The sequence below is a fragment of the Hylobates moloch genome, unplaced genomic scaffold (assembly GCF_009828535.3).
Source record: "Hylobates moloch isolate HMO894 unplaced genomic scaffold, HMol_V3 SCAFFOLD_3, whole genome shotgun sequence".
In the NCBI taxonomy this organism is placed as follows: domain Eukaryota; kingdom Metazoa; phylum Chordata; class Mammalia; order Primates; family Hylobatidae; genus Hylobates; species Hylobates moloch.
The window spans coordinates 145,664,038-145,808,216 of NW_026652278.1; the positions used below are offsets into that span (position 1 = coordinate 145,664,038).

General features: G+C 37.9%; 4 protein-coding genes, 1 non-coding gene and 1 pseudogene across 10 annotated transcripts; 2 read left to right on the forward strand and 4 right to left on the reverse strand.

Annotated features, from left to right (window-relative positions):
* LOC116481259 (methylosome protein WDR77-like) overlaps nucleotides 1-13,145 on the forward strand; it is a 16,039-nt pseudogene extending 2,894 nt beyond the window's left edge.
* Nucleotides 13,146-22,646: 9,501 nt separating this feature from the next.
* Nucleotides 22,647-38,948, reverse strand: PLRG1 (pleiotropic regulator 1). The gene is made up of 15 exons (XM_032148519.2): nucleotides 38,838-38,948; nucleotides 37,362-37,468; nucleotides 36,247-36,389; nucleotides 35,538-35,591; nucleotides 34,653-34,743; nucleotides 34,371-34,458; nucleotides 32,985-33,086; nucleotides 30,567-30,659; nucleotides 29,155-29,304; nucleotides 28,964-29,065; nucleotides 28,321-28,423; nucleotides 27,467-27,575; nucleotides 26,325-26,464; nucleotides 25,642-25,835; nucleotides 22,647-25,095 (listed from the first exon to the last, which is right to left on the reverse strand). Exons 1-15 carry the CDS (start codon nucleotides 38,844-38,846, stop codon nucleotides 25,036-25,038), a joined length of 1,545 nt encoding a protein of 514 aa, XP_032004410.1. The 5' UTR covers nucleotides 38,847-38,948; the 3' UTR covers nucleotides 22,647-25,035.
* Nucleotides 32,468-32,572, reverse strand: LOC116466146 (U6 spliceosomal RNA). The gene has a single exon (XR_004247398.1). It is a non-coding gene; the product is annotated as a U6 spliceosomal RNA (small nuclear RNA).
* Nucleotides 38,949-51,555: 12,607 nt separating the features above from the next.
* FGB (fibrinogen beta chain) lies at nucleotides 51,556-59,170 on the forward strand. Of its 5 annotated transcripts, none has more exons than XM_032148525.2 (8): nucleotides 51,556-51,666; nucleotides 54,332-54,523; nucleotides 55,014-55,197; nucleotides 56,122-56,349; nucleotides 56,911-57,024; nucleotides 57,705-57,830; nucleotides 58,038-58,323; nucleotides 58,939-59,170. In XM_032148525.2, the coding sequence occupies exons 1-8, from the start codon at nucleotides 51,556-51,558 to the stop codon at nucleotides 59,168-59,170; spliced, it is 1,473 nt and encodes a 490-aa protein (XP_032004416.1). The 5 variants fall into 5 exon arrangements, with proteins under 5 accessions (XP_032004416.1, XP_058292829.1, XP_058292827.1 ...); XM_058436846.1 differs by having other exon boundaries at nucleotides 59,137-59,170; XM_058436844.1 differs by having other exon boundaries at nucleotides 58,038-58,299.
* A 13,882-nt stretch (nucleotides 59,171-73,052) lies between these two features.
* FGA (fibrinogen alpha chain) lies at nucleotides 73,053-79,667 on the reverse strand. Its single transcript, XM_032148531.2, has 6 exons — nucleotides 79,614-79,667; nucleotides 78,416-78,541; nucleotides 77,772-77,955; nucleotides 76,480-76,625; nucleotides 74,467-75,886; nucleotides 73,053-73,762 (listed from the first exon to the last, which is right to left on the reverse strand). The coding sequence occupies exons 1-6, from the start codon at nucleotides 79,665-79,667 to the stop codon at nucleotides 73,053-73,055; spliced, it is 2,640 nt and encodes an 879-aa protein (XP_032004422.1).
* Nucleotides 79,668-93,112: 13,445 nt separating this feature from the next.
* FGG (fibrinogen gamma chain) lies at nucleotides 93,113-101,618 on the reverse strand. 2 transcript variants are annotated; one of them, XM_032148542.2, is made up of 10 exons: nucleotides 101,494-101,618; nucleotides 101,353-101,397; nucleotides 100,980-101,163; nucleotides 100,767-100,860; nucleotides 99,030-99,160; nucleotides 98,598-98,731; nucleotides 97,434-97,618; nucleotides 95,669-95,946; nucleotides 93,865-94,034; nucleotides 93,113-93,331 (listed from the first exon to the last, which is right to left on the reverse strand). In XM_032148542.2, the coding sequence occupies exons 1-10, from the start codon at nucleotides 101,569-101,571 to the stop codon at nucleotides 93,317-93,319; spliced, it is 1,314 nt and encodes a 437-aa protein (XP_032004433.1). In that variant the 5' UTR covers nucleotides 101,572-101,618; the 3' UTR covers nucleotides 93,113-93,316. The 2 variants fall into 2 exon arrangements, with proteins under 2 accessions (XP_032004433.1, XP_032004428.1); XM_032148537.1 differs by having other exon boundaries at nucleotides 93,148-94,034.
* Between the last annotated feature and the right edge of the window lie 42,561 nt (nucleotides 101,619-144,179).

Genomic DNA, 144,179 nt, shown 5'->3' on the forward strand with positions numbered 1-144,179 from the left:
TGTAACTAATGTGTTTTCTTTATTCCCTGTGATTCTAGTATTTTCTAGTAGCCTCTGTGATCGGCACCCAATTAATCAAAGGCATTCATTGTTCCCAGGAGGAAGGTGGGTAAAACCTACAACAAAGACATCAATTAAAGTGCTAAATTAATTTCTGTCCCTCTCTAACATAAATAACATACTAGAAAGCAAGGCATTCATTTGCAAGAGGCTGGCTTTGTTAAGAGAGACAAAGATTTGTGTTTCCAAAGAGCTAGAGAGTGGAACACTGGAGGCTTTGGGCATGCAGTAAGTCACAGGGAGAGGAAGAATGCACATGTGTGTAAACAGTTTCCCTCTACACCGAGGACAGACAGCAGCCGTCCCTGGAGGGCTGGAGGGAGGATGGAAAAGAAAGGAAAGAGCAAAGGCATTTAGACACCAATAAAATGGTGACTCACTGCCCCTCCCCATCCCATACCTCATCCCCAGCATCTACCCCCAGAAAGAGGCAATATTGAACGCCCAAGTTTGTTCTGAGTATTCAAAAGTATGGGAAACCCATGCCCCAATTCCTGTATAGCACTCTAGGAGAGCAGTTTCAGAGTGGACAGTGTGATACCATAAACCACAGTAGAGAAAAATAGCTGCTTCTCAGATTTCAGACACAGGAAGAACATGCGTGGATGTCTAGGTGTGTGTGTGAAGGATGAGGGCCCCAGAAATATTTTCATAAGTTTAAATTCTGACCTGACTGTATTTCAAACCAGAAGTGATTGATTTTTGTTGAATTGGCAAGGTTGTTTTTCTACCACTGGGCCAAAATAGGGCTTGCAGGTTGATTTGCATAAAAATAAAGAAAGTTACCAAACTGAGTCTAATGAATGTTTAAAATGCTTCCCCTTTTATTATGATCTGTTCATTGATTTCCAGGAAGGTGTTTTTTGCTTGCTTGCCTGTGCTCTGGATTGCTGGCTACTGGCTCTAGTTATTAAGGAAACAAGATCATGACCCTGAAACTTTTAGACACTCAACCAACTCTGTGCATCTGTTTTTTCTCTGCCATGATCTGCTCTCTGTATTTTGCAGCCACATGGAAAGAGCAATGTTTTAAACCTTCACTAGTGCTGTGGATCAATTCTGGCTTGGATTCTCATTTGGAATTGATTCCCCTTGGGGCAGGAATGTGGGTGCTATATCACTCCCTGAGCATGTCGGTAAACATCCTCCCTGTCAGCGTTGCTGTTCAATCATGTCTTGCCCAGCACCCTGTGGGTACAAGAGATCACACAGCCCTTACATTTGGCCATTTCCTAGGAAGCCACACTTACATACACTAAGTCAAATTCTCAGGTATCTCTTGGTTTTGCTCTATTCTCACCTCTCAAGCTGACATATATTTTCTAAAATTAAGACTTCCAGAGACTTATCTGTAAAAATATTTTCTTAAGAAATAATTTTCATTTTATGGAAGAAGAAATATCAACTTAGAACTGCTTTGTGGAAGCATAGAATAAATTTTTATAAATGTGGACATAACTATGAGAGTCCTGGAATTAAAATAAAAAACTGTGATGTGAAAAGTTTCTTTGATGAATGATATATGAATTCAGCTGAGTTCTCCACTACAGCATTCATGGAAGCCCCTCCCTCCAGGAAAAAAAACAGTGCCATCAAAAATGACAGCATCCAGGCTCATGCCTGTAATCACTTTGAGTGGCTGAGGCAGGAGGATTGCTGGAGCCCAGGAGTTCAAGACCAGCATCCTAGGAAACATAGTGAAACTCTATCTCTACAAAAAAAAATAATAATAATACAAAAATTAGCTGGGTGTGCTGGCACATGCCTGTAGTCTAGCTACTCAGGAGGCTGAGGTAGCAGGATCACTTGAGCCTAGGACATTGAGGCTGCTGTGAGCTGCGATTGTGCCACTGCAGTCCAGCCTGGGCAACAGAGGGAGACCCTGCCTCAAAAAAAAAAAAAAAAAGAGAGAGAGTAAGAGCATCCATTTTTGACAGGCACATATTGACTGCTTGGCCCCCTTAGCTATGTGGGAGCTAAGGCTCCAGTTGGAGGACCTGTGCTGGCAGTGGCCTGAGCTGGATATTTCACCGACGGGTCCTTATGTAATCATCAAGTGGGTTCTTTCTGCCCACTGCACAGACAAAATCAATTCACTGAGATCATGGCATTGCAGTAAAGATGGAGTTTAATCCATGGGAGGCCAGCCAAGAGGGAAACAGAGTTATTACTTAAATCAGTCTCCCTGAAGGCTCAGAGTTAAGGTTTTTCAAGGATAGTTTGGTGGGCAGGGGGCTGGGGAATAGGTGCTGCTGATTGGTTGAAGAAGCAATCATAGGTGTGTGGAAAATGGTCCCATGCACTGAATCTACCTCTGAGTGGGGCCACAGGACTGACTGAGTCATGAGGGTCCATGTGGAGACAGCCAGTCATCAGAAATGCAGAAAAAACATCTCAGAAAAACACCTTAAAGGCCAATCTTAGGTTCTACAAACACTGCTCTTATGTATAGGAGGAATTGGAGAAGTTATAAAACTTGTGACCTCTGGAACAATGGTTAGTTACTGTTTAATTACACCTACGTCTTTGCAGAATTCAGGCCCATCTCTCATGATCCTAACCTTGTGGCTTTTTTTTTAGTTTCACAAAGGCAGTTTAGTTTTGGGAAGGGTTATTATCATCTTTACTTTAAGGTTAAACTATAAATTAAATTCTTTCCAAAGTTAGCTTGGCCTATGCCCAGAGATGACTGAGGAAAGCTCTGAAGTTAGAAGCAAGATGGAATCAACTATGTCAGATTTCTCTTGCTGTCATAATTTTGCAATGGCGGTTTCACAGTTGTCTAATGCCCAGCTCCTCTCAGGGTCTCAGTCCAGATGGATTCGGAATACAGGATCACTGCAGTCCAGTTCTGCTTCATCTTCTTCTCCAAGGCACTGAGTTATTTCACATGCATAGGGCATCAAAGCAGCTTATTAAAGTGGTGTATAAGCAGAAAGAAAAAGAGAAGACTAGGAAATCCAGAAGAAAATCCTGTTCTATCTTTTGAAATTCGTATTCATTCCCAAACATGAATGCCAGCATTTGCTCATGTGCTGGCCAAATAACGGAAACCAAAAACGGAATAAAAAAAATGATGTCTGAGGCTTTCAGACTATCCCATATCAACCTATCTTGAGGTAGAATTTTATTGTTACTGACCTACTGCTCCTACTAGTACCGTAAACTTTCAGATTTAGATTTACAGAAAACATCAATTGCATGATTGTCCCAAAGTACTTGTCCTCTCCCGTTCTTGCCCTCTGCAACTCTTAGTTGCATTCATAATGTTAACTTGCCAGTTTTCAAAATTCCTTTTTCAATTGGATAGGACTATGTGAAAAAAAACTAATGTGTAAATATGGTGAGAAAAATCTAAAGATGAAAGTAAAATTCAGAGAGGCAATTTCAATGCCCCTCATACAATGAAACCCTTTCTACCTGAAATTTCTCTATCCAAATCTGATCTGTGGACGCTCTTCAGAGCAGCCTCCGGAGCAGCATTGAACTTTCTGGAATGAAGGAAATGTTCTAAAATTGACCTGTCCAATATAGCAACCATTAGCCATATGTGGCTATTAAACACTTGAAATGTGGTTGGTGTGATTGAGGAACTGCTTTTTAAATTTAATTTTAGGTAATTAAAATTTCAATCTTTTAATTTAAATAGCCATGTATGATATGATAAGAAATATATATTTTGGTCTTCTTTACCCATTTCTTGGCACATAGCTCTTAAAACCCTTGCAATCTCTGAAGTAATCATGTCTTTCTATACACTAATGAGATGACTGGTGGCTGGGGGCTCTGGACAGCCTCAGAATAGCGGGATGGGTGCCAGGGAATCCAACCACATGATTAGAGAGTCAGAATTTTGATCTCCAATCCCCCCCACCTCTGGAAGGGAAGAGGGCCTGAAGGTTGAGTTGATCCCAGTGCTCAGCGATTTGATTAATTACGCCCACAAGATGAAGCCTCCATAAAAACCCAAAAGGATGGGGTTTGAAGTGCTTCTGGGTTGGTGAATGCGTGGAGGTGCTGTGAGATAGTGGCCCAGAGAGGTCATGGAAGCTCCTCATCCGTTCTCCCGTACCTCGCCCAATGCGTCTCTTCCCTCTGGCTGTACCTAATTTATATTCTTTGTAATAAACTGGTAATCTTGTAAGTAAACTGTTTTCCTGAGTTCCGTGTGCTGCCCTTGCCAGAGAGGACCTGTTATTATTAGCTAAGTCAGACGGAAGTTATGGGCAACCTGGGGCTCACTACTTGTGATTGACACCTGAAGTGCGGGACCGTCTTGGGGGACTGAGTCCTTAACCTGTGGGATCAGATGCTATCTCCAGGTAGAAGGTGTCAGAATTGAGTTAAATTGTAGGACATCCAGTTGATGTCCTCAGAGAATTAGAGAATTGCTTGTCATAGGAAAAAGCTCTACGCATTTTGGTGACCAAAAGTGTTGTGGGAGTATAGAAGAGAAAATACTGGCTTTCCCCCTAAAACCATGAGGCTAGTAGCTGCCATTTTTGACAGCACTACTGCAGAGGATTTTACTTTTAAGGTTAGAAAGAGCAAAGCTCCAAGGGGGTGGGAGGGAAGAGGCCCCAGCACCAGGCGTAGGCATAAGGTAAGCCACTACATTTGACCTTGCTGGTGACTCTGTTTGGAGCTTCTGAGAATCCCCAAAGCTGACACTGGGAGAATGGAAATGGGCTAAGATGCCCTTTATGAATCTCTTCCAGGCTCATGAGAATTCTGATCTATTCATTGTGTAATTGTAGTTTCTCCCTTCCTCCAGACATTTTTCTCATTTGGAGAAGTGTTGGTTGCTAGGAGACTGAACTGCCTTTTCAAGGAGAGTACTTTAGAGAGAAACAATTCACATGATTTTCTTCTTTTATAAAATGAAAATTTGTAAAATATTTGCAATGCATAGTGAAAAAGTCAAGCTTTTACATTTCTTTGTATATTTGTTTTAGCAACCATAGAACCTTTCAATTACTTTTCCCACTGCTTCACACTGCAAGAAAGAAAACAAAAACTGACTGCCCTTTCTGTAGTATTTCTTAAGAAAAAATAACATTCCCAGGCTTGTTTCCAGAAATGGTGAGGTGATATCTATCCTTCTTACCTCACAAGGGAGCTGTGAGTGAGAATCAAAAATAATGACATTTATAATGGAAATGGAAATTGCAAAGCACCATCCACCAGAAATAAATCAGTATTGCACCCAACAGCTCATAGTTTTATCCAACTACTTATTCTTACCATGATTTTCATAAACTTACAAAATCACGCAGTCTGAACACATCATTTAATAAATAAAAGAGCCACAACTTGGAGAAATGAATAGGTCTCTTAGGTTTCTAACTTCCAGACAAAGATGCCATTATACTGCAATGACTTCTCAGGGAATGTGAACAAAACTCCTTTAAATGTTCGACTAGCTCTTGTAATCACTGTCAACAACATTTAAACCTTGGATAGGGAGTAGTCAGCATGAAATGACATTTCCTCTCTAACTCACCTAATACGATGCCTGGCACACAGTAGGTGCTCATTAAAGAGTAATTGTTAAGAATGATGATAATATCCTAGCTAATAAGGATCTTTTCTTTCTAATTTCTTGGCCCCTGCTTTAAAAATCCAGCTGTAGTAATTTTTTTATTGACCAACTGCAAAATTCTTTAATGTTTGAGAAATTTGCCTATGTTAATTGACAGTTTGAAGCAAAAGAGCTTTCTTTCTTTGTATATCTGAGCAGCAGAAGAGCCACCACAAAGGGGACTAGGAACAAGTTATTTTATAAATAAATATTTTGGCCAGGCATGGTGGCTCATGCCTGTAATCTCAACACTTTGGGAGGCTGAGGCAGGAGGATCCTTTGAGCCTAGAAGTCCAAGACCAGCCTGGGTAACGTAATGAGACTGTCTCTACAAAAAAACAAACAAACAAAACTATCTGGGCATGTTGGCACACACCTGTAGTCCCAGCTACATGAGAGGCTGAGGTGGGAGAAATGCTTGAGCCTGGGTGTTTGAGGCTGCAGTGAGCCATGTTCACGCCACTGCACTCTAGCCTGGGAGCCTGGCCAACAGAGTGAGACTCTGTGTCAAGAAAAAAAAGAAGGAAAGAATTTTTAATGTAAGAATAATATGGCTGAAAGAACCTATTTGATAATTATCATAGATGTTATATTTCTTCAGGTTATCCACGGCTTTTGTGGAGCCCATACTCCTTAGAAAGATTTCAACACAGGAGAGCACCCCATGGGTCCTCTTTTGTTAGATGAGCTAGTATTTTAAAAGTACTTAGATGTAGACAAGCTCCTCAGGGTGACAACTAGTTTACAAACAGCATCCCATAAGCACACAATGCCAGTTTCATACTGCCCCAATGTCTCCAGACCTGCCTAGGGTCTCAACCGTGACTGGGCATTAGAACTACCCAGTGAACTTTAAAAAATATGATGTCCAATCCCAGATCAATCGGTCCCTGTTTCTGGGAAGTGAGGCAGGTCTAGGCGGCTTTTAAAACTCCCTAGGTGGATCTAATGTGAAGCCAGATTTAAGAATGAAGTCCTTAAACTGCTCTGATTCCAGGTTTCTTTGATCTAAACCAAACACTTGTAGGTCCACAGCACTAGCTAAAAGAACTGAGAGATCAAAAGTTTCTCTGCCCCATCTGAAATTGCCAACATCAGATCCTCACTGAATCTCCTGTGCCCCTATTTCTGCTCCTCTCTCTCCCCCTTTTTCGCCCTGCCTTACTCTTTCCCTTTGTCCCTTGCTTTCTTCTCTCCCTTCCTCTCATCTCCTTTTCTGTCTCTCTCCTTACTCTCTCAGTTCTGCTTTGAGAAATCTTCCCCTTCAATATGCCCTTTGATCCCTTTCACTTTCTTCCTTTCTGATAGTTTATCTTAGGAATCCACCTTTCTTATTTTTCATTTATTGTCCCATTTTTGTTTCATTGTGAGCCAAACTAAAAGATTGTGTGTGTGGTGAGGGAAGAGCAGAAGGGTTGGAGGGCAATGATCCAGACATACACATAAAAACATAGAAAAGAAAAAAGTTCAAAAGGAATCAATGCCACCAACTTTCAAAGCACTTGAAAGCAGCCGCAAGTCCCATTCCAAATCTCCCTATCCTCCTCTAATTAGACTTTCCTTTCCTTAATCACCAGCATTCAAGAAAACAAAACACAAAACAAAAAAAGCCCCACGATTTTGTTTTTAATGTAATTTAATGCTCTTCTCTTTTGATTAAGGGTATTACAACACCACTGTGCTAGTCTTGGCTGCTTTCAGTATTCAGTTCTCCAGTTCAGTGGCTGAATGCCTGCCACCATGGTGGCTGTAGAGAGCTGCAGATTGAGAAATTTAAGATCTTAACGAAAAATTGTTTGGAGGTCATCAAGATTGAGAGTAAAACCATTAGTAATGATAAGTTCTATACCATGAATTTCCATTTGACATCTCTTGCTCTCTGGAATCTCTTGAGGATCTCCCCCATAGGCCATTTTAGTGAGGTGCTCATAAATCTGTTTAGCATTGTTGAAGATAAAATGCAGACTAAAATGCATTGGTCTCTGTGTCTGTACTCCCATCCCAAGTGCCCCACATATTCGATAGTTTCACTCAGCGAGTGTTTGTGCTTATCTCTGCCTCCTCTGTCCTCAGTCCTCTGTGCTGGAATTATTCTCCAGTTATCACATTTGCTCCAGGAACAGCCATCTGAGACTGCAGCTCACATTCTGCGCTCATTTTTGCCATCCCTGTCTATTTCTCCCATTACCTCATTTAACCCTGGAAAGAGTGACTTAAAACTTACTCAATAAAAACCTAATTCCTTGGGATTGTTGTAAATATATACAGAAAAGACTTCAGTATGCTAGGATTTATATATATATATATATATATATATATGAAAAAAGGGGAAGAGTCAGACTGTTTCAGATTCCCTGGGCTTTTGTCAACTGACCTAGGAACCCAGACACAAGAATGGGAATGTTTCTGGAAAATGCTCCCTGAGTTCCAAACAACCAACTTACAGCAAATATAGGGCATAAAGTCAGCATACAGCTATTCAGTCAATAATTGCTGTTCTGGGAGTTGTGAATTGAGGACTGCCTAAGGTGATGGGAATCCAAGTGTTCTGTTTGAATAAATAAGACAATTTTGGCTTGTAAAGCCTTCTTAGCCTGTGGGGGATGCTTAAATGGCGCTGGCTAAGATTATTTGGAGAATCAACACTGACGGCCTTGGGGATGAGAGAAGTCAAAGGAGAAGGGCCGTACCAGGGAAGTGGATGGGTTCCAACAGTTTCCACCTCCCTGGTGTGGGCTCTTGCTTCTGCTGTCATCCTGTCTCAGACTTCCTTGTTGCCAACAAAAACTAATAATAACCTGAGTCCTTTCAGGAAACCAAAGATAAAGGAAAACAAATAAAGCAGGATTCAGTGAGCTAAGGATCAAATGTTTAAGAACAATAATATTTCAAACTAACTAGTTAATAATAAATGCAACAAATAAAAATTAAGCAAACATGATGAAAAAAGCAAAAGTAATATTAAGAGCTCAAAGAATAACTGAAAGAATAAAATTTTAAATAATTCAGAGTACATTTAAATAAAAATACTGTAAAGAATAATTAGTATGGTGAAATAAATCTTTATTAAATACCTATTTTTTCTTTCTTTTTTTTTTTGAGACGGAGGTCACCCAGGCTGGAGTACAGTGGTGTGATCTCGGCTCTCTGCAACCTCTGTCTCCCAGGTTCAACCAATTTTCTTGCATCAGCCTCCTGAGTAGCTGGGACTATAGTCATGAACAACCATGCCCGGGTAATTTTTTTTTTTTTTTTTTTTTTTTGCATTTTTAGTAGAGGTGGGGTTTCACCATGTTAGTCAGGCTGGTCTCAAACTCCTGACCTCAAATAATCCACTTGCCTCGGCCACCCAGAGTGCTGGGATTACAGGTGTGAGCCGCCGCACCTGGCCAAATACCTAATATTTTAAAAGGAAAAATATTCTATATAAATTCAAACTCTGTTAATGGGTATTGTGCCAGAAATAGGCTATCAGTATAAATATCAGCTACTAAATACTTAAAGTATTCATTTGTTCACCAGCACATATCAAGGAAACATTAGTCAGCCAGCTGAATTATGAAAATTCTCTCCCTATAATTAAATTATCATAGTACTAATTAAAACAAGTGTATACTTTTTATACCTGCATGTCCTTAAACAAATGTCCACTTCTATCTAGCCAAACACTAAATGAATGTATTGTAAACATTGCATGAATTCTAAATCCCAAAGACCAATGCACATAACAATTTCATTTTGCTTTTCAAGATAGCAAAAAGACTGAGAATAAGTCTCTCTCACCCATATGAATTTCCTATGCAGGCATTACTCCCGGGTTATCTAGAGTTGAATTGTTAATGCTATTTAATTTTAACAGCCTTCTCAATTTTAAATCCTACTTGCAGAATGTGTAATCCATTTATGCTATTTCATGCTTGACTTGTCTACATACCTGGGGAAATTTTTTATTTTGATTTGCATTCAGAATTAAAAAAAAATTCACAACTTGGAAACAACTAATATCTGAAAGCACAACCAAATAAATCTTCTCTCATTCATAGCACCCAGGAAAGCCAAGATTGACATGAATGAATATGCTTTCCAAGCCTTGGCTTTTCTTGAGATCAAGAAGATTTTGCCTTGTATTTTTGCATGTACAGAAATAAGAACAAAAAGCACAAATATGTATTCAATTTTTGCACTAAGTTTTGGGCTGCTTATACAACTTAGAAATATTTCTCTATGTATCCATCTATCTATTGTCAGGTAGAGTCCAATGCCATGAAAGGAGCTACACTGAGTGGAAGAACATCAACTATGTTTTTAATGGTCATTAAATGAAGTCTCAAAAGTGAAGATATCTAATCAAGTCTAATCCCTGGAACAATGTAGAAAAGATGGACCTAAGAAACTAAAACTGAAATGTCTTTTTCACGGATTTAGTGCAGATTCCCTTTAAGAAATTGATAAATTTCACTATGGACTGGTTGCTAGGATACCCCTCAAAATCTATTAAAGTAAGCTCTTTCCTTTAAAGGACTGGGCAGGGTTTCCATTATTTCAAAATGACTTTGAAAATCATGATGGGTGTTCCATCTGAGTGAATGAAACAGGTAAATGAATGGCCCTTAAGAAAAATAAATGACCATGAAGATTCTAAAAAATAATTAGGATCTCTCATAATGATATATTTAAAAGTTAGCTTTGTCAAGGAGGTTCAGATTTTCAAACCTGAAAGGAAGAAATAAAAATCAAATGTGAAATGGACAATGAGAAGTTCCTTGGGGGTAGTTAAAGGCCTACTGTTGTAGAAAGCAAGGGACAGAGTTTACATTAGAGTGGGCATGTTGTTTGCCACTTATCATCTTAAAAGTCATTTTTCTCTGGAACGGGAAGTAGCATGGGTACTTAAAACATTTCACATTTTGAATTTCTGTCAATTAGTGAAAATTTGGTAAGCGCTCTTACAGGAATGTTCATATCCAGTTCTGTTACAAGGAAGGCAGGCTGGGGTAAAAAAGATGAATGAGTTCTAGGAAGGAAACTAGAAGCCTGACTCCTGAACTGAGGACACAGAGTGAATGTTCTTTGATATTTTGATATTCACATCTCTGGAAACTCATTACATATGGCTGTTTTCCTTATCTCTTTTTGTCAACTATGGATAAAATTTCTGAAATCAAGAGTGATCCTATATCACCAAAAATGGGAACTTTGATGTCAGTACTACCCAAAGTGATCTACAAATTTAATGCAGTCCCTATCAAAATCCCAATGTTTTTGCTTAAGCAGAAAAAAATCCATCCTAAGACTCATATGGAATCTCAAGGGACCCAGAATAGCCAAAACAATCTTAACAGGAACAACTTTGGAGGTTTCACACTTCCCAGTATCAAAATGTATTACAAAGACATAGTAATCAAAATAGTGTGGTACTGGCATAAAGGGACATATAGACCAATGGAACAGAATAGAAAGCCTAGAAATAAATTATCCATATGTGGTCAAATGATTTTCAACAAGGCTGCCAAGACCAGTAAATGGGGAAACGACAGTCTTTTCAACAGATGGTGTTGGGAAAACCAGAGATCCACATGCAAAAGAATAAAGTTGGACCTGTAAGTAACACCATATACAAAAATTAACTGAAAATGGATTGAAAACTTAAATTGAAGAGCTAAAACTATAAAACTCTTAGAAGACAGTATCAGAGAAAATCTTCATGACACTGGATTTGGCCATGATTTCTTGTACCTGACACCAAAAGCACAGGCAACAAAAGTACAAATTGATAAATTGGACTACATAAAAATTAATCATTGTGCATCAAAAGACACAATAAACAGAATGAAATGGCAACGAATGAAATGGAAGAAAATATTTGCAAATCATATATCTGATAAGTGTTTAATATCCAGAATAGATAAGAGCTCCTACAACTTAACAGTGAAAAAAAAACAAACAACATGATTTAAAAATGGACAAAGGACTTGAATAGAGATTTCTCCAAAGAAGACATACAAATGGACAATAAGCACATACAAATATGCTCTGAAATACTAAACACCAGGGAAATGCAAATTAAAACGATGAGATACCATCTCATACCTACTAGGATGGCTACTATCAAGGGGAAAACAACAACAACAACAACCAAAAACAAACAGGAGGTGCAGCACGTGGGAGTTGCTACCGGAGCCGAATCCAGGTTGGAGTTGGAACCATGGAGATGCAGAAGGAAACCCTTCTTTCCTACCGCCCCCTAACGCACCGGCCTGCATGGAACGCAGTTGGAAGCTGCGCGGTACCAGTCCCACGGGGGATTCTGCTCCGGGTCCTCCAGTCTCAGTGGCCGCTGCTGGGCCGGCTCCCTCTGACTTTTTTTTTTTTTTTTTAGACGGATCCTCGCTCTGTCGCCCATGCTGGAGTGCAGTGGCGCGATATCAGCTCACTGCAAGCTCCGCCTCCCGGGTTCACTCCATTCTCCTGCCTCAGCCTCCCGAGTAGCTGGGACTACAGGCGCCCGCCACCACGCCCAGCTAATTTTTTTGTGTATTTTTAGTAGAGACAGGGTTTCACCGTGTCAGCCAGGATGGTGTCAACCTCCTGACCTTGTGATCTGCCCTCCTCGGCCTCCCAAAGTGCTGGGATTACAGGCGTGAGCCACCGCGCCCGGTCCCCTCTGCCTTTTTAAGGACCCCTGTGCCACCCTCAAAGAAGGCTTCTGCTCTGCTGGAGCCCAGATGGAGGCTGGAGTGGCTGACCTCACTTGGGTGGGGGAGAGAGTTATCATAGCAGCTTCTGATTCAGGTGCTGGTGAATTGTGGGAGGTGGATGAGAACGAGCCACTCATCGTCAGCAAGTTCTGCAAGTATGAGCATGGAGACATTGTATCTACCCTCAGTGCTCTCGGCTGTCAGCGGCAGCAAAGACTTCAGCATCAAGGATTGGGACCTTGCTCAGCAGGTGGCACTGAATTCATACCGATCTCATGCTGGGCAGGTCACCTGTGCTGCTGACTCTCCCCGCAAGGACTGTGTGTTTCTTTCCTGCAGTGAGGACAGTAGAATTTTATTCTGGAATACTCTCTGTCCCAAGCCAACGTCACAGGTGGGCTGCAGTGCCTCTGGCTGCCTTCCCCCCTCACTGGCTTGGCATCCTCAGCAAAGTGAAATCTTCATCTTTGTGATGAGAATGGGACTGTCTCCCTTGTGGACACCAAGAGAGGGAGAGGTGCCCTTGGCTCAGCTGTACAAGACCAATGTGTCATTGGGCTGGTGTTTTCCTCACACGGTGTTCCCTTCCCGGGCTCTTACAGCGAAGATGGCTCACTGGCTGTGCTGGACTTCAGCCTTACTGAGGTGTTTAGAAGCTGAGACCACAGTGACCTTGCGAGAGATGCTGCTTGATCCCCACTCAATCACTTTCTGCTTACCACAATGGGCTGGGACCATCAGGTCGTCTGCCACAAGTGCCCACAGAACCTCTCCCAGCCCCTGGACCTGAGAGCGTTGCTGAGTAGATTGGACTTAAGACAAACAGCAAGTCCCCCATGAGAGTCCACTTCTTTGCCCCTGTCCCCTCAGCTTGTGAGATAACACATGAGCCTTCTGTACTATGCTGATACATTGGATCTGTGCCATTACCTGGCATTGTCCCACAGCCTGAAGGACGCTGGATGCTGGGATCCTGTAGTCACAGGGAGGAAAAGCTTTCTTAAAAATGGGCGTGCAGGTGCATCTGAGTGTGTGAGTGTAGGTTTTGCTGGGGAGGTAGGGCAGTGGGGCGGGGGGGATTAAAAAAATCTATCTCACATCTCCCCTGAACACCACCTCTCCCTCACTCCCCAAAAAAGTTGACAGAAGGGTTTTATTCTTCCCATGTAGCTGTCTGAGGAACTGACAATGTCTGGGTGGGGTATGGAATGTGGGCGTCCCTAGGTTCCTGGAAGCAGCTCTTATGCTACTCATAGAGATGGGATTGATTTTATTTTTTATAGCGCTTAATTCACCATTATGGGAAATGATTCCAATCACAGAAATTCAGCCCAGTTCGTTTTGAGGAAGAGGCGGAACATGTTATAGTTTTATGCAACTCCTTACCATTAAACTGAATCAGAAATCCTTTTTCTGGATGAATTAAAAATGTGGCCTGTGCCTGTGTAATGTCCACTCCTTTCTGTCCACTCCCTTCTCTCTGCTCTCTGCTGGTGTTGTGTATATGAAAGAGTGTTTTTCTGTCATAGATGTCCTAGAGGAAATTTTGTGGATGACGGAGAGCTTAAAGGCATTTCAATTGTTAGAAAACTGACACAGACTGTTATGGAGAAATCTTTGCCACTTTTCCCACCCAAAACCAGCCTGGGGCCTGACCTCTTCTGCTCTCAGCCCCTTTCTCTGGATATAGAAAGTCTAAATGCAGTATGTGTAGACTTCTAAAGTTTTAAAATACAGCCTCAGGAAGAAAATCAGAAATACTGGCTGGTGAAATAAACAGTTTAGGTATCTTGTAAGCCTGCCTTTTTTGAAAAACAAAACAAAACAAAGTAAATGTTGGTGAGGATGTGGAAAAATTGGAACCCTTGTGCACTGTTCATGGGAATCAAAAATGGTGCAGCCGTTATGGAAAACAATATGACAATTCCTCAAAAAATGAAAAATACGATTACCATGTGATCCAGCAATTCAATTTCTGGATATACAGCCAAAAAAATGAAAGTAAGATCTCAAAGAGATATTTGTATACCCATGTTTACAACAGCATTATTCACAATGGTTAAAAGGTGGAAGCTCCCCGAGTGTCCATTGACATGAGTGGATGAATAAAATATGGTATATACATAAAATGGAATATTATTCAGCCTTAAAAGGGAAGGAAATTCTGACATGGGCTACAACATGGATGAAACTTGAGGGCACCATGCTGAGTGAAATAGGCTAGCTATAAAAAGATACATGCAATTCCACTCATATGAAGAACCTAGAGTAATCAAATTCATAAAGACAGAAAGTAAACAGGTGGTTCCCAGGAGCTGCGAGGAAGAGGGAATGGGGATTTATTGTTTAATTGGTGCAGAGTTTCAGTTTTGCAGATGAAAAGCATTCTCAGGTTTGGCTGCACAACAATGCAAATGTACACAGCACTACTGATGTGTATAATTGAAAATGGTTATGATAAATTCTATGTGTATTTCACCACAATTAAAAAAATAAAATACATGAAAATTATTTGGAAAGTATAAGATATTACAGACAAGAGGCCTCAATTATTGAAAAAAAATTAAACACTGTCCTGAATATCCCAAGGGGAACAAAATCTTGAGCATGTCACCTTTGACATCAGCATCCTGATCCATGTGTACTAAACCAAGTCCAGCATGATATAAAGTTCCATAGGCTGCATGTGGTATTATGTGCCACCGTTCAAAATTGATTTCAATCCAAGAACAAGAACAAATCTTGATTCCCAAGTCTTTCCACAACTTGCTTGCTTTTCAAACATAAATCATACATATTAAATCTAACCATTGTCTATAAAAAGCCAACCACACATTTAAAATGTGTTACTGGTAATACAGCAGCTTGAGGAGGAAGAGGATGAGGGAACTGAAGGCAAGTGGGGGGAGGTCTGTGGAGAGGGTGGGGTGGGGTCACCTGCTAGGCTCTGGGAAGATCAAGGACATTGACAAAAAAGAACAGATTTACCATCACAGAAAAGATGAGGGTAAAAAAACAACAAAGAAACAAAACAACAGGTTACAGGACAGGACATGAGGGCAGACCAACCATTTAGGGAAAAGAAGTCTCATTAGAGGGTTAGAAACATTAAAAAACTTTTTTCGCTTTATCCTCTGAGGAGAATATTTCTGAAATTTCTGCTTATGGTTATATAAAATTGGGCTGAGGATTTTTAAAAAAGTAAAATTGGTAGCAGACTTTGGATATTTTCATCTATATTTGTTTTTCTGCCTTTAATAAAATAGTGTGTATGTTTTATTTCAGAAGATATCAAAGACCACATTTTGATTGGTCCACACAATCAAACCAGAATAATGCTCCACTTTATTGAATTTGTCTCCTTATTTAAGATAAAGAAAATTAAGCCAGGAGAAGTTAGCGCTCCATCCACCAGCTGGGTCTTTGATTAAGGGAAGTGAAATGAGGATTCTGCACAGGTGGGCGGTAGCTGGTGGAGTGAGCGCCCTGCAGGTGCAAGTCATGACAACAAATGGGGAACGATGCTGTGAAGACATCGCCCCATTGTGTTAAGAGAATTCCCAGACACCCCATTCCACTCCTCCAGCTCTCTCCAAGATGGAAGAATGGGGAACTATGAGGCGCATGCACCATCCAGGAAGAATCCTAAGTCACATTTACCCTGAAAAGCATGCTTCTGTCCATGAATGTCTTCCACGCTATGGCTGGGGTTTGGGGGCGGGTAGGGAAGAGTGTGGCTGGTAATATTTATATTTTTCTTTATTTACCAAGAATCTTGTAAATGGAACTCTTTCTTTTTTATAAGTCACTGTTAATGAGTGTAGACCTCAGAGATTTAAAATGAACTATCTGCAAATCTGTGACATTACACAAGAATAAATGTTTTATTACTTCCTCAAATCCAAGTCTCACTTACAAGGTGTTGAACAGAAAGTACTTAAAGGAATATCTTACATTTTTCATCCGTAGTTCAAGTTAAATGATAGGGTAATACTAATACATTAGCTGTCCTTTATATATATTAATCAAGAATGCAGTTTTATTATCAATAATTGATTTAAGTCTCAGTAGTGGACAATTTTAAAACAGTCTAAATGTGAAAGTTCAGCATTCTAATCGTTCATGGACAAGCAAGTTGGTGTGAATATATGACACTATGTAAATGACAATATATACATCCAAGTTTAAGTTTATAGTCCAATATAAGGTTACAATTATGTCAAGTCTTAGAAAAATTTTTTTCATAGATATGGACTTCTAACCTATGTATCTCACTCTTCTGTTACTATACTTGATAAAATACATTTTGCTAGCTAGAATAGACTTATAAAGTTCCATTTACAGTTACACAATTTAATAAAGTTTGACTAAATGAACTAGCAAAATCTGTAATGTTACAAAGTAATAAAATGTAAAACTAAAACTATGGCACATCTGAAAATCAAGAATGACTTGTTTGGCCCACATTATAATTCCTGTATACTAGAATAATAATGTATGTTATGTCATAATTTTTCATAAATGATTTTTCAAAATTCAGCAAAAATTTTAAATAAACATGTGCATATATATACGTTTTGTATATAGTTACACAGGTTTCCCAACTGAAATAACTAAAAGAAATAAAAACAGAGAAAAACCTGCCTCTGTGCTGGAAGGAGGGAAGGGTGACATGTCAATAAGTGTTTGTTGAATGAGTGAATGAATCATGCAAAGATCTAATATCTTATTAAAATAAGATAGGAGATAACCTGCCATAGCTAGGACCCAGAAATAAAGAAAACAGAGTAGAGTTACTTTCATTGTATCTGGGGATCATCCCTTAGCTCTTTCTCTCTGTATTTTGAGCCTATGTTAATAACAGTTGGATATCAAATTTTTCAAACACCAGCAGACGACAAGGAAGAGCTAACATTCTGACCCCAGTGAAAGTGGACTCTGGTACTTTCATTTAGTCACAGGCTTGCTTAGGGAGTCTTGTTTCTTATTCCTCACTAATAGTCCCAGTCATATGAGTACTTGAGATTATTTTGGCTCCATCCTACTTCCCTGTAGCTGCTATGGCCTCCCACTCTCTCATGGACATTCATCATATTTTGCTCTTGCAACATTCCCTCTCTTGGCCACACTCCAATGTAAACAATTTACTGTAATACGTCTCCACCTTCACACCTCGTATGAATGGAATGAAAAATCCTACAAGTAATTCCTAAGGAAAACAGTACCTTCTAATGCCACCAAAGGTACTGGAGGCAATTATTATTAATTAATAATATAATTATTATTAATTGCAATTGTCATTGCAAACCGCTTCCAAGAGGATGGTAGACAGTCAAGACTTTTATTCAAATAGCTGTTTCATTCATAAAGCAATCTACTAAATGATAATGTCATGCTTTTTGGCAACATCAGTATTCCTGGGTTCTCCTTTTAAGAATCATTTGGCATGCTCAGTACACGACAATACTTCTTAGGAAGTTCAATGAGTATTTTTCTTTTGTATTTTTTTAATCAACAGAAACTATGCTGATTTTGATTTACTTAAACAAATTTTTTTTTTTGTATTAACAGTCATTTTACCATAGTGTTAGAAGACACCATGGTGGAGGTACTTGTAGTGAGATAACATCCTGGGCATTAATCCTGTGTTTTTCTCTCCTCCGCTTCCTGACTCTTCCCCTCATCAGTTGGAGGCAGTCATGTTGCCTGGGAGAGAATTAAGATTGTTAAAGCAGGAATTTAAGGAGAAAGAAACTATTTTAATATTATTATTGAAGTAGAAACTAGGGTTTTAAGATTCAAAAGAGAAGCTCCAAGGAGAACAGAGCAGAGAATTTATAACCTCTTCAAAAAGAAAGAGTCAGCCAGGAGTCAGCTCCATCCCTTGGAAACATCAAGACCAGCGAACACCTACAGACCATCCCTTGCCATTCCTGTGAGCTCATCATCATGCCCCTGGCAGAAAAGCTTCTTCTCATGACTTTCCTATGAATGCCTTCCTTGCATTGTTGCCTATACATGGACCGTTGCTCATTCAACAAAAGTCAACTTCTCACCATTCCTCACCCTCTCTCCTGCCCTGAGACTTTGATGAGCTCCCAACTGAATTGCCATGGATATGTACCCACTTCTGGAGGCACTCAAAAGCAAGTCCCCTGGGTCTGTTAAGAAACAATGTGGCTGCCTATAAAATAGAAAAGTCAAAATAACCGTAGCTTAAGGAAGATGGAAGTTTATTTCTCTATGATGTAATAGATATCTAAAGGTGAGCAGTCTAGAATTGGAATAGCAGCATTATATTCGTAATGACATCAGGCTGCTTCTGTATCCCTGCTGCATTATCCTAAGGCTGGCTTCCATTTTCAGGGTCACCTCTTGTCCTAAGATGGTGGGACAAGCTGTCACGTTTATATGCTCCAGCTAACATTTGCTTTCCTGACAGGAGAAAGGGTGAATGCCCGCATCTTCCAGCTGAGTCAACAACTTTAAACAAACTTTCTGAAAGTCTCACACAACATTTCTGATAAAATCTCCCTGGCTAGGACTTGCCTTCATGGCCACACATAACTGAATAAAAGTCTGAGAAATGTAGCATTTTAGGTGGATGCATCCCCTACATCTTCCCCACCGACCCCTGCCAAAAATTAAAAAAAAAAATTAAATTAAGTGAAAGAGGAGAATGCTTATTGGAAATTAACTCACCCTACCATACGCCCCTCTCCTAAAAAAAAAAAAAATAGAGCTGGGTCTTTGAAGAGAGTTGATGTGGAATTAATTCACAGGTACGTATCTGGGAGAGGACTGGGTAGTGGGGAAAATTTATCCTTGTTTCATAAGAAATATATAGATAAATAACCAAGTAATTAAGGTTCCATTAAGATTTTTAAATGGCAATTAACAAAGTCAAATATTTCAAGTGTATTATATATAATACAATTATGTATGTTACATATAAAGATGAAGATGATTATATAAAATATAAATTGTATTAAAAATAAACATACAGTAGATTATGTATGATATATGTATATAAATTCTGTGGGGGAAAAATAGTATGTGGGAAGATATGGAAACACATTTGTAAGGGGAGCCTGAAAATAACATAGATGCCCCATCCAAGGCATCTATGTTATTTTCTCCTTGAATGCTCAACATGACATTCACCAGAAACTGGGTATGTCTAGAGACATCTTGATTTGCACCTAAAACATGAAGAGCCGCTTTACCAAAGGCCTTGGGAGAGTGTCCTAGAGTCTAGAACTAATTCAGCAGCTCAAGATAGAAAGGAGAGCAAAGAATCTGTGACACCATAAAAAACTTCAGCAGCAGTAACCAACCATGATGGCAATTAACATATCCAGCAAAATAATAGCTAATATTCATAGAGTGTTTACTATTTGGTAGGCCCTGCAATAACTTTACTCTTTAATAGGCACAACAACTTGATGGGACTAGAACTATTATCACCCCTGTTTCACCAGTGAGAAAACTGAGAAACAGAAAAATGCAGTCAATGAAGTCACTTGTAGATGAGCGCATTGCACAATTAATCAGTGTCAGAGCCAAGAATAAAACCAGGGTGAATTGTTCTGCTCTGAACTATACCTTTTCCTCTTCCAGAAGTGCAGACATCTGATCAGAAGAAAAGATCACATATCACAGAATCATCAGGATGGTGCTGAAGATGAACAAACTGAAATGTCCTAAAGTTTTTAAGAATTTCATAGGCTGTCTTTTAAGTATGATGTTAGAGATGCCAACCAAATATTACTCTTCTCAGGGGTGGGTCATTTCAATTTCATTTTCAGAAATTTCCGGTTGATACTTATCACCACAAATGATAGCTATAAAGAAAGGCTACTTGAAATGCATGTCAGTCCTTGTCTTTAATAAATTCAGTTTATGGTGAAGCCGCAAGACAAAATATGTCTATCCCCAGGGGGTATAAACAACTCAGTGCAGGTTCTAAGAATCTCAGTTTTGTATCCAAACAGGTGAAATGTTTTTACCACTGAACTTCAGGCCATCCTCACTTATCTGAATTTCTTAATTTCAGACAGAAATTAAGCAAGGATGTAATGCATACTCTATTTACTTATATTATTTATATATTTCAGAGCTAAATTTTTTAGAAATGCAAACACTATCTTTGTTTGTGAGACAGGGTCTCACTCTGTTGTCGACTGCACTGGAGTGCAATGGTTCCATCACGGCTCACTGAAGCCTCAACCTCCCAGGCTCCAGTGATCCTCCCACCTCAGCCTCTCAAGTAGTGAGACTATAGGCTTGTGCTAACATGCTTAGCTAATTTTTTTAAAACAAATTTGTAGAGACTGGGTCTCACTATGTTGCCCAGTCTGATCTCGAACTCCTGGGGCCAAGCAATCCTCCTGCCTTGGTCTCCCAAATTGCGGGGATTACAGGCGCAAGCCATCATGCCCAGCTGACACTATCTTTTAACCATAAGCTATTTTAAAAAAAGAGCAGTAGAGGGTACAGTTTGTTCAAAGAAGAAAATTTTACTCCTTGAAAAGTTGAAGAGTATAAATGCTGTGAGATTGTAACCCACACTTTCTAAATTCAGCTTAATCACATCAAAGTAGCTTCCAAATCTATGAGTTTGCTGTTAAATGTTAATTACATTTTAAATTCATAAATGTATAAATTAACCTTGTTAAAATTACTTCTGAAATCCCATTGTTTAACAGTTCATTCAATAATATGCTTTTGTTACAAAAGTTTAAAAATTCAAATCAGATCACTGAAGGTGATTCTTCCAATTTCCTAATTATTAAAATTTCTGACTTCAGTCATCTAACAAAACATAGTGAATACCAGCCAACACGTTGGTGATTAAGATAGACCAATTATTTTGCAGCTTACATTCTATTGGGTGAAACAAACAATAAAAAATAATAATCGAGAAAAATACAGCAGAAATAGGCGATAGCTAGGGTGTACTATGTGATTTAGATAGGAGTGTCACAATTTTAAATCAAGCAGAAAGCACACCCATTCCCCCCATTCTAAGGCAGAGGAGTCCAGTAAACTTCAGTTTTTACAAAATTAAACTATAATTTATGACTCTCAGGTATCAATATTTCTATTTGATATGTTAATTAGGTAACAAATTATTCTCAATGAAAGACAGAAATTCTCCATGAGAATTCTGGTTTTCAGCTTTCTAAATTCTCCTAAAGAAGTTTCAGGAGAAACTTCCTCTGACCAAGTTAAGAAAGAAGAGTCATATTTAATCGAAGTATCTATCTACTGCTTTGTTAATAAGTTTCTTAACCAAGAATAAATTTCAAATTATATGGAGAATCACTGGAACCCAGGAGGCAGAGGGTACAGTGAGTCACGATTGTGCCACTGCACTCCAGCCTGGGCAACAGAGCAAGACTCTGTCTCAAAAAAAAAAAAAAAAAATATATATATATATATATATATATATTTCTATGTATAGAAACCCTTCTTTGGCATCTATGAAGATGCTCATATTTTCTACCTTATCTAAATCAATGTAGCTAATTATCAATATAGCTAATTAACTTAATTAGCTATATTAATTAATAGTAAACTATCCTTGCATTCTTAGAATAATCTCCACTTGGGTATGTGGCTTGATTCTTTTATTAAACTTTCCTAATAATATTTGCATCCATAAGTGAGATGAAATCACAAGTTATTTGTTCTTTATTGGATTTAGGTGTCTTTGTTATAGTAACATTTAAAAACACACAAAAGATTTCCTTCTTTATCTAGGTCCTAGGAAAAATTTCAAGTGCATTTAAATTATTTTAGGATGCAGTTCTGAAGTTCTTCAGGGTTAGTGATGTATGTGTTAGTGGTGGTAGAGGTGGCTGTCTTTGACAACTTCATTTTTTTATGGAAACTAATCTGTTTATGTTTTCTGTATCTTTTTGAAATAGCCATAGGCTATTTTTTTCTTTAATCATTTTGTTTGGTGAATGGCATGGAATTGGACAGAGCTCTTTTAATTATTACTTCCCTCCTCCCTTTGTTTCTATTATTTATACTTCTGTTTAACTGGCTTATCTAGTTTTACCTATTTTTGTACCAAAAAAATCAGTATTTATTTACTATTTTTCCTTATTTCATTAACTAACCAATTCCTTTTTTCAAAAGAAAAATGTTTAACACATTTTCATTATTTTTTTTTTGCAATTGGTTGAAAAAATGTAAAGTGAGGAAATAGAAATAAGTTTATCAAAAACTCTAGTAAGAGTTTGGCTGTTAAGAGTAGAGAAATGGGTATATTCCTAGAGGGAAACAATAGGTTTAGTGATTTTTTTTTCTAAGAAGCAGTATGGCAACCTATTTGTTGATGACACTTATTTAGGGCAGAGGGAAGAAATTCACGGTACAGGAGAGAAAGGGTTTAATCACGGGAGCAAGGTCCTTGAGTGGGCAAGAGTGTATGGCAACAACTGCACAGAGGGAATTGTTGTGAGGCTGATTGCTCATCCTCTGTAACAGCAGGCAAAAGGCATTAACTATGGAAACGTGTATTTGGTCATTATTGATGGCCCACTTGGGATATGTGGTTACAGACCAAGAATGAGTCCAGTCAGTGGAGTTGTTTTCCTTGGTAACATTTTATAGCTTGACTACACTCAAGCTATATGGAATGGGCGGTGGAAGAGATTTGAGCTTAACCCTGGTTGGATGTCTGTCAGGTAAGTAAAAGGGCACACGCATGAAATTCTGCATCTTTCATAGGGTTCATGAATACATTATGGTATATGAACTTAATGCAACAGAGCATTCAAGAACACTGTAATACAGGGCAGCATGGAGCAGGGAAACAGATTTTTTTTGTAATGCTTTTCAGAATTTGATACGTATACCTAACTTGAACACAATAGTTGAAGCGTTGCCAGACAGGTTGGTAGGGGCTTTCTCATCTCCTTGTACTAGTAATTTCTCGGCCTTTAGAGATGGAACAGCATCCACCTCTGATTTTTGTTAGGAGGCATATCAGAATCTCTCAGGAATCCAAGTGTAGTGTTCTTTTTTCTTTATTTAAGTTTACGAAATACATGCTTATAGAAAATTAAAACATTATAGAAATATGTAAAGCCAGCCATGAAAGTTCTTCCATAATTCTGCTTCCTAACAAAGCTACTGTTAGTAATGTGGTGCTACTTATATTTTAGAGCATCAAGTTGTTCACAAAAATGCTTGCACAACTTTTTTACCCAAAAGTTTAGAAATCTTGCCCTAATAATCCAGACATTCCTCACTCTCTTAATGAATACTTAGAAACAAATTGCATAAAGGTACCATCTATTAAACCAGTCCCTTATTGACAGGGCATTTGGGCTAGTTTTAAGTATTAAAGAACAAAGGTGCAATGAATTTGCTTGTGTACACTTGTCAGATTATACCCATTAGGCAGTTTCCTAGAAATGAATTTAGTAAGCCAAAAGGTTCAAACAGTTTCAGTAAATCCCGGAAAACTACATTCCTAAAGGCTGTGACAATTATACTCCCACCTATGGCATGCAAGATGGGTAACGTAATTGGAAGTGCTCGTTCGAAATCATGGTGCAATTTTTTAATTTGGAAAATTTTAAAAATTGACTGTTCTTATAACTGTGTTTTCTAATTATAGAAGGTGAAGTCTGACAAATCTTTCTGACTAATGGGGAATCAGGATCCCAGGGCAGGATTTAGAAAACTTGTATTTACCAAAAAAAGGCATCAGTATTAGAAACTTTAAAACTTCTCTTTAAAATCTAGACAAGATTGCAGCCCTTGCTACAGTTTTAAATAGCTGCACTGGTATCTCCAGTTATTTTCCCCAAGTTTCAATACCAGTATTGGTATCCTACTAGTTGAGGAATAAAATCCATACTTATATGAGCTTTCCCCAGAACAAGCCAGCTTTACTCCCCATTATTCGACAGTAGCAGAACATTCTTTGTCCCAGAACACACCGCACACTTTCTTGTGCCTGGTTTCATCACTTTATGCCTCATCTCTTTGCCTTCTTTGTCCTCCTTCACTTCAAGGTTATCTCCAATGCCACTTACTCTATGAAGTCTTCCACAATCCTTCCTGAGAAAAATACCCCTTCTGTTCCCCCAGCATTTCACCTGAACCTCTGTTACAGAATTTCTATACTAAGCTACCAAACTGGAAGTCTTAGAGGATAGACACATCTTACTTGTCTATTTCCTGAACAGTATCTAGTGCAGAACTTTGTAGAACATACACTCAAAAACTGTTTTTGGAATAAACATACATAAATTAAGACTTCAAATCTTTTAATCTCAAATTATTAGTCACAGATATTAGTTTTTAAAGGATTAAAAAAAATTACTGCTCCTTCAAATGTCCTAATAATCGGTTTCATACATTTTTTTAAAAAAGGGGGGTTTCTAATAAGACTGTCAAAATATTACATCTAGAATAGTTATGCTCAATAAGCCTGCATTTACTTGATTATCTGCATCTTCCTAGTATCGCAAATTATTTTAGAAATAAAAACACAGGGGTAGGGGACAGGGGACAGTTTATTGTAAAATATGAAGCAGCAATGATTGAAGCAAGTGAATTTCTCCTTTATATTCCCAGCCAGAGCACAAAATGACTGGATATCCTCATCAACGCCAAGTTTTTTTTTTTTTAATTAAAAAAAAAAAAGAGAGAGAAAAAATTCCACATTCATTAAAATCTCTTTCTCTTGATAATTTCTGGTTTCCAGCTGACTGGATGAGTTTCTTCTGTCTAAAAATAGAAAAGTGAGTTAAAATAAAGTATTATTAGTTTGCTTCATGTCTAATAGGCTTCCTTTCTAACAAAAATAAGGTATCTACTCTAACATTATTCATTGGCATTATACACTTAGTTCTTTGACAATTTTAGGAAGAGTTGATAAACTTCTGGCATTATCCAAGTCTAACAACAGATGGATGGATTCATTAGGTTTAGTTTGTAGTTTTCCATCTAAAATAACATTTCTACTTGGATATTCTACTAACACCAAAGCTTATGATTCTCGAATTAATTTACATAGCAATCTATTTATTTGCTGTTATTCTTGGTGCAACATTTCCCAGCAACTATAACAAAGAAAGTTGGGATAAAATTACAGCCATCCATGGATTCACTGGCATCAGTGAAACAATACAGAAATCTATAAATGGACACTATTCAAGAAGACAAATATCTTAAATAGTATAAAGATTATTTTTCCTTCTGATAATTAAATGAGAATACGCTGCCAAATTGGTATAGCTGTTTTACTTAACGAATGTGAAACAGAGAACTTACGGCTGTGTCATCCTCTCTGTATACTTTAATGGTTTTATCAGCTTCAGCTGTTAGTAATCGACTTTCAGACTGATCAAAAGCACAAGCAAATATTCCTGATTCACTGTCCAAAGACCCAGGTTGCACAGCTGCGTGAACTCTCTGAAAATTGTAGCCAGTTCTCCAGTCCCAAAGATGCATGGTGCCATTGTCAGCTTAAAGGGAAAAATCTAGTTACACCTGGTATCCCCTCAGCAGTACAGCTTGACAAACATTTATTAAGCATCATTAGCCCAGGCATGGGAATACTACGGTTATAAACATACATAAGACACAGGCACTCCACCTTCTCTTAATATTGGTTTGTCTACTTTAATTTGTGCTGGGTTCAGAACTTACACATCTTAAAAAGCACCTCAAAATCTGACATCCAATTCCAGAATAATAAACAAAATTTTAAGCAATTCCCAGCATAAATCCCTGAAATTCATTAGATGGGAACTCAAAGAGGACTAAGCTATGAAATATACTACAGGTATTATGAATATGCATGAACACACATAATAACATGCAAATATGCCCTAACCAGGCAAGTGCTGCTATAATACTTAAGTGTGACAGCTTAGAAGCATTACAAATGTTTATTCATCATTAAAAGAAAAAATAACAGACTAAACATATTTATTATAAAAATCTTATTTTACCTCCAGATACAAGTACTCCATCAGAATTTACTGTCAATGTGTTAATAATAGCATTATGACCGGAAAGATTTTGAATGAAACTTCCATCAGGGAATTTCCACTGTTTTATGTTATCTGGAGAACCAGATGCAAATGTGTAACTGAAATAACATTAAAAAGAATTAATGACAAAGTAAACCAAGTTAAATAAAATTGTGGATTTTAAAAAGCTTATTTCAGTTATATTTTGCATTGTGTACTCAATGATTTATATATTCAGCAAAACAGTCATATCAAAATGTAAAAATATTAAGACATTTGTTCAAGGTTAAATCAGACCCTCACATTTTTAACAGTATATTTTAAGTCCTAGATTAATGTTTTGTTCTCTTTTCATTTCCTTAATGCTCTGCACTAAGCCAGAGCAATAAATGTGCAGAAGCCCTATTTCACATGAAGGGCAATGTGTTATGCAACTCTTTTGGAGGGAGGGAGAGCAAGACAGGAACAGGAAGAAAGGGAGAAAAGGAATAGAGGGCAAGAGGAAGAGAGAACAGGAGGGAGGAGAGGAGAAATGGGAGTGAGAAAGATAAGCAAAGGAAGGAAGAAGAGAGGGGGAAAAGGGTATGGAGAGTAGAAGACAGAGAAGAGGAAAGGAAGGAGAGGAAGAATACGAATATAACCAGAAAAGTGTCAGAGTGATCTGATACAACAAACAATAGTTGTGATATTATGCTCCACCTTTTTAAATACTCTGACTATAATGTTCACAGTTGTTATTTCTCTTTCTACATATATTAACTTCCTCCTTAAGAATTAAACTATTCAATGAATGTCTCAGTGTCCAATATCATTTATGTCCAAAACATTAAGCCCGGCCACTAATATCTTTTATTTTGACATGCAGCATTTAATCATGATTTACATTGTCTTATTTGACATTATTTATTTGTTATCAAGCAGAAGGCTTTCCTCATGTTTTATAGGGCATGAAGCAAAATAATGCATGAGGAAAATAAAAGAAACACACGTTCCTATGCAGCACAGGCCTAGAAATGACAGCAGCTAAATGACTGCCAAAAGTAGTGCTAACACCACTAGCATTTCAGCATTACATTAAGAACTGAAGAAAAACAAGAAGCTAATTAGGAAAATACACTTACTGTCTTGGATGTAAAACCACAGCCCTAACTGATTTTTTGTGATTTGTTAATGTCACTCTTGTTTTTCCAGCCACCAGATCCCATAATCGAATTGTAGTATCATGGCTTCCTGTAATGCAAACACATATATCCCTCAAAACACAGACCAGGAAAAATAATGCAAAAGTTAAATAAAATACAAAGCATTCTTCCAAAATACATATGTTCTAAATGAAAGTTGTATCACATGCAAATTAGTCTTGGCTAATTTCTTCATAGTTCCAAATTTTTAGGTTGATTTTAATGCTTTAAAAAAATGCAATACAACAACTGATTCACTGTCAATTGAACAGCTAAAACACATGCAAATAAGAAATAAATATATGATTGTATACCTACCCTAGTGAAAAGGAAAAAATTTACATGATTTTTTTAAGTTAATAAAATACATCAAGCAAGGGAATTATTTTCTAGTATTAAAGATCCATTGTTACTAACTTTATTTAGAGCAAAGTAAGATTCACATCAGCTCTAAAGGTTACTAGTCTCAAGGTATTTTGTCTTCTAACTTCAATTTCCTAGAAAAATAATTTTGACACTATAAAATAATACCTAATTGTTCACAACACAGTATTCCAGTCAGACATTACAGGATACTATGTATGGCATACTCTATGATATGTAAAAAGCATGAGGTAAAAACAGTGGAATGAAATTTCATTTGAATACATTTCAATTGTCCGTGATTAAAATATGACACAGAAACACTGTGAACACAATACAGAGCAAGAGTCCTCATGAATATTAAAAGTATATGTATAATAACATGGATTCTGACATGAATATTCTGTAAACTTGGAAAGTATCGATCATACCTGTAATAATTTGTGGTTCTGCAGCCTGACATCTCACTGTAGCAACTGCATTTGTATGTCCAGATAATGTGTGTACACTGGCTTTAGTTCTCACATCCCAAATCTATAAAAACACAATAGACATATTAGGAAAGAGAATAGGTATTCATTATCTCAAGAAGATAACTGGATCAATTCAAGGATGAAAATTTACTACACAACTAGTGCCTGAATATAATAAAGAAAATGCTTAAGTGAAAGATAATGATTTATAAACTGGAGGACGAATATAAATAGGAGACAACTTGCAAGAATTCTAAAAAGCTAAAAGATCAGGGTACTGAAAGTCTAAGAATGGGTATGATGAGATTACTTTTTAAGACTATTGAATGAAAGAACTAATGGACAATAGTTGTTACAGAATGGAACGTGAGAATATCACATTTCAGGGGCAGGGCACTAATAAAACTAACATGGTGAGGCCATAGAACTGAAGACTAAGGTGGAAAAAAATGCAAGTTGAGAAACTTAGGGACTAGGATATTGATGACTCAAGACAACTATCTTTAATTCTCTATCAATCAATTGAAGACTCTGAAACCAAACGTGCACCCTAGAAGATGCAATATATTTACAGATAAATACACAACTCCATCCCGTTTACCCGTGCAGTTGAATCTCGACTACAGGTTACCAACACATCGATTGTTGGGTGCAAATCCAAACCATACACTGCACTTAAATGTCCATGATAATGCCGTATAACCTAAAGACAAAGCAGGAAAGTTAAAACTTCTAGAATTAGAAAGATAAACAGTAGTTCATAATGTTTTAAATCCTTAACTCCAAGCTTACCTTATTGTATTCGAGATCCCAGCACTTCACTTGTTTGTCTTCTCCACAAGAGAACAGGTATGGGCTCCTTGTGCTTACTATCACGCCCCGCACGGTACTAATATGCCCAGTCAATGACAGTTTTAATTTGCCACTAGCCAAGTCCCAGATCTGCAATAAAAGAATATTTATTTTTGTCTTTCACTGGTTACTGCAAAACAAAATTTTAGAATCCTGATTATTAAAATTGAGCTTTCAAAGAGAAAAGGAAAAAGATAACAAATATGTAAAAATAAAAAATTTTGCAAAATGACTCCCCTCCAAATAAAAGCAAGAAAAAAACTAGCATGCTCAAGCTGGAAAAATATTTGCAATTAGATGACAAAAGGTTAACCTTCTTGTTATATATATAAATGATATCTTTGATAATAACAGTAATAAAAGTATGGTATTAAATTAATACCATACTTAAATTAATGGCAACAACTTAAAGAAACCCTAAAAGCAGCAAACACAGATATGAAAAAGTTCAAACTCATTAGAAATTTTTACAAAGTTTTTAAAAAAGATTAAGTATCCATTTTTGCTTACCATATTAGATATTTGTAAAGGAATGTACAACCAATGTGCTGAAAAGGATCCTCTCATACACTGCAAGTATCGATTCACCCATTTGGAAAGTAATTTGTACTTTGGGTATCAGCTTCAAAAATATTTGACCCATTTATTCCATTTATGGAACTCTACCATAACAAAATAATTTAAAATACAGAAAAAGTCTTATATACAAAACTTAACAGTATTACTTGTAATGGTGAAAATCAGACTAAAAACTCTATTGTCCAACAATAGGAAAACAGATTATAGACTATCTAAATGATATAACATTATGCAACCACTTTAAAAGATGGTAAATTTTTCATAGGAATATGCCCTTGATACAATGTTAAGTGAAAAAAGCAAGATATAAAATTACATACTAAGAATGATTTTTAAAAGATACACACACAGGAAAAGAGCTTAGAAGTAAAGGTATTGATGCTTATAGAAATAAATACTAAAATGAAACTTATCCAAATATCTAACAATGGTAGGATTATATACAGGTCTATGTACTTTCATAATTCTCTATATTTTCCACATTTTCTATGAATGTGCATGCTCTTAATTTTGTAACCAGTTGGAGAGAACAATGTAAGTATAAAGGAATTAGTGGTAGGTATTCAGCAGGTAAAGAAAAAGTGGTTTAAATACCACTTTTCAAACATATTTATTTAGAACACTCACTAGTATAAATGATAAATTTTACTCCTTATTCAGGTCTAAAATAACAGAGGAACTGCAATAGCAATTCCTGCCACAGGAAATAATAACTGATTAAACTTACATGACAAACACAAAATCATGTTTATTTTTTCTTCCTTCCTTATTACCTTTATAGTTCTGTCAGCAGATCCAGTAACAAACCACTGATTTCCAGGTTCCACAGCAATACATCGAACCCAGCCAAGATGCCCACTGATAACCTGTATAAAACAAAGTAGAATGGGCAGGTTAACATAGAAGTTAAAATGTATTTAAGTTTAACTGCAGCCCGAGTTTGAATTGCCCTCCCATCTTCAAATCATAAATTTAAGAGATAATGACTATTATATTTTACAATAATATGAAATTTATCTTCAGTGAGTTAATAGATAACACAAATTGTGGCTCATTTATATAATGCATACTACTCAGTAATAAAAAGGAATACATTATTAATACTTGCAACAACTTCAATGACTCACAAAGGTATTAAGCTGTGTGAAGGAAGCCAGTCTCAAGAAGTACGTATTGTGTGATTCCATTTATATGACATAGTCAAAAAGACACAGCTAAACCAACCCAAGTGTCCATTATGAGGTGAACGGATAAATAAAATGTGGTACATACACACAATGGAATACTATTCAGCCATAAAAAAGAATGAAATTCTGTTATTTGCAACAACATTGATGGAACTGGAAGATACTATGTTAAGTGAAATAAGCCAGGCACAGAAAAACAAATATTGCATGCTCTCTCTCACATATGGGAGCTAAAAACTAAATGATCTTGAGAGTTGAATAATGGCTACCAGAGGTTGGGAAGAATAATGGGGAGGCAGAAGATAAAGAAGGGGTGGATCATGGGTACAAAAATACAGATAGATAAAGGGAGTAAGATTTAGTGTTTGGTAGCACTAGTTTGGTTAGCTAGTTTGGTAGCACTAGTTTGGCTAGTTAGCTTGGTAGCACAATAGGGTGACTATAGTTAAGAGTAATTTATTGTATATTTCAAAATAACTAGAAGAGTAAAATTGGAATGTTCCTAATACAAAGAAATAATATCCCAATTACCGTGGAGATAAATATCCCAATTACCATGATTTGATCATTACACACTGTATGTTTTTCTTTGTTTTTTGTTTTGAGATAGGGTGTCACTGTTGCCCAGGCTGGAGTGCAGTGGCGTGATCTTGGCTTTTTTAAAAGTATTAAAAGGCTCTTACTGTACAATCATTTGAAAAATAAAATTTTTAAAGTACATATTATGTGTAGCTGTACATTTCCTACTATGTACATTTTCTTTTTTAAAATTTTCTGTTTTTAACTTTTGTGGGTACACTGCAACCTCTGCCTCCTGAGCCCAAGTGATCCTCCCACTTCAGCCTCTGGAGTAGCTGGGACTACAGGTGTGCGCCACTACACATAGCCAATTTTTGTCTTTTTTTGTAGAGATGGGGTTTTGCTGTGTTGCCCAGGCTGGTACTGAACTCCTAGGCTCAGGAGATGCGCTTGCCTAGGCCTCCCAAAGCACTGGGATTATAGGCATGAGCCACCATGCCTGGCCTACACACTGTATGCTTCTATCAAATTTGATATGTAGCCCATAAATATGCACATCTATTATGTTAGCCATAAAAATTAAAAATAAATTAGAACTGAAATTATTGAAAAACAAAATAAGACAACTATAGTGATAGAAAACAGATCAGTGATTGTCAGAGGTGAAGGAAAGTGTGAATAGCACAAGGGTGTTTTTTGAGCTGATGTAACATCTATATCCTAATTGTGGTAGTGGTTACCCAAATCAATACATCTATTACAATTCATTAGACCTGTATGTCAAACAAAAAGGCTCTTACTGTACAATCATTTGAAAAATAAAATTTTTAAAATACATATTACGTGTAGCTGTGCATTTCCTACTATGTACATTTTCTTTTTTAAAATTTCCTGTTTTTAATTTTTGTGGGTACACAGTAGAAATACATTTATGGGGTACATGAGATATTTTGGTACAGGCAAGCAATGCAAAATTGGAACACTTCACGAATCTGTGTTATCTTTGTGTAAGGGCCATGCTCATCTTCTCTGTACCATTCCAATTTTAGTATATGTGCTGCTGAAGTTAGCATGCATGTCCATTTTCTTTTAGATGATACACTCTGAATCATTTTCATTTATTGTAGTTGAAAGAATAACTGGTAGGCCCAAAGAAATTTCTTTATATGGTGTTTTCCCCCTTCACCTTCAAACTAAATACTCTGAACACTTTTTCTAAATTTATTTAGTCTGCCATCCATATTTAGTAGCTTTATCTTGACATTTCATACTATTTTATATAAAATACAAGTATAACTTTTACTTAAAGAAGTCGCCTTCCCAAGAGATCTTTTAAGATACTCTCTAAGACTCTTCTCAATCCACCTCAGATCGCTCTACCAGCTTTTCATATTCACTCTTTTTCCTCCTTATTCTATTCTTCAGTGCTTGTCAACTAGAAAGCAATCATGGTTCACATAATAAAATAAATGCAGAGTCACTCACCCTGTAGAGTTTCCACGGTGGGTGCCACTGGGGTTTTGGCATTGTAGGGGCTTTTTTAGCCATCAGTGCAGAGTTCTTGGTATTGCCAGTCTCCATGACAATCTAGACATAGAAGAGACATTATTATTATTAAAGACATCATACCTAAGGCTTCATGGTATCAATTCAGAAATGGAAATGGAAAGAGGGAACTTACAAAAGAATTTTTCCATAAATGAAGAAATAAAATTTTCTGTATGTTAATTTAAAAAAGCAATTATAAAATCACAGAGAGGCAAAACATTAGACTTAAGAGCAAACATCACTGTGTATGGGTTCAAAATCCAGCTTGGCCAATTACTAGCTGTTTGACATTAGGTAACAATTATGTAACCTCTATGTGGCTCACCTGTAAAATGGGAAGAATAGTGCCTATTTCATAGGGTTACTACAAAGATTTAAAAAGTAGTAAATGCTCCATGTAAGCTCCCAATATTAAAGTCATTTTAAGTGTATTAATGCCATTGCCTTTCATTGTTATATTTTAACATTATTGGTTTAATATAGCAAAGACAGTTCCTTCTATTTATCTTCTAATACAGTATTTAAATACTATTTTAACAGGTATACTGCCTGATATACCATCTATTGTAAGCAGTCATCTAGTCATCCAAAAAATAAATAAGCCCATAAAGTTCCTGCCCTCAAGAAGCTTAAATTATACCCTGATAAGGAGGGTAGAGAGCCTGGACAGAAGATGTGCTCTGAATGGAATAAAGGAGGAAATGAGATGTGGCGGTTACACATTCATTCACTTCATAAAGTCAAATCAATTGCATGATGAGCTGAGAAGCAAAGCCAGCACTTATTTCAAGTGGCAGCATATTTTATTATGCTGCAGATAAATCAATAAAATAACTGTAGAAAATAATTCAACAACTATTTCTACCATACTAATACCAGTTGCCATTTACTTACAAACAGATAAACTTATTTCTAAATGCTCATTTATAAGACTAGTTGTATAGCCCATGAATAGTACAACACTAACAGCACTTAACATAACTGTACACACCAACTTAAAATTTAATTAAAAAAAAGACTTTCATATTTAATACATACTAACACAAGTTTCAGAAAAACTATCCTTGCATTTTTAATAGTGGGCAATAAATACCAACATCACATTATCTTCATCAAAATATATATTGACGAATGTACAAGTAGACAAATAACAGAATTAAATTCCAAAAAACACGTTAATTTACTACCAACTTGAGTTTTAGGGCTATGAAATATGAATGACTAGCTCAGGCTGCTATTTATCTTAATAATTCCAAAGAAGAGGGAAATAAGGCAATATGTTCCAGAAGTTAGAAACCTGCTATTTGACGCAGAAAAACTTACTGAATTCATCGCTGTAGGCTGTGGACGGTCAGAAGCCCCAGGATGTCGGTATTCACTTCCACTAGGTGCAGTACGATTTGCATCAGCCCTGAGGCAAAAGAAATAATATATTCAAAGTAATTAATGCCTCCAGTCATGTATTCTGCAAAACTAACCCTTTAAATTGTTACTAAGTCCTGATAAAGGAAAATGTCATATAATAGTTATAAAGAAATTTTAAAAAGAAAAAATGTGAACGGTGAAATATGCTTTTAAGATCTTTGTAATTATAATATTTCATACTTGGTCTGCGAAGGTAATGCCACCGCTAAGGACTGTGCAGCTGATTCACTTGGCATTCTCTGGATCTTAGTATCTGCTGTCAAAGCAACCCCTATTAAAATGAAAAATCAACTTCTTTTAGTAGCTGTGTATTATTCATTTACATGCACTTAAAATAAAATGATGAAGGAAAACATACACCAAATGTTTATTATCTCCGGGCAGTGATATTATACAAATTTTGATTAAGTTTTGCTCATCTTTGTTTTTAATTTCTACAGTAAATACTGCTTAATAACATGTAACTCAAATTTGATTTGATCACAGCCCACATGGTATTAAAGCAGCCCAGAATAGTAAAGTTAATTTCCATTATATTTGGGTATTAGTTTCAAGTCAGTATTAAGCAGCTCCTCAAATACTAACAGAATGTTTCCAAGAGTGGATGTAACTTACTGAAACTAGAAACACCCAATTTCCCTGTACTTTCTTTACATACTAAGCCTTTTGTCCTCTACCCTGTTATACTGGCCCCTCCATCTGTGGACCAATGCCTTAATACAGACAGAGGACATGTTTCTCAGATACTGCTTCTAACATTTCCATCATTTTTATAAGCTTAGTGGTATTTACATGTCTGCCTAAACCACCAGATAATAAATAACTAGGCCTGCAACAGTTTTACTGTCTTTGAATTCCTAGTACATTGTCTGAAAAATTATATGTACTTAAGAATGTTTGCTGAATGAAGGCATATGAGTATTCATTATCACCTACAAAGCTATGCATGGATGCTTGGTTATTGAGCTTATCTTGCATTTTATAGGCAACAAGAATCTCATTATTGGCTTGTTAGTGAAAATGTGACATTTTTAAGACATTTTCAATATATAACGGCTCACTAACCAGGTCCTGGTGGGTATGGATGTGTACCTGCCACAAAGTATTCAACTTCTTGTCCTGGAAAAAAGACAAAAAAAATCAACAGTAGTGAATTTATCTTATACAAAAGTTGTCATCTCTTTAAATGTATCAAGTAATATTAAATTTTCAACTGGATCTATCACATTTTCTCAACTAAAGGTCAAGCCTCAGAAATAAGGGAAGTTGATCACTTTTGCTTTGATCTCTGTAAACCATGTCCTTGACCATTAGCCATATAGCAATGGTATACAAAAAAGCCCTCCTATCAAGTGACAATCCACTCTGGTATTTCTTCCAAGCAAATGGTTTCCTGTGGAATCTTGAATTCTCTTTACTTACTAAGATTTCAGTATTTAATTTCCTTTCTGAATTACAGACAAGATAGATGGTATCCCCACAGGTTAAGAATATTCTCCAATTTTTTCCTTTAATCTCTACTGTGACCTTCTCCACAGTCTAAGAATCTCTGCCATCATTATACTACCATTTTTATTTCCTATAAGAAAAAAGTCATCAACCAATGTCTCAGTATTTCCATGAGGATCAAAACTTCCATTATAATACTGGTATGGCCATTAAATACTGTATGACCACAATAAGTCCTGCCAGGAGGGGCAAAAATAACACATTTTATTTTTCTGTTTTTAAAATTCACATATAAGTCTGACACTTCTGATAATACCATACTCACCTTGATTGGCAGGGTACTGTTTATGAACATATGAATCCGTTGCATTCTGAGGACCCTTCTCTTTAAGATTTTCTTTTGAAGTAGGCATATGCAACACAGGACCATACTCATTACGAAGCTTGATTGCCATTTTTCGTTTGTGACTATTTAGAAATTATAAACATAAGAACGTATCCATAAATACTTTAAAACAAACACTTAGCTTAAGTTTGCCCATTCATGTAGAAAAAGTTTCTAGTACGATTTTAAGTAGTATTTAAAAGAATCAAAAATTTCCAAGTGCATTTCCCCACCATATCTGTTCTTTGGCTTACATTCGACCACACAGCATTCATTAAACCTAAGTAATATTTTAGTTTGTTACCTAATAGAAAACCTTTTATGATAAATTGTCAAGGGTCTGATTGAAAGATATACAGAAACTAAAATACTCTTTAAGAAACCTCAAAGTCAATATACTTTCCTTCAAAATATAAATATAGTAAAAACTCTATAGCAATCTTTACTAGATGTATCCAAACAGGTTAGTTAGAACTAATCAAAGTACTTAATTGGTTCAATATTTTAAAAAGAAACGCACTTATATTACTTTTAAAAATAGTCTACTTTATAAATTAAATATAAATGCTTGTTTGAGGAGTTAAGTAGATTTTAAAAGGGTAAAGGACAAAGAAGGAACACTGCACATAATGCAATCCCAGACTGGAGCTGGATATGTAGAACCAAAAATATGCCACCACTCAAAAATCTTCATCATACTAACGAGAAAAGATGGGAGTAGAGGTACTGGCCAGGTACAATTTCAGCTCAGCAAGGCTCTGAGAGCAGCGGGAAGCTGAAAGCACATACAAAGTGATTGATTATAAAATAAAATACCTAAAAGGGACTCTCTTAATTACTGGGTATTTGTAAAATGCAATTAATTAATGGAACTTTTACTGTAAAAGGCCAAAAAAAAAAAAGTTAAATCAGCTTAAATTATGCCAAAACACCACTCATTATTGAATAATTAGCCCATGAGTAGCTTATCTTTAAAGGTCTCCCTCTCCCTGCTCTCTTCCCCCAGTATTAGAATGTTAAGTATTTTAGCAATTGAAAAAAAAAACTACACCAACCTCTCTTCATCTAAAGGCACAGGTTTTCCATTATCAGCTACAAACATGTCATGGGTCCTCTTCAATGACCTGAACACAAGGGTGTGTACAGAATGTTTCTGTACCTCCTAAAAAAAAAAAAGAATGTAATTACACACCTATCTACAAATTACACAAATCATAACCTAATGTCAGATTGATTATACACTTCACATGTTTAAATATGTAAAAAGCTTTACACCACTCACCATAGCTACTTGTTGCAAGCTACAGGAGTCAAGTTCAGAAAAGAGGAGGAAGCTCCTCTTTGGCTAGAACCTCAGGTATAATAGCAACTGAGTGATGCCGGAGTTTAATTTATTCAATAAATATTTACTGAGCTCCTACTGTGTGTCTGGCAGGTATTGTGCTAGAATCTCACAATAGAATGATAAAAAGGTGGTCATGGTCCCTGTGCTCAAGAGGAAACAGACAAATAAAAAGAAAAATAATTCCACATTTTGGTAAGTGCTATGAAGGCAACAAGCAAGGCGCTGAGTCAGGGAACGAAATACTAAGTATAATTGTGAAAGATTTCACTAAGGTGATATTTAAGCAGAAAGGGAGTTAGCCTTGCACAAAACAGAGGTAAGAACGAACCAGGCTGATGGAAATGTCATGTAAAAAAAAAGTTCAGTTAACTGAAATAATACAAGGAGCACAGTACAGCTGTGTATGGTGGATGAGATGGTGCTTTGTAGTTGCAAGGGTAGACAAGGTCCAGATTAGGTAAGGTCTTTTAGACTATTACAACAGCCTATATTTTGTTCTAGCAACATAGGGTCAGTAAAGGGTTTTAAACAAGAAAGGTATGAACAACTTACGTTTTAAACAGAACAACTTATAGAACAAAATGGAAGCAAGGAAACCAACCAACGGGGAGCTAATGCACCAGTCCAGGTGAAAGATGATGTTGGTCTCAATTAAGGTAGACTGCAGTGGATGTGAAGAAGAGTGAATGGAATCAATAAACATGTGGGGTAAGATGGACAAGACCAGCTAACAGCGTGGATGTTCACGCCAGGGAAAGATGTAAAGAATGGCAAGTTTTTCTGGGGGTAGAGGTGAAATAAGAGACGACCTGAACGCAAGATAGAGAAGACTACCAATCTTTTAGGGCACAGAATCACTGACACTGCCCCGAGGGCGGCGAGTACCAGTGGTCGAACACCAACAGAGGCCCCGCCTCCAAGGACAGTTTCCAGCTCCCAAGAGTCAAACGAGGACTGGACGAATTATCTCAGGCTTCGCGCCCGGGCTGAACCTCCAACTCGGGTTCTCATCCGGCTTCTACCCCTTCCCCGAAAACCCGAAGAAGAGACCACCCGGCCTTGGCCAAATAGCTCCCCTCGTAGCCTCTTTTCTCTCCGGACTCCAGGTACTCTCAATCCCCCACGCCCACTGCCAAAAAAACAGTCCAGAGACAAACGACTCTTGAGAGCCCCAGTGTCACTTTACCTCGACCATGATGCTACCGTGTATCCCACCTCCGGCAGGGAAGAAACCCTAATCACTAACGCAGTACCCGCCGCCACAGCTGTGCTGCACCTTCCGGAATTGGGTGCCCAGGCGGCGGATGTGATGTAAGCTCTGCGCACGCGCGCTAGTCTCCCCCGGCCATCTAGGATGAGGAGGCGGGTCTCCCTCCTCGGGACCGCCTCTAGGGCGGAGTCTAGAGGCTGAAAGCGGGAGAACCCTGGAAGCGCCTGGGTGGAGGCTTTCACTTGTCCCTCTGAAGAAATCTTAGAATTATGTTTTCTGCCTTACCTGGGGTCCTGGTTGTTCGTGCTGTATTCCCCGGAAGCTTAACGCTTTTTATTCAGAGAACCTAAGCGTCTAGAGAGCAAACTCCCGTGGGCTCCATCTAAGGCACTTCCACTGCCTTGATTTCTTTGGAGGTCGCCTGCGTGCTTTGTGTCTCCTGGTTCTAATCCTGGCGAGAAGCACTTGGACACTGTTGTAGGCTTAACACCTGAAAACAATTTCGCTTAAACAGTTCAGTAAACGAGTGAATGTTGAAGAATAGCTGTTTTAATTTGGAAAATTTTGACATGTAGATATAACAAAACTCCATATTTATTTTCTGCGAATAGTTTTTTCATTATTATTATTTCTCAAAACTGCATAGCTCTTGGCCATTTCCTAGTTGCCTGCTGATTATCGTGGTTTCAACAATGCCAGGGTACAGCTTTTCAAAGCTGGTAGAAGAGAGACACAATTGGAGACTTTAGCCATTTTTATTTATACATATCCTTGTGCCAAGTATTGGTATTTTTGCTTTCTACCCTGGTAAAATCTGCGGTTTGTGATCAACCCTACTCAATTTTTTTTCTATGTTAAAAAAAAATGGATGGATTTGGGCATTTGCAAACTTAAACAGACAAACATTTTACTGGCCCTGTTTCAGTTTCACTGATCCTGTCCTGAAGGCATACTGCATACACTTTGAGAGGGGGAAAAAATGTAGCAAAAGAATAGCAATATAAATCAACCTCACGTGGAAATTCATTAAAAACATTAAGGTCATTGTTTTTTGTTTGTTTGAGACGGAGTTCACTCCTGGCGCCCAGGCTGGAGTGCCATGGCGTGATCTTGGCTCACTGCAACCTCAGCCTCCCAAGTTCAAGCAATTCTCCTGCCTCAGCCTCTAGAGTAGCTGGGATTACAGGCACCCGCCACCATGCCTGGCTAATTTTTGTATTTTTAGTAGAGACGGGGGTTTCACCATGTTGGCCAGGCTGGTCTTGAACTCCTGACCTCAGGTGACCGCCCGCCTCGGCCTCCCAAAGTGCTGGGATTACCGGCATGAGCCACCGTGCCCTGCCTTAAGGTCATGTTTTTACTTGAAGATACAGCATCTCTAAATTTAACTGTGAGTTTGGCCTAAGAATTGATTTTCTGTAAAGGTGGCAGGTGATGGTATTTCCTTGCGAGAAAATACCATAATTATAAAATATATACTTGATGAACTAAATAATATATTCACCTTTTAATAACTATAGAAAATAACATGATTTGAAATGACAATAAAACCATAGAAACCTAAGCAAGACTAATATCTATGGCAATATATTAATTGTCTAGTTGGACCTATTAACTTTTTACATATTTAATCATCCTGGAGACATTAATTTAATTTCTCAAGAACAACATGGTAATGATTGAGGTAAATTGCCTCGAATTTGCTCCTTTTAAAACACTGTCGTGAATTTATAGAATTATGTCATCCACTTGAAAGTTTACAATATTTTAGATAAATATAGAACTCAAGTGACCCTATTATTGAGTTCAGGGATTCATGAATTATGTATATTGTAGGAAAATTTTGTATTTATATGGGAATATGTTTTATTTTCTGGAGAAAGGATCTACAGGTTTCATCGGATTCCTGAAGGGCTCCAGGATACACACATGGCCTGGCTGACACCCCAAGCTGCCTTATTTGAACAGCAGGTGTCACTACTGCTCTTCATACTGACCCTCAGGGCTGTCCGTAAGCAGACACGGCAAGCAACTTATTAATATAAATATTAGTATTATGTCTGTGTAAAACCAAGAATACAAGTTTTAAGGAAAGCCCTCCTTTAGGCAAGATTTTTAAAACTCACCAATACAGAAATTCTTTCTATTCTCCTTCAAATATTGTCCTTTGCTCTTGAACAGTAATAGGTCATACGAGTATAGATTTGCGTGCCATTTTCATCAGCTTTTTATGATATTTTTATAGGAAGTGTTTTCTGATTCTTATAAAATAATAAATATTACTATTATTTTCCTGTTTCAACTTAGAGGGTTAAATATACAAGCTTTCAAAAACACTATATGCAATGTTCTTTAGAGTTGTGTAGCTCAGTTGTCCATCCCTTAAATTTCATATTTGAAATTGTTCATTAATTCAAAAGAAAGTAATCATGGGAATTATCACTGTTTATTTGAATTTCTGAGGTCAAAACCTGTGAAAAATGATACTTGGACATTTCTTCCAAAAGTTTGGTCTTTAATTGTTTAGCACAATGCTATGAATTTGCCTAAATACTAAGGTAGTGTTAGCAGATACTTTCTTGTAGCATAGTTGAAACAGAAGCTTCTGGGACTATAAGGAACAGCGAAGGGGCTGTTCTTTGTGTTAATGCCTGGAAAGACTTTGGGAATAATTAGATTGCACTATCAGTTATAAACTGTCAGTTATAAATATCTTAGCAATGTGTGTGTGTGTGTGTGTGTGTGTGTGTGTATGTGACAGAGAGAGAGAGAGAGAGTCCTCGGGTCTTACTTATCACAATTTCACCATCCTCTACTACTTGAAGCCCCATCTCATGTGTATTAGTTTGCTAGGGCTGATGTAACAAAGTACCACAAACTGGATGGCTTAGATAACAAATATTTATTGTCTCACAGTTCTAGAGGCAAGAGGTTTGAAATAAAGCTGTTGGCAAAGTTGGTTCCTTCTGAGGGCTGTGAGAGAGAATGTGTTCTATGCCTCTCCCCTAACTTCTGGTAGTTCTCTGGCAGTCTTTGACGTTTCTTGGCTTCTGCTGCATCACTCTCATGTCTGCCTTCATCTTCACATTTCATTCTCGCTGTGCATATGCCTATGCCAAATTTCCCCTTCTTAAAGAACATCAATCATATTGAATTAAAGGCCCACCCTACTCCAGTATGGCTTCATCTTAACTAATTCCATCCAAAAATACCCTATTTCCAAATAAGGTCACATTCTTAGGTACTGGGGGTTAGGAATTCAAAATGCGAATTTGGGGGGACACGATTCAACCCACAACACCATATCACAAAATAAGTGACAATATTGAACATAATCATGACTTTTGTTGTTTACCTTTACAAATAAGAATTTGTACCTACAAATATTTACAGTCATTTACAAATGTTTTTATTTTACAGAAATATTTTTGGTGTTTATACTGCCACAGAAGAAATAACAATGTCTTGGTTCCAGCTTTCTTAGCTGAATGTTTAGTTGTAATATTTGTTTAAATATCTGTATTTCCCAGTAGACTTATGGGGTGAATATGGCGTGATGTTTACTATCACACAGTCAGAATCTAATTGACTTGCAACTGGTAAGTTTTCAATATTTATTGAATGAATGAATAAGTAAGCTATTATATTGTACACTTAAATATGGGTGTAGGTGGCTTTGAGAGCTTAATTTTTTTTGAGACGGAGTCTAGCTCTGTTGTCCAGGTTGAAGTGCAGTGGCACCATCTCGGCTCACTGCAACTGCTGCCTCCTGGATTCAAATGATTCTCCTGCCTCAGCCTCCAGAGTAGCTGGGAATACAGGTGTGCAGTAGCACGCCTGGCTAATTGCTTGTATTTTTAGTAGAGATGGGGTTTTACCATGTTGGCCAGGCTAGTCTCATACTCCCAACCTTAGGTGATCCACCTATCTCAGCCTCTCAAAGTGCTGGGATTACAGGTGTGAACCACTGCGCCCAGCTGAGACTTTAATTTTGATTTGGAGTTGCAGCTACTGAATATGTAGGAAAGATTGTGTGTGTGTGTGTGTGTGTGTGTGTGATGTGCTCACCCCGAAAAGTTGCTATTTCAGCAACCATTAATTTAATCACAGTCTTTCTGTGTATGTAATGCAGATAATTGCTTATAAAAGGACAATTCAGTTCTGTATTTCTGATCATTGTAAATTTTATGACAATGAAAAATATTTTCCATTACATTTAAGTAAGTTAATTCTAAATTTTATTTAGTTTCTATAAAACTTAGCAACTTAGTTACAAAATGCAATTTATCTGTAGAAATATTTTCAACAGTCAGTTTAGTTAGCAGAAATACCTCTTGACATGATTAAGAAGAGTAAGGCATTTGATTGAATATTTTACTATTATTATTAATTCATATTTATAGATCCCATTATATTTATATTACATAATGCTATTTAGGCACTTTAGGCTTTCTTTTAGAAATATGCTACCAAAAGCCAGTATCATGTTCACAGAGAAACATTAAAAATATTCTTATTAGTCACAATACAAGGATGTCCACCATCACCACTATTATCCACGTTTATTTTTTATGAAAGTACTAGTCATTCAATTGGACAAAAACATTAAATTGTGTAAAATAGGAAATAGGGATGCAAAGTTATCTTTATTTGCAAATGGTATGACTTTATACTTAAAAAAACAATTGAAAAAACAATTGAAAACAATATGAAAATTCACTAAGCTGAGTATAAAAATGTTATTAAAAATCAATAGTTTTCCTTTATGCAGTTAAAAATATAGCAAGGAAAGGGATTGTTATTTAAAATAGCAATAAATTTTAAAATGTGCAAGACCTAAAAGAAAAAAAAAATTAAGAAACGTGAAAACCTGAATCAGGGACCTCCCTCCTCCCTGTGCATGTGGCCCCACTGCTGCTGCTTCGGGAGGGACTGCAAAAGCTCTCAGGGATGCTGGTCTGGCAGTCAGAGAGGTCTCTGAGCTGACAGGATTTCCTGAAATGCTGTGAAAACTTTGCATCCTGAAATCCATGCTGGAATCCTGGCTCATAATATCCCAAAAGGTAATGCTGACACGGTTAGGCCTGATTGTTGCCTGTAATCTCTATCCCTTCCTGAAGACAGTGGCTTCTCCAGGTGTAACGGTTGAGAGGCTGTTGAGCAAATTGATACTGGCAGAGTAACTTACTGAGAGATGCCACCAAAAACCACAATCCAGTGACAGTGGTGTGTCAGAGGACTATGAGGCAGTGTCCACAGAGAGGCAGGGCTCCAAGAGTAAGGACACCTTCTTGGAGACTAGATGCCAGTTAGTCTTGAAGGCATTCATTCACATTCACTTATATGGCACAATATGATGAAGCAATTTCAGATTACCTCAGGAAATAGTACAGTAAAGGATTATCTCAGATGCCCTTGCAGTATAGAATGATTCCTCATCAGACTCCTGTGCAGCTATACACACTGAAGCCTAAGCTTCCCATCACAGTTCTAAATGGAGCCCCTGGATTTATAAAATTGTGTGATGCTTTGAATGCCTGGCAGCTGGTGAAGGAACTCAAAGAGGCCCTAGACATTCTAGCTGCTGCCTTTTTCAAACATGTCAGCCCAGCAGATGCTGCTGTTGAAATTCCACTCAGTGAAAATGAGGCCAAAGTCTGCATATATCATAAGCAAAGTCAAAAGACAAATGAAAAATTGGGAAATATATGCAATGTGTATGTTAGCCACAGGGCTAATTTCCTTAATATGAAAAGAGCTCTCACGAATCAACAGAAAAAATGAGCAACTCAAAAGACAAGGCACAGGGACAGGCAGTTTACAGAAAGACCACTCACATTGTGGCTGTTATGTAAATTGAAAAGATTCTCAGTGTGCTCATGATGAAAGAAATTTTAATCACAATAAGATAACATATTTCACCTAACAGGTTGGCAAAAAGTTTTAAAATTTGACAAGAACCAGTGATGGCAAGGATGAGGGACAACCTAAATATTGATGAGAGTATAAATGGTGGCAATCATTTTCATAGGCAGTTTAGCAATAAGCTGACAATTTTTTTCAAGACAGGATCTTTCTCTGTTGCCCAGGCTGGACTGCAGTGGACAACCTCCTGGGGTCAGGCAGATCCTCCTACCTCAGCCTCCCAAATAGCTGGAACTACAGGTGTGCACTATGATGCCTGGCTAATTTTTTTGTAGAGACAGGTGTCTCACTATGTTGCCTAGGCTGCTTTCAAACTCTGAGCTCAGGCACCTTTCCTGTCTTGGTCTCCCAAAGTTCTGGGATTACAAGTGTGAGCCACCACTCCTGGCCCCAAAATTGTTTGCATACTTTATGTTACAATGGATTTACTTTCTAAAAATGTCCTTGGTATGTATGTATGTGTGTTTGTGTGTGTGTGTGAGAATGTGTGTGTCTGTATGTCTGTATGAATGTATGCATGTGTTATATATAATCTTCATAGAAGGATGCAAAGATATACATACACAGGTGTTCATTTTGCTAAAGTAGGAACACCACATCAATACAAGAGAACAAACAGCTTTGTGCATAACAGGAAGAAACTGTCCATCATAGTAGGTAAGGTTATAGAGTCAGAATGCCATGATTCAACTCCTTCTCTGCAAGTTACCTGCAGCATCATCTTGGGCAACTTTCTTCTTTTTGTACCTCAATTCTCCCATCTGTAAAATGGGAATAATAGTACTGCTCTACCTCATAGAGTTATTGTAAAAATCAAGTGTAACGTACTAGTAACAGTGACTGGCACAGAATTACTTGATCCATAAGCATTAGTTATATGATAATAATTATCCCCTTTGTTCTAAAAGGGGAGAAAGCTGCATAAATGTAACCTAGAAGTCAGAGGTCAACACGGGCAGCTTCTGTTTTCATCCTAATCTAAACCTAAAGTGGGCCTCAATTCTCCCCACAAGGAAACCTAGTACACAAAATATTAGTTAGCATATATATTAGTCTGTTCTCACACTACTAATAAATACATACCAACAGTGGGTAATTTATAAAGGGAAGAAGTTTAATTGACTCACAGTTCTGCAGAGCTGGGAAGGCCTCAGGAAACTTACAATCATGGCAGAAGGGGAAGCAAACATGTCCTTCTTCACATGATGGCAGGAAGGAGAAGTGTGGAACGAAACAGGGAAATCCCCTTATAAAACCATTCAATCTCATGAGAACTCACTCAGTATCATAAGAACAATATGAGGGTAACCGCACCCATGATTCAATTACCTCCCAACAGGTCCCTCCCACAACACATGAGGATTATAGGAACTAGAATTCAAGGTGAGATTTGGGTGGGGACACAGCCAAACCATATCAGCACAGTAGATTGAAACATTGAGCAAATAACAAAGGATTGAAGGGAGATCCTGGACCCAATAGCATACTTTGTCCATCCTCATTCAACCTGCCTCTTTTTCTTAGTTTGTCATTACCTCTTTATTATGTGGAGAGGATAGAGATTTTTCTGCCCACCTCTCCCTCTTCCCTAACATTTTATCCATGTTTCTAGAAGCCAGCCTTTCTGGCTTTCTTTGATTTATATCTAGATTCCATATTTTTTTCAAGTACATGTTTGTGTTTTTTTAATATATATATGGATATATATACATGTATATATATCTTTTGCCCATTTTTATCTATAGGGCTCATGCTTTCTCATCAAACTGTAACTCTTCATAAAAATTTTATTAAACCTTTGTCTAATCCTGTGCACATTTTACAGAAAATATTGTTAATCTAATTCAAGAAATACTTATTAGTTATTAAATTGTGAAAGATTTTTGAAATTTTTGAAATGCATGTTACTGACATGCACCAACATAAAAGTTCCCATTTTCCCTAGAGTTTCACTGCTAATACTATCAGACTGGCTGTCTTATTTTTAAGCATAAATTCCATGTTGGAAAGAGAAGCTTTATATTCAAATAATGTAATCAATCACTAAAAGTTTTCATATATTAAGTATATGGGCTGGGTGTGGTGGCTCACAGCTGTAATTCCAGCACTTTGGGAGGCCAAGGCTGGCGGATCACTTGAGCCCAGGAGTTCAAGACCAGCCTGGGCAACATGGTGAAACCCTATCTCTACAAAAAAAATATACACACACATATATATATATATATATATATAGAGAGAGAGAGAGAGACAGGGTCTTGCTTTGTCACCAAGGCTGGTGTATAGTGGTGCAATCTCAGCTCATTGCAACCTCAACCTCCCAGGCCCAAGCAATCCTCCCACCTCTCAGGCTCCCAAGTAGCTGGAGTGGCTGAGACTACAGGTGTGTGCCACCATGCCCAGATAATTTTTTCATTTTTTGTATAGATAGGGTTTCACCAAGTTGCCCAACGTGGTCTCGAACTCCTGGGCTCAAGTGATCCTTGGCCTCCCAAAGTGCTGGAATTACAGCTGTGAGCCACTGTGCCCAGCCCATATGCTTAATATATGAAAACTTTTAGTGATTGATTACATTATTTGAATATAAAGCTTCTCTTTCTAACATCCAATTTATGCTTCAAAATAAGACAGCCAGTCTGATTCCTAAAATTTTGATCTTAATTTTCTCAACAAATGCCAAAAATCATCTCAGTCAAAGTTAACGAAAGATAAAATGAGTACTATAGAAAGTACATCAGGTGTCTCACAGATTGGGCTGTGAAGAATCAAATTATTATGTTTGGAAGTTTTGGTTACTTCTGTTGATGCAGTTGGTAGCCTTTCCCTCTAAAATGCTGCCATGGATATAACATCAGGCCAATTGACCCAGTTCCCTTCCCCTTCCCCTTCTCCTCCTCCTCCTCCCCCTCCTCCTCCTCCTCCTCCTTCTTCTTCTCCTTCTTCTTCCAGCAAATATCAAATTTGGAGAGACAATCTGGTAGATTTAGCTTGGGTAAGGGGTCTGTCTACCCCTAGCTTGGTCACCTGTGGTTAGAGGGTCAGGGTGTTGTAGTACTGACAGGACCACTGGAGCTTCACACCTCCATTTTAGGGGTCATTCTAGGAGAAGGGAGCAGCACTCCCAGAGGTGTTCATTACACCCTTAATGGTTGTGGGTCTCAATGTGACAAAAGCAGAAGAGCATCTCTATCTTTTCTTAGCTCTTGTGATCTCCATCCGGTTGGAGGAGAAAATGTCCTATTATCCCTTACTACCATGCTCTATGTCAGCTCCCATAAGAAATGGAAACTGACATCTAAGCCAGTAGAGGGAGACATTCCACAAGAGATGGCGTCATCTCCTATTTCTTCCCCACCATATGCTTTCCCACTAAAGATGACTAACCAATTGCAGGTGTCACCACTGCACTGGTCTCAGGCTTGCCCCAAGAGCTCTGGTCCAGCCTGGCCTCCAACTCTTCAGTGTTAATTTCCCTTTGGATAGTGGTTCTCAAACTGTTTTTCAAGGTAACACACGGAAAATATATACAAAGACTAACAACTTATTACAGTACCTCAAAACCTATGCCTATTTAGACAACGAGAATCAGTATTCCTTTTAGTTTCGTTCATTTATATATTCATGAATTTGCTCAACCGATATTTATTAAGTACTGGCTATGTGCCAGGTGCATGACATAAACTGTACAGTCATTCAAACCAAGTTTCAAATCTAAAAGCCCTTTTCCTTTGAAGTTCGTTTCCTCCTGAAGAAAGTTAGATCCTTAAGTTACCAGTCCCAAAGCCTCACCTCCCATCTTAGGCTCAACACTAATTATTGTAAGTAGTTTTCATTTTCTGTCTTTCCTTTTAGACTTGAGGCTTCGCCAAGGTCTCCCTGGCCCCTAGCAAGCTACCTGCTATGAAGTAGATGCTCTGTAAATAGCCCAAATTGCCCAAATTGCCTTGTGCTATGGAGACTGGGCCTGACATGAGTTGTAAAAGTATCAACAAGTGTATTGACAATTGGTATCGGCAAGTCTTTGCCCTTCGAGCCAGAGAGCTGCTGGGCAGGACAGATTATCTCTGTTTTCTCTGTCACTGATTTACTACTCTTGAGTTATGCAACGACATCAGCTAATATGAAGAACACTGCACTAATGACCTCAAAATAACTGAACAAATAGTACTCCCTTTCCCCTCAACCAATGGCATCAACATTCTAAAAAAATTTAAGCATCTTAGTAAGCGGTGTTTCTGCAAATATATTTCTTCCCTGAAAACATGATCATCTTCTTTGTAATATTAGGCAATTTAGAGTCTCAGTGTAACTGTATATAACTCTACAGAAAAAAGATATATCTAACAAGAACTAGAATTAAAGAAACTCATTATCACTGCATTGCACATGCCTCACACAGACATGAATACTATACCCACATATGAGGGTAAAAATATAAGTGAAAGTAAAAGCTATGAGTGAGTGCATCAGCCTGATACATTATAGTCCCAAGATGACGGGCTGGCCAAAAAACTCCAAAAGAACAAACAAACAAAAAGAAGGTAGAGGTAAATTTTTATAATGTTTGTATCCTGTTGGGCAATCTGATGTAATGGGCACAGAGTGTGGACTGTAGAGTCAGACAGTCATGGGTCAAGTCCTCATACCAGCGCCTACTACCTATACACTCTGGGGTAGTTTACTTAACCTCTCTGAACGTGTTTCACCATCTGTAGAACATAGTGGCTTCAAGAATCAAATACGATAAATGACTACCCCATAATTTGGCATCTGAGGCATGTACCAATGACGGCTAGTTCACTCATTCATCCCGTAATTATGTATTGAACGCCTACTATGTCTGTCTTGCTCACCAATGCATTCCCAGCCCCTATCACACTACCTGTCACTGAGGAGACTCTCAAGAACTATTTGTAAGATGAATGTTAAGTCTGTGCTGTTATGGTGCATGTGTGCTAGATTTAATCCATCCTCCTTCTGACCATGGGAAGAATGCCAATCAGAGTAGAACAAAGTAGGAAAGTAAAGGAACCTTCACTTTAGTGTTGAACAAGAGTCTATTATATACTAGAAAAAACTTAACAAATTTACAGACTTCTGAAAGTTAAATGATGATTCTATCGTTAGTTGATCAAACATCAGTCATTGAAAATGTACTAATATGTTACCACAAAAGAAAAAAAAGGTTAGAGTTTTCTTAACAGATAATTCTTTTTAAATCTGTAAGAATCTGTACATCACTAAAATAAAATCCTGTCCAGATTATTAAAATAAACTTTGTTATCAGTTATATTTTCATAGGAAATATTCCTGTATATATTTTAATTAATATCCACATAGATATTTGCTTTTTCTGTCGGATCATATATCCCTTTAAGAAACATTAAAGCTAAAGAAAAAAATCTTAAAATATAATATTTACTCATTGCTAATAAAGGGAACACAAATTTGGAAAGACTCAAGTGAATATTTTTTCTTAATTTAAACTGAGTTCTTTGTCTCTATTAAGCTAAGTTAAAAGAATTTGGGAGGACAACCTATGCTACCAAGAGAATAATTTGTTTCTAGGAATCTGAGTTAAAAGAATTTGGGAATGCAATCTCTGCTACCTAGAGAAGAAAGAAATGTAATGGGTCCCACACCATTCTCAGGACTCTGTTTCAAAGCATTGTTTCAATACTCTGCTGATCCAAACCTTGATAACCTGCTATCTTTTTAATAAAATAATTTTTAAATTTAATGAGAATGTTTCACTTTCCATACAAAAAACAGAAAAATGCTTTGAATCAATGCACTTACTGGGATTTGGATTACTGACTGGTGTTCCTATTGATTCTTGTAGGAGTTATTAATCCTGATTGCAACACACAAGTGAACAGACAAGAGAGAGAAATTTTGTGGCTTGTGGGAAATGAAGGAAAATGGGCCTCATTTAGTCTGTGAGCATACTAATTGAAATAGATGTATGAAGACTTCACCGATGTTAAAATAACATTGTTTTTATAAATCATATGATATAAACTATATAACAATAAAATAGAATGTTAAACATGTATTTAATCATCATCATAATTTTGATTCAGAAATCTATAATTTATTAGTTATCTTAATAGTGTTTAGAATTTGTTGAACATTTTACCATATGTGAATTAAGGACAAAATATAAAAGCTGTTCAGCACAAAAAAAAGGTCTTTCTGATGTTTATCTTTCATAGAATAGAATATGAATTTGTTATTTTGTTATTTTGATTAATGTCTAAAACAAAAGATAAACACATTATGATATAACATTACTATTGATTTTAATGGCCCCTTTTGAAATAGAATTACGTGATTGTTACAAAACATAAGCATTTATGGTATATCATTAATGAGTCACGATTTTAGTGGTTGCCTTGTGAGTAGGTGAAATTTACTAAGCTTAGATTTGTTTTCTCACATATTCTTTGGGAGCTTGTGTAGTTTCCACATTAATTTACCAGAAATAAGATACACATCTGTCTTTGAGGAATGTCCTAACTTCCCATTATTTTGTCCAATTAAATGAACTGAAGAAATTTAATGCTTCTAAACTAGACCAACAGAGAATAATAGTTGTATGACAAGTAAATAAGTTTTGCTGGGAAGATGTTGCTTAAGTGATAAAATGGTTCAGCCAACAAGTGAACCAAAAATTAAATATTAACTAAGAAAAGGTAACCATTTCTGAAGTCATTCCTAGCAGAGGACTCAGATATATATATAGGATTGAAGATCTCTCAGTTAAGTCTACATGAAAAGGATGGTTTCTTGGAGCTTCCACAAACTTAAAACCATGAAACATCTATTATTGCTACTATTGTGTGTTTTTCTAGTTAAGTCCCAAGGTGTCAACGACAATGAGGTGAATTTTTTAAAGCATTATTATATTATTAGTAGTATTATTAATATAAGATGTAACATAATCATATTATGTGCTTATTTTAATGAAATTAGCATTGCTTATAGCTATGAAATTGAATTGTTAACCTCTGACTTACTGTTTTTAAAGAATGTTTCATAGTATTTCTTATATAAAAACAAAGTAATTTCTTGTTTTCTAGTTTATCACCTTTGTTTTCTTAAGATGATGGCTTAGCTTATGTAAGGTGTGTTTTTCTCACTTGCTATCCTGAGTACTGTGATTTTCATTTACTTCTGGCAATACAGGATTACAATTAAGAGGACAAGATCTGAAAATCTCACAAACTATAAAATAATAAAAGAGCAGTATTTTAAAACAAAAAAAACTGGTCGTAGGTAGATTGTTATTTGGTGAAGAAAGGTAATATATATTGTTACTGAGATTACTATTTATAAAAATTATAACTAAGCCTAAAAGCAAAATACATCAAGTGCAATGATAGAAAATGAAATATTGCTTTTTTCAGATGAAAAATTTAAATTAGAGTTAGTGTGTATTGTTATTATTAATAGTTATGAAACACGGTTCAGTCTAATTTATTTATTTGTAGAACAGTTTTTCTTCAACTATTATTTTTGCTGACTTATTGCTGTTAATTTGCAGTTACTAAAAATACAGAAATGCATTTAGGACAATGAATATTTAAGAAATTTAAATTTTATCATCAAAGGTATCATGGCCAAATTTCTTGCATATAGCATAGTATCATTAAACTAAAAATAAGAATGCACAATAATATTTAAATGAAGTGATTCATTTTGGATCATTATTGAGTTTCAAGGGAACTTAAGTGTTGTACTTATCAGACTCTACATGTAAGAACATATAGTTAATCTGGTTGTATGTGTAAAAACACATGGTTAATCTGGTTAAGTCTGGTTAATCATATTAGGTAAGAAAAATGTAAAGAATGTGTAAGACTAAATTTTTGTGAAGTACTCTGCAAAGCACTTTCACATTTCTGCTTATCAACTAAATCTCACAGAGACAGTTTAGTAGTTTAGGCTTCAAAATGAATTTTGATTATTCAATAAGTGGCCTTCATAATTTCTTTAAGTGTTTTTAAGTATATAATTTCTTTAAATATTTTTTAAAATTTCCTTTTCTCTAGTAAAGTCAGACCATCCATGCTACCTCTCTAGTGGTGCTCTGAAATAAAAAGAAAATAGTTTTCTCCTGTTACAATTTTATTTGTAACAAACAGATGAATCACATTTCTTAAAATTTGTTTTAGAGACGGTAAGCTCTGACTAGGACCATGCCTTCAATGTGAAATATGTATATATCCTCCAAATCTTTACATATTAAGAATGTATATAGTCAACTGGTTAAACAGGAAAATCTGGAACCAGCCTGGCTAGGTTTTAATCCTAGCACCATCCTACTAAATGTTAAATAATATTATAACCTAATGAATAAGTGACAATACAATTCCAAATAGAGTTCATCTGATGACTTCTACACTCACAAAATTGCAAGAGAGCTCAGTTGTTGCTCAGTTGTTCCAAATCATGTCGTTTGTTAATTTGTAATTAAGCTCCAAAGGATGTAGCTACTGACAAAAAAAAACATAAGAGAATGTAGTTAATCCAAATCAAAGCTTTCCTATTGCAATGCATATTTTCTGCTTCATTATCTTTTAATATAATATTTTAAGTTAGCAAGTCATTTTAATTATAATGCACAAGCCTTGAGAATTGTTTTAAGTGTGAGAAAATCATAGTGTTTGATAAAGAAATCATGTAAGAAATTTCAAGATAATGGTTTAACCAATAATTTTGTTGATAGAACATAAGACTAAAAGTGAAAGCAGCGGAGGGGACACTTGAACTGTAGTGCTTGTTATGTGTGATTCCAATAAAAATAATAATGAGCACTTATTATTGCCAAGTACTGTTCTGAGGGTACCATACGCAATAAGTTATTTAATCCTTACAATAATCTTGTAATGCAGATTCAAACTATCATTACGCTTATTTTACAGATGAGAAAACTGGGGCACAGATAAAGCAACTTGCCCAAGGTCCCATAGCTGTAAGTCAACCCTATGGTCAAGACTTACAAGTAGCCAAGCTCCAGAGTACCTTATGAGGGTCAAAGATTGTCTTATTACAAATAAATTCCAAGTAGAATCAACCTTTAATAAGTCTTTAATGTCTCTTAAATATGTTTGTATAGGAGTCTAATCATCAATTCACAAAAATGAAAGTAGAGAAATGATTAACAATAATCATAGGAATCTAACAATCCAAGTGGCTTGAGAATACTCGTTCTTCTTGACAGTATAGATTCCTTACAATTTTGTAAGTTCCAATGTATGTTTTAGGAATATGAGGTCATTACTATTCCTAATCTGATACAGCTTTATCCTAAGGCCTCTCTTTAAAAACTACACTGCATCATAGCTTTTTTGTGCAGTTGGTCTTTCCACTGTTACTGAACAGTAAGCAACCTACAGATTCACTATCACCAACCAGCCAGTTGATGGATCTTAACCAAATAATCAACTTGTGATAACCTAAATTATAAAATGAGGGTGTTGGAATAGTTACATTCCAAATCTTCTATAACACTCTGCATTATATTTCTGCCTCATTCCTTGTAGGGTCTCTTCGGTGCCCGTGGTCATCGACCCCTTGACAAGAAGAGAGAAGAGGCTCCCATCCTGAGGCCTGCCCCACCACCCATCAGTGGAGGTGGCTATCGGGCTCGTCCAGCCAAAGCAGCTGCCACTCAAACGAAAGTAGAAAGAAAAGCCCCTGATGCTGGAGGCTGTCTTCACGCTGACCCAGACCTGGTGGGTGCACTGATGTTTCTTGCAGTGGTGGCTCTCTCATGCAGAGAAAGCCTGTAGTCATGGCAGTCTCCTAATGTTTCACTGACCCACATTACCATCACTGTTATTTTGTTTGTTTATTTTGGAAATAAAATTCAAAACATAAACATATTGGGCCTTTGGTTTAGGCTTTCTTTCTTGTTTTCTTTGGTCTGGGCCCAAAATTACAAATTAGGATATGTGGGTGCCACCTTTCCATTTGTATTTTGCCCACTGCCTTTGTTCAGTTGGTAAAATTTTCATAGCCCAATTATATTTTTTCTGTGGTAAGGAATATTTTAAATCTCTATGAGAGTATGATGATGACTTTCGAATTTCTGGTCTTACAGAAAACCAAATAATAAATTTTTATGTTGGCGAATCATATCGCTGAATTTTCCTGTGTGCTATTTTAACAAATGTCCATGATCCAAATCCTTCAGCTAATGCCTGCTATTTTCTTTGTTTTTAGGGAGTGTTGTGTCCTACAGGATGTCAGTTGCAAGAGGCTTTGCTACAACAGGAAAGGCCAATCCGAAATAGTGTTGATGAGTTACATAACAATGTGGAAGCTGTTTCCCAGACCTCCTCTTCTACCTTTCAGTACATGTATTTGCTGAAAGACCTGTGGCAAAAGAGGCAGAAGCAAGTAAAAGGTAGATATACTTGTGCTTTCCATTTGATTTTCAGCTATAAAATTGGAACCGTTAGACTGCCACGAGAATGCATGGTTGTGAGAAGATGAACATTTCTGGGTTAGTTGAATAGCATTCATACTGCTTTTGGGCACCTTCCCCTGCAACTTGCCAGATAAGCACTATTCAGCTCTTATTCCCAGTCTGACATCAGCAAGTATGATTTTCTATGAAAAATTCTACTATGACTCCTTATTTTAAGTATACAAGAAACTTGTGACTCAGAAGATAATATTTACAGAGTGGAAAAAAAAAACCCTAGCATTTATAGTTTTAACATTTGAGGTATTGAATGAGAGAGTTATCCATAATATATTCAATTGTATTGTGGATAATGACACCTAATTTGTGAATCTTGAGGTCAGAATGTTGAGTGCTGTTGACTTGGTGGTCAGGAAACAGCTAGTGCGTGAGCCTGGCACAGGCATCTCAGTGAGTAGCAGACCCGCAGATGGAAATTTTTCAAAGAAATCAAAGGAATCATGACATCTTATAAATTTCAAGCTTCTGCTATACTTATGTGAAATGGATAAATAAATCAAGCATATCCACTCTATAAGATTGAACTTCTCAGATGGAAGACCCCAATACTGCTTTCTCCTCTTTTCCCTCACCAAAGAAATAAACAACCTATTTCATTCATTACCGGACACAATCTTTAGCTTATACCTATGGTAAATTACTAGTATGGTAGTTAGGATTTATGTTAATTTGTATATGTCATGGGCCAAATCATTTCCCCTAAATATGACTATATATCATAACTGCTTGGTGGTAGCTCAGTGTTTAATAGTTTATTCTCAGAAAATCAAAATTGTATAGTTAAATACATTAGTTCTATGAGGCAAAAGTGCTGACTATTTCTACATAATTTCATTTTTCCAGATAATGAAAATGTAGTCAATGAGTACTCCTCAGAACTGGAAAAGCACCAATTATATATAGATGAGACTGTGAATAGTAATATCCCAACTAACCTTCGTGTGCTTCGTTCAATCCTGGAAAACCTGAGAAGCAAAATACAAAAGTTAGAATCTGATGTCTCAGCTCAAATGGAATATTGTCGCACCCCATGCACTGTCAGTTGCAATATTCCTGTGGTGTCTGGCAAAGGTAACTGATTGATAAACATATTTTTAGAGAGTTCCAGAAGAACTCACACACCAAAAATAAGAGAACAACAACAACAACAAAAATGTTGAGTGGATTTTCCCAACAGATCACGATGACGTTACAGTATATCACAAAAAATATCCTTAGCCGGTTGTGTTTTGGACCAGCCTGGTGCATTTGCTGGTTTTGATGAGCAGGATGGGGCACAGGTAGTCCCAGGGGTGGCTGATGTGTGCATCTGCATACTGGCTTGAACAGATGGCAGAACCACAGATAGATGTAGAAGTTTCTCCATCTTGTGTGTTCTGGGAGCTCATGGATATTCCAGGACACAAAAGGTGGAGAAGAGCTTTTTTCATCCTCTTAGCAGATAAATGTCCTCAAAACTGGGTTGGACTTACTAAAGTAAAATGAAAATCGAATATTTGTTATGTTATTCTCAAAGGCCTATAATAAAACACTCCTTAGTAACTTATGTAATGTTATTTTAAAGAATTGGTGACTAAATACAAAGAAATTATGTCATAAACCCCTGAACATAATGTTGTCTTACATTTGCAGAATGTGAGGAAATTATCAGGAAAGGAGGTGAAACATCTGAAATGTATCTTATTCAACCCGACAGTTCTGTCAAACCGTATAGAGTATACTGTGATATGAACACAGAAAATGGAGGTAAGCTTTTGACAGTTGTTGACCTGTTGATCTGTAATTATTTGGATATCATAAAATGCCAGGAAACAAGGCCAGGTGTGGTGGCTCATGCCTGTAATTCCAGCACTTTGGGAGGCCAAATTGGGCTGATAGCTTGAGCCTAGGAGTTTGAAACTAGCCTGGGCAACATAATGAGACCCTACCTCTACAAAAAAAATAGCCAAAAAAAAAAGAAAATCAGCTGGGTTGGTAGTATGTGCCTGTAGTCCCAGCTATCCAGGAGGCTGAGATGGGAGATCACCTGAGCCCACAACCTGGAGGCTTGATCATGCTACTGCGCTGTAGCCTGGGCAACAGAGGATAGTGAGATCCTGTCTCAAAAAAAAATTAATTAAAAAGCCAGGAAACAAGACTTAGCTCTAACATCTAACATAGCTGACAATGAGTAATTTGATTTGGAATTCAACCTGATATTTAAAAAGTTATAAAATATCTATAATTCACAATTTGGGGTAAGATAAAGCACTTGCAGTTTCCAAAGATTTTACAAGTTTTCCTCTCATATTTATTTCCTTATTGTATCTATTTTAGAGCACCAAATATATAATAAATGGAATGGACAGGGGATTCAGATATTCTTTTCAAAGTGACATTATTTGCTGTTGGTTAATATATGCTCTTTTTGCTTCTGTCAACCAAAGGATGGACAGTGATTCAGAACCGTCAAGATGGTAGTGTTGACTTTGGCAGGAAATGGGATCCATATAAACAGGGATTTGGAAATGTTGCAACCAACACAGATGGGAAGAATTACTGTGGCCTACCAGGTAACAAACAGGCATGCAAAATAAAATCATTCTATTTGAAATGGGATTTTTTTTTCATTAAAAAACATACATTGTTGGAAGCCTGTTTTAGGCAGTTAAGAGGAGTTTCCTGACAAAAATGTGGAAGCTAAAGATAAGGGAAGAAAGGCAGTTTTTAGTTTCCCAAAATTTTATTTTTGGTGAGATTTTATTTTGTTTTTCTTTTAGGTGAGTATTGGCTTGGAAATGATAAAATTAGCCAGCTTACCAGGATGGGACCCACAGAACTTTTGATAGAAATGGAGGACTGGAAAGGAGACAAAGTAAAGGCTCACTATGGAGGATTCACTGTACAGAATGAGGCCAACAAATACCAGATCTCAGTGAACAAATATAGAGGAACAGCCGGCAATGCCCTCATGGATGGAGCATCTCAGCTGATGGGAGAAAACAGGACCATGACCATTCACAACGGCATGTTCTTCAGCACGTATGACAGAGACAATGATGGCTGGTATGTGTGGCACTCTTTGCTCCTGCTTTAAAAATCCCACTAATATCGTTACTCAGAATTGTTAACAATATTTTTAATAGCTACCACTCCCTGGGCACTGTCAGCCACTGCACTAAACTCTTTATGCATCACTCGAAAGCATTTCAACTATAAGGTAGACATTCTTATTCTCATTTTACAGATGAGATTTAGAGAGATTACGTGATTTGTCTGATGTCACACAACTACCCAGAGATAGGACTAGAATTTGAGCACAGTTACTTTCTGAGTAATGAGCACTTAGATAAATACCTATATCTCTATATTCTAAAGTGTGTGTGAAAACTTTCATTCTCATTTCCAGGGTTCTCTGATATTAAGGGTTGTAAAAGCTATTATTCCAGTATAAAGTAACCAACACAGTCCCTAGATGGATTGGCCACAAAGGCCCAGTTCTCTCTCTTTCTTGCTATAGGGCACAGGAGGTCTTTGGTGTATTAGTGTGACTCTATGTATAGCACCCAAAGGAAAGAGTACTGTGCACACGAGTGTAGCACTCTTTTATGGGTAATCTGCAAAACATAACTTGACCACCGTAGTTCTGTTTCTAATAACGCCAAACACATTTTCTTTCAGGGTAACAACAGATCCCAGCAAACAGTGTTCTAAAGAAGATGGTGGTGGATGGTGGTATAATAGATGTCATGCAGCCAATCCAAACGGCAGATACTACTGGGGTGGACAGTACACCTGGGACATGGCAAAGCATGGCACAGATGATGGTGTTGTATGGATGAATTGGAAGGGGTCATGGTACTCAATGAAGAAGATGAGTATGAAGATCAGGCCCTTCTTCCCACAGCAATAGTCCCCAATACGTAGATTTTTGCTCTTCTATATGTGACAACATTTTTGTACATTATGTTATTGGAATTTTCTTTCATACATTATATTCCTCTAAAACTCTCAAGCAGATGTGAGTGTGATTTTTTGAAAAAAGTATAGGATAAATTACATTAAAATAGCACATGATTTTCTTTTGTTTTCTTCATTTCTCTTGCTTACCAAGAAGTAACAAAAGTATGGTTTTGACAGAGTCGGTGTCACAATTTCAGTTCTAGTTGATTGCGAGAAGTTTCAAATAAGGAAGAGGGGTCTTTCATCCTTGTCATAGGAAAACCATGAGGGAAAGGAAAAACTGATGTTTAAAAGTCCACTTTTAAAACTATATTTATTTATGTAAGATCTGTCAAAGAAAACTCCCAAAAAGATTTATTAATTAGACCAGACTCTGTTGCAGTAAGGTAATGTTTCCTTGTTTTGTAATCCACACATTCAATGAGTTAGGCTTTGCACTCGTAAGGAAGGAGAAGTGTTCACAACCTCAAATAGCTAATAAACCGGTCTTGAATATTTGAAGATTTAAAATCTGACTCTAGGCTGGGCACGGTGGCTGACGACTATAATCCCAACACTTTGGGAGGCCAAGGCGGGCGGTCACAAGGTCAGGAGTTCAAGAGCAGCCTGACCAATATGGTGAAACCCCGTCTCTACTAAAAATACAAAACTTAGCCGGGCGTGGTGGCGGGTGCATGTAGTCCCAGCTATTTGGGAGGCTGAGGCAGGAGAATCGCTTGAACCTGTGAGGCGGAGGTTGCACTGAGCCAAGATCTCAACGCTGCACTCCAGCCTGGGCAACAGCGTGAGACTCCGTCTCCAAAAAAAAAAAAAAAAAAAAAATCTGACTCTATACCATGGAAAACCCACCACTCTGCCGCTTAAATAGACATCAGGATCAGAGATTCCAAGAGGACAATCTGGATCAAGTCTTCACCAAGTGTTTTTTAAGGGAAATAATGAAATAGGGAGCAGAATGTGCCTATTGCCCATAGAAATGAGGTTTATTCTTGTCCTCAATTAGGCTTTTTTTTTTCATAGTCACACCAGAACTAAAGTAAAAGTGGTTTTTCTGTTCTTTCTACTTCTCCCTATGAAATGGGCATATCATCTCAACACTTCACTCCATCTCCCCACGGGCAACCTTATGACCCTACATCCTCCACCCCTAATGTATCATCATTGCCACTCATTTTTATGGTACTTATTGTTCTTAAGCTTATCCTCTTAATCTTTGCATGTAAGCAAATCTCATTAATTTCTATCTTGGAAATGCTACTACTCTCTTTAATTACTCATCATATCCAACTTTAACTTTTGACCTGGTTTCTCTGCCACAAGTTCTGTCCCACTGGAGCCCATACTCACCTACTGCTTTGCGATCACATTTAACAGAAAACTCTTATCAAGTTACTTTCCTGCTTAACATTAGCTGCTTCCTATCTATATCCAAATTTCTTAAATACAAATTTTTTAGTTGGAGTAAAAATGGTCCCAGTACCATTTCCTGTTCCCAGTACCATTTCCTGTTCCCTTCACTATAACCTACATTTTTGTCACATTAAGTTTTTTGCCATTCCAAGACAGGTCAGGCCCTTTAAAAATTTCAACAGCTTGATTGAGATATAATTGATATAATAAAAAAATCCTGCAAATATGTCATGCTGGAGCCCTATTGATTCCAACAGGGATGGCACCGTGTCCAAGAAGAGACCCAGAGCCAGTGAATGGGACATAGGGTTTATTTAGGACTTAAATACAGATGTGGTCCAGTGGCAGTAGGCTGGACAGGACCGTTACTATTTGTAAAGAGTATGCAGTTTATATAACATTTCTACTTAGCACTCTCCACCTAGCAACCTCCATTTAACCCAAAATAAAAGGCCTTGGTTCCTTGCACATCCTGTGTTCTAACAGACAGGCAGAGAGTTCAAGTGTCCTTCACAGATAAGAAGTGAATCTCTCTGGGTTGGCCATTCCTGGATTCCTTAGCTTAGGACTCTGAACACATATTCTTCTTAGACCATATGGTCATTCTCAGGGTATGCTTGAGTTATTACTGTCAGGTGCATCTGTCATACAAAGTGTTTAACATATACAATTTTATGATTTTGGAAATATACACACACCCATGATATCATTGGCACAGTCGAGATATTCAATATATCCATCACCTCCAAAAGTTTCCTTGTGTTCATTTATTTTAGTTTTTCATGGTAAGAACGTTTGATATGAAATATTATCAACAAATTTTTAAGTGCACAATACTGTATTATTAATTTTTGGCACTATGCTGTACAGCAGATCTTCTAGATTTCTAAAATGAAATTTTATCTCCATTTCCCCCTACCTCCCATCCCCTGGCAACTACCAGTCTATTTTCCGCTTTGACTGTTTCAGATACCTCATATAAGTGAAATCATACAGTATTCTTTCACACTGTTGTTGGGGATGTAAAACGGTGCAGCCACCATGGGAAGAAATGTGGAGGCCCCTAAAAAATTTTAAAAAATTCTAATTATCATATGATCCAGCAATCCCACTTCTAGGTATACATCCAAAAGAACTGATATCAGGATCTGGAAGCGGTATTTGTACATCTGTGATCATTGCAACCTCATTCACAATGTTCAGGTCCTTTTATATGATGCCCTCATTGCAGCAGTGTCTTCCTCTCAACACCATCTGACAAACTGCTATTTGTTTTTAAACCTCACTTGAACTGTCACCGCCCAGAGAAGACTTTCTAAAACCTTTGGGCAAATTTTGTTACTTTTTGACAATGAATGCCTGAGGCTTATCTGTTTGGTATAATCCTTTCCTTCACTAATAATGAGCTCTTATCCAGCTTTGATTCCAGAATCATCAGCCTGTCGGAATGGCTAATTTTCATGCGTTTGTGAATGCTGGATGGCTAAATCCAGTGATTTTCAAAGTCTTGAATATCCTCCTTTTTAAATGCAGAGCCCATTTTCTAATAAAGCCACAAACAGAAACTCAACATGCAAAATTCTTGAATATGGAACTTTTGGGGCAATACTGAGAGTCGCAAAAGTTCACTGAATGAAAGATGGGAGTTGGGAAGACTGCAGTCCTCAGACCTTTGTTCACTCCTTACGTGTTCACAGAGGATCAAATGAATCCCTAGAGCCTGGAGTAATGCCATAGAAGAAAAACCACTAAAGTAGATAATCCGATGGTCAATTCTTAGTTAATGTACAAATAGAAAAAACACAGAGACCACTCCCAGGTAATATGTAAGTCTATCTCGAAAGAAATGCACTTTCTTGGCTGGGCACAGTGGCTGCCATCTGCAACCCAGCACTTTGCCGGGATGAGGTGGGAAGATTGCTTCAGGCCAGGAGTTAGAGGCCAGCTTGGCAACATAGTGAGACCCTGTCTCTACTATAAAACTTGAAAAAACAAACGAAAATACAATAACAAAAAAAGAAATGCACTTTCTTAAGGTGTCATTTGGTAAGAAATGTTATGTGTCTGATTTTGCCCATTCAGGCATCACAATTTTGAATATAATAAAAAGGTAGCTTCCCCTAGTTAGAATATATATAACAGTATCAACAAGATTATATAACTCATGATTTTAAGATGATAATAGAAAGATTAGTTGAAAGATTTTAATCCCACACTCTGGCGTGGGAACTATTTTATATATGTATATACACATATATACATATATATATACACACATATATACATATATATAAAATATACATATATACACATATATACATATATATAAAATATACATATATACACATATATACATATATATAAAATATACATATATACATATATATAAAATATACATATATACATATATATAAAATATACATATATACATATATACATACATATAATTCTACAATTAGGACTGAAAGTCCGCAACAAACTATAATGGATGTATGCACTTGGGACATAAGCCTCTAGTTCCTCTTTATTTATGAACCAAGAGAAACAGCTAACTCAGGGATTGTTTTTAAACTGACTACAGATTCCCACCATGGGGCAAAAATATGGGTGACATGACACATCACCAGCTGCAGTAGCTCAGCTCACATTTCTGTTTAAGCATTACACACATAATATCCTGTATGCTGATCATTTAAATCTACTGACGCTTATAATCCCAGCACTTTGGGAGGCCAAGGTGGGCGGATCATGAGGTCAGGAAATTAAGCCCATCTTGGACAACATGGTGAAACTGAAACCATGTCTCTACTAAAAATACAAAAATTAGCTGGGTGTGGTGGTGTGCACCTGTAATCCCAGCTACTTGGGAGGTGGAGGCAGGAGAATCACTTGAACCCGGGAGGTGGAGGTTGCAGTGAGCTGAGATCACACCACTGCACTCCAGCCTGGGCATCAGACTGAGACTCCATCTTAAAAAAAAAAAATGCAGATTTCTTGGTACTAACCTAGGTTTATTACATCAGAGTCTCTAAGGGCAAAGAGCCTGAGTCTCCATTTTAAAATAAATGTCCCCGAGAGTTACTGATCACTGGTTGAATTTCAGAGTTACTGACAGACGCTACATTTGCATTCACCTCAGATTCCCTTGATATTTCTTACCTAGTATCCTTTTCACTCAAATGGTGACCATGAGGCAATATTTTGAGCAAATAGTCATCCTTAAAGTTACCTTGAATAACTTCATAGGTGACCACTGCCTATGTTTCGGACTGGACTTGGGTTTAACATGTCTCCAAATGCTAGAATCACTATTTCCACTATACTTCCGCTAGTCTCTGGTGATTCTCTAGATTGGACTTCAAATTCTCTTGCAGTATAGAAAAGAATTACAGATGCTACCTCTCATATGTACATAGAGCTGACACTTCAGTTTTTGAATTCCATCCTCCCCCTCACTGTTGCATGTGATCTGATACTCTTGCTTGAACTTCTTGTGGTGTGCAGCTCTGCACTGAATAGCAATGAATTGGTATGTAGTAATGCATACACATGGAAAGTGGAATCACTGATTTTTTTTTTTTTTTTTTGAGACAGAGTTCTGCTCTTGTTGCCCAGGCTGGAGTACAATGGCGTTCGAGATCTCGGCTCACGGCAACCTCTGCCTCCCTGGTTCAAGCAATTTTCCTGCTTCAGCCTCCCAAGTAGCTGGGATTACAGGCACGCACCACCACACCTGGATAATTTCATATTTTTAGTAGAGACGGGGTTTCTCCATGTTGGTCAGGCTGGCCCCAAACTCCCGACCTCAGGTGATCCACCTGCCTAGGCCTCCCATAGTGCTGGGATTACAGGCGTGAGCCACCATGCTTGGCCAACTGACATTTATTTTAACAACATTAATTGTGGTATTAAATAACGAAAGTAGCCCATATTCTTTGTAGACATTTTGGGAAATATAGAAATGATTAGACCCATTTATAATTTCAACACAAGCAGTGGAACAGCTAATACCTTCATTTATGTTTTTTGTCTTACCCTGTACATGATTTAGTACCTGAAATTTTTCACACTGAGTCACAAAAAGTTTTCCATATTATTTAACATTCTTCTATAGTATCATTTTCTGTAATTTGCTTTTTAATGGCCATATAATATTCCATTATGGGAATTTATTTACGGGAATTATTAAACTCTTATTTCACATTTAGGTTTTTTCCAACCTTTTTCTATTAAAGAGAGTACTGACATTAACATCCTTCTCCATAAACCTTTTGTGCATATATATTATATAATACATTGTACACATTATTTATAATATAAATTTATTTTAATTTTAAAGTATTTATTTTATAATATTGTTTACACTTTATAAACGTATATTTATAATATTTATTTATTTATTTCTAGGATAAATTACTTGAAGCAGAATATCTGGAGGAAATAAAAGGTTTTAGGGTCAGCGCAGTAGCTCATGCCTGTAATCCTAGCACTTTGGAAGGCTGAGGTGGGTGGATTGCTTGGCCCAGGCTGCAGTGAGCCCTGATTGTGCTACTGCTACTGCACTACAGCCTGGATGACAGAGTGAGAACCTGCCTCAGAAAAAAAGAATTCTTTTGGCATTTTAAAATTAAAATATATATATATATACGTATCTATACATATATATGTATAGATACATATATATGTATATATATAGCCAAGTAACACTCCAGAAAGATTGTACCGATTTACCTTTGATGCACAGAATAACATATTTAATTTTTATTTTGCTTCTCCACCACTAATATTATAATTAAAATATTAGTAATTACTTTAATTTTAATATCTTGAATTAGTAGTACAAGTAAGAGATTTGAAAATGTTTAATGACAATTTTACTATGTTCTGTGAATTGCCTATCCATGTTCTTTGCTCAATTTTCTTTTTTTCTTTTTTTTTCTTTTTTTTTGAGACGGAGTCTCGCTCTGTCGCCCAGGCTGAAGTGCAGTGGCGCAATCTCGGCTCACTGCAAGCTCCACCTCCTGGGTTCACGCCATTCTCCTGCCTCAGCCTCTTCTTTTTTGTTTTTTCTTTTCTTCTCTTTTTTTTTGAGACAAGGTCTTGCTCTGTTGCCCAGGCTGGAGTACAGTGGCGTGATCTTGGCTCACTGCAACTTCTGATTCCTGGGCTCAGGTGATTCTCCCACCTCAGCCTCCCAAATAGCTGGGACCACAGGCGTGCACCACCATACCTAACTAATTTTTTTGTATTTTTTGTAGAGACTGGGTTTCGCCATGTTGCCCAAGCTGGTCTCGGACTGCTGGACTAAAGCGATCTGCCCTCTCTGACCTCTCAAAGTGCTGGGATTATAAGCATGAGCCACTGTGCCTGGCCCTTTCCTCAATTTTCCATTGGCAAAGTCATCTTTTATATGAATTACTCATTTTGTAATATGTAGGATAGCAATCAGAAACATGGTATTTTCCTCTATACAAATATTTTAATTTTTAAGTGATTACACTGGGAGTCATATACTTATGCAAATAATCTTAACTGGTACCGATATTCACCATCAGACACTTTCTTTTCTTCTCCCAGCCAAGATGTGATGAACAGGCAATACATCTTTTTGTTTGTTTTTTGATTCGATTATGTTTATTTCTGCCCCAAACTTTTTATTTTGAACAGTTTATACTCTACAGAGAAATTGCAAGAATTTTAATAAATACCTCTCTATCCTTCTCCTAGCTTCACCCATTGTTTGAAGAAAGGAGATACTTTAGTGCAGTATTGCAACAGCTTATGTAGACATGCAACCTTGAGGTCATAGACCTATGAGGGATTGAGACAAAGGTGAATTTAGCAAATATTTTCCAGAGTACTCTGCTGCAATAACCACATACCCACCTTCAGCAATGACCTGGTGAACAGGGAGACTACTGCTTAGTAACAGAGCAATTCTCAGCTCAAACCTGGCAGGTTGTACGTTTTCTTGCCTCTGTGGTTTGGAATGGTTGCTCTTACTATGTGAAAATGGAAGACATCATGTCCTGTTCATGTTTAAGAATTAAGTGAGATTTCCCCAGGGGCAAATTCTTCATGATACTGCTTTCCTCGGTGATATTTAATGCACATCCAGCCCTCATCCCCAATTAATTAAGCATTTTCCTCTGTACATGAGATTTATAAAGTACTTGGAATTCCATTAAAAAGAGGTAATATGTGACTTAAATGAATGTATAAACAAATACATCAAATATAAGATAGCTCAGAAATGATTTCTGTGTAAATTTTGTTATCCACAAGCAACTTGTATTATGTTCATGGCTACAAGAAATTTAAATGTGGCTGCTTCCCAAGCTGTTTCAGCAAGCAATAAACGTTTTATTACTTTATTTGAATATAACACAGCTTTAATTTATGATTGCATGTGCTTACATTGACACCTTGGCATTTCCTTTCAGGTTTTCTAGACATGAAAAAGATTAGTGAACTTGGCTGGATGGGTCTTTCTGTTCTGATTCACCAGCTGCACCCCTAGCATCAGCTAACTAACTTGGAAATATATTTTGTTTTGGTGGGGAACCGATGACAAAATATAATTAGATCAGTGATACCACTGGGCCAATTATGAAAAGCAAATGCTATATACAATAGTGTCATGTTTATTTAGGAAGTGTAGTATCATTATCCCAGAATGAATAATGAATGAGGCATGGAACTTAGGTGGTTAGAACCTGTAGGAACAATATTGTGGGCTTCATCCCCAGATGTCCTCCTTATCATCACATTATTTCACCTCCTTAAACTACTATTTACTCACCTGAAAAATCAGTTCGTAAAATGTTCTCGCCTTCATTAAAAGAACACTAGTAATAATTGATTATCCATTAAAAGTATCCACATATTTGGGGGGAAACTTGTAATTCTTTATCCTAAAGAGTTTCCAGGAACTGAAAGTAAATACATAAACACAAGACTTGGATTAAAATGTAAATAATATCTTTTAATAAGAACCCAACAAGGCATCTTAACTTCATTATATTATGCATTCTGTAGAAAATTGAAACAGATGATAAGTTCCTTGTTTTGTTTTGTTTTGTTTTGTTTGAGATGGAATTTCATGCCGTTGCCCAGGCTTGAGGGCAGTGGCACAATCACGGCTGACCGCAACCTCAAACTTGATCTCCTGGGCTCAAGTGATCCTCCCACCTCAGCTTCCCCAGTGGCTGGAATCATAAGTATGCAACACCATATGCAGCCTATTTATTTATTTATTTATTTATTTATTTAGTAGACACAGGGTCTCACTATGTTGCCCAAGCTGGTCTTGCACTCCTGGTCTCAAGCTATTCTTCCACAGCCTCCCAAAGTGCTGGGATTACAGGCATGAGCTACTGTGCCTGGTCCCAAAAGTTCCTTTTTAACTCTTAGATTCCTTAGCTCACAAAAATTTATTGAGTCATCGTTATGTGTCAGGCCTTGTGTTAAGTACTAGATATCAAATACAGTTCCTACACCTAAGAAAAGAATAACATATACTATGGTATACTAAAGGAGAACATCAAAGACAGCTTCAGGCTAAAGGATGGAGATAGATTTACCTGGAAGTAAAATTAAAATCTAGCCAGATGTTCGTTCTATTCCTGACTCAGGATTAAAAACCCCAATTCATCGTTTTTCTCTCTAGCAGAAATATTTAAAACCATGTCTTTTCCTGGCAAAATTTTCACATTCATAACTGTTTTGTTCATTAATCCATTCATTCAACTAAAGACTAATTTGAAATGGATAGCCTGAACAGCACTTGCATGTTAACGGAGGGAGACCGTCTTATATAAGTGAGGGAGCAAAAGTTAAGGAAAGACGAAACAATAATATTTTAAAGTAAATGTAAAATAATTAAGTTTTAAAATGTATTATTTATAAGAAAGTATTCTAAATAAGATGAGAAATAAATCTTGAAAATAAAGGGATATATAAAACTTAAGAAAAGGGAAAACAACGGTAAAATAAAATCATGTTTAAAAATTCATCTGTTATTTTGGGAAAGTCTTCTAAACAAAGTGACAAAAATTATGTTGAAAATGAAATGACATGTCAAGACATGTAGACAAATTCAAAGAAAAGAAAATCAAAAGTGATGACAATATTGATATTTCACCAGATGGAATTTAATTCCAAAAGGAGAAATGGAAAAAAAAAAGAGAAACATTATGTAATGGTAGAAAGTACAATTTGTGAAGAAGATATAACAGTCATAAACTTTCATGCACTGTATAAGGAAGGAGCCAACCGTATGAAACAGAATTCCTAGAATGCAGAGCCCACACACATGCACAAAACCACAGAGTGAGGTCTTTTTATAAACACACACAAACACGATGAAAATCTCATAACTATAATCTCAGCGCTTTGGGAGGCCAAGGCAAGAGGCCAGGAGTTTGAGCCTCCAGTGAGCTATGATTGCACCACTGCACTCTTCCAGCCTAGGTAACAGAGTGAGACTCTGTCTCTTAAAAAAAGACACATAAAAAGGAAAAGATATAGGATATTTAAATAATACCATCAACAGGTTTGGTAATATGCAATATTATAACATATGGATGTGATAATATACATTCTTTTCACCTATGAAGCATTTGCAAAAGTTAATGCAAACTTGTCCACAAAGAAAATCTTAAAAATTCTATACTTTGGGAGACCGAGACAGGAGGATTGCTTGAGGCCAGGAGTTCAAGACCAGCCTGGGCAACATAGCAAGACTCTGTCTCTACAAAAAATGAAAAAATTAGCTGGACAAGGTGGTGTGTGACTGTAGTCCCAGCTCCTCAGGAGGCTGAGATGGGAGAATTGCTTGAGCCCAGGAGGTAGAGGCTGCAATGAGCCATGATTGTACCACTGCAATAAAATTAATTAATCAATTAATTAAGAAAATCTAAAATGCTTAGAATGAAGCAGTTGGTTAAATTAACAAAATTTATAAAATACTTGAAAACTAATGATTGAAAGATGACTCACTCTAACCCCCTAAAAAAATAACAAATTGGGTATTAAGATGAGAAAACTGGAAATTAAGAAAAACTTCTGTAAGTAGTCCCAGAACAACAAAATAAATAAAAATTAAAAGTACAATTTTACAGACTAAAAAAAAAAAAAGGAAAAAAAATGGGGAATAGGATAGAGACTACTTCATCCAAACTCTGTACTCGAAATGTGAGCAAGGAGGTATAAGCACAGGAGAGAGTTTATATATAGATCCCAAGAAAATCTTATAGAAAAAAATTGACATTTTAATTCTATGGACAAAGAATGCTTTCTTTATTAAAGGATCCCAGTATAACTGGCTATCCATCCACAAGAAGACAAAAGTAGATTTTCTTCATGAGATATTAAAATAAATTCTAGGTTAAATATATACATGCAAAAGAAAAAACAGGAAAAAGAAAAAAACATTAAAAAATTTAAGGAAGTATTTGAAAGACTGCATAATCTTAGAATGGGGAAACATTTTGTGTAGGACAGGATGCACTATATAAATAGCTCTGTCCCAAAGGAATTTATAACCTAGCGCCACAAATAATATAAATGTTAGAGTTAGGGATAGAATATGCTATTTTTGAGATAAGAACAAAAACAGTGAGGCCCTAGAGGATAATTCAATTCATTCGATGGTGGGCACTGGGGAAGGGTTCACAGAAACAGCATTATTTGAGCTGTTTTTCAAGGGGTGAATGGGTGTCTTCTAGGTAGTTTGTGAAAAGGCTCCAAATCATTAAAGAAGCTGGTATTTCAGTGCCAGTGAGAAATTCAGTGTAACTAATGTGTAGAATGAATGATTGCAAAGGTTGAAAATGGACCAATTTGTGAAAGAGTTTATATTCCAAGCTAAGAAGTTTTAACTTAATCTTAATGTCTGCCTCCTGCTTAAGGCCACTGATTGTAGTTGAAGCTATGGTGATCGTCAGATCAACCAAGGAGAAAGGGTACTCATTGTAGAGCGAGAAAATGTTTGGCCAAGACTGGTAATTGCAGACTTCCTTATCTATTCTCTCTCTTTTCCTTATTAGCAGAATCCTGATCTTAGTTAGGATAGTCTTGTACCCAAGCTAATAGTCAACTTGCCTCAGCTTCTCCTGCAACTAAGCTTATCTATGTGACTAAGTTGTGGCTAATATAAGCAGAAGTGCTGTTTAGAACACTCAAGAAAGTTCCTTAAAAGGAGAAGGCACTCCTTTGCCCTCCTGTCTTTTCTTCTTCTTCCAGATTGCCACAGGACATGATATTTGGATTACAAGTTGAACCGAGGGATATAAGTCTTTTATTAAAATGACGGCTTTCTGAAGACTATGCGGACATACTCCTACATAGGCTTTTCTGTGAGCAGGAAATGAATTTCTGCCTTGTTGAAGTCAGATGTGCCAAACCTAATCCCAAATGATAAAGATGAGTACCAATGTAAATGCAATGAGAAAGCCCTACATTTAAGAAGTGGTCCGAGAAGAAATTACCAGTTAAAAACACTGAAAAGAGTGAGAAAGGAAGAAATGGTATAGAAACCAAGACAAAAGGACAGGCCCAAGAGGCAGGATAAGGGAAGATAAGTAGCAGATGTTTAAAAGAGAGAAGTAGAAAGAGGCTTGAATACAGCACATTTAATTTAGAATTGCAAAGTTGTGTTGATTTGAGATCAATTTCAAGAGCGTGGTAATTGCAATGAAACCAAGTTGAAATGGGCTTCTGAGTGAATAAGAGTCAGGTAGCTAAATTAATATTTAATTTCAGAAAAAATGAAATAAATAGAAGGCTAAAGATAAGGTGAAATGGAAAATAGATGTTTCATGTCTTTTCTTACAACCATATTGTATCTCCAATTGTCATAATCCTGCTGATATTGGCTACCATTTGTTAAATTAAAAGAGGTTTATCTAATCCTTTGATAAACTCAAAATCTTCTAAATAAGTAGAAGTGAATGGCCCTTCCCATTCAAAATCACTTTCATTCCAGGAACCAATTATATTCCTACATGGTATGCTATTCTGGAAAACAAAATATTTTCTAGTCTCAACTCAAATTCTGTCAAGGCAATACGTGTGAGTGTAAGTAGAGTGGGGATAGAGATAGCATGAAGTTCTGATGTCTGAAAGAAGTGAAGCTTCATTTGATTCTAAAGAAGTTATTTTCCAAATATCCAGCCATTTGAAGGTATAGCATTTAGTTTGTATCAGAGATTTACAATTCCCCATAAAGAAATGCAAGAACTCTGGGGTTCATCTGTGATACATTTGCAAGGTTATCTCCCCTTTGATCCCCAGGCTCTGGCCCCTAGCTGTAGCCTCCTTTTTCCTCCTCTCTCTCTTCTCCTCTCCTTCCCTCCCTCTCTCCTTCCTTCTTTGAGAAATAATGCAGTTATGTCAGAATAGAAGCTATGTAAGAAAGGGTGGTATACTGGATTGCTTGGGATATTTTAATACATATTCAAGAGAAAATGGCAAATATATCTTAATATAAAAGGATACAAATTAAAAATCAGAGAGCAAGGCCACCAGGATTAAAGATGCAACTTAGATGAAATATTGTAAATGTGTTGAATTTTGAATATAGCATAGATCATACTTAGTGAGACGCTTTCAAACTAATGACTTACATTTAATAATAATTAACATGTCACAGAATATAGTTTATGATTGTTAGAAAAATGAAGTTAAATCAATACTTGGGAGATTATTAATGTGTGAATTATGTCTGTTTTTTTAATACTCATAAATAGTTTTAAAATTTTAAATGTGTTTTAGAAAGAAATTGGTTACACCTTGGGAAAAAAATAAGTATGCATTACAATGTCTAGTGGAAGAGTTTAAAAGACAGATTTTCATTTATATTTAGGAAAGAATGTTTCTCCTGCCTTCCTGGATTTGCTCCATAGCAAAAGACATAAATACATATTGTAATTGTAAATTGTGTATTGTAATTATAAGTCGTAAATTCTACTACAAAGGTCAGCTATGGTTAGATTCAGTGAGTTTTACCTTAAAATATTGGCTTAAAACCATTCAAATCAAATGGATAAAATAACTTTTTTGCTTTCCAATGGCATTATGACTTTGGGTGGTATGGGAAGAGAAGTTCTCAAACCAATACTCTCCACGGTTGCAGAGAGAAGCTTCTGTCTGCCACTTTCCTGATGTACTGAATGGCCCTTGGTATATCTTTATAAAAATGTTAAAACCCACAGAGCTCTTTAAAGATAAAAAAACCTTACATAATTTTATTTTTCAAAGACTAATATGTCTCAGGTACATTTAGCTACAGTACAAAGGATAAGAAAATAGCACCTAGGAATTTTTTAGGTTGTAGAGAATCTCAACTGCTTTACCTTTTGTATTTTCTCTCCTCTTCTCTAGCAAAGAAGACAGAGTGCTCCCATTCCCACTTCTTCAGCCTATTGGGTCACAAGGGGCCTAATTTTCATGCGAACAGCCCTGAGGGAATAATCTGCCCCTCTAAAGGAAACCCAGACCACTCCATTCTCAATTTCATAAGGACTATTATTCCTTGGGTCATAGGAGCCCCCAGGGTAGTAGATGCCATTGAGATTGGCTGCTTGGCAGTTGTTATACCACCAGCCTCCCCCATAGACTTCTGCACAGTTTTCTTCCCACTGGTCTGCATCCCTGTCAAAGGTGCTGAACTGCATGTTGTTGTGAGAGGTGTACTCTGTCCCTTCCTCTACGGAACCCTCAATCAGAGCATCACCCGCAGTGCCTTCATAGGAGGAGACTTGGAGGGCATAGCCTTCAGCCTCAGAGCCTACCCGGAAGTGATATTCTGCATAAGCTTCATTCCCAGCCCAGTCCTCTAATTCAACCCTAAGAACAGAGCCCCTTTGGGTTAGTATGTGGAGGTAGTCATTGCCTAGCCAGAATTCTCCTTCCCCCTCATCATTCAGGCTGCCGAAACCTCTCTTGTAGTCTTGCCAGGTCCGGTTAAAATTCAGTGATCCATCCATTCTTTGCTGGATCAAAAGCCATCCTCCCAAACTGGTCTCTTGATCGCAATAAACAGAAAAAATCTTACTGGATCCCGGTAGCTTGATATTGAAAATACCACTTTGGGTACCTGAAGGATGTGTTTGGAGGACATCATCACAGTCTAAAAAAAAAATTAAGCTGGTTGGAAGAAGTTATTCTCATTTAATTTTACAAAGATAGGCGCAGCTCAGATTAAATAAGGCAAATACTGTTTCTTTCCCTTCCTTTCTTTCTTCCTCCTTTCCTTCCCTCCATAGGGAAAGGATGCATTTACAGTGGGATAGAACTTATGCAAATAAGGGGTTATTTATACCTACAAATTGCAAAGGGGATTTTCCTCAAATGGACTTGGAATTTTACTTGCACAAACTAATAGCAAGTAACCAGTACAGGTAGCTAAGCATCAATTAGTACTAACACAACTTGTTTTTACCCTGACCTAAATGTCAACTGAGACACATACTAAAAATGTGATTAATCAATTGGGTGACAATTCTAGTAGCACACACTTTGAATAGTGAAAGAATTTGATTAAATAAGCTCAAATAGAGTTTCAGAAGAATTCTTTCATCCATTTAACATGTATTTATTGAGTCATGACTCTGTACTGTTAGGCATTTGGGAATACAGAGATAAGACAGACAAAGGCCCTGCCCCCATGGAACTTACAGTCTAGCACAAAAACAGACCAAAAAAGTGTAGTTTCAATGATGTGTAACAGAGAGTTAAGAAGGAAATGCAAGGGGCCATGGGAACACTGTGCAGAAATATTTAACTTAGTCTAGGGGGACAGGGAAGGCTTCCCCAAAGGAGAAGTGTGGATACCTCTGACAGGGCGAGATTTAGCATGGCCTCTCTTGGTGCTATGTGTTCCTTCATAATCGGCTTCACTTCCGGCCTCATCTGCCATTTTATAGCTCTTGCTTTCAAATGTGGAGCCTTCTCTGTTGTAACTCGTGCTACTAGTAAATTGTTTGCTGTGACTTGAAGTTTTACCACTGGAAGGGAATCCAGCTACCCCAGGGTGATGAGAACTGGATTCCTTTGCATTTGTGAAGATGCCAGATTCTGAGCCCGCAGACTCAGTCTCACTGACAAACTCTTTGTACATAGGTGAGAAGAAACTTGGGAATGTTTTTCCAGTTGAGGCAGTGTCGAAGAAAGCAGCTTCATCAGGGTGCCTATGGCGGAACTCACCCAGAGTACCTATGCCAGACAATGTGCCTAAATCTATTGCCTCGGGACAGTCAGAACCATCTTCAGAGGTCACCACTTCTTTGGTAACTTCTTTGCGACCATCAGGACCAATAACAGTCTTAGTAACAGTTTTAGAGCATGAACGACGCGTGGTGGTTGTGCTACCAGAGGTGACCTTCTCTTTACCAGTCGTGAGCTCTTTATCTCCTTTAGAAGTGACCAGTTTCTCTGTGTGGTACTCTCTCCTTGTCCCTGGACTTACATTTCCTGACACCTCTTCAAATGCGCCCCAGTCTGGGTTGGTAGGCCTCGTGTTCCCAGACCCTGAGCTGTCTGGCCTAAAACTTCCAGATTCAGAGTGCCAATGTCCAGTACTACCAGATACAGAGCTCTCAGAGCTCCAGTGCCCAGCACTTGCATGTCCAGAGCTGCCAGGATTCCAGGTTCCGGTACTACCAGGTCTAGGGCTCCCAGGGTTTTGCTTTCCAGTACTTACAGTTCCAGAGCTCCCAGAGTTCCAGGTTCCACTACTTCCAGCTCCAGAGCTCCCAGGGCTCCAGGTTCCAGTACTACCAGTTCCAGAGCTTCCAGGGTTCCAGGTTCCAGCACTTCCAGTCCCAGAGCTCCCAGGGTTTCGGTTTCCAGTACTTCCAGGTCCAGAGCTCCCAGGGTTCCAGTTTCCAGCACTGCTAGGGTTCCTGGGGCTTTCCGTCTCTGATCTGGTTCCAGAAGAGGTGGAGTCTCCTCTGGTAACCTCATTTCTACCAGGTCTCTCTAACTCCATTCTCATCTGCTGCAAGTCTGTTAATGCCCTCCACTCTGGGGGTGCCTTCTGAAGCTGGCTCTTAAAAGTTCCAGGAACCAAGTCTGGAATGGGTTTCATTTTTATCAGTGGTAAGTGTTGCCTATCTCTAGAGGGAAGTAAGTCTTTGGCAATGACCTGTTCAAGTTGTTTCTGCTGATCTTCATAGTCCTTCAGATCTACTTCACGAGCTAAAGCCCTACTGCATGACCCTCGACAAGATCGGATCTTAATGTCAATGTCCACCTAGAGAGAGGGGAGAAAAATAAAAAGAAAATGTAGATACAAATACATAAACTATGTCTATTGAGTTCCTGGTAGTTAATTTTCCTTCTGGAAACTGGTTTCATTTTTTTTGACTCAGAGACCTACCACTTAATATTCTCTGTTTTCTGCTTATCGAGTACCCTCAGTGGAAGAGATGTTGGGTATTGCAGGACTAGCCAGGATAAGCAATGGATGCTATTTAATTCATCTTAGCCTCAGAATGGATCAAGAGTAAGGTGCTATTCTCTCTCAAAGAAAACGCTAATTAAATGATCCTTGGTGAAACTCAGGCTGAAGGCTCAGAGGCATGGTGATGTAATGGGCTTTGGAATTAGACAGGGACTGAGCATTTTGCTTTTGAAATTTTCTATCTATGTACCATTGGAAAATTTATTTAATATCTCTGAATTTTTTTCTTCAACTGTGGAGTGAAGAAAATAATACCTACTTTTAGGTAGATGATGGATATAACACTTTTCTCTGCATGTAATAGACACTCAATGCATAACTATCGCCTTCCTTTTCCCTCTACTCAAACACAAAGACATCCGGGACCACAGCCACATACTTACCTCCAGTCGTTTCATATCAACCAACTGAGCTCTAACATTTTTCTGCAGAAGTTGGATATGCTGTACTTTTTCTATGACTTTGCGCTTCAGGACTTCAATTCTGCTTCTCAGATCTTCTGATACTTGGTTATAGGTATTATCACGGTCTGAAATAGAAAATATGGTTATGGAAGTAGCTGCTGAGTGATTTGTCTGTAATTGCCAGCAAAAAAGAAAGGAAGGAAGGAAGGAAGGAGAAAGGAAGGAAGGAAGGAAGGAAGAAAGAAAGAAAGAAAGAAAGAAAGAAAGAAAGAAAGAAAGAAAGAAAGAAGGAAAGAGAGAAAGAAACTAGCTTGTAAATATTCCCAATTTTATTTTGGTTACAGTTTAATCTGTGAGTTCAAAACCTCTGGGTCATTTGACTTTTGGATAATGTTATGCCCTACAGCCATCCATGAATTCCAGTTAAGATGTCCTAATAGCAATTAGTAATCCCAAATAAATACAGAAGAAATTTCTTTGCAATTTTAAAAGTGTAATTTGGAGTTAAAATAATTGGTTTGATTGCATTCCAATTATTTTATAATATCCTTAATCAAGGGACTTGAACATATTGGATTTTCTTACTGATGAGTTTTTCTTTTTATCTATAGATTTGAAATGGTTCCTAAGCTGTTTTAGGTCAACAGGATCACTCACTTCCCAGCTAGTGTTGCATCACTGATTTTAAATGTCAAGTATTTGTGAAGGTGTAAAAAGGCAAAGCAAAACTTGAGAAACTGAGGCCTCCCTAGACTCGCTGTCCATGCCCAGAGTGAATACAATGTTTCCTAACCCTAATGAGTAGACTGTGAGAATGATGTAGCTTGACTCTATATTTTAAATTTAAAAATCTACATAATCAGCTCAGTGGAGTCTGGTGGTTGAACTCCCAGCTCTGTGTCTTTGAACAAGTTCCTTGACCTCTCAGTTTTCACCTCTACAAGGCAGAAACAAAAATATCAACTCAAAGAGTCTGACCCATCCTACTTTCAGTATATACTGTTGAAAAGAACACATTTAAATTCTTGTTTTTAATCCAAAATTCTGACTTATTTTGTGACCTTAAACAATCTCAGTTAACATCTTTTACTTTGAAAAAATAACAAAAACAAAAGCTCCCCGTTAAAATTTTCAAGGATATTATGAAGGCATGTGTTTCTACACTAAGTACTTTGGGATGAAATTGTCATAAATAGAAGCAGATATCATATTTATTTAGGATTTTTGTTGTTTCTCTTGTAAAGTCAAAGCAGTAAATATGTAATACTTACTATTGGCTGAGGAAAAATCGCCTCTCAAGATTTCCATTATATTAGTGGTCAACGAATTAGAATCCTTATTGTTCTTCTGATATTCAAATAGTGAATTTTTGATCTTATTTATTCTGCTTGTAAAATCTTGATTGACTTCATCCATCAACCCTTTCATCCTGCAGCCAGAAGGGCATTTGTAGTTCTGAAAGTGAAGGGAGAAAATTACAGTAAGGATCTATCTCTTGGATTCAGAATAATTTTGCGTGTTTCCATGCAGCCCCCATTTCTTCCTACCCTATCTCTTCCAGACAAGTTGGCTTAAAAGTGGGTAAGAGGACTAGTCAGAGGTCGCAGAGAAATTCTGGAATGAGGGTCCACTTACCCATAAATTAGGTGCCAGGAAATTGAGGCCACAATACTCAGGTGCCTGGTTTTGCCTGAGCATGCAACTGAAATCCTGTCTGTTCACCCACTAATGATCCAGAGTTGGGGAGATAATTAAACAGTTTTCTTGGGAGTAGGTTCCTTTTCTTTATTTGCTATGTAGGTAACTATTCAATTATTTTCTATTTAAAAAAGTTTCTGGGACCAATCGGTTTAGCCTGTGAGCCCCTCTAGCATCAGAGGGAAGGAATCTCCTGCTTCCCCACCTAACTGCTTACCCAGTCTTCATCAGAGCAGAAGGGCCAGTCTGAATCTTTGCAGGCAGATTGATGCCTTTCCACAACCCTTGGGCCACGCACGCCTCCTCCTTCAGCTAGAAATTCACCTTCTCCAGTATCTGCAGTCTTTAAAGATTCATTCACATACACAAAAGAGAGCAACAGCAATGTTAGCCAGAAGAGGAGACCCTGGCATGCCTACAAGTCCCCAGGAAGAGATGGCACTCTCACAGAGATTAAGGACAGCAGCCACAGGGCTTCGGCAAGCTTCAGGTTTCTTATCTTTAAATGGAAATCCTAGGACCAATTTTATGGAGTTGTTATGAGAATTAAAGGAGACAAGGTGTACAAATTTCTTAACTGTGTATGACACTAAATAAGCATTTGATAAATATTAGGAGCTTTGAAGAATCCATCCTAGAAGGAAAATTATTTGAATCTATAAAATCAGTTAAATTTTACCTTTCCATTTTTACTAATGACTGCAGACAGAAAGAAAGTTGAAAACTGTAGAGCTCTTTCTCCTGTAATTGCTGCTTTGGTAGAAAAACCTACACCATCTTAACTTAATGTTCCCCTCTCCTTCAAGTTTCTATGTAACCTTTAGAGATGGATTCATAATTTAAAAGAATACCATTACTTCCGAAAAGCATATCGCCTTACCAACTAATCTCTTCTCATACTGCAAAGATGTTTCCAAAGATAATTCATTTGCTTTTTCTTCTGTCTTGACAAACACAAAAATAACCTTTCAGCAAAACTGTACTAAAACTAAAAGTTCTGCTTATTATGGACAAGTAGCAAGAAATTAGTAATTAAAGAAAACAAATCTTACCATTAAATGTTTTATTCCATTAACTAGCATTATAATGCACCAAGGCTTTATAGGTACAAGGATGGCAAAGAATTCTTGCCCTTTTTAAAACAAAACAAAACAAAATGTGGTAAGACTGAATGACAGATGTTAAAGTTTCCCTTGTGAGTTTGTACACTCTCATCCATCTAAGATCTTCCTCTTGGGGTCATATTACCCTGTATTCTTGAGGTGTCAAGCCCATCCAGGAACTTTCCTCCCAGGCCTGGAGTTCATAAAGCTAAGAGTGTGTCAGTACATAGAACAGGTAGACTCTGACCTCCAAGCTCTTTGTGGAATAAACACCAGAGAGAAAGCAAGAAGAGAAAATGAAAAGGACCATACCCATGCTGTGCCCACCACACTTAGGACCAGGCAGACGATCCTCATGGAAAACATCTTTTCTAAGGGTGGGGCTGGCTTCTAAGGAGCACTCCAGCTGAAAGAAAGGATTGCCTCCACTCCTAGTTCCCATCCCATTTAAATCTGCAGGAGGTTTGGTTAATCATTGGCTTTGTCCTGTGTAGACAGTCAACCCTCCCTCTACATCCTTTGTTCCTCCTATGCTGTTGGTATCCCAGAAATTCTTGCTCAATTCCCCTCAGCTTGTTTGCTTCCGATAAGCTGTTGCAAAGGTAGCATTTGATTCTCCAGCCAACAATTAGGAGATCTCTCATTCCAGGAACCGAGTGGCTTTGAGAATGAAAAGAGGAGCGTAGGAGGGTATATCCATATTTCTATACGTGAAAGAATATAGAAGGTGCTTAGGTAAGCTAGCTGTAGCCACCAGCAGTAGTGATTTAGCAAACAATACTTCACTTTATGCAGAAATTAGGGTTGGGTGATCTGGCTTGTAAAAAATAACTTTGGTGATAAGCTGGCCCTGAAGGCTTTCTATAAGTTTATTTAGAACATATTGCTTTTCTCTATTTAAAATATTAAGATGACAGCAGCTCCAGGAACCAAACGTCTTAGGTTCATAATCCAAGCTGTACCACTTCCCTGCTCTATGTTCTTGGACAAGTTACTTTACCTCTTTATACTTCAGTTTCCTCATTTGTAAAATAAGGGTGCTGATAAGCTACCCCATGCTTTTATGAAGAATAAATGAGTTAATTCTTGTAAATCTCTCAGAACAGTGACTGTCACATAGGAAATACTCAGTGAATTATGGGAGATCATAAAGTGCCGTGAAAAATCCCATTTATTTCCTGTTTCTGTGCCAGTAATCTCATTTCTGAGTGTATTTCCAAAGGAAATGAAATCAGGATCTTGAAGAGACACCTGCATTCCCATGTTCATTGTAGCTTTATTAACAATAGCTGAGATATGAAAACAACCTAAGTGTCCACTGATGGATGAGTAGATAAAGAAAATGTGGTGTATATATATATACACAATGGAGTATTACTCAGCCTTGAAAAACAAGGAAATTCTGTCATTTGCAGTAACATAGATGAACCTAGAGGACATTATCCTAAGTGAAATGAGCAGATATAGAAAGGCAAATACTGCTTAGCCGGTCATGGTGACAGGCACCTGTAATCCCAGCTACTCAGGAGGCTGAGGCAGGGAGAATCACTTGAACCTGGGAGGTGGAGGAGGTTGCAGTGAGCCGAGATTGCATCATTGCACTCCAGCCTGGGCCACAGAGTGAGACTCCCTCTCAAAAAAAAAAAAAAGGAAAGAAAGACAAATACTGTATGATCTTTCTTACATGTGAAATCTAAAATAGTCAAACTCAGGGAAGAAAAGAGTAGAATGGTGGTGGCCAGGGCCTGAGGCATAGGACAAATGGGGGAGATATTGGTTAGAGGGCACAAAGTTTGAGTTATGCAATATAAATAAGTTCTGGAGTCTAATGTGCAGCATGGTGACTATAGTTGATAATATTATGCTGTATATTTGAAATTTGCTGAAAAGGTAGATCTTAAGTCTTCTCACCACACAGAAAGGTAACTATATGCGGTGTTTTATGTGCTAATTACATTAATTGTGGTAATCATTTCACAATGTTTATGTGTATCAAAACACCAATCAGAGAGAAGTTCCCCTTTAAAGGAAAATAAAAAAACAAACATCAAGCTGTACACCCTAAATTATGCAATTTTTATTTGTCAATTATACTTCAATAAAAATAAAAGAAAAAAATCTTCAGCTTAGATTTGCCAGATGTATTAGGTTGGTGCAAATAGCAAATAAAAATAAGAGTGTCCCAGTTAAATTTGAATTTCAGATAAACAACAAATCTATTTTAGTATAAGTATGTCTCATGTGATATTTGAGACACACTTAAAATTTTTTTGTTGTTCATCTGAAATTCAAACTTTACTGGACATCCTGTACTTTATCTGGCAATCCTACCTTGCCTCAAATTCTGCTTCCTACGTGAAGCCAATCCTAATAAGAGTAATAGCTAATGTGTATTGAATGTTTACTAAGTCTTGGGTTCTTTGCTAGACATTTTGCAGGGTACCTGATTCAATGTCAAATTAAAAGCAATCTCATGTTCTTTCATACTTCCTTAGACCGTGCACCACTAATGGCATTTATCATTATAGGAGTACTGTCTATCTCCTCCACTAGACCATAAACTTGAGAATTGAAATGTTTTATTGGTCTTTATATTCTCCTCAAAAGGTATGGGCCCTCACTGAGCAAGAAAGCATAAGCGGGTTCCAGTGATGCGAAGCTGCCTGGCTGCATCCCCCAGCACTGCAGACGTGTGAAGCTTTCTATAAATGAATGGAAGCCCTGGTGCAAGGCAGTGCACTGTCTGCTCTATGGAAGACTCCTTGTCTGATCAAGCTCACCCCTGAAGCAGCTTGCTATGATTTCTAGAGTTAACTGCAGAGCAAAGAGGAAGACCCAGAGCCCCATCCAGGTTCCAGAGGGCAATGATTCCATGAAAAGCTGGGTTATACTCACTCACAATGACTGCACTGGCAAAATGTCAGGATTAGATAGGAAGGTGAGGCTTGATCTCTGCACACATTTTCCTATGCCCACAAGAAGTGTCCCTTTGGGAAGTGAACATGGTATATAGCAAAGAAGTTCTGAAGAGTAACCTGGTAGGCCTCAGGTGAGTCGGCTGAACATAATCTGATTGAAGGTAAATTAACAGAAAACAATTTGGTTGAATGCCACCACCCTAGTGCCATGTCAGGGTGTTTCCAAGGATGCCACCTGAGGGCTTTATCCTTGCCTCTCAGAATCAGCACATCTCACGCCCTTTCTTACTCCTGGCCTCTGCTCACATGGCATCTACTCAGAGAGGCCTTCTCTGGCCACCTGACCTAAAGAGCTGCCACTCTCGCATGTCATTCTGTTGACTCTGCTTGGTTTTTCCACATGGTACCTTATAACTCCTGGACAACGTGTATTCGGGAAGGTATTTGTTTATTCTGTGTCTTCCCTACACTAAGCTTCCTGAGGCCAAGGCACAAGGACTAGCACAAATGCCAGGCATAGAGCAATTGCTGCTCAGTATCTGCTGGAGAAATGGAAGGCGGTCACCATACAGTGGTGACAATGCATGGTGGGCTTTCCAGCATGTGAAACCTGGATTCCAGCTAAGTGACATGGGCAAACTATTTAAATTCTCTGAGCTATAAATGGGATGATGATGTTTGTCTTGCAGGATTGCTGTGAAGATTATGTAAAACGGTATATGTAAAATGTTGGCCATACACAGCAGGAGCTGTAGCAACAGTAGCTTTTATTGTTCCTAGAATATCCCAATGCTCCATGATAAAATGTTCCCTTGTTTTGACTCTAGTGCCAGGAGTCCCTAATGAGGCACTTTTGTAGGTCACTCTTTGACCCCACACTGCAGGCTGCTCACCAGGCTGGGCTCTCTGCCCCATGAACAGGCTGTATTGTAAGCTTTGGAGGAGTAGGTTTTGTTTAGATGGAAAACCTTGCAAATTAATAGGCATGATACGAGTATCATTTTTTAAAAAGCATGTGACAATAAGGGTATCTTTAAATGCGCGAAACTGGAAAAAAGATTGAAGAAATTTTCAGTTGCTTAAATTATAATCTGCTGCGCATTGGCTTTTTCTTTTTGAGACGGAGTCTCGCTCTGCCACCCAGGCTGGAGTGCAACGGCGCCATCTTGGCTCACTGCAACCTCCTGGGTTCAAGCGATTCTCCTGCCTCAGCCTCCCGAGTAGCTGGGATTACAAGTGCCCACCACCATGACAGGCTAATTTTTTCTATTTTTAGTAGAGATGGGGTTTCACCATGCTGACCAGGCTGGTCTTGAACTCCTGACCTCAGGTGCTCCACCCACCTCGGCCTCCCAAAGTGCTGGGATTATAGGCATGAGCCACTGCACCAGGTTTGTCTTTTTCCTATAGATAACTACATCCTATTTACCTTAGCTCTAATGAGAAGGATGTTTGATATATCTATCTTTTTGAAGTTAATGTAATATAAACATTTAAATATAAATGTTAATATAAACATTTGAATGCAGGAATTTACACATTTGTTATGCCATAACTTTTGGCATGACTAGAATAGTTTTTACTAGTTTTAATAGCTTTATTTGTGTGGTATATAATGTATAAAGAAAGAGTAGAAATTCTATAGCTATATGTTTCAGTTTTAAACTATATCTACTCATCACAGCTTCCACAGGAAAAGTAAAATATATAACCAGTTATCTAGATATTTGCAATTGTATAAATACAACTTAAAAATACAAAACAAAACAACAGTGTTAATTTGAATGGAATATTTGTCTTACCCTGGGCTGACATCAGAAATTAAATGTATTGATTTCTGAGAGCAGCTCACTCATTCACTCATTTGTCTAAATTTAGCAATCATTTATCCTATGTATATTATTTCTCTAGTCCCGCATACTATGTGCTTAAGATAAAAAGGCAAATAATGTATAGTCTTTTACCTTCAAGTTGCTTACAATTGGCAAGCAAGTCAAATACGTTATGCAGCTGAGAATTAAGTTAAACTATGTAAACTTGACATTTTTGTAGGTCAAAACAATAATATCTGCAGTTTTATATGGTTTAATCTAATGTAAGACAATGGAAAAAATCTGTAAGCTATATGCTGAGTTCTGTTAGAACACACAGCAGAGAGTGATATATCACTTACGTATTGCTTTTTGTTTTGTTTGTGTGAGATATTTCTTAAAAAGTCAGATTTAATTCAGGTCTCAAAATACAAGATGTTTCTGAAAAATTCTTGTGTCATCTATCATAAAAATCTACATGAATCTGTACATTCTTTCCAAAGACATTTGGTATCCTAATAACAAGAAGATAATGGTACTCTGACAGGAACTATTTTGTTAAAACAATATTAAGTGCATTCTTGGAAAGTACTAAAATTATTTTCTAAATTTTGAAATGACTAAATTATAAAAATTTACAAGATTTTGGCATTTATAAATACAGTCTGATCTGTAATGAATTCACTGGACAACATTCGCAAAGCTATTTAACTTTCTGTAGTTTTTTATTTTTCTTTTTTGTTTTTTTTTTAGAGACAGGGTCTTGCTCTGTTGCCCAAGCTGGAGTGTAGTGGCACAATCATGGCTTACTGCAGCCTGAACTCCTTGGGCTCAAGGGATCATCTCACCTCAGCTGCCTGAGTAGCTGGGATTACCAATTTGTGTATCTTATTTTCTCTATTTGTCTTGTGCATCTCAAGGGTATTGCAAAAGTTTGTCTTTACCAAGCTGCTTACTGTGAAAGGTAAATGAACTGGTAGGATGACCTATGTAAGTGTGACTAATGGAGTGTTTAATGTTTATTTTCAGAACTCATCAATTTTCTGACCTCAAATGGTTTCCCCAGAAATTACAGCTGCAAAGATAAAATAGGAATTTCCTTAATACCCAGAAGTGATTCTGAGTTGCACTTAAGAAAGTGAGGAGGAAAATAAAAAGAGCTTTTAGTGATCTTGATTTATTCCATCACACTGTATTTCTCTTTAATCTCTTTATTCAGGAAAGACACCCACCTTATTTTTTGTAGTTGAACTGACTTTAGATTAATGGCCACTTAATTGAATAACTTTTTATCATTTTTGAGATTAAAATCTATTCTGTTCCAATAATATAATAATAATTCTGTTTTTATCCTTAGGCATAATTTTCATGGTCTTTTCTTAAGCACTTTTAATCAAGTTCTCATTAAGTAGTTATGAGAGAGAGAGAGAGAGAGAGAGAGAGTGTGTGTGTGTGTGTGTGTGTGTGTGTGGAGAAGGAGAGAGAGGTGAAAGTAGAGTCTTTGAGGTTTTTTTACTGTTTTATCTCTTTTCATGTTTAACTGCAGTATCAATTACATAATTCATTTTTCAAGATTAATTTATCTTACCTATAATGTGCTTGATCTAGATTTACTAATTTTTGGCACTTAACATGTATTAAAACTTAAATGCTAGTTTTGAAAAGTAAAGCCATTATACAGATAATCAATTGATGTATTAATATCAACAACATGGATTCATTCTCACATCGTATCTATTAAATCCGTGATACTCAGCACATTGCTCGATGGTTTTACTGTGGTTCTTGTATTAAAGATTGGCAAACAAAATCTATCGGTTGGTGTTGGTTTAACAGTGACATGTTAAAAATTGGAGAAATATCATCTGCAAGGCATGTGGAATTTCTGCAAACCAGGAATTATATGGAAAAAAGGGGTAAGTCAATTACCAAGATCCATACAATTATCCGTGGTATTTATTGGGCCCTATATTAATGGAAGGTTTTACATAAAAATTTTACTTAGATAAAATTTGACAAAAAGTTACTAAGAAAAACAGCAGAGAAACCTAAATTGAGGGACATTTTACAAAATTCATGACTGGTACACCAGAACAGACTTCCTTAATTTGTGAAGGTTGTGAAACGACAAAGAAAGACTAAGAAACGGGGAACCAGAGGTGATCAAGGAGATGTGACAACTAAAGGTAATGTGGATTTGGATGGGATCCTGGACAGAAAAGGGACAGTAGTGTAAAAATTGTTGAAATCTGAATAAAATGTGAAAGTTACACAGTAGCAAGGTACCTGAGTTGGTTTCTTAGTTTTGACGAATGTACTATAGTAATGTAAGACACTAACGTTAAAGAAAACTGGGGCAGGGCGCAGTGGCTCACCCCTGTAACTGGGGCCAGGTGCAGTGGCTCATGCCTGTTGGGGCCAGGCATGGTGGCTCATGCCTGTAATCCCAGCACTTTAGGAGGCCGAGGTGGGCACATCACCTGAGGTCAGGAGTTCAAGACCAGCGTGGCCAACATGATGAAACCTTGTCTCTATAAAAATACAAAACTTAGCCAGGCGTGGTGGCGGGCGCCTGTAATCCCAGCTACTCGGGAGGCTGAGGCAGCAGAATCACTTGAGCCTGGGAGGTGGAGGTTGCAGTGAGCAGAGATCATACCACTGTACTCCAGCCTGGACAACAGAGTGAGACTCAGAAAGAAAGAAAGAAAAGGAAGGAAGGAAGGAAGGAAGGAAGGAGGGTAGAAGGAAGAAAGAGAACTAGGTGATAGTCTAGTGAACTCTGTATAGTACCTTTACACATTTTCTGCAAATAAAAACATGATTCCAAAATTAAAGCTTTATTTGAAAGCAAAAGCAAGCAAATATTAAAGTTTTAAAATTACATTTAGAAACTTAACATAATTCAAACCCCACACAGCAATACCAATCTTAGGAGTAAAAAAACAACAAGAGTAAAAAAAAAAATTTGTTTTATTGTCTCTGAAACAGTTACACATATTATCTCACTTGACCCTTACCACAGCTTTGTGATGTAAGGAGAACAAATTATGAAGGAAAACATTTCCAGTCCAAGGTCTCTTAAATGTTAGGTCATATTGTCTTAATGTCACATTTTAACTATTTGTCCCTAAATATTTCAAAGAAGCCACTTTCATAACAGAGTGGAATCTGCCCTACTCTGTTTATCTAAGTAGAGTCAACATTTAGATTTATTTAGTGAGGATTCTCTACTTGCCTCAGTTCACCTCATGCTTTAAAGTTGCCAGTAGAAGAAAATCTGGGTGAGGATCTGGGAAATAGGAGTGAGGGCCAAGGATACTGGATTTTGGATTGGGAAACACATTTTTGACCCAGCTGTAGATGTGATTAAATGTCATGATCCTGATTTACCACTATGTCTTCCTTCTAATATTCCCCAATGAAATTGAGGTGAGCAAGAGCTTAAAATTGTGCCAGCTACCCTTCCCAGAAAGCCTTCCAGGTTGCTACAGAGCAATGTTCTGTAAGCCATGGTCGAGCCTACCATCAATGCCCAGAATGAGCCAATGGCAACAGTACAATTTGGGACAAAGCTCATGTTTATGATAACCATTAGTCTATCTTTTAACTACTTTTTTTTTTTTTTTGAGACAGAGTCTCACTCTGTCGCCCAGGCTGGAGTGCAGTGGCGTGACCTCGGCTCGCTGCAACCTCCCGGGTTCAAGCGATTCTCCTGCCTCAGCCTCCTGATTAGCTGAGACAGGCATGCACCACCATGCCCGACTAATTTTTGTATTTTATAATAGAAATGGGGCTTCACCATATTGCCCAGCTAATTTTTGCATATTTTAATAGAAATGGGGTTTCACCATGTTGCCCAGGCTGTTCTTGAACTCCTGACCTTGTGATCCACCCTCCTTAGCCTCCCAAAGCACTGGGATTACAGGCGTGAGCCACCACGCCCGGCCCCTTCTTTTTTTTTAATTTTTTTAAATTTTTTTATTTTGAGACAGGGTTTCGTGCTGTTGCTTAGGCTGGAGTGCAGTGGTGCAATCACGGCTCACAGCAGCTTTGGCTTCCTGGGCTTAAATGATCTTCCTGCTTCAGCCTCCTGAGTAGGTGGCACCACACCACTCCCAGCTAATTTTTGAATTTTTCTGTATAGATGGGGTTTCTCAATGTTGCCCAGAATGATCTGGAACTCCTGGGCTCAAGTGATCCTCCTGCCTTGGCCTCCCAAAGTGCTGGGATCATAAGTGTGAGCCACCACACCTGGTGTTTTTTTCCTTCTTAAAGCAAAAATTATTAACAGGCTTCCAGTATATAGATCATTAGTGGAGAATAATTACAATTGATGTACACTTTTATGAGGTGAGTTAATTCTGTAACAAACATTTGTGCCAAAATAATTTGTGAAATCTCTTTCCTGAGAATCAATATCATCAAAACTATGTTCTCTGATTATAATGCAATAAATTTAGATAATAATTAAAAATAGACAGTTGAAAAACTCATAAACTTTAGAACCAAAAAGTGTTCACTTCATAACCCTTGGGTTCAAAAGGAAATCAAGGAAAATTATGAAATACTCAGATTGTAGATAGATCTTTTTTTTTCTTTTCATTCTGCTTTCAAACCACAAATTCATACATGGATAGATCTTAAAAACACAATGCTGAAATAAAAAAGTAATAAGTATGATGAAGACTGCAGCAGTGATTGTCAAAGGATTTGTGGTGAAGGACTAGTTTTATTAAAATTCTAATTAGCCACAGACCAGGTTTTTATAGAATACAATAAAAATAATTACTAAAAAAATGAAATGTTAAAAAATAATAATATTCAAAATATAGGCCCATATTTTTATTATGTGATTTGAAAGATATAAAATTCCATCTCAATAAGTATAATCAGAACAAATATAAATAGGAAACAGTTTCTTCATGCTAATTCTCAATTTTTGTACTTAGTGCAGAAGAGTAACAGAAGTTTCGGGACCAGTATTCTAAGTAACACTAACTTATAGCATAATGTCATTTGCATAATTTAAAAATACATACACACACAAAAAACCATGATTTATAAGAATGCATACAAATAAAGAAACAAACATCAAACCTATTAAGGTGATTGTTTATTAAGGGGAAGATGGAACAAAAAGGAAATGTGAATAAATGAGAATCAATCAGTCAACAGAGTGACCCAGCACAGAGCAATGAGAATGATGTACTGGGAGTGTGGTAACTCAACTTCTGTCTCTGCATGCATACACACACACACACACACACACACACACGCATGCACAAACACAAAGAGATAAATGAAACGTAGTCTTTCCCGCACTCTTGGTCTCTTTCACCAACTTATTTATTTATTTATTTTGAGATGGAGTCTCCCTCTGTTGCCCAGGCTGGAGTGCGATCTTGGCTCACTGCAACCTCCACCTACTGGGTTCAAGTGATTCTCCTGGCTCAGCCTCCCAAGTAGCTGGGACTACAGGTGTGCACCACCACGCCCAGCTAATTTTTTGGTATTTTTTAGTAGAGGTGGGGTTTCACCATGTTGGCCAGAATGGTCTTGATCTCTTGATTTTGTGATCTGCCCACCTCGGCCTCCCAAAGCAGCTTATTATTTTCCATCCACTTTGCCTCATCTTACTATCTTTAACTTTTTCTCCCTCTTTGAGCTACATCAAAGTGATAAGAAATCAACAGGTACACATATTTCCCACAGGGTTAAATGTGTATTTTGTTTTCACCCTTTTCATCTGAATAAACTGAAGCTATCTATTACAAATACCTTGGCTAGTTTATACTAATTAGAATCAGAGCAAAACAATTTTGGATCTTGGAAAGATTTCAACTATGCTGTCCATACATTTATTTTTTCATTTCTCGCTCACTTTCAACCCACCCACAGGTATGAAACAGAATCTTCACAGGTATATTTTAAAATCTTGGTATTTGGTCAGTAAGTCATCACCCCTCTCTATTGATTCAAGAAGTCTGCTCTGTAGTTGTATGGTTTGAAGTCACAGTATCACTACACCTGATATCTTCCTTTGTAGAAGCTTCCTTCCGTAGGTTTGTCACGGTGTAAGACACTACACATCTGCTTTGCACTTCGCCTGGCTACTTTTCAGTGACTAGAGTTTTTCTGTGTCCAGGAAAATAAAGAGGAGGGCTTAGCAATAGTCTCCTGTGATTTGAGCTGTGAAAAGAATATATAATCTGTCTCTGGAAGACCCCAAACTCTTTTTTTCTCTTAAAAGGTTTTTTGGTTGATTTCTCAACATAACCCTTTCAATTGCCACTTTATTTGAGGAGACATGATGCAAATGAGTCTAGAAGCGTTTTTCATGCTTTAGTTCTTACTGTAGCCTTTCAGTGCTCACCGCTGGGTATTAATAACTAAACAAGTAGAATTTTGAAATTCTTTTTTTTGTCTCTGCTTCACTGGGTTGCTAAGTGAACCACAAAATTAGTATGTACTCATTATAACAAGCCAAACAACGCAGAGATACCTAAAGAAAAAGTTAGTAGCCCCTTTCTACCAATGAATGCTGGATTATTCAACATGCAGATCAAGCTCGTACTCAGGATACCTACAAAAATCAGGAGACTCCTAAATGTTTTTGAAAGAATGCTATATTTGATATTTCAGAAGAAGCATTGGACAAGTAATCATGGGAGACATCAGGAATCTTTAGACTTCTTTATATTTATTTTGTGTTTTAGTATTTTTTTGTTTTTGAGACAAGGTCTCACTCACTCTGTTGCCCAGGTTGGAGTGCAGCGGCACAATCACGGCTCACTGCAGACTCAATTCCCCAGGCTTGAGTGATCCTCCCACCTCAGTTTTCCTGGTAGCTATGACTACGGGTGTGCACCATCAGGCCTGGCTAACTTTTTTTTGGTATTTTTTATGGAGACGGTTTTACCATGTCGCCCAGGCTGGTCTCAAACTCCTGGGCTCAAGTGATCTTCCCACTTTGGCCTCCCAAATGCTGAGATTACAAGCTTGAGCCATCATGTCCAGCCATGTTTTAGAATTTTCATGTTATTATATATTGTGGATTGGTTGAGAGGAGAACAAGTATGTACAAATAAGGATATATGTCAAGATTATATTTTGTTCATAAAATATATGTATATATAACTTTACATAATTTTTATTTTAGAATTATTCTTACATCTTAATATTTCACTTATTTTGTAAATATTTCCATATTCATAAAAAGCAATTGTGCTTATATAATCATTATTATCTATTTTATTTACTAATAAACTATCTTGCCTGTCCATTCTTCCATTGTTAAATATTTTCTTAATTTCCTGCTAATATGAAATTTACATCTATATTTTTATTTCTGTATATAACTATTTTCTTTTTAAAAAATGATTTTCTTGGGATAAATCACTAGAGTGATATTGCATGAAAACTCATGAATATTTGTATATCTCTTCATAGCTATGACCAAATTGCTCACACAAAGGATTTTATAGGTTCACAAAGGATAAACTGTGCGCATTCTGGGTTTAGAAGTGGTTTGGAGGAGGATGAGATGGTAGCAGGTGAGGCTGGATGTAAGAAAGGGAACAGGAAGTGGGTGATTGCCCTTATCCTGGCAAGAGATGTGTATCTCAGCTACAATGGTGAGAATCGGTATAGAGGAAAAAAGTGAATATGATAAATATTTAGGAGGTGAATTCAGCAGGCTTGATGAGTAATTGTATATGGGGAGGTAGAAATTGGATATGGGGAGGAAGATTGGAGGATGAGTCACTGTTTTTTTTTTTTTTTTTGCATTTGAGGACTGGATGGAATAGAACAGGTTTGGGAGAGTAGAGAATACTAAGCATACCATGTACTATATTCCCAAATCCAACACAATGGCTACCACAAGGAAGGCATTCAATAGATGTTAATTGAATAAATGCTTCATGCATACACGTATATATGAAGGCTGCAAACAATGAATCGATGTTTCTGTTTTCCAAAGCCTCCCATGTCTTTGGTTGTATATCTAGAAGCTGATTTACTGTTTTTATCTCCTCAATAGGATATCTTAAATTCAGCACTCCTGATAACAAGAAAGTGAAAAGATTAAGAAGGAAATTGTGGGCCTGGCATGGTAGCTCATGCCTGTAATCCCAGCACTTTGGGAGGCCGAGGCAGGAGGATCACTTGAGGCCAGGCATTTGAGACCAGCCTGGGCAACATAGTGAGACTCTTTATCTACAAAAATAAAAATTAAAAAAAAAATTAGCCAGGTGTGATGGTGCACTGTGGTAGTCGCAGCTACTCAGGAGGCTGAGGAAGGAGGATCACTTGAGCCCAGGAGTTCAAAGCTGGCTGCAGTGAGCTATTATTGTGCCACTGCATTCCAGACTGGGTGACAGAGTGAGACCCTATCTCTAAAAAAAAAAAAGGAAAGGAAAGAAGAAATAAATGTGGAAAGAAAGACAGTGCAAAGCCAAAGCTCAGGACTTTGGAATAACCAGACCCACCTCTCATAAAATTAGCCAATTACTTCCCACAATCAGCCTTTTGCTAAGTTATGTAGATTTAGCTATTCCTTAGAAAGTTGGCAAATGAACCTGAACTCAGGCTGCTAAAAAGTCAATATCCCTGAATCAGAAGGAAGAGATGGTTCCATTCAGCTCACCTCATGACTAGTGAGGGATAGGGCAAATAGCTCCCTAAAGTTCTCTGCTCTGAGTTGTAGTCCTCTCAGAGTGTCAGGTCCCACCACAGGTGTTTGGAGCTAAAAGGTTCTGCTGGGACACTCCCCAAGCAGCTTTCCTGTCTCCAGCTGCACTTTGGATACCATGCATCTTAGTTGTGTGGCTGTGACTCCTGCTTAGTGATTATGTTCTTGTATAGAATATTGTCAGTTTGGGTTGCTGTATTTTCCTGTATTTGTCCTATATCTCCTAGAGGGCAAAAGCCATAATTGCTGTTTCCTTTGTAACTCCCAAAGAGTTAGGCATAACATTGAGCATAAAATGAGGACTCAATTACTACTGATGGTTGCCCAATTGTAATTAGTAAATTGGCAAAAAGTGGTGGCTTTTAATGGTTAATAAAGGTACCATGTATCTAGTCTTAGGAAACAAAAGGTTTATTGAAATGCATGTAGATAAATTATCATCAGCATAAAACTGTTATGGAGTTTTCAACATGGGGTCTTTTGCTCTTAAAATGAAGTGAAGCTTTGCAAGTCCATTGTCCAATAGGAAAAATATTATATCTCTCTGTTCAGATAAAGTCCTTCAAAAAAGTAAATCTCTTTTGAAACGGTCTTTTAAACGTCTCCAGCCTGTGAATATATAACAAAACAAAAACCATATTAAAAAGATATAATTTTCTCCATTTAAAAAGAAGAATTAAATAGGAATGATTTAGGGGTAATAAACAAGGAAAATACCTGGGAATTTGAGACTCTAAAATGTTCTCCTATTTTATTAAGTACATACTAAAATATTTGATATAATAAAAATAATTTACCAAGACAAAATAAATGACAAGTGGTCATAAAAATGCAAATAAAGTCAATCATTTTATTATTATATATTTAGGAACAAAGTTGAAATATTGTCTCCTCAAATAAACAATTTTTAAATAACTCTGATGTCAGTAATTTGGAAATACAGTCCTAAATGAGTTTTAATTTCCATTGAAGGCTAAATATCTTTAATAGAAGACTTGAAATCAATAAATATAGTCAGAGAAAATAGGAAGAAACTTTCAGAGAATTTCTGAAACTTTGTGGGTCAATAGAAATTAGCAGGTAATTTTCTAAAAATCATCCTCAGGGTCATATTCTGTTTCCACAGGGTGCTCTGGTCTGACCTTTTTGGCTCCCCCCAGGTGGTGTTGCTGTCCTTCTCCAATGGTGAGTCTGTTGAATGGGATTATCTTCATAGTGGTTTTCTTCATGGAATACCACCGGGTTTTCCAAGTGGCCCAAATAATGCCATTATCATAACCATTAGGAGTAGATGCTTTTGAGTAAGTGCCACCTAAAACAAGTTGTAGATGTACATATCATTATTCTGGAATCTTTTTACCTCTGCTAGTCTATGAAGAGCTGTCTATTACGAAGTGCATTGCCAGTTACATAAAATTTATAGCATTATCTGCTAACTGAAAATATCCCCAAAGATTCCTAAAATATCAATTTATAAAATAAACATATTATTAAACAACATCTGTGCTGTGACTCATGGTCACATCCACACTTTAAATTTATTCACTACTAGTAGGGCTAGAAACCCAAAGTTCCCTAATTGGCCTCTTTCCCTAAGCTTATCCATCCTGGGCTCAGCTACTGCGGACCATCTTTCCTCAGGCAGGTTAGAAGAGAAGGAGCCACAAAATTCCCGATGAGGTCATCTCAGGTTATTTGAAAGCACAATTTTATTGGTTGATTGAGGAGCTTTAGGAAATGGTTCTGGCATGTTATTTTATGTCTCCATTATAAAGTGCAGCCTCTGTTGATTTGCCTTCTCCTTGTCCTAGGGAAGCAGTTCTCGTGTAATTCTGTAAAAGGCTTGTCAGAGCACAGCACTGGCATGAACTACAGCTCTGGCATGGCTCCCCGGGTCACACAGATCAAGCATTTTCCCTTAGAGTTTCTTCTCATTATATGGTTTGTGAGTGCAAAGATAAGTTATGTTTCTCCAATTTAAAAATGTTGTGAAAACCAAACAGTTACTTTAAATAAACTTTGCAAAGTTTCCTAGTTGGTGATTGGCTAGGACATCAGGAGGTAAGGTTGCTCATCTTGGTAGATGAGGAGAATATGGTTTGCTACAAGCCTGGAATGGTTTGGAACACTGGTTTCACTCATCTACCCAGCAGATATGGTGGGCAAGCCCTACTGATGCTAAACAGGTCTGGTCTGACTGTTTGGCTTTCCCCAGGTGGTGTTGCTGCCCTTCTCCAATGGAGAGTCTGTTGAGTGGGATTATCTTCATAGTGGTTTTATTCATGGAATACCACTGGGATTTCCAAATAATGCCATTATTGTAACATGGATCCTTTAGCATCGGTAAGGCTTCCCCACACATAACTGCTGGGTAGGTGAGTGAAACCAGTGTTCCAAACCATTCCAGGCTTATAGCAAACCATAGCCTCCTCATCCAACCCCCATCCTAAAATAAGTGTCTACTATCCTCAGACTGGTCTCTTCTCTCAAGCTTTCACAAACTCCTGCCCTTACCAGTACTTGCCTGCTCTTTATTCTGTTCCTCCAAACACGTGCTCACTGTGTGTATCTGACACAAAGCTCATGGGAAGCCAGGTTAATGTGTCAACAAGCATCCGTATAGTAATGTTAATCCATCCAGACCACATATGTGGTATGTCTAAAGGAGATACCACAGCCCACAGTGCCAGCTATGATGGTGATAGTTTCGCATATAATGCCCAACTACTGGATATTTTGCAGCAGGTGGATTTCTTTAGAGGGGCTAATTTTAGGCATGAACTTAGTATTATCCACTTCCAGTTTCAAAGAACTTAGTTGAAATAAAGAACATGATAAAATCCGTACTATCTTTATAAATTATTCTTCATTTCTTCATATGCATTTTTTTTTATGACAATTGTATACACTATACATTAACTTGGAATCTAAGAAAAGAAAACATACCTTGGTAATAAACTCCATTGAGATGGCCAGCGTGACACTTGTTCATCCACCAACCAGATCCATCCTGTTCAGCACAGTTGCCTTCAAACTTATCATTGTCATTGTCCCACGTACTGAACTGCATGCCATTGTGGGATGTGAAAAACTTGTCACTAGGATCATCGCCAAAATCAAAGCCATCAAAGGCATCTCCAGCATCTCCACCAGCGAAGTAGGCATATGTTAGGCGGTACTTGTCAGCTTCAGGTCCCACCTTGAACATGGCATAGTCTGCAGTACTGAGAAGAAGGAAATACAAGCATCACATGCTGACCCTCCTCAGGGATCTCAGAAGTTCCCTCTTTCGTAGGACAGTTCCTTGAAATTTTTGACTTTGTTTCTTAAGGCTGAAATTTGCTCATTGAGTAAAGTTTTTTGCAAATCTGGCAAGAGGCAATAGAGATGTGAACCAGTCCACAGCTCATTAACACTTCCCAGGATGGGCCTAGAAGCCTTTGAAGCATCTCAGTGAAAACTAATGATTGCACTCACTTGAATGCTTTTTTGCTTGTTTCATTCTAAGATCAAATCCAGATGTGTAGATGACTCTAATTTCATATTTTCTACTTTTATTGAAATGTTATGTGTTGCACACACATTATCATAGATCACAGAAATTATCTGACAGTGAGTGACCCTTAATTATTGCACAAAACTTGAAGGAGGTACAGTTCCATTAGCCACTCATACCACCTGACGGGTTAGGTGCTAAAAGGATTTTCTTTCTCAAATCAGTGTGGTAGTGGCAAGAAGGAGAGCTTCTGAGGGCATTACACAATCGAAGTCTTCCCTGTGTGGTCCAAAGCATGTGAGCTGAAGGAGTTAGAGAGATTCTTTCCTGGAAAAAATTGTGCAAGTGGGCAATACTTCTATAGAGTGGGGGAAAGGATGGGCTTTAATGAATGAACAGAAATTTCCAGAAAATATTTAGCTTCTTTTCTAATCTCCAGTAGCTGGGAAATGGAAGGTCCTTTCCTAGAAGAAGGTCTACTGACTATAGCACTTTCTGGATTAGAAACCAATCAAGCAACAAAAAAAAAAATCCATGTGTTTGAAGACAACATATTTCACTATTCCTTAAACATAACAAGAGGGTTGGATATTTTTCTGCATTTTAATTAGGTAACAATGCTTAAAACCTTCAAATATCTCAAGCAAAAAGAAGCCTCTAGATCACCAAAAGAGCTAGCTGGTTTAATTTTAGGGTAGCTCATGGTTTGACAGAATAAATGGCCATTAAGGCACTGGGAAGTCTGAAGAGGATGTATTTGCTTTTCAACCAGGATAGTTGTTAAGAGGACAGGCTCTAAAGTTAAACTACTTGAGTTCGAATTCTACCTCTACCACTTATCAGCAATGTGACTTTGAGCAAGTTAATCTATAAAATGGGATTAATAATAATACCTGCTTCATGAAATAGTAATTTAGACTAGATAAAATTATAATTTTATGCTCAATTTCTGGGACTGATTAAAGGTTCAGTAATTAGCTATTATTCTGAATGGTTCCAGGGAAATTAGATTGTACCAATACACTTAGATTCATCCTGAATAGAATTTACCTTTTTGGATTGCCCAAGAACCAAACTGACTCCTGGAGAAAATGGTGGCTGGATGTGCTGTTTGCATTTGTCAGGCTGCATTTGCCATTGTCTACTGATAGTTGGAAAGTGCACATTCCAGGCAATCTTTACAATAAAAAGTTAGAAGTCATTTCAAAACAGTACCTGGTTCTGCCATTCCAGTCTTCCAGTTCCACTCTTAATGCATATGGGATGGCAGACTGTGTGCTTATCAAATGAATCTTCTCATTTCCCAGCCAAAATTCTGTTGTGCCAGTAGGAGACAGATGTCCAAATCCTTCTTTATATTGAATCCAGTTTTTCTTGAAATCCACACTGCCATCAAGTCTCTAATTACACATTTGCATGGGCAAAAGGAGAAAATAGACTATCAATGCATGTAAAGAGAATGCTATCAACATTTTGTCAAAAATATGGAGCACTAGTTCTATCAATTCCCAACTAAGTGATCTTGGCCAAGCTACCTCAGTTTCCTCATGTATCAAATAGGAAAAATGATGGTTACTTCTTAGGGTTGCTGCAAGGATCATGAGAGAGAATATAAGAGAAATACTTAAGAGAGCTCCTGGCACATCATAAATTCTAAATTAGTGACAGTATTAAAAACACACCTAGACGACTTCAGAACTCTAGCTGGATATTACTGATTCTTACACTTATGATGGAACCCATTGCTCAATTGTTGTCTGGCAACTAATGCTTCCACCATTCATTCCCTCTGAGCACCCCCTGTAGGAACAGTTGTAACAGTGATGGGAGGTAAACAGAAAGTAAAGGAGCCAAGATTCCTAGTGGGTATCAGCAAGTGGCAGATGCAACACAGGTTCCTTGCCTTGGAGCAGCCCAAGTGTATCCTCTGGTGTGTGAAAGGGTGGTGGTAGTGGCGGGGTGGTGGGAGGTGGTGTTGGGCTTCATCATCTTGTGATGGGCAACCTCAGGTCTTGACCTACCTGACAAAAGAGTTTCCTTCTTTTTCTTTGTCACTGTGGTACTATGATTGTGTGCCACCATGAATCTACAAAGTCAGTGCTAGTACAATATAGAGTCAAGTCACAAACTCTGAAACTATACTGCCTAGGTTCAAATGCTGACTCTGTTGCTTATTAGTTATGTGGTCTTGGGCAAGTTATTTAACCTTGTGTGCCTCAGTTTCCTTTTCTGTAAATAGGAGTAACACAAGTACCTTCCTCTTAGGGCTATTGCTAGGATTAAATGAGCTAGGGTTCACAAGGTGCTTAGAAAAGTATCTGCCATACGGCAGAAACAATGTAGGAACTTATTAAATACACATGGTGGGGAAAAAATTACCTTCTGAAACACAGTCCATCCATTTCCAGACCCATCAATTTCACAGTAGACTAAGAATTGCTGGTTAGCTTTCAGAGGTTTGATAAAGTAAAGCCCGCTCTGTTTAGCTCCCTTATTGGCAATGTCTTGACAATCTAGAGAAGGAGAATCAACTTTTATTGTGGTTTGAAATGCAGGTAAGACTGTGCCAGCCTTGAAAAATAGCTTTTAACATGTAGTAAATTTTTCATTTTCCAAGAATAATTTTCTTACTTTTCACATCACTGTTCCTTTTAAACTGTTTTTTAGCTATTCAAGAAAGGTCTAGACAACTGAAATTAGACTTAATGGGTAGCCACTTTCTAAACTATTCTTATACATTCCAGTACATACTTTCTCCTTTACATTATTTACTTTGATGAACCTAATCCCAATATAACCTTCATCAGTTACCTCTCCCAGTGGTATCATGGATTTGCACCGTGTCTTTGCAAGGTTCCTGGCACTGTGCTTCAAGCTGGGCTACCTTCTCTTTCAGGTTAACAATCTTTTGATTATTTGTATTATATATGTCCTGCAAAAATCTACAAACAGAAACAAGATAACAAAAATAAGAAGACAAAAACAAGTATTCCTTTCAGAAGAGTAATTTTATATTTTCTTTGGAAACTGCTAACTATTTTCTTAAGAATTACTTTCTGATAAATTATTCCATTCTTGGGGAAAATGTAAAATTATATTACTAAATTAACATGAATTAAAATTACAAACTTTTTGAAAAAGAAAAACAAACCAAAAAATCAATTAAAACAGGAATACAATGTAGACCTGAATCTTTTTACTTAGAATGGGGCATATTGTCTCAACTCCCAACACAAATAACAAAGTCCTTGTCAATAAGCAAATGTCATTGACATTTTGTTTTTTACTTTATGCATAAGGGGCAGCAGATAGCAACCTGCAAGAGTGACGAGACTGGTTAATAGGAACACCCCCTGATGCTTTAGAAGCAGGAAAGGCTCAGTTCAGTAATTCACACGTGCTGAAGCAGTATATCTTTCACTTGTGGATCTACTGAGGCTATACATATAAGCTTCAATCTAAAATATAACTTACACAGGGACATGATCTGGAACGTTATTGTATGTAAAATAAAACAACAGATACTTCCCCTTTCTTCTTTAATGCTTCTGGTTACATAGCTTTGGGAATGCACTGGGGGAAGTAAAAACCCTCCTTTTGTAGTTACTTACAGGGTGGCTTGTAAATATTCAAAAATGATAGAAAACTGTTTACAATGCATAAACTGTTCTTTCTTTGAAGTAAAAAAGGGTAGACAAACTATTTGTCCACGTTTTCCCTCTGCCTTGTCTTAGGCAATTTCTGTACAATAACCTCCTTCAACTTCAATGATGGACAATAATAATGCAAGTAATAATAATAACAATAATAACAAGGGCCCTCTGATAGCAAAAAGAGGAGAAATCTTTCCCGGGCTACTTCTCCCTAGCTACTATTTATCTCAATTTCTCAAGCTGCTTTGAGAAAAAATTAGAAAAAAAAATTGGGGAAAAATGTTAAAATTGTATCTGAGACCTTATGTTCAGAAAGTTTATGAGTCCCTGAGAAGCTGTTAACAGAGACATTCACTTCCAAATGAAGGGAAGAGACTATGCAGGTTCATTCTGCAATGATCAACATGAGCTTTGCAATGTTTGCTACACTTAGTCTTTCAAGACATGTTTCTTCCTGCTCCACATTCAATATAATTTACTTTAGGAGCCAAAATCCTTGCTATGCCTCTGCTTGCTAATTTTTTTAGCCACCAATTTGTCAACATTTTTATAAAGAGGATTTTATTTTCAACACCCAAATTCCTATGAGATTGATTTTATGTTGTAAGATAAATGGGGGATGGGGAAAAAATTTTCAGTAAATATGGTCAAACTAGCATTTGAAGACATCTAGAACATCTTTCTTCAATGTGATTATTAATAAGCAATCATAACCCAGTATAATTTATATTGCACTAAAAACTTGTATCTCTACTATGCTCAGCATAGTCAGGCATAATGTCACTGGGATATTATAAATGGGGAAAACACATTAAAAATTACTTTCACTCAAGTATAGAATATTAAATAAAAACTAAATCAGTCTTGCAGAGAAAATTAAAACAAAAACCCTTACCGAATACTTTGGTCATGTGTTAAAATCAATGCTTCATATTTCATAATTTCTTCTAACATTTTCCTGGACTTCAGAGTAGCAGAGTCTATCATATCTGTAATATAGGATCAGAGACATAAAAATCCTTAAGCAAATAGAACAACTAAAACCACAGCAAAAGAATTTCACAGATTATTATTATAATTTTTTGGTCAGTAGTCTTTATTTTCTCACTTGGTTTTGATGATTCATCAGGATTATAACTGAGTTGGATTGCTTTTATCAGCACTTTGACTTCTGACGTTTTGTTTTCAACTTGATGTAAGATGTCTTCCAAAGACTGTAGATCCTTGTCTACTTTGATTTGATAAGTAGACAGGAAATCTGCAATGCCACAGGTAGTTGGACAATAACTACCCTGAAAATATAACAGTGATTAAAAATGTTGACAGATGCTACACTTAAAATCTATTAAGAAAAATAGGTAAAACTTAGACAATGTTTTTAAAAAGCTGCAAGTGCCAGATGATATTTATGAGGGAATTATTTCTATTCCTCTGCCCCTCTCCAGTTCACACACAAAGGGAGAAACATAAAAACTACTTACGAATCTTTCGTCTAAGATGCAGCAGTTGTCTCTGGTAGCAACGTACTAAAAGAGAAAAAATACAGAAATTTCACTGGTTTATTATCTGTTTTGTTTTCCAGCTTTCCATTTAAAACAATGTTTTGTGAAGAGCACACTTACTGCCACACATGTTGAAGAGAGAAATAAAAGAGCATAGAAGTAGAGAATTAAATTCCGGGGGTGCAAGGACCAACTCATGATGTCTGAGTGCCCGGAGCTCCGAGCCTTGTAGCGTCAGCACTGTCACTTCTCAGGCTCCAACTGTCCCTTTATTTAAGCTCCTGGGATAGCCAGGACTGCAAGTGGCTGGAGCTGATCACGGGGCCTCCTTACCAGAAGGGTGGGGAGGTCTTTCTTGTTCCTTTTTCCTCATCCTGGCCCCCAACCTATACTGTCAGGTTCCCAGATTTTGCACACAGGTTGAAGCTCCTCCTTTTTGGCCCAGCGCAAGGTTTTTTCTCTGATCCAAAATTATCTGCAAAGGCTAGTGAAGCATTATCCATTGCTGTGAGGAGGAGGGCTGTCCTGGAGGCTGTGTGATGCAACTTCTTCCAGTACATGGCTGAGAGCAAACAGATATGACCTTGAACTGAGCAAACCTAGTCTATCCTTAAGATGGGGCCTGCTGCCATCACCCGAATTACCAAAAGAACTTTCTTAGCCCAGGGATCAGTTAACATTATTATTTTAGCCTAGGGATCAGTTAACATTATTATTTTTAACCTGTGGCTGTGGCAGGAGGAGACTGACTTCCCCCATGTCCCAGTTCACTATTTCCAGGAACGAATGACCCTGGAAATACATTCCTGTCCCTCTGTGTCGACCATGTTCATAGGCTCTATGTCCTCAGGGAGCTTTTGAAGTCAATCTTCCCTTTGTCTGAAGATGGGCATGGCACCCCATCTGCCACAGAGAAAAGAGCCAGGAGCCCACTTCATTGTTCCTGTGGTTCCATCAAGCTATCTCAGAGGAGAGAAAAATCCACCTCCCTTGTATCTGAGGAGAGTAGAGGCATAGCTGAAGGAAGAGGGACAAAATGAGATGCTGGGGAGGGGCCATCATCTCTGTTTGGCCCTTACAGCATCCTTGTGTTTGGGAAAACATGTCTGTCAACACTGCCTATTGAGAATTATCACTGTGCATTACACTATTATTAATGTCTCTATTTTTGGTTATCCCTCATGTCTTCCTCTGGAACCAAGCTTATTATAAGTTTTGATGAAATATATTAGTGGGAGAAATGCCTCCAGTTTGAAAGAAATACTAATACTTTAATGTTTAATTCTATCTTTACAAAGGTATATTTATGTGACTCAAAAACAAAGATAAATGTTGATATTCAGTAAATAATCAATAATTATAACAAAGTGAACACATCAAAACCAGATTTGTTGCTTTTCTTCTCCTCCTTAATATATCCCTCTCTGACTTAGCAGTTATTGTCAATCATATCACCATACCACTAGCCAATTAAGTCTCACAATCTTTCTCATCCATCTTTTCCACTCAGCTAATCAGTTGTCAATCAAGTCAGTTGAATTAAACATTAAAGTATTAGTATTCTTTTGAACAGCTCTACCTCAGATAGCATTTGTAGCAACCTTATATGTATACATGCTGTATCCATTGCATTAGATTGTAAACTGATTTCTGTGGCTACAGCATCTAACACATATAGCTGTACTTAACATAGTTGTAGTTAACACTCAATAACTATGTAATGACTTGAATCAGTTGCCTCTGTGAAGAAGTATGGTATGCAGAGGTGGAGGACAGGATTGGTAAAAAAGGCTTTATTTTTCTCTGTAAACTTTCTATATTTAAAATTTTGAATGTATATAAATATTATTTACTAAAATATATGTAATCAAAATATGTAATTATTGATCATTCACAAAGATTTACATAGTACACTGATAATTACATCTTGCTAACTTTTTAATATGATTTGAATATGAAAGGTGACTCAGGCATTGCCTTTGCCTTCAAGAAGTGTATAGCTCAATTGGAGAATGTATAAATAAATAGTTGTTAAGGCTCTGGAGTCCATCTCCCTAGGTTTGAATCCCATCTTTACAATTTACTGGCTGTGTGACTCAGTACAAGTTACTCAATCTCCTTGAGTTCCATTACCCATGTCAGTAAAAGAGAGATAATACTTATGATATGGTATTTACTTAACAGAGCTATTACTAAGATTTAGTGGGATAATGTGTTGAGCACATTACCCAATTCATGGTAAGTGTTAAGTAAATGTTTGTAAGGTTTATGAATTACCAAATGTATTTGGTATAAAATCTATGTAAATAGGAAACTCTTTTAATAGAGCTATTATTGGTAGATTTGGTTCACAGGGAACAAGCTTTGTTGTTCCAGCTACAGAAAGTTCTCTTTAATAAAAAGTCTGTTGCAACTAACTGCAGTCTCCTTCAGTAAGATTCCCCAGAGAAGAAAGTACCTGGTTGTTTAGTTTAGGAAATTCTATCCAAATTGATTTTACCAATCAAAGATCAAATGATAATATAAATGGATTGCATGCCTGTGAGAAGGTATACTTCCTATCTATAAGAATGTTCAAGCAAAGTGTGTTTAGACAGAGCATGTGTTTGTGGGGTTTTTTTTGCTGAAGACCATAAAATATTAGTTTGTTGAATTTAGGGTAACAATTCATGCAGCCACAGGTTGGGTTTTGAGCTCCTTAATGTCATAAAGTTTCATTGGTTGTGTAAGATATATAATATTCACAAAGTTGATAAACATTTGAATTGAGGACATTAGAAATTCTATCTTATCCCATTTTAGAAGTGGAATACTTGTATTACAGGCTTTTAACTGACTTATATTGGAATCTAGATGTGTTATCACAATTTTAGAGAAAAGAATTTCCTTTTACTACAATCTCAAGTCCTAAATCCAAATCATATAAGACAAGATGCTTGCTCTCCGAGAAAAAAAAAAGGTCAACAGTGATTTAGCGGTCTACATTGGCCCTGCATTCAATCTAGTATCACTTAGGCTTACTAAATTTTAACTAGTTTTTTCATGTTTGGGCCAATTTTTTCTTTGAAAAATGATAAATGATTGATGAATTCCAGGAATGAAGAATATTTCTTAAATCACAGTTCTTCTACTTCCAGGTATGTTTTTTGAGATAATAGCATACGTAGTATTTAAGCCAAAATAATCATTTACTGTAACTCTGAGGTCAGTGGGCTTGTTTATTGAAATAATAATGTCCCAAATTCCCAATCGTCCAACCGTTTGTGTTCTGATTTGAAAACACAAATCTACAGCTAACAGTCTTCATGTATATTGATAATTTACTCTGTGAGCCAAGTCTGTTACATTCATCTTTGCTCCACAATTATTTGCTGAATTTAAATTTGATTATGTAGAAGACTTCTTGACCTGGTGACAAATGATATAGGCCCTAAAGAATAATAGAAAGAACTACCAATTTGAGCATCTTCTTTATGCTAGATATTATGTTGTCAGGTATATTCTCTCATTTAATCTTCACCACAAGCCTAGGAAGTAGATATAATTACCTGTATCTTATAATGAAAAAAGAAAGGCCTAGAGATATTGTATAACATATGCAGGGTCAGTGTGCCAGAACAGGAACTCAAACCCATGGGGCCCAATGCCTGTGCTCTTAACCGTGAATCTTAATACAACCATGAAGCCCTTCTTAATTTAAAATAATATACAGATACAAGGTGTTATGAGACTCAAAGTTATTCACTGATAGAATGGATTTTAAAGATGTGTGTATGCACCTATATAAGTGTGTGCATGATTATTTGAACATACATTTACATCTATCTATCAACTTATCTATCTTCTTCTCTGGGTTAGAGACAAGATTTTGTGAATGAACTTTTACAGTCTTTGAGTATTTCTCAAACCTAGATTTGTGTTGTTTTATGATTAGCTTGTGTTCACAGTCCTTTTTTTCTCTCTCTCTTTAGAGATGCAGCCTAGCTTTGTTGCTCAGTCTGGCCTCAAACTGAACTCCTGGGCTCCAGCGATCCTCTTGCCTCAGCCTCCTGAGTAGCTCGGACTATGGGCACATGCCACTCCACCTGGCTTCAGTCCAATTTTAGATGAAAGCATGTTTTCAATGCTAGCTGCATGGTTCAAGTTTAATAGGACTTGATAAATTGAATTCCGTCAGTAGGTTAAAGGGAGAGACAGCCACTGCGTGGTCAAGGAAGCTCAAATCAATGGCCACAATGATATATCTGTTTTTCTAACAAGTAAACCATTTCTAGTTCTAAGCTAAATTTAGAGCCTGAACCCTCAGAACTGGATTTTCTAAAAACTGGCAGAAAGAAAATGACCTATTGGCATATTGAAAGCCAGACCAACCTAATAGTAAAAATATCCCATTAAGGGCAAAAGAGTTGTCTGTTAGAATATTTGCTTTCTGTATAAAAATAGCCCAGGGAAAGTGAAAACGCAAAAGCTTTCTTGGTAGTCTATGAACAATGTGCTTTTAGTTTCACTATGTAAATCAAAGACAAAAACAACATTGGGCACAAGTAAAATGGACTCCCTCACTGGCAGCAGAACAGCAGCCACAGGTTGAGTTTTGCACTTCTTAACTTCATAAAGTTTCATTACATGTGTCATTTGGGGGATCTGTCCTAGTGGCAGGGATGTTGAAAAATCTCTGCTGTAATTGGAATTTAGGAAATTAAGTAACTGGGTGCCTAGAGAAAGAAGGATTATCCCATTGGGAATTACAGAGGCCAAAGAGGCTGGAAATTAGGCATTTTTAATATTAGTGTGAGACTAAGGAATGATCTGAGGTGCCCTGGATTGAGACAAATTGGAACAGAGAAGTTGGATTTAAGTGTTTTGCTGTGCTACATTGGTATCTGCTACTGGTTTGTTTGTGTTTTCCATCTTTGTGTAATCTACAATTTCAAATCTCTCACCCCATGAAAGAATTTTCACTACTAAATATGATTAGCAGGAGATTTACAAGAGCAAATGAGTTTGGGGGAAGAAAAAAAGAACACCAACAACCAAGGGGCCAAGTTATATTCACAAGAATGTGCTCTGGAAAGAAGAAACTTTTTAAGCCTTTGAGTAGAAATACTGGCCTATGTTGAAAGTGGACAGGCCCTGCTTGAGAAAAATTGTAGTTATTTTGTCATATAAACTATCTTTGGAGGAAAATATATACATATATATATATATTCCTAAAGAAGGAGAGAAAATAAGAAGAATAGAAAATGCTATCAGATCATCAAAGCAATTCAGTCATCTTATCTAGCTTAACGCACACATTTGCTTTAACCTGCAATTTTGAATGAGGACAACCAAAACATTTATAAGATTTAGATCTTTGTTTTAAATTCTAACTACTTGGGTTAGTTTATTGTCTTAGTGTAATTGCACTATAGTCCTTTCAAAGTTAAATCCATATAGGATTTGCTGTGTACAAAGGCTAACTTTCTATTGACATTTTGAAGGACTTTGCTTCATCCATGAAAGGTGACATATCTCTGTCTTCTTCAAGTGTAGATTTCTGTGTATACTTTACCTTGAGTAGTGGAGCAGTGACCTCCGCTAAGTAAACAAAGACGATTTGCAAAACCAGATTAAGTCAAAGACCCAAATATTTATTGAATGTTGTGCAAGAAACCCTAGAGTGTAAACCACACTCTTGATGGATAACGCTATGGCTGCAAGTTACCGAGGAACGGTCTGGCTTCAGGGCTGACCAGAGCAAGCTCATTCACAAAGAAACAAGGTTAGGTCAAAATTTAGAACACTGCGTTTTACCTTTTATAAACAGCAGAGGGGAAATTCTGTTGAGCAAGATCCAGGAAGCTGATTGCTTAATTATGCGTCCTTCTGGGTCGGAAAACTACCTGATATTTACATATCAATACTTCCTGTGGATCTCACTAAGCTTTATAAGGTTAATTTCCTCATTAGTACTTTATTGATATTTAATACTACATCATCTAATTATGGCTATGGAAGGCCCCATACCCCTCCTCATATTAACCTGATATGTTAAGCCATTTCTAGCTCTGACCGAGAAACTTTATAGAATTTATCTAGGATAATATCTAAAATAATGCTGAATCAAATATGCACCACAAAATTTGGCTGCTGGGTAACTGCACACTGTCCCACGGTGTTCCTCTGCTGGATGCTCAGATCAAAGTGGTCATTCACTTAGTAAATATATATTGGTCATATGCTATTTGCCAGGTCCTGTTCTGTACAACGAACCAAAGTCCCTGCTGATAAGTTTACATTCTAGTGGAGAGGATATAAACAACATATTATATAATGTCAGTTGGTGACATGGGCTGTGAACAAAAATGAAGAAGGATTAAGGAAATGAGAGACTAGAGGAGGTGCTGTCTTAGATATGGTGGTGGGGCAGCACTCTGGGTTAAGGTGACATTTGCTGGGTTTCCAGTGAGGCTAGTTACAAAGCTCATGGCTGGCTCACTATTGCCACCTGCAGGCCCCAATACATCTGGAGGATGAATGATTTAAAGCCAACAGACACATATTTTTTTATTTAGAGCTGTCAGAGATTTGACAGGTGTAGGTAAGTAATAGAATGAGAAGTATACTAAGAGAGGCACACTGCGCAAGTTAGCCAGAAAATACCACAATGACCATCTACACATTATTATTGAGCTTGCAAGTTATGCCATTCTCCTCATCAAAATCCTCTGAGGAATTCCCATTTCCTATCCAATTCAATATAAACTTCTCAGCCTTGTTTTTAAGCTTCTCCAAAAACAAAAAACAAAAAAGGCCAATATAACTTGTTAGTTATAGCTTATAAATTGGATTAAGGTAGCGCATCCCATAAAATTTCAAAACTTTGCCTTCATGAGGCTGACATAAAAGGTATTTTAATTATTATACAATTATTATTATATAATAATACCTTAATTAAATACCTTCATAATCATATAATAATACCTTAAAGTAAATTTTATGTAAGCCTCATGAAGGCAAGGAGTTTTAATCTGTTATTATCTGTGGCACTTGATCAATGCACCCAACAAATATTTGTTGAGTGAATAAAATATATTTTACTAAAATATTACTAATTACTAAATATTACTAAAACACTAACATAAAATACTAAAATGCAGTTTGAGGCAGAGAACACGACCATTAAGCAGATAACAAAATCAATCAAGAAAAGGAAATACACCAATTTCAAAACCATCTATTTCAGAGCAAAAATCTGTAGCAAGGCAATCAGATCTCACAGTGTGGGTCAGTGATAGAGCTGATGGAGAGTACCGGGGAGGGACCACGGTGATCCTCCTGACTCCATTTGAGCGGATCAGGAGAGGAGCGAGACATTCACCGTGATTTGTTGACTGAAGGAAACTTTATATGTATTTAATTTTTGGAAAACTAAAGCAAAATTGTGTCACATTTTAAAACAACTCCAAGTTTGAATGATAAACATAAAATAGAGTGGGCAAGTTCTAGAATATCACAACACTAGGAAGAATTGCGTAGAGCCATTGGTCACTGTTTCTCCTGATTTGCTCTATAAAATATAAGGAGAGAAGGCTCCACATAGGCCTCTGAACCACTCCTGCTTGACTGGAACAGGTGGGCTGCCCTAACCAAACAGTACAACTTTAACAAAGGTCAATCAAATCCTAGAAGATGGGGAAATGAGGGAGTTTCTAGCATTGTGTTGTGCATATTCTCTAGAATATGCAGAACTAGGGCTAGAGTGTGTCATAGAGAATGCCAGGTAACCCTCACCTGACCCTTTACTTAGGTTTGTTTGTCTTGGTCCCATGCTTTAGCTCAGCTCACTCAGCTGTGCTCCAAGTCAGCAAGTGGTCATGACCTACATTTGGGACACTATTGCAGGACCTTGTGTCACCCACTGCACTCCATTTCTCAACTAGAATTTGCAGCTGGGCCTCAGGCTGCCACAGCCTCTGGCTACTGTCAGGAAATGCACCAGTGCATCCCAGCCTGGCCCCAGCACCCAACGTACTTAGGTTTGTTGTGGTCCCTTCTTTCTCCATTCAGGAATCCCTCTCTACTTCCTGCTCTCCCAAGGACAGGATCTGGTAAACTCATACGAAGTAAGGTAGGAAAGACTGAGCTCGTCTAAGGTATTACTTCTACCAAGACTGAAATTTAAACTTGAGAAAAACCCGGAAACTGAAAACATCAGAATCTAAAGAGAGAATTTTACAAAACAGTCAGCTATTAGAAGAGAATTATGGGATCAAATACAAATTAAGTAACTAAGAGCAGTTGTATAAAGCCATTTAATGATGTAAAGACAATGTTTTATTTCTATTTTGAGTACTTGGAATTTCTTCTAAGCGACTATTTCTTAAAATGCTCCTTAGATTACTCTGTTTCACTTTGTTAAAAATGTTAGGTTCCTCAGCCCCTTTCCAGATCTACCGAAGAAGAGTATCTCGGAGTGGACCCCAAGAATCTTCATTTCATTTACAAACTTCCCCAGATGATTATTATACACAGTAAAATAGGAGAACCACTGCCCTACACAGGAGAGTAACCATACCTGCTTTACCTAAGAAGGCCTTATTTCCATTAGACAATCTCAAATCTTGTATACTTCCTCTTTGTTAGAGTATTTAATACTGAAGTTATGCCGTAATCATTTCTTGTTGCAAAAAGAATTTAAAAACCAACTGTATCAGTTTTTTTCTATTGAAGTTTAAAATTAGATTTTGGTAATTCAAAAACAAAAAGACAAATACAGCATGTTCTCAGTTATAAGTGGGAGCTAAAAATCTGCACACATGCACATACAGAGTGGATTAATAGACACTGGAGACTCCAAAGGGTGGGAGGGTCGAGAGGGGTCAGGGATGAGAAATTACCTATTGAGTACATGTACATCATTCAGGTGATGGTTACGCTAAAAGCCCAGACTTCACCACTACACAACGTATCTGTGTAACAAAACTGCACTGGTAACCCCTAAATCTATGAAAATAAAAAACAAAACAAAAACAAAATAGATTGTGGATAATCCAGTTTACTGATGCATATTGCTTTATTGATGAATATGGCATCGATGCTGCCCAAAGAATAAAAAGTAGACTGGCCCCAAGCCCCAGTGCCTTAGCACATTACAGAAGTAGGTGTTCAAGAAATCCAATCGCTTTACAGAAATAGAATAGAAAGGACTTAGGGAAAGACTGAATGAACACGTAGGAGAGCGGTAAAAGTTTCACAGATAATAACTCTGAGAAACAGTAAAAGTTTCACAGATAATAACTCTGAGAAACAGTAAATATGGGAGAACACTAACATGAATAGGAAAATGAGAAGAGGAACTGGTTTGCTGAAGAGAGAAAATGATGAGTCCAATTTCCAACATTTTAAGTTTGGATGGGAGTGAGACCTGTAAGAGGAGATGGCGTCAGAATGCTGGAGATGACAGAGCTTTGGGAATGAGAACTAGTGGTGAGTTGATGGAAGGTGAAGTGAGTTTCCAAGGAGAAAACAACCTGAGGACAGAATTTGGACTAAATTTAAGAGCTGGCAGAACAGGCAGAGGGGAAGAATGGCTCTGACTCTACCTCATGGCCCTGTGCCTACACAAAAGCCAAAGACTTTCACATCTCCAAATGACACCGCTTGGATGTGATTTAGCTGTTTATCTGTGTCTTGGAATGCTTTCAAATGAAAGAATTACAAACAATGTTTCATATATATACACAGATATATGTACACACATTATATATACATATACATACATATGAAACCTTTGCTGTTAGATATGTCAGATAATACAGAATGAGTGGTAGTCATTTTATCCATTTCATGTTCTGTTGTGCCAGAAATGGGTAGGCTGTCTAGTAAATAGATTTTGTTAATTAGTACATTCTGTGATATAATCTAGTTGTGCTGAATTTCCTGAGATGCTTGGAGGAATCTGTTGGATTTCACTGTGAATGGATTTTTATGTTGCATATGTCATTACAGATTTTGATGAATACATAGGGTTTATTAGGACTAATTCAAACCAAAATTCAAATAACTTGGAAATATAGTACTCTATTTTAGCTGGGTGCTGTGGCTCACACCCGTAATCCCAGTACTTTGGGAGGCTGAGGTGGAAGGATCGCTTAAACCCAGGAGTTCAAGACCAGCATGGGCAACAAAATGAGACTACAAAAAGTAACGAAATTAGATGGGTGTGGCAGTGTGTGCCTGTGGTCCCAGCTACACAGGAGGCTGAGACAGGATTCCTTGAGCCCAATAGGTCCGGGCTGCAGTGAGCTGTGTTTGAATCACTGCATTGCTTTTCAGAGCCTGGGTGATAGAGTGAAACCCTGTCTCAACTTTGTCTCAAAAAAAAAAAAAAAAAAAAAAAAAAGACAAGAAAAGAACTGTATTTTAAGGTACTTTGTTGGAAGCCTCTCTAATGGTTAGTGTAATAGAGCCACCTGCTGGTGAAGTTATTACTAGACAGCAACAGCCACTTCTGTGGATACACCTGTGCACTCAAATTGCCACATAGATTCTTGTAGATTAAATATCCCCCACCCATTCTTTTTGTATGTGTGTAAGTTCTTATCCATATGTTAGGTTTCTGTGTTTCTGTACTGAAGGGGTGGTGAAATAGATATTTTTCTTAGTGTCAATCAACAGCATTTGAAATGGGTCCTCAGGTCAAAATCTGAAATTCAGAATTTGGGATTCTCTGTGTGTTTGGAGGTACTTCCAACCTAGCAGTTAGGGTATAATAAATGACCCCCAAATGGCCTCTGTATATTGACTTCTAAGCTGTTGATTTATTTTGTATTTTTTCCAATTTATTATTATTATTTTAAGGGATGGGTGGGGGTGGGGGCTTTTGCCCTGTCACCCAGCCTGGAGTGCAGTGGTGCAATCATAGCTCACTGTAATCTCCAACTCCTGGACTCTAGTGATTGTCCAGTCTCAGCCTTTTGAGTAGCTGGGACTACAGGCACATGCCACCATGCCCAGCTAATTAAAAAAAAATGGTAAAGATGGGATTTCACTGTGTTGCCAAGGTTGGTAAGGTTGTTGATTTTTGTTTTAATGGCAGGTTGCCAACAAGTCAAATGTTTATATATCTTAATGTTTTAAACACAGCCTGAATAAACAGATTTTTAGCTATTTAGAAACTGCCTGCTCTGTATACCCTGAGCAACTGCACCCAAGTTCTGCTAGACATAGATAAGATAAACTTTGCAGCTAAAAAGACCCCACTCAGCAGCTGCCCTTTGAGGGTATCTGATCCTGAGATTTTGCAGTGTGTTGAGGGACGTTGCCTAAATACAGAAGTCCCCTCTCTGATTCCTCTTCTTCAGGGTTTCCTTTATCCTCCTCCTCTTCTGGGTGGTGGCCTCCATGCTGCCAGAGCTCTGGATGGGTCCACGCTGTGTGGGACTCCCCCTCACCACGCAAACCTGTTAAAGTGCTTCCAAAATAGAGCTCATTGTGTGCTACTCCCACTTCATGATTATGTTTTTTACCTTGATCAGCCTCAAAATCCCTTGAAAAACTCATTCTATCAGGTGAGAAAGGCCTCACCTCAGTAGGGAGACAGAAATGAATGTCATAAACTCTGGTAACTCCGGTTGTTCATATGGTCATGGCCCTAAGTTACCCTCTGTGCCTCTTCTTCAATTACTGTTGTTCCCCTGCAGAAAGCAACATTATTTCCTCTAAAAGGGCAAAGGTTACTTGGTGATACTGGTGCCCCTAGTTGTCCCTTCCCAAAGCGTCCAGGAGACCTGGTCACAGAAGGGATGAGAGCACACCATGTGCCACACCATGTGGCCCACTGTGTGGAGGCTTTTTTATGCCCTGGCCTTCTAAGGGAACAGTTGTTTCAGCTGTAGGTAATACAGCTGGACCTTAGTTTGGCCCTGAGTTTGGCGAAGGGCTCTTTATGCTCTTGGCGTTGCTAGTGGAGTGCAGGAAGGAAGTTGCTGCTTAAACAGACAGTTCAGCCCAATGTCAGGCCTTGATTCTCAGGGACTCAGCCTGAAGCCCAGGTGGATCATTCAGGGTTCTCTAGAGGGACAGGACTAATAAGACAGATGTATATACGATGTATATATGAAAGGGACTTTATTAAGGATAATTGACTCAATAATCACAAGGTGAAGGTCCCACAATAGGCCATCTGCAAGCTGAGGAGCAAGGAAGTCAGTCTGAGTCCCAAAACCTCAAAAGTAGAGAAGCCGAAAGTGCAGCCTTCAGTCTGTGGCCGAAGGCCTGACAGACCCTGGCAAACCACTGGTATAAGTCCAAGAGTCCAAAAGCTGAAGAACTTGGAGTCTGATGTTCTAGGGCAGGAAGCATCCAGTATGGGAGAAATATGAAGGCCAGAAGACTCAGCCAGTCTATTCCTTCCACGTTCCTCTGCCTGCTTTTATCCTAGCTGCGCTGGCAGCTGATTGGATGGTGCCCACCTACATTGGGGTCGGTCTGCCTCGCCCATTCCACTGACTCAAATGTTAATCTCCTTTGGCAACACCCTCACAGACACACCCAGGATCAATACTTTGCATCCTTCAATCTACTCAAGGGGCTGGATTTGTTTAACCATCACACAACGGGCTGTTTTTGTTTTTGTTATTGTTTAAGAGATGAGCTCTCCCTCTGCCACCCAGGCTGCTGTGCTGTGGCACAATTAAAGCTCACTGCAGCTTTAAACTCCTGTCCTCAAGCAATCCTCCCACCTCAGCCTCCATGTAGCTGGGACTACAGGCATGCATCACCATGCCCAGCTAATTTTTTAAATTTTTTAGTTTTGTAGAGATAGGGTCTCACAATGTTGTCCTGGTAGTTGCCTAGATTGGTTTCAAACTCCTGGCTTCAAGCAATCCTTGGACTTCCCAAGTGCTGAGATTATAGGCAAGAGCCACCAAGCCCAGCTGGGCTCACTAATTGAAGGTTATGAAAGCATCACACACTTTCTAGGCAATTCCTTCTCCCTCTGTATGGTTGAATGTAGGAAAAAAGTATCTCCCTCCCATGGTTAGTTAAGGATCAGACTCACTGTTCTAATCTTGCCTGTACACGTTAGTAGCTCTGTGTTCCTGGACTATTAGCCTCTCTGTGCCTGTTTCCTTTTTTCATAAAAGGAGGTGACTACCTGTAGCTTTGTTGTGAAAATTAAATGAGACCTGGGATCATAGTGTTTTTTGTTTGTTTGTTTTATTTAGGCAGTATAACATGATAACTAAGAGTATTAAGAATAGGGGCATTGGAGCCAGGCTGTCGGGGCTTAAATTCCAGCTTTATAACTTACTTCTAGCTGTGTGACCTTAGGAAATGTACCTGCTTCTTTGTCTCAATTTTCTCAATTGTAAAAAGGGGATAATATTATTACCCATCTTATAGGGTTGTTTTGTCTAATGTGTTAATAAATGTAAACATTTAAAACATTGCATAAGAGCTGATTTTATTATTATTATGAAAAAGCTTTTAAAACAGTTTCTGGTCAGCAGTAAGAACTCAATAAATGTTAACGGTTAATATTAGTCATGTAACTACCCAGATAATCCATAAACTGTATTAGTCATCCTGTTAAGAAGCAAGGCCTGGTTTGTTTTCTTCCTTTTATTATACAATTTTACTGCTTCTAGTTTAAACTCCTGCCTCCCTAAGTTCAATCTAGGAAGAGAGTCAGGATGAAAGGACTAGAAGGCAGGACAAGAGTGCTGATGGAAACAAAACTACTCAAATAGTAGGTGTTAAAGAGAGAGAGGAAGGGAGAGAGAGAGACTTTCTTCGTCAGCTAAAAATTAACTAGACTGTCAGCTCCTGCGTCTTTTGCATCCCTCTCGGAACCTGGGAAAAAAATATTTGCAGTGGTCCTCGTGTCCGCAGCAGGCCTTGCTCCGATGGTTTTGCAGAGTAGGAAGTGAAGATTTCCAAAAGGCGGAAGAGCGGGATAAGAGAAGCAAAAGAAATAGATAAGCTAGCACAGGAACAAGACTCAGAGCAGGAAGGTTACCAGGACAGAACAGGGAGGGACTGACTGTCACAGGGCAGGGAGCAGGAGGAAAGAAGCCACTTTTCAGTGAAAGGTATTTGTAATTACAAGAAAGCCGGGTTCTTCAGGGCCCTGGAGAAACAGAAATACAATTCCCTGGCTTCTGGGGAGAGCACTTAAGGGCTCCTATATCCTCATCTTTTTTGGATTTTCCCTTCTCAAAGGCCAGAATTTGGAAAAGGGTGGGGAGGGTCTTTAAATTATTTAGCACAAACTCCAAAAAAGTGGAGAGGCTGTGAGCCAGCCTCCCTCCGACTAGGTTTTGCGGTGATGGTTGCTGAAATCACCTGTGCACAGGATAACAGGAGCTGGGAACCTCAAGGTAGGTGAGCCTGCCAAGACGCGGGTCCGGGACTCGGCTGGGGCGCAGATGGAGCCCGCCGGTAGGGGGTGTGCGGGGCCGTGTTTCCTGGGCTCCGGCCCCCAGCCCAGCCCAGCCCAGCCGCCGCAGGAGCGCTCGGCCAGTAGGTGTCTCTGCTCCTCGGGCGGCCTTGAGCAGTGCCCAACGTTGAGCGTGAGGCTCGTGCTCCGGGTCTCGCGCTCCGGGTCTCCCGGACGGCCGCCTCGGGCGTCGAGTCCCGGAGATTGGACAGATACCAGAGCCCGGGGACCGCGGAGTGGCCGGGTGGGGCTGGAGGGCGGCGCCGCGCCTTCTGGGGAGACGCGGAGGTATCAGGTAATCTCCTGGCGGCTTGCGCCTCGCAGTCATGCCCACCCGAGCCCTGGGACCCTTTTCACCTCCTCTTTCCAGGGAGGAAAGGCGGCAAGGGAGGCGCGAGGAGTCAGTTGCAGCCCTGGAGGCAGACACTGAACTCCAAGAGATGCCACTTGGACTCTGGAAGTGGGCGCTTCTGTACCACGCGAACCAGCTTAGCTTTTTCCTTCTCTCCAGAGGTAGAGAGGGCCGGGTGCCAACTCCTTGCTCAACTTCTCACTGGAAAAGTGGCTGCCTTCCTCCGTCTCCCTCCCCTGGGCTCCGGCCAGGGAAGCAAGGCCTGCTGTGGACGTGAGGAACTCCCTGCCCTGTCCTGGTAACTTTCCTATTCTGCACCTTCCCTTTGCTAGCTTGTCTGCCTCCTCTTCTTCGCTCTTCCTCCCACTGGAAATCTTCACTTCCTAGTCTGCAAAACCGTCCAGCGGAGGTTTGCAACAGAGTCGGCTCTTGCAATCATAGCGCCTCTTAGGTTGGTGGGCGTTGTGGATTTGAGGGCAGCAGTAGGGACGATTAAAACTAGTTTTTAATACTCAAATGGTTTAGGGCTTTCTTGTGCCTTTGTTCTGCCTAAACATTAGTTTGGTGTGCTAAAATCCTCCCCTACCCCATTTCTGGCAACTTGGTAAAGAAACCAAGTGAAGGTAATCAGGCGTCGGGTATTTATGTATGTAGAAATCATCTAGCAAAATAGAATGAATAGATCATTTCTTTTGAGGAGCCGTAAACTTTTTTGTATGTTGAAGTGTGTTTTGACACTTGGGCGTTCCCTGGTTGCTGTGGCTGCCTGTTTCATTTGATTTGAGGGCCTTTGAGCATTGTCTGTCATTGACATTCTACTACTGAAGTTTATTCCTTTTGTTTAAAGTCTTAATGTTCTGTTCCAGTCCCCCTAATGAATCACAGTTACCATGAGAAGGATGACCTCATGTTATTGAAGAAAAGTCCTGGTCTGAGATTCAGGAAACAAGATTCAGATGGCCTGTGTTCAGTGTTTAGTTCTGGACCCATTTCTGGGGCTAAGTGGCTATGTGATTTTGGTTGTTCAATTTATTTAACTTCTCAGAACCTTGGTTTTCTCATTTCAGGGAATCTGGGACCAATAACCTCCATCCACTGTTCTATGACTGCTAAATTCAGTCTTCAATTCTTGGCTGTCTTCTTCCTTGAATACCAGTGGCATTTAACCAAAGTGATCATTGTCTCCTTGAAATACTTTCTTCTTGAAGTCTCATGAGGTCTTCCTCCTTCCTCCTTACCCACTACTTCTCAGTCTCCTTAACTGGTTCCTCCTCAACTCTAAAAGCTAAAGTTTGATGTGTACTAGGCCTCTTCTCAGACTCCGTCCACTCTAAGTGCTCTCCATCCATGACATTTAACATCACCATCTTGGAAGAATCCCACCTTATGCCTCCAACATGGACTTGTCCTCCTCTAAAATCCATACTCAGGTATCCAGCTGCCTTCTTGACATCTTCATAGGCATCTCAAAAGTAACATGTTCAAAATGGAACTCCTGATTTTTACTCCAAATCTGATTCTTCCCAAGTCTTGTTCACCTCATTAAATGGGATCCCTATCTTTCCATGCTCAAGCCAAAATCTTTGCAGTCAAACTTGATGTCCACCATCATCCTAGTCCACACCTCCATCTCTCTAGTTGATCTATATCAATAGCCTCTGATCTAGTCATCCTAGTTGCTCTCTTGCACTCCCAAAGTTTTTTTTCTGCACATAGCTGCAAGAGTACCCATGCAGGAGAATCATATCCCTCACTGGACAAAAACTTCCCAGTGGTTTATCTCATTTAGAGATCTGCAAGACTGTGATTTAGTTTCATCTTCTTTTCTGGTCTCACCTATTTCTACTCTCCCTTTTGCTCACCAACACTGCAGGTACGTTGGTTTCCCAGTTATGACTCCAATATGCCAAGCACATCCCTGTCTTGGGAATTTTGCACATACTTGCCCCTCCATGTGGAACACTCTTTCCCCAGACAGTGCATGGCAAGCACTTCACTTCCTTCAGGTCTCTACTCATTAAAATATTATCTTATCAAAGATGCTGTCCCCTGACCACTTTACATCCAATAACTATAATTCTATGGGATTCCTCTTGATATTATTTTTTTAACTGAGACAGGGTCTTGCTTTGTCACCCAGGCTGGAGTGCAATAGCATGAACATAGTTCAAGGCAGCCTCAAACTCTTGTCTAAAGCAATCATCCTGCCTCAGTCTCCCAAGTAGCTGGGACTACAGGTGTGTGCCACCACACTTGGCTAATTTTAAGATTTTTTTTCTTTTCTTTCCTTTTTTTTTTTCTGGGTAGAGATTTTGTCTTGCTATGTTGCTCAGGCTGGTCTCAACCTCATGGGCTCAAGTGATCCTCCCACTTGGCCTCTGAAAGTATTGAGATTACAGGTGTGACAGACACTGTGCCCAGCCTTCTTGGTACTTCCTGACCCCTTACCTGGCTTTAGTTTTCTCCACAGTACTTGACAGCTGACAAATATTTTGTTGTTGTTTCTTTTCCTACCTATACTCCAGAAAGTGAACTCCAAAGAGGGCAGAGGTTGTGTCCATTTTGATCACTGCATTGTCTCCACTGCCTAGAACAGTGCTTGGTATGCAAGATTGCCAATGTAGCTTTACTGAATAAATGATATTCATAATATTTATACCATAAGGCTAAAGTGAAGATCACATTGTGAGGCCAGTTTGTATACTGGAAAAAACCTTGGCTTTACAATTAGTGAAACTTGGTTTCCAATCATGGTTGCACGCTCACTGGTAGTGTGAACTTCTCAGAAGGTCCATTTTCCACACTTGTGTGATGGATATAATATAATATCTTGAAGTTTTATTTTAGGCATAAGGTGTAACAAAAATGTTCATAAAGGACTCAGCTATGAGGAGGCTAGAAAATGAGCAGTTTTGAAAATATATGTGTGAATCTATTTTGTAAGCTATAAAGCCACATTTATACATATAGAACTAATATTACTGGGGACAGTTGTGTGAAATGTACTGTGCAAAGCATTTCAGGATGAATGGTTTCAGTGCTTGTAGAATACTGAAAATTAGAAAATGAATGATGGCTGGGATCTATACCTATATTTACACATTCTAATGGAATTGAATGTCTGACTTCCTATTATTTCTGCATAATTTTCCCAATAACCTGTAGTCCTGTTGTGCCTGAGAAGGCAGTACATTATCTTATTGTATCTTATCTTATTATCTCAGTCTGTCAAAAAAAACATGTGCACAAATTCAGCCACTTAACATACTCACATGAAACCCAAGTAATTAGCTGGTGACAAGCTGCCAGTCACCACTTCCTCAGCATGGTCCTGCTAGATGAGTACTGACTGGTTTATTTTAGTTCCGCACACATTACTAGGTTTTGAGGATTCAAAGGGAAATATAGTATGTCCTTATTTTCAGGGTACTCATAGTCTCTTAATATACTCTAGCCTAGCTTTACAAAGGGTATACAGTTCAGGCTCTTTGAGGACAGGAAGGAGGTCAGCTAGCATATAGGTCCGTAAGAGCTTTTAACTGCTGCAGTTTGAAGACAGCAGGAAGGCAGACAGATGCTATGCTGATTCCCCTTTTCATCTTGAGTTTTTCCACAAAAACTTCAAGGTATAGGCCATATTCTTTAGACCATGAGTTAGATTTGAAGCCTTAGGACACAAAGAGTTGTGAGTTGAGGGTCCCTGAAATCCAGGTTCAGTTCTGTATTCTTGTTTGTTGAAGTTTAAGAATCACAGACTACAGGACTCTTAGATAAATGCAGACAGCTTCAGAACCCAAGTCATCTTGTCTTGGTTGTGATGTACCCTTTCCCTGGTTTGCAGTCCCTTCCCCAATGACCACACAGGCTCAGAACAGAACTTAAAGAACTCAGATATATTGCTGAACTATCTGTGTCCACCTGCTCCCCAAACGCTTCTCACCTGCTGCCTCCCCAGCAGCCCCACCTCCCCAAATAAGGTTGTGCATCTTCCAGATGTGGAGTTTAAGGAGAAAATGCTGCAAGGTCACCAGAAGATGATCCCCACATATGAGGGCTCAACCAGGGTAGAGTTGTTCTAGATCTGGACAGCAGAACAGCTTGCTTGACCGTGAGACAGTGTACTTCAAGTTAAAAGAAATTCTTCAATGAAGAAGTTGGCTGTGGCCAGTATATGCCTTCATTTCCCTGTCAAGTAAAATAGCCTTGTAAGCACTCTCAGAACAGGGACCAGGATTTATTCATCCTTGCCTGGCACAGTATTGATCAACTGTACATAGTTTTATTCTCTAGTAATATTCATTGCCTCACATTTATTCATCAGGAATTCTGATACAACTACATAATGTGAAATACGTAGACATTGTTTTGGCCTCACATTTACTTGGCAATAAATATTTCTTGAGCACTGTGCTAGATCTTGGGAGTACAAACCAGAATACGACCTATTTCCTGAACTCAGGATACTGTCTTGGTGTATTTTTATTTCCAGATTTATACCAAAATTAACACATTTTTTACCTTTTTAAAATCCATGGCTGGTATAAATATAAACCTTAGAGAAATACTTTAAGATGATTACTTCTGTTATCTTCTTATCTCTATTTACTTTTTTAAAATTCTGATGAACACAGCATATAAGCACATTCGTTCATTGAATTCTTTAGTAACTTTCAACTCCACAGTTGGAGTGAGACAGAGTACAGCTGAGCTCCCCAGGGCTCCATCCCTTGTAAAGAATGACTTACTTTAGGGAGGGCACAGTGCAGCCCTTGGGAGAGGGTTGTCTAGCTAGACCTCTGCTGCTGCTGTATCCTTGAACCTTAATGGCTTGGCTTTGGACTGCTTGCCGATTCTTGTACACTGAAGGGAAGGAAGGAAGACTGACAGCCCATTTGACTGCTTTTTGAGTTTTCCACTGTGTCTTCAACTTATTCAAATGCCTTTCCTGAAGAAAGCAAATTTCATGGACCACTCCATTTGCTTCTGGACTATTGAGACGCTGGCAGATATGATTTAAGAATTTGAACACGGAAACATTTAAAAATACATGACACTAATTTGCAGTGCAGTTTACATCTTCGTCTCGGATTTTACATTGTCTCTGGAACCTACAGCAGTCATTTGAATTATCCATCATTCACAAAGCCAGCTTTGTCTGATTTTTGTGGCATCCATTTGTTCTTGTCTTTCTTTTCTTCCTTTCCACAATATTCCCACGATCACTGACACAACTGTTTGTTGTGCCCTGTTTGAATTTCGCACTTGAATCCCTTTTACTAAACATCTCAATGTCAAATCCCAAAGTGAGATTTTTCTTCCTTCGCTGAAACCTTTGATGAAAAGTTACTGTTTTGCGTGCAGTTTGTAGAATTGCTTAACTGGAGATTGTCAGGGTTTCACTGGAGGGTATTGCATCTCATTTTGAAGTAGTTGCTGTTGATTTTTCTGAGCTCAAGTGCTCTAAAAACAGGCGAGCTGTGTTTAAGTTATTATTATCCATGATAAATAATGTATAATTAATTATGGGACCATTTATCTTTCAGTATTTCCCTTATATCTTAATGGTCTTCCATGCGCATATTACATAATGTCTGAGTTTACTCATTTATGATTGTAAAAGCCATCCAGCTTATAGGGTATTGCAGTTGCATGATACAGAAAAAAATGTGTAAATGTATATTTCAATAATTAAAAAATATTTTTAATGCTGCTTTTATGTATTTACATAAGACTGCTATGCCAACGCCTCTGACCTAGTGGAAAATATTTCCATCTTTGGTAAATCTTTACCTAAAATCTTTATGGTAGGTTTTAGGAATTCCAACATTTCAAAATAAAAGATTCTATGGTAGTTAATAAGAAATTAGAGACAAGGAATCCTGGAGTGTGCCATGAGAGCTTACGAAAAGTGAGAGATATGAAATGAAGAAACTTTAAGGTGAACAGCTGTTTTAAAATGTGCTTTCCTATTCATTCAACCATCATTCAGCCAACATTTGCTAAGTGCTCATCAGGTACAGTCAAAGAGACTAGGGACACACACACACCAAGACAAAGCTCCTACCTTTAAAAATACTGTTTTAGAAGAAAACACTGTCTTGCGATGGTACTTTTTCTTTAGGCTTTTATAACTCTTTTTTTGTACTCTTGGAACTGCCTTTGCATAACATTTTTAAATGAGGAAGTAACTTGAAGAAAACCAGTTATTTTAGGATTATGGAAAAATAGGGGCTTGGTAACAGCAAATCTTTCCTTTAAGGATGCTACTGATCCCTCATATTTACATCATATGTCAATAAGCAGGATCAATTTTTGCCTTAATTAATTATGAGTTTGGAATAGCAAAGACAATTGTACATTGGATAAAGGAATATATAATTTGTTTTAAAATGAGACCTTTGCCATTGGAAGGAAATAATTCCTGGAGATCACTGGGAATAGGGAAATCTGCTACCACTGCTATATTTTCCTTACTTGGCTGTTACCATATAATAATTTACTTTTAGTCAGTATAATTAAGTATATGGATTACCACTCTAATATGCCAGTGATTGAAATATAAAGTACAGTGACAACTCATTGAGATAGAGAGGGTTTCCAGGAAATACCCTAAATGAATAAAAATATATCTACAACTTCTGTATTTGGATAATGTACTGTAAAATAATATTTTACTCATACATTTTTTCAACTTTGATTAATTCATTGTTGAATTTAAATTTTAAAAAGTAAAATACACTTTGTGTTTTTCTTCCAGTTCCTCAGCTTTGGTTGGCTTTGTGTCCCCAGCCAAATGGCATCTTGAATTGTAGTCCCCACGTGTATCCAGGAAGGGACCTGGTGGGAGGTGATTGGATCACCTGGGTGATTTCTCTCATACTGTTCTCTTGATAGTGAGGGAGTTCTCATGAGATCTGGTTGTTTGATAAGTGTCTGGTGTTTCCCCGTTCTCTCCTTCTGTCTCTCTCCTCCCACCATGTAAGACATGTCTTGCTTCCTCTTTGCCTTCCAGCACGATTGTAAGTTTCTTGAGGCCTCTCCAGCCATGTGGAACTGTGAGTCAGTTAAACCTCCTTTGGTTATAAATTACCCAATCTCACATAGCATCTTTACAGCAGTGTGAAAACGGCTAAGACAGCTACTGTATGGAAAGAAGCTAGATTCTTTTCTTCTCTTTTCTTTTTTTGAGACAGAATCTTGCTCTGTCACTCAAGCTGGAGTGCACTGGTGCTATCTCAGCTCACTGCAGCCTCTACCTCCCAGGCGATCCTCCCACCTCAGCCACCTGAGTAGCTGGGACTACAAGTACACCACCACACCTGGCTAATATATATATATATATATTTTTTTTTTGTAGAGACAGATTCTTTCTATATTTCCCTAGGCTGGTTTCTAACTCCTGGGCTCAAGCAATCTGCCTGCCTTGGCTAGCCTATCTGATTTTTTATTATCTCTCAGAGATAAACTATGTTCCTGCTAACTGCTACAAAAGTAAAATCACCTATAAGTTAACTATTGTAGTCACCTTAATAGCCCCCTAGCCTTACCTCTAAGGCTAGACCTTAAAGACAATACCTTAAAGGCTAATTATACAAGGAGGTGTTTATGTAAGTGATTTATTGTAAAACTTCAAAAATGTTAGGTGCTATTGTTAGAAAAAAGGTAAGTAGTTTGGTTATTTACCATCTTTATGTCAGAATATCTTAAGGAAATATAGCTAATTATGGAACTTTTGTTCACAGAGATGGATATGGTAGCCTTATTTATAACACACACACACACAAAAGGAAAGACCTAAATGCTTAACAATAAGGAAATGGTTAAGTAAATGAGGAGAGAGTCAGGCAATAAAATCTTACATAGCCATTAAAATTTTATTTATGGAAAACCTTATTACCATGGAGAACTGCTTATGCTGTCATATATTGTACCTGATAAACGTCTTAGTCTTAATTTTGTAATATTTCGGTTGCTACAGATGGATTAAATTTTCTTATTTTAATATTTAAGGCCTAGAAATTGGCCTGAGGCATGGAATATCCCAGCAGAAATTCAATTTAGACAAGAGAACCATTCAAAATATTTAGCTTGTTAGAGAATATGTATTATTATAGCTATAGCATCAACTTTGTGATTTTTAGTTTATGTAAGAAGCTGCTTTGATTTGGTGAAATTAATTTAAAAAGTCCCTGTCATAACATACCTAGATTAATTATCTAGTTTGTGCTTTAAAGGGCAGTTTGATCACAAAGGAGGTACTTTTGAATAGCTATATCACCTATGGTAACTCTTACTCCAATCTACCCTTTTGGTTTTCTGTATCTGTTTCTATAATCTATGAACTAAATGTGAAATCACTGGTTTCTCTAAGGAATAGTGTAGACTTTTAATAATGAATGTTCAGGTCATGTATAATGTTGGTAACTTTAGGTTTTAGTGAAACTTTGGAGTTGAAACTGCGGCTAGTTGGGTGCAGTGGCTCATGCCTGTAATCTCAGAACTTTGGGAAACTGAGGTGGGAGGATCACTTGAGCCCAGGAGTTCAAGAGGAGCTGGGGCAACATAGTGAGACCCTGTCTCTACAAAACAATTTTTTTAGAAATGAGGTGGGTGGATCACTTGAGCCTGGGAGGTTGGGGCTGCAATGAGCTGTGCTTGTGCCACTGCACTCCCTCCTGGGTGACACAGCGAGACCCTGCCTCAGAAACAAGTGAACAAAAAAGCTGCTAATAGATCACAAAAGAGAAGTGGTTACTTTGTTTAGTTCTTTTAAAGTCCAATTTTTTCCCTTTGGTGGTAATGAAAGTTTAGTGTATCTTGAACATAATACCAGATCTTTCCATCAATTGATTATATTTCAAATTCATATAGGATTAGTTCATATCAAACAACATAAATATTACAATTTCTTAATGTTCATTATGGCCTTGGAAACACTAAAAGGTTGAATAGTCTGCATTATTGCCTTTGATAGCCAAATATATTTTATAGTGAATAATACATTTCTTTTTATATTTTAGGACCTGGGCTATGCTCCTGATTTTATACAGACTGCCATGGCTCCAGTTATAAAAGACCAAATAAAAAGGTAACTTGAAAACTATTTTTCATGTAGATTATCTTAATTTTTTGTATTCAGTAGAATGTCAAATTTTAAGATGGAAGCACACACACACACACACACACTTACTAAAACTGTTTGATTTATATAGTCACAAAAAGTAAATAACTTGAACCTTTAAAAGGCCTTTAATAGACACATGCACACATATCTTTATTGCAGCATTGTTTACAATGGCAAACTCATGGAACCAACCCAAATGCCCATCAATAATAGACTGGATACAGAAAATGTGGTACATGTATACCATGGAATACTATGCAGCCATAAAAAGGAATGAGTTCATGTCCTTTGTGGGGACATGGATGAAGCTCCAAGCCATCATCCTCAGCAAACTAACACAGGAACAGAAAACCAAACACTGCATGTTCTCACTCATAAGGGGGAGTTGAACAATGAAAACACATGGACACGGGGGCGGGGGAACAACACACACCAGGGCCTGTTGTGGGGTAGGGGACAAGGGGAGGGAACTTAGAGGTTGTGTCAATAGGTGCAGCAAACCACCATGGCACAGGTATACCTATGTGACAAACCTGCGTGTTCTGCACGTGTATCCTGGAGCTTAAAGTAAAATTTTTTTAAAAAGTGCTTTATTGGCCAGGCGCGGTGGCTCACACCTGTAATCCCAGTATTTTGGGAGGCTGAGGCGGGCGGATCACGAGGTCAGGAGATCGAGACCATCCTGGCTACACGATGAAACCCTGTCTCTACTAAAAATACAAAAAAAAAAAAAAAAAAAAAAAGTTAGCTGGGCGTGGTGGCGGGCGCCTGTAGTCCCAGCCACTCCGGAGGCTGAGGCAGGAGAATGGCGTGAACCCAGGAGGTGGAGCTTGCAGTGAGCCGAGATCGCGCCACTGCATCCAGCCTGGGCGACAGAGTGAAACTCCGTCTCAAAAAAAAAGGGCTTTGTCAGCCGCCTTGTGGTTCTGAGGAAAGAAGGCAATTGCCATTATGTGAAAGAATTTTTAGAAATACAAAGCCACTTTTAATGCCCCAGCATTTTGGGGGGTGATTCCCAGTCGGAGAAAGTTAGAACTGAACTGTTTGCTCTCTGGCACTCTGAATATCCTGTGACTCAGGACAGATCATTTTATGATGACTCCCGGGAATTAGTGTGAAACTTGAGGCTGTTAAACCAGTCAAAGCAGCTTCCCAAACTAGAACCAAATCCAGGACTCTCGCCTCATTATCACAGTGGTTTGATTTATTGAGCTAATGAAGAAAGTCTTGTAATTGAGTACTGAATATCAAATGGTGTTACTGAATATCTCCTTTTGAAGTACTGAAAATGTACTTCTGCTTAAGAAGCATCAATTCCTTAGAACGTGCTGTTGTTTTAGATCTACATGAGGAGCTTTGAATAATTAACAGTCTGGATGTTGTTGCTATGTACGACTTAGTTTTATTAATGACACATTTCAGAATGCACCATAGAGTTGGAAGGGCTGTCTTTAAAATATCATTATCATCCATGAGGGGGAGCTATATCTTCTTTTAAGAAATCAGTTGCCCAGAAAAAAGAATAAAACTAGTTATACTATCTTGCAAAAAAAGAAAGCAAAGCTTCATTTGAAAAAGTAAATTCTGTCAAATTTGCAAAACTTCTTATAAAATCACCAGAATTGTTGCTAAATTTTCTATTTGTATACTATCTTTCACTTTTTTTTTCTGTTTGTATACTATCTTCACTGAGATGTGAGGAAACCCTCATGTCAGTTAATCCACATTTATACTGCTCTTGCTATCTATGTATGTGCCAAATATAGAGCTGGACATCACAGGGCACAGTCAGTGTTCAAGTCACCAGTGCCTCATAGATGAGAGGGTGGAAATAGGAACAGGTTAGGGGGAGGAAATTATATTCAATAGAGGTACCTGTTGAAACTATTATTGGGAAGTATTTCTGTAAACAGGGTGAGAATGGTGTCAACCTAAATCGAGCAACAGGGATTAATTCTCAAGCTTATTAGGCAATAGCAAGGAACTGCAATCAACATAATACATAATGCATGCCTGCTATGGAGGACCGTAAGAGTATCCGAGGGAGGTGGGAAAAAAAGGAAGCTTTTAAAGGCAAAAAGATATCCATGTACCTGTTTTGAAATAAAGACCACCGGCTACAGGGTCTTGTTACATGCAGTGGCATTTGCTCATTAGTGGTACTGGCTGTTGGTAGGAGAGAGTTTTCACAGGAGTGGCTTAACTGGAAATTTCCAGTTGAGGAAGTCGTTTCTGGCAGTTCCTGGTGCAGGCACACATGTGTGAGGGCCCTTCCTTCATGGCCTCGCACTGCATTTTGTTGCGGTTTGACATAAGTGACTCCCTTTTGGGTACTGACAATTTTCACAGGAGTTCTATTCAATAGAAGTAACAGTACGAAGGTTGAGAATGGATATAAAGGAGAGTAGGATTGAGCTTTAGGGAACCCCTGGAGAGAGGAGAAATGGTAGCAGTTAAGGAGATAACAAATGGGAGAGGATACCAGGTGCGGTGGCTCGTGCCTGTAATCCTAGCACTTTACGAGGTGGAGGCAGGCTGATTGCTTGAGCCTAGGAGTTCAAGACCAGCCTGGGCAACATAGCAAGACACCTTCTCTACAAAACATGCAAAACTTAGCTGGAACCATGGTGCATGCCTATAGTCCCAGCTGCAAGAGAGGCTGAGGCAGGAGGATCACTTGAGTCCAGGAGTTTGAGGCTTCAGTGAGCTAGGATTGCATCACTGCACTCCAGCCTGGGTGACAGAGCAAGACTTTGTCTCTTAAAAACACACACACACATGAGGGGAGGGAGGTGAACCCTGGAAGAAGTGGGAGGGATCTGGATGATCACAGGAACCCTGGAAGGAGGGAGTTTTAAGAAAGTAGTGGTGCTGGGGGAGGAGGCTAGGAGGATAGAGTGAGTTCACATGGACCTGAATAGGTTCAGGAGAATGCACACAGAGAAAAAGATTTTGTATTTGGTTAGAAAGAGGACTAGTGGGTATAAATTCTAATTATAGACACTTAGTAACCATTCTTTGGCCAGTTGATAGGAGTGGTTTAATAGAACATTTAAGTCCACATAGAGCTTGATGCAGCAGATGACAGCAGACAAGAAGCAGGAAAAGCAGGGTTTCCATCTTGCCTCTGTCACTAACAAGCTGCATGACCCTGGTTGAGTCACTTTGTCTCTCTTTTCCTTAATTGCTTCATCTATAAATGAAGTTTCTTAAATTGATGTCCAAGGATGAGCTTCAGAGAATCTGAGATGTCTGAAATTATAAGCTAAAAAAAAGTGGGTTTTCCCTCTAGGGAGAAGGTCTATAGCTTTGATCAGATCCCCCAAAGTGATAATGCATCCTAAAAAGTTAAGGACTACTGGATTAGGTGATCATTAAAGTCCTGCTTAGTATAGAGTATCAGGAATTTTTAATCTCTAACTTTCATTTCTCTATTGTATTCCATATGACCTGTCTCCCAAATCACTCTCAGAGACCACTCTAAGGATTAGATTTTCTGAAATATAATTGACTGTATCAGTCATTCCCAGGGGATTATTTAGAAAATCCAGGCAATTTTTAAAATTAATCATTTCTTTAGTAGTCCACAGATATTTTCATTAGGACACAACCTTTATATCACTATTTATATAATTTACTAGCCATGCATCTAATGATCATAAACACCAGAAGTGGCTGTAGCCACTTAAACACATGTGGATGTCATTGCCTTTAGTGTTTTCCCTCCAAAAGGAAAAAACATTGGGAAGAAAAAGCAATTTATTGAATGTAAACTGGTGACCGAGCTCCCATCAGAGTGATTGCTTTGGTGGTTCTCTTCTGGCAGGCATGTAAGCTCTTAGTAGTACAGGGGTACTGAGCCCCCAAGTATGCTGCTGCCCTTCATAAGATGGCCAGGAAGGCCGGCGTGGATTTGAATACAACAGTTGTCACTGTAGATAACGTCATGGGAGATGTTATTGATATTTATATTATATGCTTCTAAGCAAGAAGCCATCCTGCCATGTAATATACAATTATGATCATTTAATTTGGTGTAATTAATGGACAACTCTTAGGATTGAGCCCTAGAAATCCCTTTCAGGTCTCTTGTTACTTTATTCTATAAAATCTAGTATGTCAGCTGCCTTTACTGGTTAACGATTTATGTCTATAAACCACCTATGTGGATGGTATTCAAGATATATTGTTTCACTGAAAGCAATGTTTAAAATAACTCTGGACATTTTTAATTCACACAGAAGGTTAAGCTGAAATTGTGCTTCTTATAAATCATAAAGTTATTTAGCACAATCTGTTATCCACCTTTCTCATCTTACCATCATTTGGTTCTAACTGATGGATTTTGCTGCAAGTGATACGTTCTACGTGTCACAACAGAAAGGGAAATGAAGTTAATAAATACTTTTATTAACACTTCAGTTCGAAAAGCTAATTGTTGAAGGCGAGTGTCATACTTTTCCTTGGAGCTGTTTCTTTAGCACCGTCTTTAGCTCCCAGTGAAATGCAAGAGGTGGAAAATCCCACCTTTGAAATCCAAACACAGTTCTTGCTGGTCATGGATATTTGCGATATTGGTATGAGCTGTCAGGTGCACAAAACACTAATTTGTTTGCGTGTAGACACAATAGTTCTGCTAATTATTTATCTTTCTAAAGCCATTGTCCTCCCTCACAGGGGCCTGCTAAATGTGCTGTCTATGCAGAAGGTTTAGATTTGTGAAAATTGTTCTGGAGATAACATTGTAGAGTTGTTCTATTGCTGTGTAGATAGTGTATTTTGAGTTTATCTTTATCCTTCTTCTAAAAAGAGGTTCTTGTTTTTATACTACTGACGTGGTAACTAGAAGAGTGATTTCACTGCCATAACTGCCTGTTGGTTTATTTTAAATATGGTGTTTGTTAGCATGTGGCAGACTTCTGCTTTAACGATCACAATGTGATGACAAAAATGCTAAATCTTATCCAATGGAATTACAACATGGACCTGTTTTTGCCTTATGGAAAGGAAAATACCCCTCAGAGATTTTAATTTGCTCATAAAAAGCAAATGTGGAAACAGAAACACCTTGAACAGAGAGGAGAAGTAGGAACCTGCCTGGGAATGTAGAATTTAATAGCTGAAATTCTATTTCCTGTTGTGATAGTAACTGAAGACAGCATAAAATATACTTGTCAAAATAATAACACTCTTTAAAATTCCACATTGGTGATTTAAGGATGGAGAACTTTCAGCTTTAATTTTTGGTAGGGAACTTGCTTTTTGACTTTGATTGCTGTGGACAGGCAATCCACAGCAATCAGTCAATGTGGAGTAGCAGAAAATGTCCTCGGCGGCTATAATGGCTTGATAAGGTGATATGCAGTTTTTATGAATGGCTGTACCCAAGCAGCATCAGTTGATGCTATGGTGGCTTAGAAATTTTCACAGGCTTTTACCTGTTTTCCATAACTCTAGCCATGCACCCTCCTTTTTGAGGTGATACAGAGATCACCCTTTATAAAAAGGCTCTCTCTAGTGCTTTGGCACTTAGCCTGGGAAAACATGCCTGCTTCAGGAATCCCTGGGCACATGCCTCATGATTGTAAGAGAGAAGACTACAAACCTCATGTCTTTTCAGGAAATATATTGATAGTTTATTCTTAACTTTGGCTTGATAGGGAGCATCATTCTTTACTAGATATAAACTACTGGTACCTTCCAAATATGGTAAATCACTTTGCAAGAACAAGAAGAGATTATATCTATGTGTTTATAACAACCCTATGAAACAGATAACTGTCAGCCTCCTACTTTAAAGATGAAGCAATTTCCATCCTTTTGTAGAGAGCTAAAAAAAAAAAAAAAAGAAAAGAAAAATGAAGAAACTTGGGGATAGAAAAGTCAGGTGGGTTGCCTAGGGTGCAGAGTCTACACTTTAAACCACCAGGCTTCACTTTTCATTATGTTTCTAAGGCCCTAACAACAGGCTTATTGTTACTAGAGAATTGATGAATGTTATGAAAGTGAGGTAGGAGACTGGCAGGACTTGTTTTCTGGTCACAATCCTCTGACCAAAACAGGATCTGATCCAGACAGGATAAAGTGAAAAACTAGCAGGAGCCAGCAGATGGCAACAAAAGCCATCCCTAGCTGCCCTAATTGCTTATTGGCATAAGATACTCCCACCAGTGCCATGACAGTGACTGGAAAGTGACCACTCATTTCTATGGCAATGACTCAGAAGTTACCACCCCTTTCTAGAAAGTTCTAATTTACCCATTCCTCAATTTATATTGACCCACTCCTTAATTTGCATGTAATTGACATTGGATTTACATGAATGTAAATACAGCTGACAAGAGCCCATACATTGCTGACTCTGGGCACACTGCCTATGTGTTAGCCCTGCTCTGCAACTGTTCAATAAAAGATTGCTGTCTAACACCACTGGCTTGCCCTTGAATTCTTTCCTGGGCGAAGCTAAGAACCCTCCTGGGCTAAGCCCCAGTGTTGGGGCTTCCCTGTCCTGCATGCAAAGGAAATGTTCAGGGAGCTTAGAAAATTTATAACTGGGGGTCCTAACATGTTCTGAAGGGGGATGAGGATGGTCTTTCAGCAGAAGTGATGTTGAAATTGAGACCTTTAGAGTGAATATAATTTGCTCTGGAAAAAAATAAAAAGTTTCAAGTAGAAAAGACTACACTGCACATTTTAAGCCCTGGAGGGATATGCTGGAGGGATGCAGGAACTGAGAAGTCCAGAATGGTGACATGCAGAGACAGGAGGGTGATGTGCCTGGAGAGATAGGCGGGAGCCAGAGGGGAGAGGACTTTGAAGGTCATGGTTCTGATTTTGTACTTTACTTTGAACACAAATAAAAAACAACTAAGGAAAAGTAAAAGCAGATAAGTTATATGATCAGCTGTGAGCTCTGAAGATATCGTTCTGGCTACAAAGTGGTTTAGAGACGAGATGGAAATAAGGAGTTTACTGATGAAAGGCAATTGAGAGCTAGTGGCTTGGGCATGAGAAAGAACTGTGAGTAGTGTATTGATTGAAGAAACCTTTAGGAGGTAGAACTGGCAAGATTTCATAATAGAGGGAATATAAAAGGCTAGAGAAAAGTAGGTCTCAGTCTCGTACACCATGCCAGTCTCATTACATTTAATAAAGTAATATTAAAGAGACATAAACCCATACACACTTTAAAATCTCTAACAGTTAGGAAATGACTAAGTGAACTCTTTGCTCTATTGAGTAATATGTCATCATTAATTATTGTGTTTATAACAGTTATAAGACCTACAAAAGGCATATTATTTAATTTTAGGTAAATAATGAGTGCATGATGATAAAAGTATACTAGTAGTCTGATTTAATATATGCTGAAAACATAAAGATGTCAAAATCCTACCCATAGGGAAGAATCAGGAAAGAATTTACAAAAGGTGGTATGAGTAATTTATACCAGCTGCTATGAGTAATTTCTTCTTTTCTCCTTATTTATTTATTTATTTATTTATTTATTTATTTATTTATTTATTTATATTTTTGAGACAGAGTCTCATTCTGTCACCCAGGCTGGAGTGCAGTGGCATGATCTTGGCTCACTGCAACTTCCACCTCCTGGGTTCAAGAGATTCTCCTGCCCCTGCCTCCCAAGTAGCTGGGATTACAGGCATGTGCCACCACACCCAGCTAATTTTGTGTACTTTTAGCAGAGAAATGGTTTCACCATGTTGGCCAGGCTGGTCTCAAACTCCTGACTCAGATGATCCACCTGCTTTGGCCACCCAAGGTGCTGGGATTACAAGTGTGAGCCACCGCACCTGGCCTTCTCTCCTTTTTTAAATTTTCACATTTTCTTTGATGACCAAGTACTACTTTTATAACAAGAAACTATTTTTACAATAAAATAGTATGGAAAAGAGCAGCTACTTTAAAGAAAATTCATTTGTCATTTGCCCTTTGTTATTTGTATGCATCTGAATTTTTATTTGCAGCATGTTTAAAATGAGACAAGCCTGCATACATTTTTTTAAGGAAAGAGTTTCATTATTCATTTCTTGCTTATGTTAAAAGTCTAACAATAAGGAAAAAGTTAAGCAAACTGCTTGGTCTATTAAGTAATATGTTATCATTAATTATTATGTTTATAACAATTATAAGACATAGGAAAATGACTTCTGCTAAGTGGTGAGAATTAACTGACTTTAGAACATTTGGAATGGTTTCTGTGTTGAACACCATTAAGCACTACATATAATCCTGAAGTGAATCCATGGAGGGCTGCCGCAAATGTTGTTTGTGAACCACGCCATTTATACGAGCATGTGTGGAAGCCCTAAGAGATAGAGGAGTCTGGGAACCCAGGTCTACCAGGGTTTAGACCCATGCATGTAACCAGTGCACACTCAGTGCTGTATCTCTATGGCCCTTCTGTACCAAAAGCTGCATGCAGACAGGAGCTTTCTATTGTTCACTGCTGTATCCTCACAGCCTGAGCACATGGTAAGCTCTCAAGAAACTTTGTTGAACAAGTGCATATATTTGTTTATCAGTGTATACAATGATTTTCTTAGGTTGGTTCTAGAAATCAAATTAGTGTGTTAAAGGTTATGGACATTTTACATTTCTGAGGTCCTTATAATGTATTACCAAATTACTTTGCAGAAGGCTTGTACCAATTTATACTTACTCACTAGAAGTGTTATTTTGTTTGTTTAACCATTCCTTTACCAGCACTAGCTATCTTTATTTTCTTAAGATTTTAAGTGTTTTTGATAAAAACAGGTAAGGCCTGTTTTCTCAATTTCTGAGTTTTAATCTAATTTTCATGGTTTGTTTTATTTTATAAAACAAAAAGTTCATTTAAAAATATGGTTAATAAAGAAAAAAATAAATGCAATAATGATCCAACTACACATAGCTACAGTCAATATTTTGGTATATATCATTTCAGCCATCTATATTTAGACTTATTTACATATATTTTATATATAATCCATTATTATATATGTATAATAAAAAGTCAGACTCCATTTTTGACATGTGACTGCTGGCAGCTTTCAAGCCCCACCACGCCGCCTTCCCCTGCTCCCCTACATTTGGGTAAGCAAGTAAAAAAGACCTGTTGCTTCTTCCTCTGGCTCCAATGAGAAGGACACAACACACAAACCTTGGCCAACATGTGGGAGCCTTCACCCCAGCTTTATCTCTTGACTGCAATAAAATCTAAGCTGATCTTTCTCTACTCTCTCAAATCATTTGTGAATCTGCTTGGGATCCTTTCTCGCTCTCCCCAGAAAGCCTCATTATGCGAGTAGTAAATGTTTGCATATCCTCTTGGTGTGTATGTAGCATTATCATCAGTCTCTATATGTGACTCCAATTCAGGTGTTTAGGGGTGAAGGGAGTCTATCAAGTCTTCTTGTGGAGACCACAACAATAAAGATTATAAAAATGGAGTTTAACTGTATATCTCAAACAAGAATGAGATTATACTATACATATTTTGTAATAATCTGATTTTTATTTAATGATGTATTTTCAAAAATATCATTAAATAATTTTCACAATACCACATTTAATGACAGTATATTATACCGGTATATGGTACAAATGATCTAACTGACTTATTATTGGATACATATGTTGGTTCCATTTTTTTTTGGCTATTTTAAATAAGCTACAGTGAATAAACATCCAGCTATACTTTTGTGTCTATTCTTGATGATTTCTGTAAGATGGCTTTGCATTTAAGTATTAATGCATCATAAGCACATTCACTAAACATTTACAGAGTACGTGAAATGCATAATTTTTGGGAATCCTAAATATAAGAGACATCAACTTTTCTTGCAGAGAAGTCCCAATATAATAAGGGATCCAGAAAAATATTTACAAATTAAAAAACTGAATTTTTGGTTAAACCAATATTGGTTTTAACTGTCTGCATTAAAAAAAAAATAATAGCTTTTTTATTTGTATAAAATTTTATTAGGTGTGAAGTTTACCGCAGGGTGGCACTAGTACATTTCTATTTATTTGTGACATGTTAATGAGCTGTTTCTTCTCTGATCTATTTTTAGTGAGTTATAACTGGAAAAGTAGGTTTCATTTGACATTTAAAAAATTAGATTACATTAAAATATAACCACAAAGCAGGATTTTTATAATACTCAAGTATTACGCATGTTTTTATAACCGCAGAGCCTGACAAGTGATTTGCTTTTTTGAAAACTGAACTCACATTACTGAACATAGTGTGTATGTGTGTGTGCAAATTTATGGACATATGCGGATGAAATAACTAATTTACAGAGTTAGGTTTCCTTTCTGACCTAGTGTCTAACTGAAATTTCAGGTTCGTATGTTTGTTTTTTTAAAAGATGGGGGAGAGGGAGGGACCAAGATGGCTGACCAGAAGCAGCTGCAGTTGGAGACTCCCACCAAGAAGAAAGAAAAAGGTGATTGAATCCTTCACTGGCAACTGAGGTATCCAGGTTCTCTCACTGGGACTGACTAGGTGGTTGGCATGAACCACAGAGAGTGGGAAAAAGGAGGGTAGAGCAATGGTCCACCTGGTAGCCACATGGGGCAAGGGAAACTCCCACCCCCAGCCAAGGGAGGCGGTGAGTGATTCTGCTACCCCACCTTAGAAACCATACGTATTCCAGTGATCTGTGCAAAGCACAGGTCAGGAGATCCCCTCATGAGCCCATGCCACCAGGGCCTTGGGTCCCAAGCACAGAGCTGTGCAGATTCTCTATGGCTGCTCAGCTAGAGACTGTTTAAGGCTACCCAGTTCTCAGGGGGAGGGGAAACCATCATCACTGATGCCTAAGAAAATTGGGGAGACTGGGCAGTTTGGACCCAGGAGGAATTCCCCATAACACAGCACAGCAGTTGTGGCAGATTGTGGCCGGACTGCCTCTTTAGGCTAGACCCTAACCCATCCCTGCTCAATGGGTAGGGCCTCCTTGTGGGAATTTCAGCAACTCTAGCCAGGGGTTTCCTGACAGAACTCTGATCTTTCTGGGATGGAGTGCCTATGGGGAGGGGTGGCTGTGGTCTCTGCAGATCAGCAGACTTAGTCTTTCTTCCTGCTGGCTCTGAAGAATCCAGGCAATATGGACAAGTGGGATTCCCCCCAGTATAGTGCACCGCCAAGGGGCAGCCAGAGTCATTCATTAAGTTGGTCCCTAATCCCATGCCTCCTGACTGGGTGAGACCCTTCAACAGGGTCACCAGACACTTTATACAGAAGCGTTCCTGCTGGCATCAGGTTGGTGCCCTTCTGGGACATAGCTCCCAGAGGAAGGAGCAGCAGCCATCTTTGCTATTCTCCAGCCTCTTGGGTGACACCTCCATGTGTGAGAAGGACCCAGGTGAATAGGGTCTGGAGTGGACCCCCAGCAAACTGAGGTAGCCCTATGGAAGAGGGACTTGACTGTTAAAAGAAAAACAGAAAGCAACAAAAACAACAGGGTCAAAAATAGTCCCCACAAAAACCCTATCCAAAGGTCAGCAGCCTCAAAGATCAAAGCTAGATAAACCCATGAAGATGAGAAAGAATCAATGAAAAGACTCTGAAAACTCAAAAAGCCAGAGTGCCTCTTCTTCTCCGAATGATCATGACACCTCTCCAGCAAGGGCACAGAACTGGGAGGAGGCTGAGATGGATGAAGTAGGCTTCAGGAGGCGGGTAATAACGAAGCTTGCTAAGCTAAAGGAGCATGTTCTAACCCAATGCAAAGAAGCTAAGAGAACACATGGACACAGGAAGGGGAACATCACACTCCGGGGACTGTTGTGGGGTGGGGGGAGGGGGGAGGGACAGCATTAGGAGATATACCTAATGCTAAATGACGAGTTAATGGGTGCAGCACACCAACATGGCACATGGATACATATGTAACAAACCTGCACATTGTGCACATGTACCCTAAAACTTAAAGTATAATAATAATAACAATAAAAAAGAAGCTAAGAATGATGATAAAACATTACAGGAACTGGTAACCAGAATAACCAGTTTGGAGAGGAACATAAATGGAGCTGAAAAGTACAACTCAAGGACTTCACAATGCAACCACAAGTATCACTAGCTGAATAGACCAAGCAGAGGAAAGAATTTCAAAGCTTGAAGGCTATCTTGCTGAAATAAGACAGTCAGACAAGACTAGAGTAAAAAGAATGCAAAGGAACAAACAAAACCTCTGAGAACTATGGAATTATGTAAAAAGACCAAACTATGACTGATTGGGGTATGTGAAGGAGACGGGGAGAATGAAACCAAATTGGCAGGGAGAATGAAATCAAGTTGGAAAACATACTTCAGGATATCATCTTGGAGAACTTCCCCAACCTAACAAGACAGGCCAATATTCAAATTCAGGAAATCCAGAGAACCCCAGTAAGATACTCCATGAGAACATCAACCCCAAGACACATAATCATCAGATTCTCTAAGGTTGAAATGAAGGAAAAAATGTTAAGGGCAGCCAGAGAGAAAGGCCAGGTCACCTACAAAGGGGAACCCATCAGACTAACAGCAGAACTCTCAGCAGAAACCCTACAAGCCAGAAGAGGTTGGGGGCCAATATTCAACATTCTTAAAGGGAAGAATTTACAATCCAGAATTTCATATCTGGCCAAACTAAGCTTTATAAGCAAAGCAGAAATAAAATCCTTTTCAGACAAACAAATGCTGAGGGAATTTATCACCACCAGGCCTGTCTGGCAAGAGCTCCAGAAGGAAGCACTAAATTTGGAAAGGAAAAACCATTACCAGCCACTACAAAAACACACTGAAGTACAAAGACCAATGACACTATGAAACAACTACGTTAACAAGTCTGCAAAGTAACCAGCTAGCATCATGATAACAGGATCAAATTCACACATAACAATATTAATCTTAAATGTAAATGAGCTAAATGCCCCATTAAAATACACAGAATAGCAAATCTAGATAAGGGGTCAAGACTCATCAGTGTGCTGTATTCAAAGGACCAATCTTAGTTCAAAGACACACATAGGCTCAAAATAAGGGATGGAGGAAAAATTTACCAAGCAAATAGAAAAGAGAAAAAAGCAGGAGTTGCAATCCTAGTTTCTGACAAAACAGACGTTAAACCAACAGAGATAAAAAAGACAAGGGCATTATGTGATAGTAAAGGATTCAATTCAACAAGAAGTACTAACTATTCTAAATATATATGCACCCATTCATAAAGCAAGTTCTTAGAGATCTACAAAGAGACTCAGACTCTCACACAATAATAGTGGGAGACTTTAACACTCCATTGTCAGTATTAGACAGATCAACGAGACAGAAAGTTAACTGGATCAAGTGGACCTGATAGACATCTACAGAACTCTCCACCCCAAAACAACAGAATATACATTCTTCTCATTGTCACATGGCACTTACCCTAAAATCAATCACATGATTGGAAGTAAAACACTCCTTAGCAAATGCAAAAGACCTGAAATCTTAACAGTCTCTCAGACCACAGCACGAATTAGAACTCAAGATTAAGAAACTCACTCAGAACCACACAACTACATGGAAATTGAACAATCTGCTCCTGAATGACTCCTGGGTAAATAATGAAATTAAGGCAGAAATCAAAAGTTCTTTGAAACCAATGAGAACAAAGAGACAACATACCAGAATCTCTGGGAGGCAGCTAATGCAGTGTTAAGAGGGAAATTTATAGCACTAAGTGTCCACATCAAAAAACTAGAAAGATCTTAAATTGATACTCTAATATCATAACTAAAAATACTAGAGCCAAGAGCAAACAAACCCCAAAGACAGCAGGAGACAAAAAATAACCAAGATCAGAGCTGAACTGAAGGAGATAGAGACATGAAAAACCCTTCAAAAAAAAAGTGAATCCAGGAGCTGGTTTTTTGAAAAAAATAATAATAATAATAAAATAAACCACTAGCTGGACTAATAAAGAAGAAAAGGTAAAAGAATCAACTAGACACAATAAAAATTGATAAATAGGATATCACCACTGACCCCTGAAAACTAGACAACCATCAGAGAATACTATAAACACCTCTGTGCAGATAAACTAGAAAATCCAAAAGAAATGGATAAATTCCTGGATACACACACCCTTCCAAGATTGAACCAGGAAGAAGTTGAATCCCTGAATAGACCTATAACAAGTTCTGAAATTGAGGCAGTAATAAATAGTCTACCAACCAAAAAAAATTCCAGGACCAGGTGGATTTACAGCTGAATTCTACCAGAGGTACAAAGAGGAACTGGTACCATTTCTTCCAAAACTATTCCAAGAAATTGAAAAGGAGGGACTCCTCCCTAACTCATTTTATGAAACCAGCATCATCCTGATACCAAAACCTGGCAGAGATCAACAAAAAAAAGAAAACTTCAGGACAATATTCCTGATGAACATCGATGCAAAAATCCTCAATAAAATAGTGGCAAACTGAATCCAGCAGCATATCAAAAAGCTTATCCACCATGATCAAGTCAGTTTCATCCCTGGGATGCAAGGCTGGTTCAACATATGCAAATCAATAAACATGATTCATCACATAAACAGAACTAAAGACAAAAACCATATCTCAATAGACACAGAAAAGGCCTTTGAAAAAACTCAACATCCATTCATGTTAAAAACTCTCGATAAACTAGGTATTGATGGAACATACCTCAAGATAATAGCCATCTGTGACAAACCCACAGCCAATATCATACTGAATGAACAAAAGCTGTAAGCATTCCCCTTGAAAACTGGCACAAGGCAAGGATGCCCTTTCTTGCCACTTCTATTCAACATAGGTGTAAGTTCTGGCCAGGGCAATCAGGTAAGAGAAAGAAATAAAGCATATTCAAATATGAAGAGGGGAAGTTAAACTGTCTCTGTTTGCAGATGACATGATCCTATATTTAGAAAACCCCATCATCTAAGCCCAAAAGCTTCTTAAGCTGATAAGCAACTTCAGCAAAGTCTCAGGATACAAAATGAATTTGCAAAAATTACAGGCATTCCTATACTCCAACAATAGACAAGCAGAGAGCCAAATCATGAATGAACTCCCATTCACAATTGCTACAAAGAGAATAAAATACCTATGAATACAGTTAACAAGGGATGCGAAGGACCTTCTCAAGGGGAACTACAAACCACTGCTTGAGGAAATCAGAGAAGATATAAACATTCCATGATCATGGTTGGAAAGAATCAATATCATGAAAATGGCCATACTGCCTAAAGTAATTTATAGATTCAATGCTATTTCCATTGAAATTCTTCACAGAATCAGAAAAATCTACTCTCAAATTTATATGGAACCAAAAAAAGAGCCTGTATAGCCAAGACAATCCTAAGCAAAAAGAACAAAGCTGGAGGCTTCATGGTACCTGACTTCAAACTATACTACAAGGCTACAGTAACTAAAACAGCATGGTACTGGTACAAGAAAAGACATATTGACCAATGGAACAGAATAGAGACCTCAGAAATAAGATCACACATCTATGACCATCTGATCTTTGACAAACCTTATGAAAACAAGCAATAGGGAAAGGATTCCCTAGTAATGGTTCTGGGAGAACTGGCTAGCCAAATGCAGAAAACTGAAACTGGACCCCTTCCTTACACCTTATACAAAAATTAATTCAAGATAGATTAAAGGCTTAAATGTAAAACCCAAAACTATAAAAACCCTAGAAGAAAATCTAGGCAATACCATATAGGACATAGGCACAGGCAAAGATTTCATGAAAAAAATGTCAAAAACAATTGCAACAAAAGCAAAAATTGACAAGTGGGGTCTAATTAAAACTGAAGAACTTCTGCACAGCAAAAGAAACTATCATCTGAGTGAACAAACGACCTATAGAATGGGAGAATTTTTTTGCCATCTATCCATCTGACAAAGGTCTAATATTAAGAGTCTACAAAGTACTTAAACAAATTTACAAGAAAAAAACATTAAAAAGTGGGCAAAGGACATGAACAGACACTTCTCAAAAGAAGACATTTATGTGGCCAACAAAAACGAAAAAAAGCTCAACATCACTGATCATTAGAGAAATGCAAATCAAAACCACAATGAGATACCATCTCATGCCAGTCAGAATGGCAATTATTAAAAAGTCAAGAAACAATAGATGCTGGCAAGGCTGTGGAGAAATAGAAATGCTTTTACACTGTTGGTGGGAATGTAAATTAGTTCAACCATTGTGGAAGACAATGTGGTGATTCCTCAAAGACCTAGGACCAGAAATACCATTTGACCCAGGAATCCCATTACTGGGTATATACCCAAAGGAATATAAATCATTCTATTATAAAGATACATGCGTGCCTATGTTCATTGCAGCATTATTCACAATAGCAAAGACATGGAATCAACTGAAATGCCCATCAATGATAGGCTTGATAAAGAAAATGTGGTACATATACACCATGGAATACTATGCATCCATAAAAAGGAATGAGATCATGCCCTTTGCAGGGATATGGATGGAGCTGGAAGCCATTATCTTCAGCAAACTAATGCAGAAACAGAAAATCAAACACTGGATGTTCTCACTTATAAGTGGGAGGTGAACAGTGAGAATACATGGACACAGGGAGGGGAACAACACACACTGGGACCTGTTTGGGGGTTGGGGAGAGCATCAGGAAAAATAGCTAATGCATGCTGGGCTTAAATACCTAGGTGTTGGGTTGGTAGGTGTAGCAAACCACCATGGCCCATGTTTACCTGTATAACAAACCTGCATGTCCTGCACTTGTATCTCGGAACTTAAAATTAAATTAATTTTTTTTTTAAAAAAGAGACTGGCCTCTGGGTATGTTGCCAAGGCTGGCCTGAAAGCACTCCTCTGGCCTTAGCTTCTTGAGTGGCTTGAACTACAGGTGCTTACCACCACACCTGCTTTAATATTTCCTTAAATTAAGGATCCTCAGTAGTCCATTCTGGCTCTCTTATGCCCCATTAAAATTGCGGGGACAGGGAAGATTCTACTAGCTTCTTCCCACCTGTGAACATTCTGATAATGCCCCTGTTGGCATTTCCTTCCCTCCTGGGCAACCACTGGTCTAGGGGAGCGCCTGTTGACAGGAAGTGTCCTCTCCAGTGTGCCTGAATGAAAAAAAGGCTAAACGCTATCTTTTTTAGATATATCTTTTGAAAATCATTTTAAGTGATTACTCTAAACCGTTATGATATTTTATAAACTAATATTTAAAAACTAGTTAAAAAATTAAAAATATTTTTAAAATAAAATAATTGATGGTATACATAGACAAATTCTTGAAATAGAGTTGGATTATAAATTCTTCCTTTGCTTAAAGGAAATAAATATTTCTAAAGTGGTTTTAATCTAGATGTTTTATTAGTCCATCATCAAGGATTAATTTTAAATGTCTTTAAATATAAATTTGTTAATTCATTGTTCTGTACTTTACATTTCCTTCATTATAAGAAAAAAATATGCCAAGAAAATGTTCATTGTGCTTTAAGTTAATGAATTCCACTGAATGGTTATATTATTGGAGAGATGATTTTAGGTTGGTGTACATAATTTTTTTTCATGATTGTCTTTTTTAAAAACAGTATTATTGGCTGGGTGTGGTGGCTTACACCTGCAATCCCAACACTTTGGGAAGCTGAGGCAGGAGGATTTCTTGAGGCCAGGAGTTCAAGACCAGCCTGGATAACATAGGGAGACTCTGTCTCTACGAAAATAGAAGTAAAACATTATCTTAGCGTGGTGGCTCACACCATTGGTCCTGGCTACTTGGGAGGCTGAGTCAGGAGGACTGCTTGGACCTGGGAGGTGGAGGCTGCAGTGGGCTCTGATTGTGCCACTGCACTTCAGCCTCAGTGACTGAGAGAGACCTTGTCTCAAAAAACAAACAAAAAGCTCCCCAGCATTACTGAAGTATAACTGTTATGCAGTAAACTATACATATTTAAAGTGTACAGTTTGAAAAGTTTGGAGAGATGTATACACTATTTGTTTCCTCTAAGTGGCTTTTAAAAAGAAAGTTTTAAATTTTGATAAGAGGTTCAATCTATTAATTCTTTCTTTCGTATATCATGCTTTTAGTGTTGTATCTAAAAAATCGTTGCCTAATTCAAAATCACAAAGACTTTATCCTGTGTTTTCTTCTGGAAATGTAATAGTTTTAGCTTTTACATTTGGGTCTATGGTCCATTTTTATTAATTTTTGCATAAAGTGCAAGGTATGGATAAAAGTTCCTTTTTTTTCATGTAGATATTCAATTGTTCTAGCAGTATTTTTAGAAAAAAAAATCCTTTCTCTACTAAGTTGCCTTTACATCTTTGGGCAAAAGCAGTTGACCATAGATTCTTTTTTGTGTTCCATTGATTTATTCATCATTGCAATGCAAATATTACACTGTCTTGGTTAATGCAGCTTTATAATAAGTCCTGAAATCACATAAGTCATCTTTGCCCTTTTTTAACATTGTTTTTGGTCTTTGCATTTCAATATGAATTTTAAAATTGACTTGTTAATTTCTATGAAAAATGTTGATATTTTGTTTGAGATTGCCTGGAATCTGCAGATCAAATTTTAAAGAATTGACATCTTAACAATATTGATTGTTTGGGCCCTTGAACAGTGTGTACCTCTTCATTTATTTAGATCTTCTTTAATTTCCCTCAGAAATGTTTTGTAGTTTTCAGTGTGCAGGGCTTGCACATCTTTTAACAGATTTTTCACCATTTCATATTTTTATGCTATTGTTAATTATGTTGCTTCATGATTTCAATATCTGATTATTTATTGCTACTGTATAGCAATACAGTTGCTTTCTGAATATTGACCTTGTATCAGGCCTGAATCATTGCTAAACTCACTGGTTAGTTTAGTAGTATTTTTGAAGAT

Bases quoted from the DNA above. Each gene is read 5' to 3' on its own strand.
- FGG (XM_032148537.1), bottom strand. From the start codon at position 101,571: ATGAGTTGGTCCTTGCACCCCCGGAATTTAATTCTCTACTTCTATGCT. The intron at 98,732-99,029 runs GTAACTGATGAA...CTCCTTCTCTAG, and splicing joins CCATGATACCACTGGGAGAG to ATTGTCAAGACATTGCCAAT. The intron at 95,947-97,433 runs GTACTGTTTTGA...CCTTCTTCTCAG, and splicing joins GACTGGAATGGCAGAACCAG to TACTGCAGACTATGCCATGT.
- FGA (XM_032148531.2), bottom strand. From the start codon at position 79,667: ATGTTTTCCATGAGGATCGTCTGCCTGGTCCTAAGTGTGGTGGGCACA. The intron at 78,542-79,613 runs GTATGGTCCTTT...GAATCTTTAAAG, and splicing joins GTGTGGTGGGCACAGCATGG to ACTGCAGATACTGGAGAAGG. The intron at 76,626-77,771 runs GTAAGTATTACA...TTTCTATTTCAG, and splicing joins CGATTTTTCCTCAGCCAATA to ACCGTGATAATACCTATAAC.
- PLRG1 (XM_032148519.2), bottom strand. The intron at 34,744-35,537 runs GTTAGTGAGCCG...TCATTTTAATAG, and splicing joins TCCATACCCACCAGGACCTG to GGGTTGCTTTGACAGCAGAT. The intron at 34,459-34,652 runs GTATGAAATATT...CTTTTGCCTCAG, and splicing joins GCATTACCTTCGCAGACCAA to GGCTGATGCAAATCGTACTG.
- FGB (XM_032148525.2), top strand. From the start codon at position 51,556: ATGAAAAGGATGGTTTCTTGGAGCTTCCACAAACTTAAAACCATGAAA. The intron at 56,350-56,910 runs GTAACTGATTGA...TTACATTTGCAG, and splicing joins TCCTGTGGTGTCTGGCAAAG to AATGTGAGGAAATTATCAGG. The intron at 58,324-58,938 runs GTATGTGTGGCA...ATTTTCTTTCAG, and splicing joins GACAGAGACAATGATGGCTG to GGTAACAACAGATCCCAGCA.